This window comes from Antechinus flavipes, chromosome 2 (assembly GCF_016432865.1).
Source record: "Antechinus flavipes isolate AdamAnt ecotype Samford, QLD, Australia chromosome 2, AdamAnt_v2, whole genome shotgun sequence".
Lineage (NCBI taxonomy): Eukaryota > Metazoa > Chordata > Mammalia > Dasyuromorphia > Dasyuridae > Antechinus > Antechinus flavipes.
The window spans coordinates 16,724,053-16,868,231 of NC_067399.1; the positions used below are offsets into that span (position 1 = coordinate 16,724,053).

At 40.1% G+C, this 144,179-nt stretch overlaps 1 protein-coding gene across 1 annotated transcript; it reads right to left on the minus strand.

The window, feature by feature from the left end:
- Positions 1-10,520: 10,520 nt before the first annotated feature.
- PPP2R2A (protein phosphatase 2 regulatory subunit Balpha) lies at positions 10,521-93,738 on the minus strand. Its single transcript, XM_051974157.1, has 10 exons — positions 93,501-93,738; positions 91,147-91,221; positions 37,222-37,319; positions 27,341-27,506; positions 22,443-22,555; positions 19,630-19,807; positions 19,045-19,209; positions 17,443-17,612; positions 15,497-15,588; positions 10,521-11,535 (listed from the first exon to the last, which is right to left on the minus strand). The coding sequence occupies exons 1-10, from the start codon at positions 93,505-93,507 to the stop codon at positions 11,256-11,258; spliced, it is 1,344 nt and encodes a 447-aa protein (XP_051830117.1). The 5' UTR covers positions 93,508-93,738; the 3' UTR covers positions 10,521-11,255.
- Between the last annotated feature and the right edge of the window lie 50,441 nt (positions 93,739-144,179).

The following is a 144,179-nucleotide window of genomic DNA, read 5'->3' on the forward strand; positions in this document are numbered from 1 at the left end:
TAGTAAAATATATTTCAAGCAGGTAATGGATGTGGTGATGTTGTTGTTTTGCGGGGATGTGGGGTATGTTATATTTTTTGTATTTTATAGATTTGATTTTTTGCATATATTTTTGAGTGTATACGCACATGTATATGTGTACATACATACACACACAAATATGTACATACATATGTGTATACACACATACACATATCTCTGTGTGTGTGTGTGTGTATTCTAGGATTTATGATGGGTGTTTCCAAACATGTTGAATCCAAAATAAAAACTGAATGGAGCCTGCCTTGCACAAAATCCAAATAAAAAAGGGAATCCTTATAATGATGATAGCTGCCCTTTATATAAGGCATTAAAGTGTGCAAAACCTACTCGATGTGCGTTTTTGCCATGATTATCAACAACCTCATTAAAGAAACAAAGTTGACAGAAGTTAAGGGACCTCCGGCAACTAATAAACCTGTAATAGCTGCTATGTGCCGCGGGCTGTGCTGAGAAAAGGGAAGCAAAAACCCGAGCCTGTCCCCAGCAGCTTTCACTGGAACCTGAGAGAGCACGAGCACACAAGCGTCCCCTCCCCCCCCACCGAAGCAATCTATGCCCCCGGGATCGGCAGGAGAGCCATTGAGGAGGGGGACGCTGGACTGACAAGAGCCCAGGGAGGGAAGGCTTCCTGCACAAGGTGGGCCCAGACGACGCCGCAGCAGTCAGGGGCTGGATCCCAAACCACCTCCGTCAGCTCCTGGTCTCACGCTGTGCCCCAGGCGCCTTCCTCCGAGTCCTTGCACCGTGGGGGAGCCCCCAGACCTCTTCCCTGCTGCGACCTCATCAGTTCCCCCCACTTCTGGAGTCACCAGCCCACAGACCTTGGCCCAATCCCAACTGTCACTGCGGCCTCTTGGACTCGGCCTCTGGACGCAGGGTCTGGCCACAGCTCAAAAGCTGCTCCTGTTTCTCCTGAGGGCGGCTTCCATTCACATCGTTACCCACCTCACCCCAAAGGCCCCATCTTGACTCGCCTCCTCCCTGCCTCCCTCCCAGGTTTCCTGCCTCTTCCCTCTCCCCTCACAGGACCACCACCCGGGCCAAGTGCTCACCACGGCTTCTTGGCCTCTGGCCAAAGCTTCCCAACGGGCCTTGCAGCCAGGCTCTCCCCTCCCCAGATAGAAATGTGCTTTGGGAAGTACAGCTCTTGCCATGTCACTCAAAAAGCTTTAGGAGTTTTCATCTGCTTCGAGAATAAAACACTTTGAAAGTGGAATTACATTTTCTACCTTGTTTCAAAAGCACCCACAGTGCTTCGGGCAAGACAGCCGGGAAGTTCTTGGTCCCCTCTGTCCCCTCTGGACTCTTCTTCCCCGCAGGGCAGAGCCGTGGTCTCCGGCAAGAAGGGCTCTTCCAGAGCTACCTGGAGACAGCCTTTACAGGCTCCGGACGCCTCCTTGTTCTGTCTTCCCAGTCAAAAGAAACGGCTGGAGTTCTGGGGGACCTGTTGTTCTTACTCTCTTTGGAACATAAGTTCTTGGAGAAAAGGGACTTTCATTTTGCTTTTGTGCCTGCGGCAGCCGGTAAACAGGAGGGACTTAATAGATGCTTGCTGTTACTCACTGCTGCCCACCTGGAGTCCGAGCACACAGGGCACTCCGAAGAGCCTGACTTTGCTACAACCAACGCAGGAACAAGCAGATGGAGGACAAACATCCATCGTCCGGTCTGTGAGGCAGCTGGCCCGGGGTCTAACCCACCAGCGCCCCATTCTTCCAGCCGGGAACATGGCCTGACCTGTCTCCTGCCGTGGCCCACATCCTTCCACTCGGACAACGTAAAAGACCCCCCAAGGGCTTCCCTGCCTTAAATCTCCAACCCAGCCTTTAGTGACTTAGCTGACTGTCTAAACTCCAAAGAACCTCTACTATCTTTGGAATCAAGACCAGCCTCCTCTCCCTGACCCATGAATCCAGGCCCCCAGACCCCCGCTCCCATGGAAACCTTGCCATCCCGACAGGGCCCTCTTCAATAATGAGATGCACCAAATCAGCTCCATTTGTTCAATAATGACTAGAACCAGCTACACCCAGTGAAAGAACTCTGGGAAATGAGTATGAACCACTACCTAGCATTCCCAATCCCTCTATTTTTGTCCACCTGCATTTTTGATTTCCTTCACAGGCTAATTGTACAGTATTTCAGAGTCTGATTCTTTTTGTACAGCAAAATAACTGTATGGACATGTATACATATATTGTATTTAACTTATACTTTAACATCTTTAACATTTATCGGCTACCTGCCATCTGGGGGAGGGAGTGGGAGGAAGGAGGGGAAAAGTTGGAACAGAAGGTTTTGTGATTGTCAATGCTGAAAAATTACCCATGAAAAATTCCATATATCTTGTAAATAAAAAGCTATAATAAAAATAAATAAATAAAAATGGAATAAGCAAAAAAGAAAAAAGAAAGCTTGCCATCCCTTGACTCTCCTTCTGCCCTCTGTTAGTAAGTCTGGCCTTCTCCCTGCCCTCCATCTCTCAGCTCCCAGGCCTGGGCTCGCCTCCTTAGGACAGTTTTTAAAAGCTCGGTGACAACCTGACTGGCCATCTGGGGTTTCCTTGCCAGGGACTTTTCCAGTGAGGAAACCTGAGGCGAGGGGGGTGCACGACTGGCCCAACGTCACACAGGGAGTCTGAGAACTTCCTGACTTCAGGATGGGCCCTCCCCGCCCGCTTCCCCTCTGAGCACCTCACTCAATAAATATTTACTTCTAGAAGAAGCCTTTGGATTTCCTTCAGCTGCTGCTTTCTCATCCACACAGAGCTTTTTGCATGTTTTGTTGCTTTTTGCTCCTTGAAAGCAGGGACCATGCTTTGCCTTTCCTTGTATCTCCACTTAACATGGTGCCCGACACATAGTAGGAGCTTTACAAATTCCTATTTTCTGAGACACCCGGCTGTTAGGGGCCCCTCCAACTATCAGAAAGTTATTTGGGATATATTTCGGGAGGTTCTCTCCTGGATAGAACGTGAGGTTTCTGAGGGCGGGGACTGCCTTGTTTTTGCTTCCCCCACTTTGCCTCTGCTCACCTGCCTGGTTCAGCTCTGGAGAACGAGATGTCCACCCCAAGCACCCCTCGGATACCCTCCTTTACAGGGCTGAGACTGGCCACGGGCTCACTCTCCTTGGCATCTGCTGCCCTTCCTGGCTTCACCTCCCCTGGACAAGACGCCCTTGGAGCCAGGGACCCTGTGTGTCTCCCCCTTTTACATCAGAAGTTCCTGGAGGAGAGAGCCCTTTTTTGGCTCCAGCACATAGCAGCCATCGAATAGATGCTTCCAACCAGACTGGATTGGATTATAACCGGCCTTGCTCTCACCATTGCCTTGGATGACTTCCTAAAGAGGCGTTTAAACAAGGAGCACAATTTAAAGAAAAGCACTGACCTCCGATACCACGCTCGTCGATACAGGGATCAGCATCCTCAGAATCAGACACACATATGAGACAAGATCAACGCATTGGTCTGCTGTTGTTTGCAACGATGGAGGGTCGTGTTTGAGATGGAACGAGATTGTCAAGGGGAGGTGACCACGGATTTTTTTTTAAGCCTTCATTTAAAGAAATGGCAGGCTCTTCATAGAGTGAGAACAAAGTTTAACAGATGGACATTCATATACTGAGAACAAAGTTTAACAGATGGGCATAAACTGTTATATTAGTAATCATGAACGAATGAATGAAATGAGTTTTACAAAGTCTGCCTATGTCCCAAGCTATCCAGATACAAACACAAAAGCAAAAGGGGTGCCGACCCTCGATTTACAGGTGAGATGGAGACAGTAAGCGCCAGCCTGGAGATACTTACCTAATGACCATAAGGTGGAGTGGAGGATTTGGGTCTAAATCTTGACAGAACCACAGATTTAATCAGGTTTTTACTTTGGGTGGGAGAGAATCCAGGAGGCCGTAGAGGAGGGTGTGAAGAGAAAGGCCTTCAGGAAGTATCCTGGGGGATGTGGAAGAGAAGAACACTGGGTAAAATGCAATCTTTACTAATGGAGAATTACTTTCAAGACTGAGATCTATTAAAGTAAGCAGGATTCTGCAAGTAGCCTTTCCTTTAGCTTACTTTTTCAAAATATTTTTAGCACTTTTAATGGATTCCTTCTTTCCAGAGGTCCTCCAGTATTTCAGAAGGCAGCTTGGGTGACATCCAAACCTTGCAGCAGAACGCAGTGACGACTGCCAGGGACAAATTAGCTGATGTGCAAATCAGTATCCTTTCACCTACACCGGATTATTTTTATCTCTAAAAATGGGTCATTGGGCTATCCAATGGAAGGTAACCCACAAAACTGCCTACTGTCATGGAAACGTATTGGAAACTACGGTCAGCATAATGTACATTAAAGCCTTGAGTACTCGGCCCTGAGTCAGGTGGCTGAAGCTAAGAGAAGCCGAAGATGCTGCGTTCTTTAGGAGGGGACATTCACAGTAGAGCTTACGCCCAGGCCTCTAGATAATAGATTTTGGAAACGTGGACACTCTTATTCTAGGAGCAGGAAAAGCAGGATGGAAGAGGGAGGAGGGAAAACTGTCTGCTTGTCTGCAAGCAGTGTGGGCTGACTCGTCCCGCGTGTGTCTGATGGATCTTAGCTAGGACGAGATCTGGGCCATTCCCAGTGATCCTCATCTCTCCGCCACTGGACCCCGAGGCTTTGAGGAGAAAGTGAGGCAGATGGCCTTGCCCAGCCCACCCTCACTTGCATGTCAGGGCACCCACTCCCTGATTTCCCTGCTCCTCTTCAAGGATGAAGGGCTACTATTTGTAGTGGCTAGAAACTGGAAAATGAATGGATGCCCATCAATTGGAGAATGGCTGGGTAAATTGTGGTATATGAATGTTATGGAATATTATTGTTCTGTAAGGAATGACCAGCAGGATGAATACAGAGAGGACTGGCGAGACTTACATGAACTGATGCTAAGTGAGATGAGCAGAACCAGGAGATCATTATACACTTCGACAACGATATTGTATGAGGACATATTTTGATGGAAGTGGATTTCTTTGCCAAAGAGACCTAACTGAGTTTCAATTGATAAATGACGGACAAAAGCAGCTACACCCAAAGAAAGAACACTGGGAAACGAATGTGAACTATCTGCATTTTTGTTTTTCTTCCCGGGTTATTTCTACCTTCTGAATCCAATTCTCCCTGTGCAACAAGAGAACTGTTCGGTTCTCCTATATTGTATCTAGGATATACTGCAACATATCCAACATATAAAGGACTGCTTGCCATCTAGGGGAGGGGGAGGAGGGAGGGAGGGGAAAAAAATCGGAACAGAAACGAGTGCAAGGGATAATGTTGTAAAAAAAAAAAATTACCCTGGCATGGATTCTGTCAATATAAAGTAATTATTAAATAAAAATTTTAAAAAAAGGATGAAGGGCTAATCACAAGTGGCTTTTAGGGCGACTCCCTAAGAGTGTTCCAATGCAGAGAAGCAGCCAACTTAATCTGGATTGGAAGCTTCCCCTACCAATGAATTCACAGGCACAGTCCTTCACCCTGCAAGGATGGAAGAGAAGAATGGAAGGATGAGCAGAAAATACAACCGGTCATTAACTGGCCAACTAGTGGGGGAAAAAAAAAAAAAAAAACAACCCACCATGGAAACCAGGTCAGCCCTAAACTTCATTCTCCTTCTTTCTGCCATGGTAAAGGGGCCCTTTCTCCCATATTTGGCAGCTGGATGGCACAGGAGAGCGAGCACTGGAACTGAAATCAGAAGACTTGAGTTCAAATTCAACCTCATTCACTGGCTATTTGACTTTGAGCAAATCATTCAACCTGTTTACCTGTTTTCTCCTCTGTAAAATGGGAATAACAGCACCAACCTCGCAGGGTTGGCAAGATAAAATTAGATGGTTGTGAAGTTCTTTGCCAACATTAAAATAATTTATGAATGTTAGCTGTCATTATTACTAAACTCCCTAAATGTACAGCTTCTAAGGATTGCTTAGAGATATCCAGCACCTGGATTATGTCACTCCTATCCCTCAGATCTGGGGCAAGTAGGTGGCGCAATAGACAGAACCCCTGGAATCGGGAGGACCCAAGTTCAAATCTGGCCTCAAGACAATAGTTACGTGATCCTAGGCAAGTCACTGAACGCTATTTGTCTGAGTTTCCTCACCTGTAAAATGAGCAGATGAAGGACGTGGCAAACCACTGCAGGGTCTCTGCCAGGAAAATCCAAGTGAGGTTACAGAGCCAGGAGACTGAAAAGTGACTGGACAACCGCATGCTCTCTAGAGACTGGTGCTGCAGCATGGAGGGCCCTCACAAGCGAACGTTCCATTTCCCAGGTGTCACGTCTAGGATCCTGAGACGGCACAGCCGATCTCTCACCGCCCCTGGGGCAGGAAGAACCGGATCCCAATTCTGCCAACGAGGCTTCCCAAGTTTCTCTGAGCTCAATGAGTGAGCCTATGGTCTCATCCAAGTGGACTCTCACCATTAGGAGAGCTCTGAGGTTTGTTCCACGATCTGAGCCCCCTGGGAGCAGCAGGGCTGGACTGAACCCCTTTCTGTGAGAGGGAGAAGCGGGCAGTACTCACAGGGCCTTGTCTAGACTCTGTGGGACGTCTTAGGGCCGGTCACTCCATGGCGAGGCTCTTTGCCGCTGGGAGCTTCCCAAGCGTCCTGGAAAGCGCCTCATCACCCACCTGCGAGCAAAGAATACATTTAGATGACAAAAAAGGGGCCGACACTGAGGCAGGTGCAGCACTTTTCTCCTGCTGGGTCATTTCCAGGATCTCTCACCTAGGAGATTTTTAAGTCCCAGAAAATGTTTCACTGCCCCCTAGTGGGGGAATCCTCAAAGAAGAAATCATTCTGTCTGTGCAAGCAGACAGCTCAGGTTTAGAAAGGAACTCCTCAGGTAACTTTAGGAAACACCCAAACTGCAAAAGAAAAACAGGCTGGCAACAAACCCAACTTCGCCATCTTGCTCCCTGACCCACTTACAGTCTAAAAAAGACTATTCACCTCCCCTTGCTAGTCCAGTCATGGAGAGCTGGAAGGCCTTTGGAGACCTCCATGTTACAGAGAACTGAGAGCTGGAAGGGCCTTTGGAGACCTCACTGTTACAGAGAACTGAGAGCTGGAAGGGCCTTTGGAGACCTCCGTGTTACAGAGAACTGAGAGCTGGAAGGGCCTTTGGAGACCTCCCAGTTAAAAGAACGGAGACCTAGAGTGATGAAGCTCTCAAGGTCACATAAGAAGCAGAGTCAGATTTTAATCACATCTGACCTTAAATCCAATATTCTTGCACAGCACCTCCGGAACCTCACTGCTTTTTATCAACTGTTCAACAACTTGACAAATTTTCAAAGTAGACTTTATTTAGAAATAAAGAGCACACTCCCTATTCTGATGCTTATAGTCAAACCATACCCTTACTAACCAAAATGGGCAACAGGGAAGGCCCTTTAGCATAAACAGCTTGACGACATATTTCCCGAGGTAATAGGAAAGTATAAAAAGTTTTAATTCTGCTCCACCACTAATCCAAGGTCACAACTTCATACTAATGGACCTTCAGAAAAAGGGCATTCTGCTCAATGTAAACTGGCTCACATTTGTAAACTAAAAGTTAAAGGAAAAAAAGTAGCTTTATTTTTTCAAGCAAGGACACTCAATGGACTGCCCCGTCCCAGGACTTGTGGCCTCTTGAGTTTTTCCCTTGAATACATTTGGCCATTTCACTGTAAGCAAAAAAGTGGGCAGGGAATAAAGATATGCTAAAATAGGGTTATACAAGCCCCTCTTTAAGGTGATGGATGTGGAAATTTGGTTAAACATATTTTGATTTACAGCATATATCTAGGAATAATTATTTTTGAGAAGGCAAAGATATGTAAGATATGACTGGAGCATATAAAATTTCACTTTCAACTTTCCATAAAAAGTCAACTTAGTAGTAATGGATCATTAAGCTAAACATCACTCTTAATGAATATCTAACACCTGACCTAATATTTTTCACAAATTTTTAAAACTTACTAGCTATAATTCATGAATTGGTAAAGCTAGTAGGTTCTACCCACTTGCCTTCTCTAATATTTTGTACACGACTTGCTACTCCACATTGATGAATCTGGGTTGCTTAGCTATTTCAATTAAAAATAAATGACATTAAATTCGTACATCCCATACACGTGGATTTCTGGTGATGTGGCCTGAGTAACAAATCCTAGACTCCTTTGGCCCTATTTTTCATGTTTGGCGATGTTAAGGCAAGTAAGCCTACAATGTCGTCATTAAATTTATTTTTTTAAAAAGCAAAATTTTAAATCCCATTCTACTAAAACACACACACACACCACACACACACACACACACAAGCACAGCCTGTTCTTACATGAAGGTGAAAAACTCAAAAGACAGGATGGGTGTTCTCTGGTTTCCAAGGATTTCTTGCATTAACTGTTTGAAAAGCTTACCGGAAAATCAGTCTGAGAAGTAGCATCAACATACTAATTCTATTCAGGAGCCAGAAAATGATTTAGTTGTATGCATGTATAAATGGATATATGTGTATGCATTACATATTATTTGTGTGTATAATTTACGGAAATAAGGAAAATATCCAATCCTCCTGCCAAGCCAAGGAATTATCAGAAGGGATGTAAACGCAAGTCAAGTTTCCCCACCCCAACTCCCAAAAGTGGGGATAGAAAGTAGTAGAATTAATTAGTGGTTAGAGAATGGGAGATACAAAGCAACTTGACAAGACTGTTTATTCTATGTATCACTTTTATTAATAAAAATATTAATCATGACCATATAAAATGAGTGGCTGGGCTTATAATTTGTAACACCAATGAAATTTAAAAAAAAAAAAAAATGAGTTTGTGAGAATACTGTTACAATGATTAGTCAATAGCAGTCCCTGATGGAGAAATATAATTAGATGTGGTTCAGTGAATCTGAGAATCTCTAACCCATAGGGTCATGACAGAATATCACCTCAGCTAGTGACCAATCAAAAGAAAATTCCAAAGAGCTATTGGGTGGGCTTGTCTTAAGACATGCACCAGCGATTAAAGAAACCATCAGCCTTGCATAAAAATCTGGAAAGCTGCCCATTCAGCTGAGCTTAAAATGTCCCTGATTAACACCTATAACACGATGGGGCAGACCCCAGCTTCCAATTCAAGTCTGAGGAGTAAGTAATCTATTGGAGTTACTAATGTACCTAAGATATTCGATTACATTAGTCAAAAGTGCCCCCACCATCTTAAGATTCTAATAATTAGAAAGAAATTCAGTTTTTAAAAATACAAATGCAGAATTCTTAAGTTCAAAGATACAGGAGCATTAAATGTTACATAAAAGTACTTGTGCGTGCTCACAATCAGGCATGTAAAATTTACAAGACATTTTATTTTAATAAAAGTGTAGGGGAATTAAATTAAGGTGGAATGTTAAATAGGCAACTGTTTATAATCAAATCTTCATAATTGAAAGATTAAAAAAATAAAATGAGTTATGGATACATATAGAAGCACTTAAACAATTCTCTCTACAAGTCAAGGTCAAGAGTTATAATCCTCTGAACCAAAATAGACCAAGTTCTCTATCAATTTAAACGCCCCCTCCCACCTTCTGAAAATTATGTTGTTAAAATATAAAGTCCATTTTTCTTAAAGCTTCTGGCAGACCGAAGACATGTTCTATAAGCTAATGACAAAAAGCAAAGGGTGACATTGTTTATCTTTGGATGAATTATTTGCTCATGAAAGTCTGTCATCTGTTGATAACCACCAATATTTATTTCAAGGGATTCTATGACTTAGTGAAGCACTTCCTGATCATTTTTACCTTTTAAAGTTTGTCTCTAATTGTAATAGCTTTAGAAAACCAAAAGAAAACTTGAGAAACATTCATGGTCAACTACATCTTCATTCATTACTGACAGCCATAAAATACAAGAGAAAATACCAGGTATATTTGATGCAGTGTTGTAAATTTTCTTATCTATATAAAAATCACTTGATATTTTAGACTACATTATATTGTTGAACAAGAAAAATTTAACAATATTTTTTAAAGTGAACACTGTCAGTGACTTTCTATTTGCTAGCAAGGCATTAAATAAAATTGGATGAGATTATGCAATGTAAAAAGTCCCATAAAATGGATCGAAGTTCCATAAATCGGATTCCCAGATACAACAGGATCTTGAGAGGAGATAAAAGGTTGTACATGTGCCCTTTATCATTTATATCTATGACAATATCTACTAGCATTTTGAGGTTTGTGAAGTGAGGATGATCAATTTCTTCGAAGCATTTTTTTCTAAACTCCTTCCACATGTAAAGAACACTGGTTAAAGTAATTACCACAAAAGAGGGAAAACACTCATGAAAATGATCACTTTATCTCAGTATATCTATTATAAAACATAAAAAAAAAATTGGTATGAAGAGGTAGATTACAAAGAAAAAAAACCAGATTCTCCATTCTTTGTCACTTTTATTCAGTAGTTTTTTTTTTTTTTCTCTCTCTCTTATTTTGTTTTTTTTTGGTGCCAGACACGGCAAGGAGTGATTACAGTCCAACTGTCATTAAAACATTTGTTCGCAACATAAACCCCCTTTACCATTGACCCCAAACTGACCCATTTCATGTGCTTTATTTCTTTTTCTTTCTTTTTGAATACACCACCACCAGGGCTGGGTGGAGGGAAAGTGGGTAAGAGAGGTGATGGGGAGGAGTCCAGGAGGCCAGAGGAGGAGGAATGCTACAAGCCACAGTAAGAATGAGCTGTATTTAATAAAAAAGGGCCACAAATGATACAGTAATGAGGTTACACAATTAAATCCCATAGCATGACTGAAGGCTTTCACTGTGTTTGACGTCATCACAATGGAAGGCATAAAAAGTGGAGTAAACCAATGTTGACACAGTCCAATCTAGTCCATTAGGCAAGATGGTGCAAGTAGTCATTTAAATTAAAAGTGCCCTACCCTTACCTAAATGGCTAGCAGACATGGAGAACACCACCGTGAATCATCAACAGAGCTTTCTCCATGTAGCTATAAAAATGTGTTGTCACATGGCACATTTTTAAACACTGGAAAGGGGTGCCACAATGGACCTCTCTTTCTCTCTCTCTTTTACAGGTACAAATGCTAGATTCAACTATCTCAACTATGCAAGAAGTGGACTCCTGCTAGGAATGCCAACCCTAATTCACTTTGTCTTGAAATATATACAGGTTGTTTGTAGTAGCTACAGCAATGATATTTTCCTTGGGGTGCCAAGCTGTGTGAAGGATTTTCTTGTTGAAGTCTAGGCTGTCGACACTTATTTCATCTTTCTTTCGCTTGCCACTTGCACAGACTTTGCGTGGCTTCAAAACAGTGCGTGGCTTATTGTTCTCTCGGGATGCTTCTAGGGTGATATCTCGCTTTGTGTTTCTGTCAAACATTCTGAAGAAATTATTGTAAGATCCCGTCATGACAACACTGGAAAACCAAAGAGAGAAAAGTCCGTTACTCGATACTGAAAACGACTTTCTGGCAGGAAACCGGAGGGAAGTGAAGAAGGGGCGGGGATACAGAGGCACAAACTAATCTCCTCAGGCAGAGTCCAACCTGCAGCCTGACCTTCTCAAGGGAAAAGGCTTCCAGCCCCCCATCCCCTGACTTCTCAGAAGTGGCTGCCAAGATGGTGTGGACCCAGCTTTGGCCAAGATGGCCACCAACAAAAGCTCAAGACCCGAGGCTGCCTCTCGGTCACAAGGAGAAATTTTAGAACACTGAAGAAATAACCATTCATCATCTTCATCTTCATCATCATCATCACCATTATCATCATCATCATCAAGGATAAAAGGCCACATTGGTGATCCCAAATTAAAGAGCATTTATGCACACTGTAGCTATATTATTCAAAATGGCCACTTTTGGTGGGGGGACAATGACCCCACACATTGAATGCAGAGACAGAAGAACATAAATAGCAAGAGGCAGAAGAGGGGCTGCTTACTTCAGCAGTTCCATTTGTTAGCAGGTTTATCAAAACTGGGACAAAAACTTCTAATTAAATGGTCTGATTAAACAAAAGCCAGGAAAAGAGAAGCTAACGTGATATGCTGGAATCCTAAAAATACATCAATGGAAGAAGAACAGAGCCCGGCCACTGACCGGGCAGGTCACACCTCCCACAAGGTTTCCCTCCAAGCTTTGCCCCAAGACCCCAGCAGTATATGGAGACCCGTCTTTCCTGAGACAGCTCCAAGATGCTTCACTTGAAATGATATGAAGCAGCGCCATCTAGGGGAGGGGTGGGGGGGAAGGAGGGTAAAATCAGAAACTGCTGAGTATATGCTAGGATCAATGTCGAAAAATCATCCATTTTGAAAATAAAAAGCTTTAAAATTTAAAATAAAATAAAAAAAAGGAATGAAAGAAATTATAAAGCAGTCCTACATTTGGGTTCAAAAGCTCAGTTGGAGGAAACACAGCTAGACAGTAATTTAGGTGACAACAGAACCTGAAGGAAAGGGGTTAATAAAATGTAGGCACAAGGAAGAGTGACCAAGTAAAGAAGCAAAACCACCCATCCGTGAACTATTTCCTTTGTGCCAGCTAAGACAGTGAGTACCCATAAGGTACCTACATTCTAAAGAGGAAAAACAAAACAAAGGGGAACTACAAGGGAGGAAAGTCTATGAATGCAGGAGTCTAGTTTGGAGTTCAGCTCCAGGGCAACGTCCAAGTAAGGAGGGATTGGGGGGAAGCGGTCCGGAAAGAGTAACAAGACAGTGTGACGGCTAAAATAAGCTGATGCTCTCTCAGACTATAAAGACTTTGGCTGAAATATTGTGATCTAATGTGAATACTACATTTTTAGAAGGACAAGGCTATACCAGTGGAACCAGAAAATCAACCAAGATGGTAAGGGAATCACAATTATACTGTTTGATAACCAGTTGAAGGAATTGGATATTTAGCTTGGAGAAGGGAAAACTTGATGAGAAAAATCACCAATGTTTTCAAATACACAATAAAAGCTTATTCCTAGCAGGCAGAAATAGACCTAATGAATGAGTACAAGATGCAGTAGGGAGACAATGGATCTAGGATCAAAATATTGCTTCAAGACATTTACTGGCTGTGTGGTCCTGGGCAAGTCATTTAGCCTCTCCAAGTCTGTTTCCTCATCTGTAAAATGGAGCTAAAAAACAGCATCTATCTTAGGATTCTTGTGAGAATGTATGAAAAAACACTATGCAAACCTGAAAGTCCAAATAAACATGAGTTTCCATTAAAGCAAAATATCAACAATAAAAACTATTTTAAAATAGATTGGAATGTTCCATAAAGAAAAGACTGCTCACATAACCAGCTACACCCAAGCAAAAAGAACACTGGGAAATGAGTGTGGACCACAACACAGCATTTGCACTCTTTCTGTTATTAGCTTGCATTTTTGTTTTTCTTCCAAGGTTATTTTTACCTTTCTAAGTTCAATTTTTTTTGGTGCAACAAGAGAACTATATAAATATGTACACATATATTGTATTTAACATGTACTTTAACATGTTTAACACGTGTGGAACTGCCTGCCATCTAGGGGGGAAGAGGTGGAGGGAAGGAGGGGAAAGCCATTCTCCAATTGATAAATGGTCAAAGGCTATGAACGGATAATTCTCAGGCAAAGAAATTGAAACTATATCTAGCCATATGAAAAGATACTCCAAGTCATTATTAATCAGAGAAATGCAAATTAAGACAACTCCGAGACACCACTACACACCTGTCAGATTGGCTAGAACGACAGGGAAAAATAATGAGGAATGTTGGAGGGGATGTGGGAAAACAGGGACATCAATACATTGTTGGTGGAATTGTGAACACACCCAGCCATTCTAGAGAGCAATTTGGAACTATGCTCAAAAAGTTATCAAACTGTGCATACCCTTTGACCCAGCAGTGTTACTACTGGGCTTATATCCCAAAGAGATACTAAAGAAGGGAAAGGGACCTGTATGTGCAAGAATGTTTGAGGCAGCCCTCTTTATAATGGCTAGAAACTGAAAACTGAGTAGATGCCCATCAATTGGAGAATGGCTGAATAAATTGTGGTATATGAATAATATAGATTATTATTGTTCTGTAAGAAATGACCACCAGGATGATTTCAGAAAGACCTGAAGAGACATATATGAACTGATGCTGAGTGAAATGAGCAGGACCAGAAGATCATTATATACTTCAACAACAATACTATATGATGATCAATTCTGATGGACGTGGCTCTCTTCAACAATGAGATGAACCAAATCCATTTCAATGGAGCAGTAATGAACTGAACCAGCTACACCCAGGAAAAGAACTCTGGGAGATGACTAAGAACCATTACATTAAATTCCCAATCCCTATATTTTTGCCTACCTGCATTTTTTTATTTCCTTCACAGGCTAATTGTACAATATTTCAGAGTCCGATTCATTTTGTACAGCAAAATAATGGCTTGGTCATGTATACTTATTGTGTATCTAATTTATACTTTAATATATTTAACATCTACTGTTTATCCTGCCATCTAGGGGACCTTTCCTGATTGAGTACCTAAGCCTCCTGGGAAACATGAGGGAAGAGAGAAAAGGGACCTTTCCATGGTCACAGGTCAGTAGCGAGCACCCTGAGGACGCTGCTTCACTTCAATGTTGTCAGGTGCTCGAGCTTGGAGGACAACTGAGGAGCTTCCCCAGGCCTGCAGGACTAGCACGGGCACATAGAACTCTAATTCACATTAGGTGCTATACAACCCTCCAAATAACACATGGCAGTCATTATTACAAATTTATGATAGAAACTTGAAAGGTCTCAAAAGAAGCTCTTCAGCTAGTAAAACAACTCAAAAGTAACGAATAATTAACTGAAATAAAGGAGCAATTTTATCCTAGTTTAAAGTGGCCACATATGTGATAATCCAGTAAGTAAACGAGGATTGTTGGCTTTCTTTTTTTAGCCAACAATCTTTTCTCTCCTTTTTCTTTTTTTAAACAAAATTTTCCAAACTTCTATACCTAAAATATTTTATTTTATTGTATCAAAAGGCATAAAACCAGATACTTTGATGGGATCCTAGAATAAGTAAAAAGACATTTGAAATAATGCATTAAAATAATGTCATCTAAGGTGGCACTGATTAGTCATCTATGTTGTAACATTTTAGAATTCAATTCACAAAAGAACGATCATTAAACTAAATTAAACACTCAAGGTCAATCTTACATTCAAACAAGTATAAGTCTTTCTTAACATTAAAAATATTGTAAACTTAACTAACACATTTAGTGTACAGTGAGAAGCTTAAATGGGATGGAAATCTCTTCTTTGACCTGGAGTGACCCCTAACCCTTCCCCAAATAATGGTCACAATTTTATGGACCGTTCAAATTAAAAACCAAATTACCTGTCTGATCCATTCCAACAACACTCAAATTTGTCAAAAATGCAGTCATTCTCATACAGTGAGCAAAGTTTACTTCTGAGGTATTCATGCACCTGGAAGGGAGGGAAAAGGGAAGAACAGAATAGTTAACAATACTTTAAAAGCTTACTTGTAGAAGCTGAGAAAATCATTAAAGTTTATACGCCACAAACAAGAAGATCCAGATACTCTTCTAGAACAATATTTCAGCATTACACTTATGAACCACAGTTGGCCCTCAAAGTTTATCACCGGTGAAGAGACAATATTCAATCCAGCTTTGACACGTTCCATAATGATGGCAGTACCATCACCCCTTGAGACTCTCAATGCTCCTTGTGTCCACTGAGCTAAGGGGATTGGAGTGGGAGGGTCTGGGACTTTGGTTTTCTTAATATGCTGATAACTTTACTTATTTTATACATTTAAAAAGATGACTCATTAGGTCAAAAGGAAAAGTTAAAGAGCCTTGACCTAATTTAAAATAAACTATTTTAAAGATCCATTACAATTTGCTACAGATTAACTATAAAGACTTCAATCTCTCCAATTTGCAAAAAAAATTTCCAAGATATAATCAAAGATATTAGCTATTATATAAACAGACTGACAAGATCATGTTGCTTTCCTCCCAATTACTTAACTAGTACTCTAAAACCCCATTATACGAAGATTTGTTTTGCTTTATGGGATCTGCATGTTTATTTAAAGACAAGTCTTGAAAAAAAAATTATGTAATAAAAGAATGAGCACTTCTGAAATTCCTAGGAAATTGGAATTCTTAAACTTGGATTCCCCAGGAGCTGTGCTAGAATGAGATGATTCGGGTTGTATGTGTATGTAATTCACACATCAATAGACAATCCAATTAATCAGATAAAATAAGACTCATCTGGGGACCTGAATTGTTCCACTTGGGTTATGTTTCCAAAGTACAAAATAAGATAATCTCATTTATATATCAATATAAAGAATTAAGAGTATGGTACTCTGTAGGAATTCTGCAATGCTCAAGCAGCATTCTCTGTCCTCGGGACCTAACCAAGGTTTATGGAAGTCTTTGTTTAATAAATTCTCTTAAAATTAGGAAGGGTTTCTTATAGAGATTCTACATAAATGGTAGCAGCCAAATTAAAAGACAAGAATCAATGACAAAGTGAAATAAGGCTGAGCATCCTTTTAAAAAATTTGCTGTGGGTGCTGATCTATTCCTTTGCAGCTGTGCCTCCAGCTGCATCATTGTCCATTACATCAGCACTCCCCATGGCCCCTAGAATGTCTCACCTAGGACACTCCACTTGTCACCCTCCCTCACCTCAGATCCAGTGGTAGTTCCACTTTGCATCTCCTGCCCTGCCCATTCCCAACCACTAATATCTTCCCCAGAAGAAATCCATCACATTACATCTTCCCACCATCCTGCTATCAAAGACTGACCCACCTGTCTCAGCCTCCCCCTGTCCCTCCCCAACTGGAGGGGGCCACTCGGCTCACCCGCCCAGATCTGGGCCCTGTCCAGTTTCATTTGCCGAGTGCCGGGTGCCTGAGAATCACCTCTCTCCCTTCCTCTGCCTCCTTTGGGGTTAAAAGCTACCTGAGAGCAGGAGCCACTTTTCCAGAGCATTCCTAGAACACAGAAGGGCCCATCCAAGTTCACTGGACTGAACCAGAGCATTTACAGGCTCATCATCCCCCATGATCCCAGCCTTCCCTCTGGCCTGACACTGGCAGACTGCTTGACCTAGCAGGCTATAAGCTGTCAAACCCTAGACAGTATCTATGAAGGGTGCCCCAAGCCAAGGCAGACTGAAGGGACACAATCACCTTGCTCTCCAGAATACTTACTATCAAACCCACTCACACACAGAAAAGCCCCCACGCCCAGGGGCACACCCATAGGTTCAATAGTTTTTGAAAACTATAAATACCTGGTAGGTTTCCACAGGTCTGTTTTCCATATTTAAATCCCAGATTTTTACTGACAGGTAATCTCTAGTCATCATATATCGACCACTATGGCTGAATTTGACATCCGAAATGGAAGAAATAATTTCAGAGAAAAAGGACCTGTTACTGGGATCTTCAGGTTCCTCAAACACTTAAAAGAGAAAACAAACAGAAAAGGGCAAGGCACAAAAAATTCAGATAGAGAAAATGTAATAATTGCTCATGAATACGTCCATAAAAAAGGCTTGAACTTGGCCAGCTTCACGAGGCCTCCCCCTCCCTCCAAAGATGTGCGTTTTCTACCCCACTCCATCTGAAAACTCAGGGCAGAGTCTCTGCCAACCTTGCACTTCCAATCTCTGGAGCTGTCTCCAGGCTCCAAGGGATCCCTGAGTTTTGAGGGCACTGGCCCTGCTATCTTGGCATCAACTGAAAAAATTAGTGCCATTTCATAGTAAGTTTAATGCAGTGTCACATCCAAGTGGTAAAGGTACAAAAAGTGGTTTAGGGCCACAGTTTCTTAAGACAGATCAGCTGAACGTGGAGATGCCTCAACAATAGTTCCGATTGAGATCTCTCTTCTATTCTATTCTAAGCTTAAATGAAAACATACAATCAGATGGATTTTTATGCGCCCTTAGACATCACACTGTACAACCTTCAGATGTTTAAAAAGAAAAGGGCAGAGACTCTGAGAGCTGGATACCTTGGCTACGGCCACCCAGAGCTGCTATGAGCCCAAGGCCCTAAACTATATGATACAGCGCCTTAATGTCGGCCTGACTTGTCAAAGTATCTCCCTCTAGTGCAGTAGCTACAAGGGCCTCTTGAATCTTAATAGTCTTCTTAATAAAGGAAATGACACCATAAAAGCAAAGGAAGAAACTCTTAAAACTTCATTTGGTGTGATGGCAGAATGCTGTAATTATGAAACCAAAGTGCAATATGCAAAATACAAAAATCTTTTTCAGATGGGGAAATATGGATTATCAATAAGCACCTGAAACTGTTCAAGATGAGCAAATCACAGAGAAATGTTAAAATAACTTCACACTTACCAAGTTAAGATTTTGAAAACATACTGAAAAGACTGGCAAAATGTGGCACATAAATGTACTAGTTATGAGGCTATGCTTTGGTTCAACCATTTGGGAGAATCATTTTTTATTACATAAGAAAAGTACTAACTTCTTCACACTCTTTGACCCAGAGATTCCACTACTGAATCACATTCCAAGGAGGCTAATGACAATAAAAAAACAATTATTTTCAGGAGTATTATTAATGACAAGACAAAAATTAGAAACAAAATACGTGCCCCAACCATTAAAGAATGGCTAAAAACATGATAAATAGGAAGGCAAGTAGCCTGTAGTAAATGCATACGATGTGCCAGTGGGCACCAAGAGAAGGGCTAGAGAACTCAAAGAAACATGGGAAGGTCAGTATTACATGATGCTAAGTGAATACTCAAAAAACAATGCACTGTGCCAATGACCCACGTGCACCGAGTCAAGAGAGAAAAGACAATGTGAGGGCTCTGCTGCGGTGCCAGTCAGGGATGAACCCTTCATGTGACTTACATTTAGAATGCCGGTCACAGAGGGCCGAAGCCCTCATATCACACAGTCGAATTGTCCCTTTACTGCTGCTGTACACAAATGTATTACAGCTGTTGGGATGGAACTCGGCCGCCGTGATCACCTCAGTCAATTCTTCCATGTTGGCAGGCTTGATATCTACAATATCTGGTTAGCATTTTATTAAAGAATTTCAACTTAACAATGCTGTCGTCTTAACGTTTCATGTAAGCACTTTACTTTATTTCTAAATTATTTTTTAAAACACAGACTGTTTCTGTTTAATCATCAACACAATTTTCAATTCTTAGTGAGGTAGCACAAAAAGCCAAAAAGGGGGGGGAGGGAGGGGGAATCCCAGTATTACCCCAGTAAAGGTAAAAACATTAAAGGCAATCCCCTCCAGCACACATTTAGGTCAATCTTAAATGCATGCAGAGAAAGAGATCGAGACCATTTAAAAACCCCCTCTTCTTTGTATAAACCAGAAACTTGTATAGCCTTTGTAATAAGCAGTAGATAGTTAGAAAATGGTGATTACAACAACATTCAATGACTTCCCATTAGATCCCACATTGAAATGGATACTAAAACTTCGGTCTGTAATTTCAAGGTGCCAAAGATTAATCCGCAAATCATCTGCAGATAAATATGTTTCATAATCACTATTGATAGAGATAGAGTTAATGTGATATGTATGAGCATTGGCAAAAATTCTCCTTGGACTCGCCTCAACCATCAGATCCATGGGCCTAAATACTGGCACCTGTCAATTAGATAAATAAAAAGTATTAGTATTTATAAAATAAAAACAATTTCAAGACTTCACAATAATATTCCCATTACACTAACCTTGTAATAAGATTAAATTAAAGCAAAGTTATTACTTACTGTTTTCTAAGTGCTAGGTCAAGATAAATAAGAAATTTAGATAATTTATTTAATCCATATAAGAGGTGCTGCAGAGACTCTTTTTATAATTTACAGCCAAGTTAGTTTTAACTTGGTTGCATGACAGATTCAAGAGAATTGAGGGATCCCATAGTGTTCCAACCTTTTACTCTCAAGAGAGAGTAAGAATAGCTTCCAAGGATATGAGTGAGGAGGGGTTTGCCAAAATCATCCATGTCAATTAAAAGCTGCAGATCTGGGATCAGAACTTAAGTGTTCCTAACAAAAGAAATTTCCAAAAAGAATGACCCTATGCAAATTGACTTATAGCTTTAATACTGTGTTAATCAAATTAACAAGGAGAAACTTCAAAGAATCAACACAAAAATAATTAAATTCATACAGAAAAAAAAACTTTAAAACATCAAGGGAAACAATTTTTAAAAGGAAGAGGGCATCATCAAATTCCCAATTCTATTACACAGCAATAATTACTTAAAGGCTTTGATAACAGATAAAAAAAAAAAAATAGAAAAGTTGTTTCCTAGCAGAGATTAGACAGGGCAGCTAGGTGGAACACCAGGCCTTCAGTCAGGAAGACTCATGTTCAAGAATTAAAATCCAGTCTCACACACTTACTAGCTGTGAGACTCTGGACAAGTCACATAACCGTGTTTGCCTCAGTTTTCCTCATCTGTAAAACAGACTACACAAGGAAACAACAAACCATTGCAGTATCTTTGCCAAGAAAATCCTAAAAGTAATCATAAAGAGTTGGACTCAACTGAAATGACTAACGATAAATAAAGAAATAAAAGATCAAAGCAAACCTATATAGTAGTCTATTCATGGGTAAACCAAAAAGACAAAACACTGAATCTTTTTATTCCAAAATAAACTGCTGGAAAAAATCATTGGCTCAGAATAACATCTTATACCACATGCTGAAATATAATCTAAATGTCATAATAATTTGGACAATATTAATATGGATAAAGTAAAAATTCTTAAATCTGTACACAACAAAGATGATTTAAGGTAAACTAGACTGGGGCTTCTTAAACTTTTCCCACTTGTGATCCTTTTTAAAATGATCCAGGGTATGTATATAGGTAAATAAAATAGGTACACAAACGAAACATTTACTGATAATAAATTGTAATTTTGCAACTCCCACATTCAGTTATGCAACCCCATAGGGGGTCATGACTTACAATTTAAGAAACTGAAGATTACTGATAATGAAAAAAAAATTAGCTTTATGTTTGACAAGGTTGATGTCACCCCATATCTCCCAGATACCAATATGAATATTCGTTGTTATGCTATTTCTAGTTTAAAAAAAAAATTAGGAAAAAAATACTGTGCCTAACAATTAAGTAATGTCCAAATAGTGATATAGGAATGCAATGAAATACTAGTGGGGACAAGAATGAAGCATTCAAAGAAACATGGGAAGACTTGTATGAATAAATTTCAATCAAAGAAAGCAGAATGAAAACTAATATGTAACAACTCCAAGCAATTAAGTGAGAAGAAAAAATCCAAAAAATTACCACTCAGTTAAAACACACTGTATACAACTGGTACTAAATACTAAATAAAGTACATGCTTTAATGAGTATGCCTTTCTTTTAAGGAACAAAAGGGGAAACCAATCTTTTGTTCCTCTGATTAACCAGAGAATGTGATTTGTCTGAATTTATTTGGATTTATCTGCTGTGTTCAAACAAAATGGCAGCCATGGGGAAAAATTAAGTCTCTCTGGTTCTTAGTCTAACAGGTACAAAAACACAAAATCCTTTTTTAAGGCTTTTAATCTCATGTCCCTAATTGAAGATGGGAGGGAGAAAAGAAAAACACAATCCCTAAAATACACAATTAAACAAAATCAATTCCTATATTGACCATGGCCACATGTGCTTCATCTTCTTGATCACGAGGTGGGCAGTACCTCGTTTTATCAAGTGGTCTTCTATAATCATTACAGGTTACTATTCCCAGACTTCTCTGAATTCCTAGTCCTTCAATATTTTTAAAGATACAATGATAACCTAATGCATTCACATACAATAATTTGTCCAAATAGTTTGCCAACTGATGGGAATCTCTAGTTCTATGCCACCATGAAACAAGCTGCTACACATATGCTTATGCACGTGGATTTCTTTCCTCTTTCTTTTATATCTTTGGGGCATAGCACTTTTATCATTAGGTTAATAAACAGCATGCACTTTTAGTGACTTTCAGGATATGCTTTCCATAACAGTGGACCAATTCAAAGCTCCAACCAGCGAGACATCAATGTGCCAATTTGCATGCAGGCCCTCCAACATTTGTCATTTTGATGATTCTGATGTAGACAAGATGGAACCCAAGACTGGCTGTTATTTGGATTTCTCTAATTACTGAGATCTGGAGTATCATTCCCTTTCTTTTCCCCCTCCACTATTTTGGAGCTATCTATCTGATAACTAAAATCTCTAATATAACACCTAAAATATACTTACCCGTAGTGTAGTAACTGTTGTAGGATCCCTATATCGTCCATCTTCTTCTTTTAAATTATATCCCTCTGGTCTTTTGTCCCTTTCAGATATTTTCCATAACTTTATTGTTTTATCTAGGAAGGAAAAGAAAAAATTACTTTTCTTGTTAAGACCAATTTTATGACCAAAAAAGCACATTTTAAAATAAACATCTGTCACACAGTATTCAATGTCCTAACTATCAGTACCTCCTTAATTGCTTCAAAACTATTGGGCTATTTACTAAATTTAACTCAAATACATTAAAGTACTTTTACTTTCCCCATCCACAAGTCACCAATATCACCCAATAAGCAATAGCTAGACATCTTCTCCCTGAGCTCTTTATAGAATCTTCCTTTTCTTGGAAGTCAAGAATCAAAACTGATTGTGCAGCACCCTCAACAATTTTTGGGCAACTCAGATGCTTACCCAAAGTCAGTCATTTCACCTCTGTCCTTTCTTTGTTCTCATACAATAAAATTGGCAACAGGAGGATAAAGAAAGAGCTGAGAATTTTACAAGTTTCACAAAACTCCGGCATCCCATCGTCTTTCCATAAATGTTTGTAGGATACATCCCACATGTTAGAGAAGACTTTCTGCAGTCCTTTTAAACTTCACATATAATGAAAAATGCTATCTTCCTCCAGAAAAAGAACCAAATGCAAATTGAAGCATACTATTTTTTACTTTATTTTGGTCTATTATAGCATAACATGACTAATGTGAAAATGTTTTGTATGACTGCATATGTAAAACATAAAGCTACTTGTGTTCTCCATAGGCAAGGAAGAAAACTTTGACCTCAACATTTAAAAAAAAAATGTTAAAGTTACATTTTACATGTAACTGGAACAAAAATTTAAAAATAAACTTTCAAGATATTCCTAAAAACTTTTTTAACAAGGAAAATGGTTAAGTTGGGCTATTTTTCTTTTTTTGACAATAACAAAACAAAAACTGTGTCTTCGCCCAGTTCAAAATATACAGTTTTGATGATTGTCCAATGCTGCCTTTTACTTAATCTTACTAAAATGTAATTAATCTGATCCTGGAAAATGGGGTGTTCTTATCCACATTATGAAGGAAGATGCCTAGTCCTCAGCAGCTTGGAGCCTAGGTCCCTAATTCAAAAAGGAGAGATTTGAGATGAAAAGTCTGCAGGAGCATACATCAATCACAGTGCTCAGCAGCTCACCTGGGTGAAGTTTCACCCTGGTTCTGTGCCTAGTACACGTTATGGTCCCACCCAGAGTTGGCATTCTACCAATTACTATAAGAATGAAGGAAAAAAAAGGGAGGGGGAAGTGTATGGACAGCTAAATTTCATAGGTAGCATCTTTTTGACACTTTTTCCAATTCTTCTAAACATATAGGAGAAACACTCTGATTAGTTCTAAGGAGACATTTTCTGTTTTAAAAGTACAGAGAAACACAAAGACGTAAGATTTGGAGCATATGGACAGTGGAAAAAAGTGGGAATAAGAACTACTAGGGAAGAGAAGTCTTTAATACAACTATGTTGAACACAAACAGAAATGAAGACCACATAAAAATCCCTGAAGGCACAAAATTACTTAGAAAACCACACATAATATTATCAAGGTTTCATCTATTTTGCTAAATATTTCCCAAGTACATTTGAGTCCTCAAGTTTGACTCCTCTGCTTCTATACATTCTACTTTTGTGCACATCATCTCCTGCAAAGAGGCATCCCTAGCCAACATCCAACAACTTTTCAGTTCTTACTGAAAAATTCCTTTTATTGATTTTTTTCAGTCATTCAGTCATGTCCAACTCTTCTGTCCTGGACCATTTCTCAAAGTTCCTTGTTTCCATGCTATTCTCTATCTATCTCATCCTTCCAACCCCTTTTCCTTTTGCCTTCAATCAACCTGCCCTCACATCAGGATCTTTTCCAATTAATCCCCAGCCTCTCGTTATGGGACCATAGAATTTAAATTGCAGCATTTGGCCTTCCAATCAACAGTCTTAATTAATTTAAGTATTGAGTCATCTGCTCTCCTTCCAATCTAAGAGACCCTCAAATCTTCTCTAGTACCACAATTCAAAAGCATCAATTCTTCAGCTTACCTTATAGTTCAACTCTTACAAATATACATTGCTACTGGAAAACCCATAGCTTCGACTATAAGGACCTTGGACTCTGTTTTTTAGTCCACTGTCAGATTTGTCAGAGCTTTCCTTCTAGGAGCAACCGCCATTTAATTTCATGGCTGCAGTTGCTGCATGCTGCGTGCATTGATTTTTGAGCCCAAGAATATAAAATCTGACACTGCTTCCATCTCTTCTCCCTTTATTTGCCGGGAAGTGGTAGGACCAAATGCCAAGATAGGAAGTTTTTTTTTTTTTTTTTTTTTAACGTGAAGCTTCAAACCAGCTTTACACCTTCGTCTTCCACTCTCATCAAGAGGCCTCTTATCTCCAAAGTGGTAACATCTGCACATTTGAGATTGTTGAAATTTATCCCAACAATTTTAATTCTGGCTTGATTCCTCAAGGCCTGCATTTCACAAGGTGTAATTTGCATATAAATTAAATAAATAAGGTGACAATATGCAGTTCTGTCATTTTTCTTTTCCAAACTTAAATCAAACAGCTGTTCCATGTTCAGTCCTAACCCTTGCTTCTTGGCCTCCATACAGGCTCCTCAGGAAACAAGTAACTCCTTGAGTATAATCCACAGTTCAAAGACTTTAGTGTAACCAAGGAAGCACAAATAGAGATTTTTCTGGAATCCCCTTCTTTCTCCATAATCCAGTGACGGCTGGTAATTTGGTCTCTAATTCCTCTGCCATTTTGATGACCAGCCCGTTCTTCGAAGAATCCTCAGGTCACACACTGCTAATACTTCACTTGCAGAATCTTCAAGCACAACCTTGCTGGAAAAGCATGAAACCAGCACAATCTCTGAACCACCTTATCCTCTTCTATGTAACATACAAATAGTGGATTTAGCTACTAGATTTAACACACGCTATGTGTACGATGCCTGCATTTGTCTAAGATTTACTCTTCTACCCCTACAACTAAGAATGTTCTATATACATTCTGAAATGGACCGATTGGCCTGTTTAACAGCAGATATATTCCAAACCTATCTTATCTCTTAACCTCTCATTCAAAAGCAATTTTCTTTTTTTCTCTATTAAAAAACCTTCCAAACTGCTGAGGCTTCATCTCTGCATCTAGACAGCTATGCACAGGGCACCAGATATGAGTCTGAAGTAAATAAAGGCTGGGTTCAAGTCCAGCCCTAGAAACTCACTAGCAGCACAATTCCGCACAAGTCGGTTAAGTCCATCTCAGTCCTTTTAAGTGTAACAGCTCGAGACCATAATCACAAAGCCTTCGGCACATGTCTGACACACACTAAATGCTAAAATGCCCATTATCTGTGTATTATTAATGATGTGACTGGGGTTAGCTTCCTCCTCCCCACCAAAAGATCACTTTTGTGGATTTAGAAGTAGACCACCAAGCATAACTTACACTCTTGCTCATTACCTCTGGACCTTAAGCCCAAGGGCACGGCCACTGATTCTCAGGCACTTCTTCCCTCCTGGACTATCTGTGTAAAAAACACCACTCACAGACAAAAGCCACGAGCCCAGAGGGGGCACTTCTCTATGGACTCCTACCTGACTGCCTTACACACACACACACACACACACACACACACACACACACACACACCGCTCTGAGCAGAGAGATCTCGGACCAAGACCAGGGGGCCCGGCCCTTCAAATGTCACAAGAGTTACTGGTTCCCCTCCTCGCCCCACTAAGTGGGGACAGAATCTATGGTTGCCAGTCCCTTGACTCCCCTGACTGACCTGTCCCAAACACTCTGGCTTATCAATATACTTTTGGAAAACAGGAAACATGTGCCAATATTCTCTTCTCCTAAGTGTAAAAAAGCCAGAATGCCCGGTCCTCTGGACACTTTCTCCTAGTAATGACTAACTGCTCATCTGAACATAGAAATATCAGAAACAATCCTTTCTCAGATTTCCCTGAACGTGTTGAACAAAAAGGAACTTCTGTTCCTAAATATTAAATTGTGCCCAGAAATAGTTGGTACTGAGTTCGTTTGCAAAACTAGTATTCACAATCTTGGCAGTAATGGGAAAGTTGTATAGTGTTTGTAAGGTATTTCATTTTAATCTAACTCAATTCCTTTCCTTGAATTCCTTGAAATAAATTTCAATTTATTTTACACACACAGGATAAATGTTCACATAGGACTATTTGGGAAGATATCAGTTCTCTCATGGATCAGAGTAATAAGCTTCTTTCTCGCACTATTGGGGCAGCCCATTGATAGGTATATATCAATGTATATACACACACACACCCATATATTCATAAATAGGGTGATCAAAATAAGGGCTCTGTACATATGATTGTCTAGTTATAGCAAACAAGCTAGCAACAAGCATTTATTAAACACACACTATGTGACTGTTACTATTCCAAGTGCTAAGTATGATATACTAAAGTGAGACAGAACCTAAGAGCTTAACAACTACCAACCTGTAGGCAGACTGTGTTTAATGGGTAAACTTCGACTATGTTTAAAAATGAATTATATTACAGAAAAAATCATCTTGAGGCTTTGTCTCAATAAGAAGTGAAGGATTTAAATAAGAAAGAAAGAAAGAAAGAAAGAAAGAAAGAAAACAAGAGTGGGGTGAGAAAACCAAAGTATTCTAAAAAGTGAGTGCCAAAATCAAATGTCTGATAGCTTCCCCAGCTTCTCCGCCACACAGATTCCCAAACTTACGTACCAAGTATTTAATCAAGATCCCATCTTTTTCCCTCCCAAGCTGACAATAAAAGAAATATTTTGCTTACCATTGGTAGATAATAAAAATTGAGCAGCATTTTTCTGAGGCAACCACCTAATCTTGTTGATCTTTTCTTCAATTTCTAAACTTTTCAAGTAGTCAAACTCAGGTTCATGGCTCTGGAAGGTGCTGTAAACATTGTATTCTCCTCTGCTATGCGTTTGGGTTTTGTTCTAAAATGCAAACAAAGATTCTGGTGACTCTGCTGAGGAGCTTTTACAAAGTAAATTCAATGCATTTTTCAGTTACATTAGTTTCAACAAATAGACAGTGGTTTCAAAACATGCTCATGCACCACAATACTGGGGCAATGTTTTGGTTTGGTTTTGTTTTTTAATAAGTAGAATTTTCATTTTAATAGAAATACTTTAATTACTTGAATTTTGCCTTTACATTATGCATAAAAGACTGATACTTTGTAAAATAATAGAATATTTTAGCTGGATAAGATCTTGAGCATTATGTGCATTGCTTAAATTAGCAAAAATGAGAAGAACAAGGTAATCCAGAACAGATTGATTTATAGTAGTATTTCCAGACAATTTTACAATCAATTCCCCAATTATCTGGTATGAGATTTATTTTTATTCTGTGGTCACTTTTACATGTGTCTGCCTTTAGACTATTTATTGCACAACTGAAAAGGCTTCCTCATGACTGCTGAGAAATATATCTGATGCAATTAATATTAGTGAAGAAATGTGTAACAGCCAAACAGGATTTCAAATTATCCATCAGCTTTCTTTCTTAATCAATAACTGTGATAATTTAAAGTGCTCACTTTATATGCATAATCACATCTGTGACCTAGTCAAACAAGATGGATATTATTTTTGTTCATACTCAGTTAACTTAAAAGGATACTACACTAAGTTACTGCCATAGATTATTACAATATTGTTCAAACGAAAATGCACAAGCATCATGTTATTCAAAGTCAGCTGTTGATAAATGCTCAAAGGGAAAAATTATTTAATTATTCAACCATCTAATAACTAGTTCATTTTGGTAGCAGTAAACACAAACGAAGCAGAAATGGTTCAATGGAAATACATCTTGAGCCTCACAACAATATTATTATATGTCCATGAGTTATCTATCAGCTTAAGGAGATGAAAGGTCTTGCCCAGAATTGATCATTTACTAGATATTAGAGAGGGAGATTGAAATCTTGCACTCTTGCCACTAAACCAGCTTTTTTTTTTCTTTTAATTTCAAACAACACATATAAACAAAAAGGCATTTACACAAATACTTTGATTATATGAATACTGAAATGCAAACAATATATCATAAAAATGCATTTTTTAAAAATTGTAGTAAATGTCTACATGGAATAACAGGAAGAAAGTTGGCCAAGAAGACTTAAGCTGTGACTCTCACTAGCAAAATGACCTGTTGAAATCACTTAACCTCCCTGGGAGGACTTGTCTACTAAGTCCAACACTGCTTGTGATGCTCCCTAGTGAAGAGGATTCCTCATATTCAGGACTACTATATTTTCTTTTGATACAATGGAGACTCCCCAACACTTAAGAAAATGCTTTATAAAATGTACATTTAGAATGCCAAAAAACACCTCTCAACTGTTTAAAAAAAAAGGGGGGGGGGGGGGGAGGGGGGAAAAGACCATAATCTTTAGCTGTGAAAGTACAGTCCTAACAATGTCAGTGGTTTTAAACCAGAGCTCAGATGATTTTTTATTTTTGTAGTCAATGTATATGGATCATTTGGCTTTGCATTTTTCATTCTGAATCAATTTATAAGAATTCTTCCTACATATATTTATCTTCAATTTTCATATACTTCACTGACTCACCACAATTTATTTCTATTCACACTTCTAAGAGTCTAATGTCTGCCTGTTCAGTGTTTTCAATAATTAATACCATATTTTTGTATGTTTACTCATTTGATGGGCATGAAGTAGTTGACTTAGTATTATTTTTGATCACATTAGCCCGAGTTTAGCCTTAAAAACTGGCCAAACGAGACTTACCAGGAGATCATTATATACCTCAACAATGATACTGTTTGAGGATGTATTCTGATGGAAGTGGATCTCTTCGATAAAGAGAGCTAATTTAGTTTCAATTGATCAAAGATGGATAGAAGCAGCTACACCCAAAGAAAGAACACTGGGAAATGAATATAAACTGCTTGCATTTTTGTTATTTATACACCTTCTGAATTCAATTCTCCCTGTGCAACAAGAAAATTGTTCGGTTCTGCACACATAGATTGTATCTAGGATATACTGTAACCTATTCAACATGAAAAGGACTTCTTGCCATCTGGGGGAGGGGGTGGAGGGAGGGAGGGGAAAAATCGGAACAGAAGTGAGTACAAGGGATAATGGTGCAAAAAATTACCCTGTCATGGGTTCCATCAATAAAAAGTTATTAAAAAAAAAACTGGCCAAAGTAATAATTTTAAGCATATGAATTCAAGATCAAAGTCTTATGGCTTAATCTTGAAAAAAAAACCAAAGATTTAAAAAGGATAAACTAATGAAAGGCAATATAAACAGCAAAAATCCTACTAAATAGATGCACAAGCATCATGTTATTCAAAGTCAGCTGTTGATAAATGCTCAAAGGGAAAAAGTATTTAATTATTCAACCATCTAATAACTAGTTCATTTTAGTAGCAGTAAACACACACGAAGCAGAAATGGTTCAATGGAAATACATCTTGAGCCTCACAACAACATTATTATATGTCCATGAGTTATCTATCATTATCTATCAGCTTAAGGAGATGAAAGGTCTTGCCCAGAATTGATCATCTAACTAGATATTAGAGGGGGAGATTGAAATCCTGCACTACTAAATAAATAAAACTTAATGACAACTTTCCTTCTCTTTAATCACAAAAAAGTCTGTTTTTGGTAAGAATCTACCACCCAAAGTGCTGTAAAAAATTTAAAATAATATTTCTGCCAAGCAGCCACTAGGTGGTGCTAGTAAAAAGTCCATTACATCTTCCTTCCTTTTGGGCTTAAAACAAAAAATTCATCCACAAAATGAATTTTAGGGTGCATTTAGCGCCAAGTGAGAGTGAAGATAAAGGGGAGGGCCATTAGTAGGCCGGGGACTCTCACAGAGAGGCTCCCTGAGACAGGACCTGGCGACTTCCTCCCTGGGAAAGCCCCTTCTGACCAAGTGTCCTCTCCCTACTCCCCAAGAACACCTGGGGCATCCCCCAGGCTGACAGTAGCAGCCCTGCACACCTCTCATGGTTAACCCTCAGCAGATAGACAGAAAAGGGAATAATAAGGCTTAATAAGGCTAAGAATACGGGGTATCAACAAGCTTCATTAAGTGTGGGTCTGCTGGGTACCAGGCCTGACTATAAATACAACGGAAACACGCCTCCAAACGAGCACCCACACAATTAAGAAGCGACACAGAGGAGAACACAGGGCTGAGTGCCCAAGGCGGCCTCTGCTGCCCCCTGCAGAGCCAACAGGAAGAGCTGAGTGGAAGCATCCCCAAGAAAGAGCTGAAGAAGCTGCTCTGACAGGAGCATGGAGACATGGAGGCCATTCTGTCATTTAGGCAAAGGAGAGGAGGACCAGAACTATGTGGAGGCTAGGAAAGAGGAGGGGCAAAGGCAGAGAAGGCAGCAAACCTGGGCCAAGGGACAAAATACATACATATACAGAGAACGCACTTAGGGCAAAGACAATGGCTTTGGTTTGGGTCATTCAGAGGGTATAGTTGGGAGTCTGGGGGACCTCTGTCAGGAGACATGGTGCAGCTGATGAGCAAGGGGCTTGGCTCCTTGGCTCAAGTAGTCTGAAGGCTGAGAAGAGAATATCAACCAGCTTTGTTGCTGGACAACGAGTCAAGAATGGTTTGGTTTCAAATCTTGCCTCAACTGCTCCATCTGGCCACTCTGCCACTGGGCCAGATCACTTCAGCTCTTACCCCTATTTATTCACCCATAAAGCAGGTTGCTAAAGGATCAAATGAGTCAGCGTGTTTTTAATAAACTTCAAGTACGTGAGTTATTATTATTATTACACTGAGGTCTCTGCACATAAATGGAAACTGAACTCTTCTGCCTTTTGCCAATACAATGATAACTGCCAATGATGATAAAGATTCAGGCTCTTGAGCCTGTTCTGAAGCACCTTCTGAATCAATCATCATATTCAGAATCGTTTTACTGGTCGGTCATTTATCACATGTCTATTTTGTATTTGCTACTATTTTAATTGCTATGGCATAACAAAAAACAGTCCTTGTCCACATTTGAACAAGGTAATGAAGCTAATTGGGAGAGGCAACACCAGAAATAAAACAATACAAGAAACCATTTTTAAAAGTGATACACAGTGAAAATATAAAGTGCTAAAATATGTGGAAGAAAAAGAAAATAACTAGCATAAGAAGCTTACAATTTCTGGGAGTTTGTGTTTCCAAAACAAATGGGTCCAAAGTTCTAATATTGAAAGTAGTGTTTAGGTGCCTAGGTTAGCTCTGAAAATCCGAAATGTTTAAATACATGCACGTACACATAAAATGTTAAGTTATCTCAGTGCACCAAATAAAGAAAAGAACAGCTTTGATAGGGAGGCAGTAATTAGGGTGGTGTAAGGGAGAAAAGTCTCAAGCAACAATCAGCCAAGACAAGATGAATGCAGGAAGTCAAATTAGCAGACATACAGATATTCTCTTATCTAGATTACTTATAACAATACATTTCACTTTCTTATTGGGTTAATTTCCCAAGCAGCTGTCACAACCCTGCAAAGTTCGAACACAAAATTCTCAATTGTGGCTCATTTTTCTGACCATAATAGAATCCAAATAGAAAAGTAAAGTGGGTTTTGGAGACTCTAGAGCTGCATAAGCAGATGCTTGCACTTTACGGACTAGAGTAGAAAGCAACCAATTTCATTGTGACAGTCATTGAGAAGAGATTCAATTATACTTACGAAGTATAAAATATTTATAAAATACTATCACAAAAATGGTTTAAAACAACAGATTGGCAATTAATAGACTAAACTTCAATCTCCTGGAAAATTCATTATCCAAGGATGCCAGATAAGTGAAGACTTACAGAAATGGTAGGAACAATTAAATAACCATATCTGTGTTAATATATAAATAGGGCAGGAGGAGCTGGCACTTGAGTTTGAGAAATACCTGCACTAGGTACCAGTCACTGCTAAGTACTGGGGGTAAAAAGGAATGCAAAAGACACTTTCCTCAGGGAGCTCACCCTCTACAGGGGGGAAGGGGCAAGACAACACACAGACTAGTCAAACAAACTACAGACCAGATAGGTCAGAGGCCATCTCCCAGGGGAGGTACAAGCTTAGCAAAGGCTTCTTACCGAAGGTGGGATTTTGCACAAAGTTACAAGGTGGAGAGGAAGGAAAGTATTCTAGTCATGGGGAGAGAGCCAGGAAAAATGTTTGAGAGAAGAGTATCATGTTAAGAGCAAAGAAGGCCCGAGTCACTGAATAAAAAATCAAGGATGGGGGGAAGAGGGAGGGAGAGAGGGAGCGCGCGCCCCAGGGAACATGCAGGAGACAAGTTATGAGGGGCTTTGAATGCCAAAGAATTGTATCTTTGATCCTGATGGTGACAAGGAACTCACTGACAGACCGGTACTTTAGGAAGATCATTATAACAGTTGAATAGGGAATGGACTGAAGTAGGGAGAGCTTGGGGTAGAGAAAAACCCAAGTATTACAAGAGTCTGGCTTAAACCAAGATCGGGGCAGTGTCAGAAGAAAGAAGGTGGCCCAGGTCAGAGATGTGAGGAAGATAAAGCCAGACTGGAGCCGGTGGCAGAGAGAAAGCCATCAAGAACAACATTCTATGTCCAATCTGCCTGAGTAGGAGCATGCTGGCACCCTCCATAGTGATAAGGTGAGCTAGCACACTAGGCAAACAAAGAGGAAGCCTGAGGGAGCAAAGAGAAGTGATGGGTAACCGTTCTCCACCGACTGAGTTTAAAGTACCCAGGGAAGAATAAAGACCTGAGGATCATCAGCATAGAAAGGCTCATGGAATCCATGGGAGCTGTTGGCAAAGCAAGGGGAGGGGGAACCTTCACAGCCACTGCCCAATCCAGTGACAGTTGTTCAGTGGTCATTCTCTTCTTCTCTCCAGTCTCTGACCCTGCCAGCTGCCCTCCTCTCCTGGATCCTTTCTTTATCACACATTTCTGGTCTCTACACTGGAGGGAGGGTGACCACAACTTGAAATAGATCCAGTACAGGGTAACTAGCCTACAGAAAAATGAGGTGGTCTGAATGAGGGAAAGGGAGCCATCACTCTGTAATCGGTTTGTTGGGAATGAACCCAATGACAGCCAACATGGTTCCTGGGAAAGTATTAGTGATTTTCTATAGAAGAAATGAATTCAAGTGTGCCCTATTCTGTGCAGATCTGCAAGATGATTTGATCATGTTCTGGGAGGATTTCTTACTGTATGAACTCCAGTATTAGGGCATCAGGTCCGCCTACCCTCCCTTACCACCTCCTACATCTTCCCAAATTTCTCAAGACACTCATTAGCTATCTGACAAATGGGCCCATCACTTCATCCCTTTTGCCTCAGTTCCCTCATCTATCAAATGACCTGAAGAAGGGCAAACTAGTCCAATATTTTTTACCAAGAAAACCCCAAATAGGGTCACAAAGAGTCACAAATGACTGAACAACATATGGAGTTTTTAAGGTCAGCTCGTTCAATCTCCTCAGTTTAAAGAGGTCCAAAGTCACCAAGGGAGAATCAGAGACTAGATTTGAATGTAGAGACTTGACTCTGTGGTCAATAGGTTTTCCTCCAAATCACTTTAGGGGAAAACAGTTGAAAAAAGAACATTTGATAAATAATTAATCATCTGAACACCATCTTTTGGTTGGGTGGAAGGGAGCCCTACCTTATAAAAAGATGAATGGAAGATTCAAAGAATCAGGATCTCCTTTAGATTACACAAGGGAATTCAACAACTTCAAATATCTCATCTGGGGCAATGGAAGGCACACACAAAAAATTTGTTTTCTCTTGTGGGAGACTAAAATAATTTCATTATAGCAGAAGAGAAAGGGGCCTTAGAAATCATCTACAAATCTAGTTTGAATTCTCTTGCAGAGATTGCTTTTCCAGCTTTTATGGATGGTCTTCCAAGGCTCTCTTAGAATATGTTGAAGAATGGGGAACCTACAGTTGAAGTTCACTGTCTCAGCAACATAAGTTTAAGGAGAGCCTGGACAGAAAACAAAATACTTAGTAATGAGAAGCCCAAACCCAATTCCCAATATTAAATCAAAAGTTGGGAGGCTAGAGTAAAGGTGAAAAATGTTTTGGGGGGGGGGGGGTGGGGAGAGGGGAGGAAAGAGGAGGGAGAAGAGGGAGAAGAGGAAGAGGGGAAGGAATCAGAGAGCTGAATTTTTTTTAAGGTGACAGTAAAAAAGTCATTATAATCAGTCTATTAATCCTTAACATAATACACTAAGATATATATTTGTTTCACAAAGTAATAGAAGTGAGGAGAGCCCTCAGAGGGGAAGGAACTACTATGGACACTTATGACAAACTAAATTTAGTTGGTAATTTGGAGATATTCTGCCATTTTTATCTTAAAACAGCCAGGAAAAGCAAATTTATACTGCAAGCCAAGTAAAAAAAATTGATTTGATTATAGGATTTATTTTCAAATAAGATCATGTTTGTTAAAAGGGATTTTCATTCCTTTGTCACTTGAAATGGTATGCCACCATTCTTCACTAGAACACAATAGAGAATTCGGAGAACCATCTTGGAGTCAATGCAAAGATACACAGGTCCTTGTCTAGGGGTCACACAAGCAAAGAATTAGGAAAAAATGTCATTTCCAGGACTAGAGAAGCTCCTCTGGAAAATCATGACTTAAAATCTACCTAAAGTGACGAAAATGAACAGCAAGATCAAATTTCAGAGCAGAGAGATATATTCAGGTATAACCAATGTCTTTCGACTATCATTTTTTCAAACAGACAAATGTATATTCAAAATTAATTAAGTCTAGTGTGAGTTAATCTCCACCAATGGAACTCTCTTCCAGAAAATGGTGATTTGGATTCTTTCTTTTGATCTGAGTGCCTATCATAGTATCTCTTTACAATATTTGAACAGAAAGAGGTCTAGAAAAACACACAAAGTAAACTTCTTTTATATAATATTCTGACTTTGGGATTTTCCTAAATATTCCAAGGTCTTATAAAAATGCCAATGCTTCTTAATTTTAGTATAGCAGACTTGTGCAAATAAAATAAATTAATCATAATTTTAAAATTTAACCCATTCTTTTAAAAGAAGCAACATTTCATTAAATTCTAAGAAACCTTAGTTAAAACTTCTTCCACATGTGAAAATGACCTCATTTTGATGTGAAAATCTTCTAACCAAGCTTATAATTAGTTACTTATTTTTAAGGACAAACAACACAAGACTGTCATTTAAACTCATGAGCCTGTGTTATCCAGAGACACAGGATTCTTAAGAGAAAAATAACAAAATGAACAAGAGGAAAACATCATTAATTATATTTATTCTAAAGATTTCAACTAATTCAAAACTCACGTACAGAAAGAAAAGAGGGGTAAAAGATTAAATTTAAAAACCAGCCCCTGGATACTAGCCCAAATAAAATTCTTTTTTTTCTTCTGCCAAGGCCAGTTCAAAAGAAAATTATAAACATCCTTGGTGTTTTGTGTATCTATCAGACACTATCAATCATTTCTTTTAACATGGAGTTACCTACCTCACTGGGGTGTTGTGAGGATTAATTCATTAGTGTTTGTAAAGCACTTTGAGATCCTCAGGTCAAAGGCGCTATAGAAGTGCAAAGTAGTAGTATTATTACCACGTTCTTGATTTCCATAAGGAATTTCCCAAGCTTTTAAAACCTGTACTTTAGAATTTTAACTGAATCAGATTCTAGCAGCTTTCAATTATCCCTTGTTCAACTTAATCAAGACCACCTAATTATGAACCTCCAATATCAGAGTTGGACCAGAGAGTAGAGAATGCCCAGGGACCTTGGGGTTGTGTCTATGGCTTAATAAACTGGCCAAACTTTGCTTCTGGTCTGCAAATGGGGAGGACAGGTTCAAGGGGAAAACAAGGTGAATTCAACTAAGTATATGCAACATTTCAGTGGGAAACCTTGTCAGAAAACCCCAAATTTATTAAGCATTGCACATTCTATCCACATCTTTCAGGTATAACATATAATATGATTTTAAGATTATCTACCCTAAAATACCAAATTTGAAGAATGGTCTAATAGCAAACTCCACTTTGAGCAAAATATTTGGCAAAAATGGTTCTGAGTGGTGCCAGAATTAGTAAAAGAAAGAGAATCCAATTTAAATGCTCCATTTTTTCCAAGTACAAATACCAAGCAACAGGCACTTACAACACCGGTAGTCAATGGGAAGTTTAAAATGCTCTGACAGGACTAAAAGAGGCAGCCCTTTTGATTTAATCTGCTACTTCCTTAAAGCAGAGCATAGAAGAGGCTGGCCCATATTTCTCTAAGAAAAAAGAGGCAATTTTAGTGAGGGAAGGCCTCAAGACTAGGAGTTCAAACAACATAGTTCTTTTAGCCAATTTTCCTAAGACGCTTCTAAAAAAACAATTTAAAAAGCAACAGTGGACAAAAATGCTACATCATCTGCTTGAAATGTTTGGTCTAGGCCAAACAGAGCAAAGGATTCAATCTATATGAAGGGCTTTGCAAATCTTAAGGCACCCTATGTTATTGTTAATGTTGTTATTTGCTCTTGCAGACAAATCTCTTCCCAATAGATCTAAATGGATCTACTGGTAACAGTTCTAATCCAGGGGATTCAAGGTCAAACTTGAAGGACTCACCTCCTGCTCCTGTTGGAAGATGACGACTCTACCTCCTTTATCTCCTGTTGCTAGCAATTCTCCAGAATGGTTAAATTCTACTGTAGAAATTATATCTGCTGTATAACCAAAAAGAAATAAAATGTCAGTGCTTCTTTCCTGATTAAGCCACACATCTCTCAGTCACAGAAAATACTTTAAAAAAGAAAAACATTTACTCACAATCCAATATCAAGAAGCAATTACAAAGAGATTCTGATGCTCTAAGTTTAGGTAGAAACTGTCAACTCCAACCATCAAAAACATTCTCCCCAAGTAAATCATCTTATGATTCTGTTTGTAACTAAAAACATAAATAATGTATGTTACATAAACTTATTTCTAAGTGTCTGATCTGTATGAATAACGTTTAAAAAAAAACCGTTTCTATTTAGAAGAACTAAGAATTCAAGTTGTGTTTTATGTTCATGGAAATAAAGGATGCTATTTTACACTTAAAAAATCTTGTTGCTGTTCAATTATATCCAATTCTTCATGACCCCTAAGAGTTTTCTTGGCATAGACACTGGAGTTTGCCACTCCCTCTCCAGACTTATTGCTCTCTATCCACTGTGCCACCTAGCTATCTACTTTCTGACTCCTTTTTCCTACATTCACATGAATTCAGCAAAGTTCTACAAGGGAAACCCAAGGAAATTTCTAATTTACTGAGTCAATCAGAAATCCAAGGCAATCAATCTTTTAGGTGGACTCTCTCCTAATGTGCAAGTGCACAAATGCAGGGGCCGATGGAAGAGGTAGTCAAATTACACTCAAAAGCAATGGCCAATTTCAGAGCTAAGTTCAAATAAGGTAATTGTTGCTTTCTTCCCCCAAGTAACAGTTAATCTCATAATGAAGGGAAATTCTAAGGCAAAGAACCAAGTATCACCATGAAAAAATTATTACTGAAGATTAGGCAAACTTATTCACTAGATGTTATTTAAACAAATTCTCTAAGAAAAAGTATTCATACAAAAAAGAAATGTACTAGTGAGTCCTATAAAAATCAATACAAACTCTGTTCTCTATATTTCTAGCAGGAAATAACTTTGGGGGCAATTTTCATATTTTCTGTCAAATATATGTTTAGTGTAATGGGGGGTGGGGGAAGGATGGCAAACACTGCAAACTGGGACTTTTCCTACATTGCCAGGTAATCAGTATCATTGTGGAATGCTTAATTGAATACATTTCTAACTTGATACCACCACACAAAATCCTACTATGGAGCAGTATTTTAACCCAAACTCAGTTTTGAGATACCAGTTTATGTCTTCTAACACAAGCCTGTTAAGGACTATTCCATCTTTGTCTTTTTATGCCACAGTCATCAAACAACAAGCATTTATTTATTAAGCATCTACTGTATACCAGGCACAATTAAGCATTAAGTATATAAAGTAAGGCCAAAAAAGAAGTCTTCCCTGTGTTAAGTGGGACACAATGTGCAAGCAGGGAAGGCACAGACATCCTCGGGATCAGAAAGCCGAGATTTTAGCCAGAAGCCAGCCTAAAGCAGGGAGAGTACTCGAAGCACAGGCCAGCCAGAGACCGGCTGGCTCCTCCTCACTTCCTTGTGAAAGTTCCATTTTTGATTGAAAAAGCAATCTCTAGCAAAAGCTAGGGTTCGATTTGCCTAGACAGAAGCAGCCAGGTGTGAAGTGGATAGTGCTGGTATCAAGAAGTCCAGATCAAATGCAACTTTGGAACTTCCTATCTATGTGACCCTAAACAACATTTAACCTTTACACCTCAGTGTCCTCATCTATAGAATGGGGGAATAATAGCATTTACTTCCAAGGATGGCTGTGAGGACCAATTGAAATATGAAAGTAGCCAACAAGGCCAAGAGGCTACTGTGAGAATATGATAAACCATTATTACTGGGTGAAGGCAAGAGGTGTGGCTTTAGTGATTTCCTTCTTTAAGAAAGAAGTTTGTTGAGAAATGAGTCCTGTATAAAACCACCACATGAGTGAGATGCAGATCAGTATTTTTTAAACTAAAGGCAAACCAAGGGGCTGGAAGAAATCCTGTGGGTTGCAGCATTGTATCAGTCAGACCAAGTCCTGCCTGGACAGCCACCCCCCTCTTTCTCTGAAAGCACTCCCTGGTCCAGACAGCCCTAGCACTCATCCGCAGGGGATAGGTGAACAAGACTTTCAGTTGTGTCCGACAAGCTAAGGCGCCAGCTCCCTTCCCTTTGGCCTCTCCCAAGAAGTCGACACTTGCCCAGGCCCCTGTCACTTCGTCCCCCTCTACAAGTCGTTCCTCCCCATTCCTATCTCTTGCTATCAAAACACCCTGCAAGGCAGTGCTGCATTGCCTGGCTGCCTAGGGTTCCACTCATCATTCAGATGACTTTCTGCCACAAAAATCCCTTCTCTGACCACCAACTACCTGTTGCTACTGTCTCTCTTTATTACAAGACCCAGGGGCCTGTGAGGTGTTTTTGTCTTGTTTTGTTTTTCAGTATTTTGATAACTGTCTTCAATGTAATTGGTTTCCTTTGTAATCCCACGCATTTTATTCTATAAAAACATTGTTCTGAGGTGTCCAAAAGGTTTCACCAGACTGTTGAAGGAGTCCAAGTCCAAAAGAGTTACTATTTCCTACAAGGACATAAACTACTTGAGTTTGCAATGGTACTTCGCACCATGTCTAGAACAAAGTCGGTGCTGAATAAATGTTTTCTCATCTATCAATTCGTATAAAAGATGGTTGTATATAACAAGTGGTATAAAACACTTCATCTGGAAAATGTATGACTTGGAAGAGGTAATGAGTTAGTCTCCAGAGCAGGGAAAATGGCTAGCTAGTTCAAGATCACACTGGTATAAAGCCCTTGGATTAACAATAGATAGTGCACAATCTCAGACTGCAGAGACCTTCTTGGAAGAATTTAAGGGAGAAGGATGAGGAAGCTCAGTAAGCTGCTCTCTGAAGATGCCATGGGAAGTGTTTGGGAGGGGAGGAGAAAAGGCGGCAGGTCTCTATTAATCAGATCCATAAGCATTTATTAAGGATCTGCCAGTGCCAGGCACTGTGCTAGGATTCAAAGATGAAATGGAAACAGACCCCAACTTGGGTTTAAAAAAAAAAAAAAAAAAAAAAAAAAAAGGAAAATGGAAGAAGCTGCATAGGTGATGCTTTTCTTATTCCAAGATGATTTGAGAGTTTAATAACACAGCCTCAGTTTGAATCATAAACGTGACAAGAAATCCCAAAATATTAATGCCATCTTAGACTGCAATACAGTGGATGGAAGATGGACTGTCCTGCAGATAAAGTACAGGCAACAGACATGAGATCTGGACCTGGAAAAGCGGCAATATGAGGGACCAAAAGAAAAACGAGGGGAAGGCCCTAGACCGGATTACAGAAGTGAGAGGTAGCATCCTGACTGTAGAACACTCAACAAAAAGAGGAAAGTCCGGCAGATGGAAAGAAAGATGAGGGTGAGAGATAAGGACTTGGGGCTTTCAACATATTGCTTTACATAGAGAAATACAGGCAGAAAAGCCCAACAAACTGCTAGAGGGAGCATCTAGGAAGGGAATCAGACACGGAAGTTTTCACAGATAATCAAATCCATGGCATTAATGTCACTGAGCAAAAAAGTGTCATGCGCTCAATATCACAGATCACCGTTTCAAGCTGGAAAGGAACCCAAGGGTGAGTCGAGCCCTCTCATTTACTTTAAGGAAATGGAGGCATCAGGAGGAGGCCCGCCATCATGCAGTGCCGTGGGTTTCATTGTTGGGGTTTCATACCAGCTCCTCTTGACTTGAGTCTGAAACCCCATTCGTTTTGCCACCAGCCCATAAATAAGGGGCCCATGTTAGGCCCAAGAGAGATGGGAAGAACCCTCAATTGAGGGAAAAGCGAGGCTTCAGGAGGAAAGCAGTCCTCCTGTTCCAGGTACAGACTGAACACGGGGCATGAACCACAATGTAAGCAATGGCCAGGCAAGGCAAGGAAAGTGTCCAGGGGCGAAAATAAGACATGCAGGACACAAACTGATGTGGAGGAGTCTGGCTGCCAGGCTAAGGCAATAAAAAGTCATTAAAGGATTCTGAACAGAGAGGAGATCTGCCAAATCCGTACATAAAATACTTAAGTGGCTGACTTGGGGGGGGGGGGGGCGCAGTGTATGGGGAAGAGAAAAGAACAGATTGGAAGCCTATTTTGCAATAGTTTAAGGAAGAATTAATGAATGATGTGTGTGTGTGTGTGTAAGAGGTAGTCATATTTTAGTAATATTAGGTTATGTAACTTGTAACATATTTGAACTATTTGATCCCAGAAACACTAAAAAAATTCCAGTTAAAAGTTGTAAAAAGTTGTTTTGTTTCCACATAGTTCATACATACACTAAATACACCTCGTATTTTTGTGAATTTTCTTGAACTATTCATACTAATCATAATTCTAAACAAACTGGTATTTATGGATTGTTCCTTAACCAGCAGTTCTAATACTTTCTATTCCATCTACAAATATTGAAAAATGATTCTGAATGATGTTCCTTTGGGATAGAAAGATCCCTGTGTCTACACTTAGCTATTAGTTCAGCTGATCTCAACAACTGTGAGCTTTACCTACATGAGCTGCTCCCCTTCCCGGAAACTATCTTCTTCAAAGTGTCATGTTAAAACACAGCCTTCCCCATTCTAGGCAGTCTCATATTCCAAAACTGACTCCTGGACACACAGGACCATTTTCTTCCCTGTACTCCCGAACATCGCGGAAAGGCACAAGAAGATCAGATCCCAAGTCTTCTTTGTGGCCGGAATGCCTCCGATTCTCTTTGGCCCATTCAAATTCGAGCTCCTCTTGGCCCAACATATTGGATCTGGGCTTCTCAAAGCTCCCCAGGAATTCTGACTAGACCTGGACATCCACATTAGTGAGTTTCAGGAACTGGGGGGTAAACTGAGGAGATCAGATGAGTAATCAGCCTCAGGAAGCTGGAGAACAGTTCTGGGCCAAGCCACTCCAACCCTGGGGGGTTATTATCCCTGGGGCCCCGAGCCACTCCCAATATTCCCAGGACCAACTGGAGAGCTCATTCTAAGACATGTGAATACAACTCTTCTGTCCACTAATACAGAATCCAAATTAAGTCTCAACATAGAAGACAAAACTATACAGACACTTACATGGAGACGCGAGTACTTACTCTGAGGCCCCTTCCTTATTGATGGAACCTCCAGAATCAGGAGAAGCTCCAGTTTCAACCTTACAGACTTTAACATATTTTATCCAAACAACAATCAAGGGAGATTAGTGCTATTATTATTCCAGCTTTGTAAATATTTATAGAGTCCCTCAGTAAAGTCCTTTATCCAGAAGTTCAAAAACCCAATTACAGGGCAGCTAGGTGGAGCAGTAGATAAAAGTACCAGCCCTGAAGTCAGGAGGACCTGAGTTCAAATCTGACCACACTTCCTAGCTGTGTGACCCTGGGCAAGTCCCTTAGCCCCAACTGCCTCAGCAAAAAACAAAAACCAATTACAATGTGCTAGAGAGAAAAGAACATAAAAGCAGATTTGGGGAATTGGAAAGGTCTTAATATTCCTAGAAGTCAACCATTTTATTTTATAAATGAACCAAAATAAAGCACAGAAATTACCAAAATTAGTTACATAATTACTAGGGACAAAAGATTGGTTTAGGTTTCCTCATTCTCAGCTAGGATAAAATTAAATGAAAAACAAAAATGAAGGAATCATTGAAGGAAGTAATACATATCAGGCAGTAATCAGACAATTTCCAACATAATTGATATTATATTTTTCTTCTTTTTTAAAAAAAGAAAATAATATAGTAACCAAAAACAGGGAAAAATAAAGATACAATGATTTAAATTATAATTCAGATAAAGGGAAGAAAAAGAATATTCCTGAAGATTTCTTCTAAAATATTAAATCCAAGATGTTAGATATACAAAATTTAGTTATTATTTTTAGTTATCATCCTATCTCTATTTTATTTTTGTATATATCAGAGCTTAAGGCCAAACAATTTAATAGGGCAATGGTCAGTAGCATCATTTGTAGTAATTTCTATAGCAAACACATGCCTCTGGAAACACAAAGCCAGACCTGCCTACCATTACTTAAAAAAAAAAAAAAAAAAAAAAAAAAAAAAAGGCAAATTAACGGCTTACACGATAACTTCTCACCATTCTACACTATTGGACTGCAGCAGACTAAGGTGATTAGATACAAAAGACACACAGTTACAACAGCAGTTGCCAGAGTAAGACTCAAACTGTACACATGATATTTAATTTCGAATTCAAACTAGTTGTCTCAAAGTTTCTGCACTAACTTTTTTTCCACTAACTTATTTAGAAGATATTGCAGCAGCCACTGGGATTTAGGTTTTTGGGTACTTCTAAGTTGTCAGGTGACAATCCCGACATAAGACGCATATATAGGGCAAGAGAACCCTTTCCTCATCCCCTGTCCAATACCATGGCAGAAGACATGCAGCCAGCCCTTTGCAATAAGAGTCAGAATAGTATATTGATGAGGTAGGAGTCAAAATACTAGTTTGTTGCCTACTCGATTTTTACATATTCAGCTTTCTATCCAATAATTTAATTCATTCAACATTTGTTCGAACACTTCTTACATGTGATCCTTTGCTAAGTACTGAGAGAGCTACAGTCCCTGCTTTTCAGACAAATAGATGAGTATGTATGACATATACAATACAAGTAAAGAAGTACAGAACAAAATGTTATAAACTTAGAGGAAAGAGGAGTCCAGGAGAGAGAAGACAGTCAAAGAACTCTTCATTGAAAGGCCATTTGAGTTTGGTATTAAAGATTGCCTAAGATTAGGGGAAGAGTTAAGGAGACTATTTCAAGCAGGAATGAGCATCATGGGATGTGAAAGAGCTGTTGGGGTGATGGGTGGGAATGGGGAGGAATAATACAATTTTAAAGGAATCTGAGAACAGCTAAGAATAAGTAGCATAGCAGATGGGAACTAGTCCATGCCAAGCTAAGAAAGCTGAAGATAAGTCTGGAAACAAAATAACTAGTTTCATTCATGAAAACTCCAGCGTGAACAAGGTGAGATGTAAATTGTAGAATAGACATATCTGTTGGCATCTGATACTTTTTGGGCAAAGACAATTCTACTTTCTTCTCTAATTTTATCAGTTTATCTTCTAAGAAAGATATCAGTACAAGTGAAAGGTTTGAGTCAGAAGCTGGAAGAAGATGTTCTTAAGCAGGGAGAAGGGGAAGTATATCGCTACCTTCCTCCTTCCCATCTGTCAAGAAAATAAAAAGTTGGAAAGAAGCAATTCTCTTCAACAGATAAGATATCCAAGGATGACTTTCAACCATCTGAAATATAAAAAGACAAAGGAAAAGTAGAAAACAGATCATTGTTAGACATGGAAACAAACAAACAAACAAGAATGGAACACAATCCAAGTTCCTAAAGACGCCAGAATCAAAGCTAAGTCTTTAGCCAATGCCCCTTAATAAGAGGTCCAACTGATACTTTAAGCTTTCCATTGGCAGCATTCACCCTCAAACAACTAGGAAAGCTACAAGTTTTATGCTTCAATAATTCAGCTAATGAAATTTGCTACCATGATCATAAAGTAACATTGTATGTGTTATAGTACACATTAGAATACCATATGCAATGTAAATACATAGGAGGGACAGTTTTCATGTGTATCTATTTTAATACACATAATATCCTCACACTACTAAATCTTTATCAAGCAACCAAAAACAGCTTTCAACAAGTGGATGAGAGAAAAACTAAGCAAAGTGTATTGTTCATTGCAGCCCTTAAAATTTTTAGTTAATCTCCTACATTATTAAAATTATTATACATACAAAACCAAAACTTACAAATACGTAAAGTCAACAAAAAAGATTCAATACGGCTGACTAAAAATAGAAGCTCATTGGCCATTTTATCTGTCCTAAAAGAGCTGGGCACTAGTGGTCACTTTCTATATGGGGCAGTTCTCTAGTTTTAGAGTTTAACCCCAGGGAATTCAAGTCAAGATTAAGATGAAGTTGCTGGCCCAAAGGCCTTCGCACTTGAAATCCTAAGACTTGTATTTCTTTTGCTGCACTGCAGGGCAGTATGTGGGGGCTATGCTCCATATTAGCAGTTGTCGCAGCTTTTAACCTTTGTTATACATCAACTACATGAAGGAACTACTTAGTAAGCTTCTCCATACCCCTAAAATGGAATAACCATGTTTCTCCCATATGGTCTTCAAACTAAAATACCAACTCAAATTTTATTTTTTCATCTACATGTGTATGGTATGTGCATACACATATATACACACCTACATATGTATACTAATGTACCAATTAATTTCATAGCTACAAAAAAAAAAAAAACCATGTCAATGAGATATAAATCAAAATATGCTGCTCAAAAATTGGCACCTAGACATTTTTAGTAACATCATTTCAAATAACCTTTCCAATCAAAAGGGTCAAAATCCAAGTAGGTTAATTTTATTAGCTCAGAAATAAAATATATTATCAAACATTTTTTTTGGAAGGAGGGAGGGTCAGAACTGTATGTTACGGAAAATAACCCAAGCAGCTTACTATTCCTTTGAAAAAAAATCAAAGAACTCACCATTAAGAATACTGTTATTCCCATACCTTGGTCAAAGAAACAAGCAGACATCAAAGCACTGCTGTTGGACTGAGTAGATTTAACATTATGTGAGAATTGACAGGGGAAGCATTTCATCTTCTGGGAACACTGATTCACTTGTGTATTTTCATCTGTGTTAACACCCCAGTTGCCAAACAAAACGAATGCTGGTCTTTTCTTTGTATTTGTAAATAGAATCCCAATGCTAATTACAGGCAGGGTTATGCGGCACTGGGTGGCAGGCAGAGCTTTAGCTTGGCTGCTGCTGTCTGCTGCCTGCTGCCTCCTCCCTCCCCGCTTCAGTGCAGGCTATTTTTTGCTAGTCTTTAGGAGGTGGACTTGCAAACAGAGAAGGTGATATGCACTGGTCAGAAGTCTGCAAATCCTGCCTAGTTAAACACTGAAGGCTTAGGGCTTGGGGAAAAAATACATTTTTAAAAGCTGAGACAATCACACTATAATCTAAAAATGGAATAGCTCTGAACACTCTCAAAATAGAAAAAAAAAAAAAAAGGAGAAAACGGTTCAAGTGCATTGAGTGTTTAAGCGTTTGCCTTTATTCAATGTCACAGAATATAAGATGCACATAAATCTGTAGACATTCAATTTCAAGATAATCTGATAAAACCAACAATTTTGGGTGCATTCCAGAACAAATCTTTACATGACATAACATTTAATGTACTTTTAAAAATGCATACATACATTGAGCTCTCCAATATCAATGGACAGTTGTGTGGGGTATTCAGGGGGACTTAAATCTCTCCACTGTGAGGCTTTGCGAATCCTTTACCTGTGACTACAAGAAGTAGGTACAGCCACACCCAGGTAAAACCAACTTAACAGATAAGCCACACTGGTTTCAGGTAGCTGACCAGCCTCAAACCCACTGAAGTTCTATAGCACAGGTGCTGGAGGAGAACAAGCTGTCCCAAGGACCTTGAAGGGGATTGTGGCTTCTGCTCTGGAGTCCTTACACCTGGGGAGGGGTCCGAGATACCAAGGTCATCCACTAGCATCGCCAGTTACTTTGGCCTTAGTATTGACACTGGACAATGACCCAGGAAGAGAGTGAGGCAGGTGACTTTGCACAACATCAAGACATCTTTAAAAATGAAGAATAAAAAACAAATACACAGCCAGTCACTAAAATAATTTTAAAAACTGTTTTCAATTTGACTTCAAAATCCACTGTTGCTGGATTCTGTAAAATCTCCCCCCACCTCCCCAGGGGATGGGGTAAGGCAGCCTATGAAAGCCACATAAGCTTAACCTAATAATCCAGAGTATGAAGGACAGCTCTAATATTAACTACCTATATAATATTGGGGGGAAAATCTCCACTGGGGGAAGGGGAGCTTCCTCCTCAATTTTCTCTTCTGTAATATGAAGGCTTGGTACACTGTAGTAGCTCTGGCTGGAGTCAGCAGCCTCTGATTTAGTCAGTCACTTTCTAAATGACCTTGACCTGTCACTTACTATTATGGACTTCTAACTCTTCAGATGCTCAATGAGTTGGTATAAAAGGGTCTTCTGAAGTCACCTCCAACTCAAAAGCGATTATCATATGACCTTGTGAAGGAACTTGCTACAGAGTTATTAACAAGGTTTTCATCCAGCTTCAAATCCAAGGAACCTAAAAGCAATTCTATTAAGCACATACTTGAATGTGTTACTGTACCAAAGAATCCAAAGCTTCTCCTTGTTGGTATTCTTCCCATGCGTGCAGACTGACTTCCCAACCTGGACAAGAAATTCATGCCCACATAAATCCTCAGACTAAAAGTACTCCCAAGAGAAGAGGCTGTGGGGCAGGGCCTGTGGGTACCACTGCCATCCATCTCTCACTCTTCCTTCATTCCCCATGAAAAGTCAGCTGTATCTAGTGCCCTAAACTGATAGCTTTAAAACTCGCAGGGATCTTAGAAATTCTAAGGTCTAATTCTTCATTTTTGTAGATGAGGAAATGAAGCCACAATATATGAAGGGATTTGCTCAGGACCCCCAGGATGCAAGTGGAAAAAGCTAAGTTCTAAATCAAGATCCTTTTTGCACTGCAGCCTTTCTGTTCATTTTGATCATTTAACCAAAAGTAGCAATAGAGGTAGTCCCTACTTCAACTCTCAAACTGGCTACCAGAAATCCCCAGCACATTATTGTATAAGAAGTCTCAAACTAGCCCACCCTAAATGTGGCAGATATGGAATGGAATAAGTAAAGAGGGATTTCTGCAATATTTATAATTAAGGAAATACAAATATTGAAAATGCTTATTTGTTGAATATTTATGCTTTAAAAAAATAGGTATAATGGAGGATGAAGGGCCCATGGAGACTTTTCTAGAATTATTTAAAGAACTTCAATCATATCCAAGTGCCTTTAAAGGATTATGGCATTACTTCTTTATGATGTCCAATATATTATTTCTTTTTCACTGCAACAAGTTTTAGTATCATCCAAATTAATCAGTTACAATTAGAGCAACTCTTAGAGGAAGGGGCTAAAATGAAATATAGGGAAGAAAATGGGAAATGTTCAGTTTTCACAGCATCTCACCTAATATATATCCTTTTGGATATGCTCTTCTTTACAAAATTCACAATTAACTCCTGACCTAGCCTGCTTCTATTTGTCCAGTAACAGTAAAGCCCCAGTGAATAAGGTTGTCCATTCTATCATTGAATATTCCATATTCCCAAGAATGGAGAGACAGCTGTAACACAGTGGAAGGACTGAAGAATTTTGTTGACAAAAGACCGTTAGTCGGAATTCTACCTTTTTCCCTTGTTACCTGTGTCGTATTAAGTTAAGTAACACAACCTCTCAGCCTCAATTATTTCTATACATTGAGGAGTTTGACTAGATAGCCTCCAAATTCCTTTCCATCTCTATATCATTCTAGGATAACTGGGTTGAGCATAAATGCAGAAAATCCTCTATTCCTATCCCTACCTATCCCCACACTCCAAGGAAAGAGCACAGAATCAGATAATTCCCAGTGCTGACCGCCAGATGGTGCTATCGGTCCAAAACAGTTTGGTCACTTTCTTAGGCACAGGAGCTCTAAGTGAATGTCTAGCCATCACCCACAAAATTGTTCTTAATATGAAGCAGAACTCAGAAATTCTCTGACCACAACCTATTCTTCCGTATTTTCCCATGCCTCACCTCTCCTAAACCTATTCTTCCTCATCCAACTTTCCATCTTTGATCCTATGTCAATCCCACCTGACAAATGACTTTTATAATCCACAAAGCTGGTTCAGTACTATTTCTTCTTCTAAGAAGCCTTTCTTGATCCCTACAATTATCTTATACTTAACTGTTTACTTGTTTAAATCACCACAGACGCTTAAAACTCCCTTAGGCTATAAGAGAGCTTTAAAGAATCTTGTCTTTATATTCTGGGGGCCAAGGACAAAAATGTTCAATTTCTGAAGTAAATCTCAACTAGGATCTGAGGCTATGAACTGAAGGAAAACAGGCCCCGGCTCAAAGTTTACCAAGGTGAACTACAGTATCTCTTTAGTTACTTAGTTATATTAGCACAATCCTTTGGATCCTATGAGCATTTTTAGAAATGTTTGTTGAATTTTTTTTGTCAAATCTCAAGAAGGACAAATTATAGCTGACAAGACGACCAAACACAATTTTTTGTTACCTTCCTAATGACTCCAAATATAATAGATACCAAGCTATCTATTGAGAAAACATCTCTTCACCTGTCTTAGTTTCCTCATTTGTAAAATGAGAACAGTAGCATCCTACCTACCAGGGCTATTATGAGGATCAAATGAGAAATATCTACAAAGTGCTTAGAATTACCTTAAATAATTACATAAATTAGCTATTATTATTAGGAAGTCATGGTGGATTGTAATTTGAAAATTCAAAAACTACATACCCTGTCATTATAGAACATAGGGTCTATATAATGTATTTCTATGTAAGGTTCAAAATGCTACTTTATTACTTAACCTGCTCTTTTTCAGTTTAGGAGGAGGGGGGAGAGACACGTGCTCATGCATACCATGGAGAAGTGAGAAGGCATGACATTGCATATGAAAAAATGCTCTCAATCACTATTACTAAGAGAAATGCAAATTAAGACAACACTAAAGTGTTAACTACACCTCTCAGATTGCCTAAAATGACAGGAAAAGATAATGATAAATGTTGGAAAGGATGTGGGAAAACTGAAAAACTAATACATTGCTGGTAGAGTTGTGAACTGATCCACCCATTCCAGAAAGCAATTTGGAACTTTACCCAAGGTCTATCACACTCTGCATACTCTTTGATTGAGCAGTGTCTCTACTGGTCCTGTATCCCAAAAGATCTTAAAAGAGGGAAAAGGACCCATATGTGCAAAAATGTTTGTAGTAGCCCTCTTTGTAGTGGCAATAAACTGGAAGCTAAGTGGATGCTCATGAGTTGAGGAATGGCTGAGTAAGTTATGGGATATTAATGTTATAGAATATTATTGTTCTATAAGAAAGGATCAGCAGGATGATTTCAGAAAGGCTGGGAGAAACTTATGTGAAATGATGCTAAGTGAAGTGAGTAGAACCAAGATACATGTACATTAAAAGATTATGTGATGATCAACGATGATGGACGTGGCTCTTTTCAAAAATGAGGGGATTCAAGATAATTCCAATAGACTTGTGATGGAGAGAGCTATCTGCCTCCATAAAGAGGACTATGGGGCCTGAATATGGATCACAACATAGTATTTTCACCTTTTTTTTTGTTTTTGTTTTTATTTGGGTTTTTCCCCCCATTTTTTTCCCTTCTTGATCTGATTTTTCTTATGCAGCACGATCAATGTGGAAATATGTTCAGAAAAATTACATATGTTTAATCTATATTGGATTAGCTGTTTCTAGGGAAGGGGATGGGGGAAAAGGAGAAAGAAAAATTTGGTACACAAGATTTTACAAGGTGAATGTTGAAATTTTCCTTTGCATGTATTTTGAAAATAAAAAGCTATTATTAAAAAGAAGACAGAAGGAATGACATGGTCAGACTTGTGCTTTAGAAATACGGAATGGAGGATGGACTGGATCTTCCACACTCCAGACCTGCCCTCACACTCAGTGCACAATGATATTACCTAGCTACCAAAGGCCAAATGAAAATGATTTGGAGGACAAGAAAAAAAAAGATGGAATTCTTCTCCAAAGGCCTCAATGTTTCAAATGAAATACTAGATAAAGTTCTACTCTGACAATGGGGGAAGAAGAGAGATTGAGAGCCTTGAGGAAGGATAAAAAAGATTTGGAAGTCTTTTGCTGTGGTGAATGAAAGAATGAATTGATAACAGGCTTCAAAAGATCGCCCTGCCCCAGTTGAAGGTCCAATTCAACTTCTGGTTCAGTCCTTGTCTGACTCTTCATGATCCCATCTTGGGTTTTCTTGACAAAAATACTGGAGTGGTTGGCTCTTTCCTTCTACACTCTTTTTTACAGATGAGGGAAACTGAGGCAAACAAGGTGAAGCAACTTGCCTAGGGTCACACAGCTATTAAGTGTCAGAGACTAGATTCGAACTCAGAAAGAAGAGGTCAGTCTTCCTGACTCCAAAGTCAGCGCTCTAACCACCCAGCTCAACCTACGTAACATAAACTCATAGTGGGCCCAGTAAGTGGTTCCAGGACTTTGTGCAACAGCAGATATTGTGAATGATCCATGGCTAAGGCTTGGAAGAGTAAAACTAGGGGTAAAAGTGAGAAAAAAGCAACTGGAGAGAAACATGCATAACTGAACTGCTTGAGAGTCTTGCCAATGCAGGAGGGATGACTTGGAAAGCATTAAGTGGAGGTGTGGGAGAGACAGTACAAAAGAAGAACAGGAGGGAAGGGAGAGAAGAAGATGGAGCTTTGACAGACCCCAGTCCAATTGCCGGGCACCAAGTGGCCTAGCTTGTGGGAATCCAAAAAAGGCTCAGAAAGGGCAGTCCAACCCTCCCTGACTACGAATGAGGCTAATGAGATAATGAGGACCATTACTGGGGCCTCAAACATTTAGTCAGAGCAAATGAAGAAAATGCCTGGCAGATCCATATGATTATTTTGGGCAAGATGATTATTTAAGAGAGCTTACTGTATATGGTCATTACACAACATATTCACAAATTGAGAAGCCAAAAAAAAAACAAAAACAAAAACAAACAGGCAAAGTGATATCACCAAGATCCCTTCAGAGCCTTGCAATGAGTTGTGTAATAAATGTAACATATGGAGCTATCTGATTTTATAGGTCACAGCCCAAAATATACAGTAAACTGTATAGGAAGGCAAAAACATGAAACAAATAAGTGAGGCACTAAGGAACAGAACTCTCAAAAAAAAAAAAAAAAACCCACCAAGGCACAAATCTATTTCCAATCAATAAACAAGTGTTTATATAAAGCTCCTGCCATGTAAGTGTGGAGGGAAGGGAACTAGTATTCTATCAGGGTTGATAAACCACACCTAGTTTAAGTATCTATAAAATAAATACTAAGGAATTTCTTCCCCCTACCCCCAAGCTAGGAAGCCAGAAAAAGAGTATGTATGATGAGCATGTTTTAGAAAGGCTTTCTAAAAATTAAGGAGAATATGTTTCTGGTTAGGAGGTAGCCTGTGCAAATAAAGAGATGAACATGTGAATCAGAAGGGGAGTAATGGCTGACAGCTAGAAAAGTGGGTTGGAACTAGCTAGGCTTGGAATGACAAATGGAAGAGCTTCTATTAGAATTCTAACAATAACAGGGGGACAACAGAAGGGTAAATTCCCTTTCCACAGAGTTCATCAACAGAGTCAGACCAACCACTTTAGCAGCTGTGTAGAGGGGTGGACTGGAATGGAGAAATCACCAATTAGAAAACCATATTTAATTGAGGAGGATTGGTGAGAAACATTAAGGGGAACTGAGGTGAAAGATATAGTGGAGGTGGAATCGGTAAGAGCTGGCACCTGACTAGATTATGTGGGATGAACAAAACTGAAGAACATACCTCAGTAGCTCAGAAGATATTAGTTATCACAGCACAGTATAACTGAAGTTCACAATGACAGCAATGAGTCATGAAGAAAATCTTAAATTCAATAGATGAAAAAGGAATATAACAGATCTCAGAAAAAAAATTATAGGAAATATTTTAAAAGAACACTTAAAGGGACAGACTTTGCATATATGTAAAATTTATATGAAAGTCCCCATTCCTCAAAAAAGTAAGTACTTTATAAATAACCTCTCAAAATACTGGGTACACCATTTCAAACATTGTGAGTAACCCTACCAGGAGCTCAGGACCTCAAATCAAATTAATAATTGCTGAAATTCAGCAATTCAACTAAGCATTTTAAAAGCATTTACTATATACATATATTAAGTATATACAAGTTATACTTTTCCAATACCAAAACTGGATATCTCCACATTCCTAGAGCTGAGTCTAATCTAGAACTATTCAAGAACACATTCAAAGAGATGGGGCACTTAACAGGAAGTGTTTCTGAATTCTTGATCTTCCCTTCCCAAAATTATCCAGGATTTATGTATTGTACAGATACTTTTGTATGCATATGTCACCTCCTGTGATAAATGTAAGCTTCTAGAAAGGAAAGGCCATTTCTTTTCCCCATTTCTATCTCTAGTGCACTACATGGTATCAGGCAGGTGATGGGCACTTAAATACTTTCTTACCCCATTTGTTAATAAAAGGGGTGACAGATGAAGTGAAGGAGGCATTACAGAGAATTGTTTTTTTTTATTATTTTCTATTTCTAATCAATTTCTAGAGCCAAGACACAGACTAAAAAGTGTAGGACTACAACTTGTCATCTGCAAATAACATCAAAATTTCAAATGTCAGGGGCATGGAGAAGCTCCAGGAAGACATGAACAAGAGTTACTCACAGTGTGCTGCTCTCTACACTGCTGGACGGAACACTTGAGTCATGCCAAGCCCAGAAACCTCAGCAGTATTTGGGCAGTGGTTTAGCAAGGCCTTCCATGATAAGCACAAACATCCAGCCATTGGTCATTTTTACTATCCTCTTTCTCACAACTCTTTAACCTGGAAGCATGTAAAGTACAGGACCAGAGAAAGGATACTGTCTGGCCTTGGAATCCAAACATCTGGATTCAAATCCTGTCTGCTGCCTGTGAGACAGCAAGTCACTTCTGCTGTCAATTAGCTCATCTATAAAACAAGAGGTTTGCATTGGGTGACCCCTTTAATATGTGGCTTGAAATGTGATGGCTATCAAGATCTGTGGTTTACTGTTTTTAAGGGTAACTGAATTTTATCAATACACTGATAAAAAGCAGAGTGACTTGCAATTTTATCTAAGGAATTACCTCTCAAACTCATAATCCTTTTTCCACACTTCATCCTATGTGATTCCTATCCATGTTTTATATCACCATAATTCTCAAAAGTTCTACCAAATAATGGGACATTCAGGTGATCAAGTGGATCAAGAACTGACCCTTACTACCACCCCACCCCACCCCCAGTCAAGAGGACCTGAGTTCAAATGAAGCCTCAAACATTTACTAGGTGTGTGACCTCAGGCACATCACTTATCCCAACTGCTTACTCACCTCCCCCGCCCCCCAAAGCTGTTATAATTTAAATTACATGGGTGTAAAAATAAAAGTTCTACCAAATAAGCTACATATCTTCCTCTTGTTCCTTCAGAACCTCCAGATTATTAGTTCAGATTGCCTTTTTTCTTTCAGTGATATTTGTGTATATATACTCTTAAATATTCTCCTTCCCCTTATATTCATCTGGACAGTTCACATCCATGTAAATATTTGTTCATTTTAGATTATCAGTTTTACAGGCATGTAACTGGGCAAAATAACTCCTAGTCATTGCTTTTGTTTTATCTTCATTGGCGGTGCATTCACCTTTATTAAAAAAAAAAATTTACATTTACCCAATTTTTCATACTGGTAATTTTTTTTTAAATCAAATTAACCAGTAATTTTTTTTTAATAAAAGCAGATCCTAGATCTATTTATTAGTTCAATGAGTTATTCACTTTCAATTTTATTAATCTCTTCTTTGATTTTCAAGATTTTCATTTTGGTGGTTAGAACTACAGATTTTTCATTTAATTCTAGTTTAGTTTCATGTTCAATTCACTAATCTGCTATCTCTCTTTTACACATGTACAAAATTAGAAATAGAAATTTTCCCCAATTGTGCTCTGGCACAATTTCCCCACTAACTTTGGAATGTTGTCTATTATCTGTTTATTTTGTTGCCTATTATTTGTTGATTATTTCTATTATTTGTTCTTTGATCCATTAATTCTTTAGTTATTTTATATTTCCAAGGCCCTTTATTAAGTGTAATTTTTACTACAATGTGGTCTGAAAGGGCAAAAAGGCATTTAATTTTTCTGTTGTTCTGCATTTGTGAGGTTTCTGTGCCCTAATATCTGGGCAATTCTTGTGAAGTGTATGTATAGATTCTTGAAGCCTTTTACATATGTTATGTCAAATCCCTACTACAGCCTACTTTCACCATAAATCTTTCTGCTACTTTATTTTCTCATTTTAATTATTGAGATATTTTACATCATAGTCATTAAAAAAGAAAAACAACTGTTTAGGTCTCCTAAAATTTTCTGTTTAGGGACTTTTGAAGACAGTCTTGTTCTACCGCTGATGCCAAAATTCAGTGTCTGCTGGTAATCTTACTTAACTGGCAGAACTCTAGATTGCTCTGCTGACAGACTGAAATCTCCCTCAAAATCAATCATATGGTCATCAAAAGTTGTCAGAATCCTTGGAACACTAAGAGTAAGATGGGGCTCCCAAAAATGGGAGGGACTACGCATTCCTATATACAGGTAAGTCTTAAATGAGAAAGAATGCTAGGTGACACCTATAACAACTGCAGTTTTGTAATGGAGACACAACAAGTAAGCAGAGGGCTAAGGCTTGCAGTCAGGATGACTTCACTCTTCCAGCTCAAATCAGAGTTCAGACACTAATTGGCTGTGTGACCTTCCTCATCTGTCAACTGAGCCAGATAAGAAAAAGGTAAATTATTCCAGTACTTTTTGACAAGAAAACCTCAAACAGGGTCACAAATAATCAGACACGACTGAAACAATTTAAAAACGAAACAAAATTAATCTCATTTCTTTTCCAGGAAATGCCATATGTTTTACCCTAAAATAATGAGGAACATAAAAATTGAAAAGCCTAGATTATTCCAGAGAATTATTTTGTTAATATCTCCTTAGGAGTTACTTTCTAGGAAGAAATAAAAGCAAGGGGATCACAACTAAAATCCCTAAATCTAAACCTTATGAATAAGGTTTATAAGGATAACAGCTGTTTTGCAAAGGATCAAATGGAGGCCCATTTATATTCACCACTTAATAATTTGACTCTACCCCAAGCACCCTCTTGAGGTGTCAATTTCTATAAATGAGGCAGGATCTATAATTACTCTCTCTCTCACTGGATAAATTAGATAAATAGATATATAAATCACTGATTAAGACCTACTATGTTCTAGGAACTGTACTAAGTACTAGCGATACAACAATCCTTTCCCCAAGGAGCTTACCTTCTAAGGAAAGGTGAGCAAGGAGAGATACTGCCCAAAACTATTCTACAGAACCTGCAGGAAGTGGCAACATCATGCACCCAGAAGGCCTGAGGGGTAGGGGTGAAGGTCAGATTTCTAATGGGGAGTGGGAGTGGAGGTGAAGGTGGAGGGAAGGTGTCCAAGAGCCAGGCTGTGGGGAAGAAACTTTCAGCAAGCAACATCCAAGAATAACTTACCCAGCAAAGCTGAGTATAATTCTGGCCAGTCCTGAGGCTGAGCTCTGCCGTCCTGAGGCTGTTCCTATTTGTGGTGTTCAGAACAAGAACTTTTTTCTTGTTGCTGCTTCCAAGTCAAGACCACTGTGCACTCCAATGCCAGTGCTAGCCCCGTCCAACATTGGGAGCTCTTCAGCAGCACTTCCAATCAACTGTCAAGTCCTTCTCCAGGACCCCTTCCTTTCTCATCGGAGGCAGCTGGCACCACAGTGGGCAGAGCGCTGGGCCTGGAGTCAGAAGTTCCGAATTCATATCCAGCCTCAGAAAATCCCTTAACCCCTATCTACCTCCATTCCCTCATCTGTAAGATAGAGGCAATAGCACCTCTACCCCAAGGTTGTCATGAGGATGAAACGAAATCATATTTATAAAAGCAACTTAGAACAATGCCTGGCACATAGTAGATCCCACAGAAATGCATATTCCCTTCCCTTCCCACTCCCTGACTTAGGTGATAATACAGCTTCTGTATTTATTTACCTGTGTTCAGGCAAGCAATGATATAAGGAATGCTGGAAAGAACATTCTAGACAGGTAATTCACTAGCCCACTCTAGGAGAGCAAGCGCCTATCTGGGAGCTCTGTCCAATCCCCGTGTCCTGCATCTCACTCCTAATCCTAGTCCAAGGCCCTCCTTTTATCCTTTAGGAGGGGTGGAGAGGATATAAATAATCATTAAAAATAAATGATAACAATGGTACCATCATTTCCCGCTAGCCCCTCAGACACTTTGAATTTCTATCTCTTGCTGGGCACAATGGGTCTCCTGAAAAAAATGCTAAACTGGCTGAGTCAATTATCTTCCAATCTCCCAACTGGAATGCAGAGAACTCTGGGGCAAAGAACCACCTTCTCTTCCCCTCCAGGCATCCCCTCCTCCTCTCTCCACTCTACTCAATGACAAACATCCCCCTTCTTTCCCCCATACCCTTCACATCCCAGATGAATCTCTGTAGATCCCGTGCAAACCCCCTTCTAGCCCTCTACAGCCTGATTCCACATTCCTGTCCCCCTTAACCTGAATACAAACTCAACCTAACAACTTCAGACCTTCTTGCCCTGCATCTTAAATCTTTGCCTCTCCCTCTCCTTCCATCTCCTTGTTCTTAGGAAATCTGGCTTTCCCAGCTGACAAGCCTTCTTGGCCACCCTTTACACTATTGTCATAGTCCTTTCCCTCCTCCTCCTCAGCTCACTGGCCAAAGCAGGCAAATTAAGACTACTCCTTGTCCCGACACTTCCCCATTTCCCCACTTTTCTCCTTCACTCAGAAAGCTCTCTTCTAGAGATTCATTCATATGTACTAACCTCAGCAAAATCCTAGTAGCAGCAGGTCTCAGACCAATCCCTCATCCCCCCTCCCCCAACCCAGTCCACCCCTTCGTACATCAATGAGTTCAATACCTGGCTTTTCTCTCTTCCCTACTTTCTGTCCTCATATTAGGACTTCATCACACATATTGATTTTTTTCTAAAAATATCTCACCTCAGTCAAACACACAGAACATGATCATAGCACTGATATTGCGATCAGTCACAAATGAACCACTTCTTTGTTCAAGAATTTTGAATTCCCCCATCCAATCATTATCTACTGGTTTTTCAGTTCTCTCCCTCTCCATCTGTATTCATTCATTCATACTCTCTTCCCCTTCCCCACGCCAGCCCACCTGCAGTCTTCCTTACAAAACTCTACTCTTCATCCTTACCATGACTCTGAGGAAAGTTCTCTTTAAGAAATGTAACTTTATCAGTAGGGATGCAGAATCTATCAGTAAAGAGGTCAACTGAATTCCTTGACTTCTGCCAAAGACCCCAAGAGAAAGAGATTTAACTCAATTTTATAAGATTAGAACAAAGAACATAACAGGGAAGGTAACAAAAGAGGAGAGAATGTGAGGGACTCGCTGGCTGAGGCTGGTTGGGAATGGGGCACCAAGGGGCCAGTCACAAACCTCCCTCCCTTGCCTCCTGTGACTGAGCTGCATTTGTTGTCTGAAGAACCCTGCAAGATCAGAAAGTGGCCCAGACTTCTTGGGACAGCTAAGCAGACATTCTGGAAGTATAGCTTAGCGGAGGACAGAGACACTGGCCATGTCCACCCACAGGCCCAAGGACAGCAGAATTCCTTGAGGCAAGAATAGAATAGTGATTAACAAGAGAACTGGATTTCTAAACTTAACCCCCTATAGGCCAGCTTCATTTCTGCACTAAGTTTAGAGACAAAGAATAGAAACTTCGGCAGGTACAGAGTAAAATCAAATCCAAAATTAATGTTTTTCTCAAATCTCTCGTCTCCTCAATTCTCTCCCAGATCATGTCTCCAGCCCTCTGCCCCCTCCCCATTTCCATCCAGCCTGACGCTCCTTGATGAAACAGCCCAATTCGGCACTGTCCAGTCCATTTCATCTCTAGCCCTTTTATCACTTTACTGAGACTTCCCAGCCTTCATAGCCCTCATTCCTACACACGTGCAGCTAAATGACGAGGAAGAGAAATCACAGAAATGCTCTGATGGATCCACTTACAAACTGGTGTTCCATAATCTCAAGGGTGCCTTCAATGCTCCAAGGCAGCCCTAAGAAAGGCCTCCCTTACAAACTCTCTCTATTCCCATTCTTCTTCCATCCATTCACTGAGCAATTCCTTCCTATCTGGGGTGTGCTCTGCCCTGCAGTTAAGTGCTCAGAATGAAACAAATAAGAAAGGACAGACTCTTCCATTACCCTGATCCTCTCACTTCCCTAGCTTAAAAAGGCTTCGTAGGCCTCCAGCTGCCTACTCTGTAAGATAAAACCTACAAACTCTTACTGACTGGGACCAAAGGTACGAGAGTACAAAAGTCGAGGCCTTCCTTTTTCTCATCAATAACATAATACTAATATTTAGCAATATAGGGAATGTTACTTGACCCAAGTCCCTGGGCATCTCTATACAGATGACTACAGAGCTCGATTAGAACTCCAGTCTCAGATCACCAGCTCTTTTTTGGGCATTTCAAACAATGACCCGTGGACATCTCAAATTCAGCACGTTTTCCTTCAAAGCCCATCCCTCTCGCCAAGTCCCCCTTTGTCAAGGAGGCAATAACACTAACACCTTCCCAGTCACCCAGTTCTAGAACATGGTGTCAAGCTCAACTCCTCCCTCTTACCACCACAGCCAGATGCCAAGACCTGTAGTTACAGCTTATTCTGTCACCATCTATCCAGTCATCAAAGCTCTTTGCCTAAAGTGATGGTCTCACCAAAGCACGATAAATCTCTTACACAATAAATTCCAATAGTTACTTATCAAACACAAAATCTGACTGACTGATGGCATTTATCTAAAAATCCTGCTATGTACCAGGTACTTTGCTAAGTGCAATGTAGAAAAAGGCAAAAGTCAGCTCTTTCCTTCAAGCTCAGTCTAATGGGGGAAATAATAAAGAACTACATATTTAAAATGTAAAGGAAAAATTGGGAGTAATAAATGTCATTTAAAATCCTCTGCAATCTGACTCCCACTTATTTCTCAGCCTTATACATGACTCCTCCTTGCATACTTTACAATTCAGATGAAGTGATCTTGCTGTCCCATCTGAATCCACTTTCCAACTCTCTGCAAAGGCCTTGGATGCTCTTACCTTGTCACTCACTTTGACCTCTTGGAAGTCTTAGTCTCTCCCAACAATCAGTTCAAGTGCCATATTCTGCACAAGACCTTTGTGACCATCTCTCCCTGCCCCTAGTGCCTTCCCCTCCAAGGTTAACTTGGATCTATTCTGTGCAGTTGTTTTGTCTTGACTTTTCTGTGTGCATACAGTCTTCCTAGAAGAATTCAGTCTTTGGTTTTTATTTCCTTTTTCAGAATTTCAATTTCCTAATCTGTCAAACAAAGGGGTAAGACTAGATGGAGACCTAAGCTAAGGTTGTTACTTGTTTTGATACATGTGGTCCACAAGGTAAGAATAGTTTTACAGTTTTAAACAAAGAAAATAAGTGTAGGGGCTACTAAGAGTAGTTCTTACAGGAAGAGCTGTAACCCTAGCTCTTAGTCACTATCTATCCTTACATGGGGAGTTTAATAAATTTTTACTAAGTGACAGATCAAAGAGAGAGTTGGTAATAAAAATCCTAGCATTTAGCCCCAGGAGTTGTTGACCTCTTTTACATCATGGACCCCTTGGGCAGATGACAATCTTACAGATGAATCCCTTTTGACAAAATTTAGAAAGGCAAAAAATAAAACATACCTTATACCAAAAGAAATCAAACATTACTTAAAATAAGGATGTAAATTTTTCTTTTTCAAATTCCTGGACCTTCTATAATCTATCCCCAGTTTGCTGACCTCAGATTAGGTATGCACTCATTTAAGTACTGATACATTTAACTTGATCATTGTGCATCTTTCCCTCCTAACTCCCCCCTCCTCCCACTAATTCATTCTTTATTTCAGGAGCTAAACCACACTCTTACAGAATCCTCAGTTGGTAATTAATATCTTTACAGGCATGATAAAAGCAAGAAGCATCATCGAATAGGACAGCCATCTCACTTTGTCACGGTGACATTAAAATGAAGCAGATGATCATGATGTTAACTGCTGCTTGTACAAGTACTAACATTTGTGGCAGAGAAGATGGTCTAAGTCACCTGATCACACATACACCTCCATCCTCCATAGCAACAACATAAATGTGCTTGGCCAGCAAGCACCATCCCCTTCCCAAAGGGAGCAAAATAGATGCTGCTGGACATATAGTAAGGAAGAGAGGCGTTCACATCCAGTCTCAGAAACTAAATTGTGCTACTTAAATCTGCCAAGGTGGTTCAGAATGAGCTAATATTTCGAAAGCAGTTTACAAAGTGCTGTATAAATACTATTATTGTCAAATGCTTATTACTTTAGAGCAACATTAGTCACGAAATAGTTAAAAAACGACAATACTATAAACTGTACAATACTATAAACTGTACAACCTCAAAAACAGTAATGTACATGAACTAATGCTGAGTGATGTGAGCAGAACCAAGAGAACACTGTACACAGCAACAAGATTATGTGATGATCAACTCTGATGGATATGGCTCTTTTTAACAGACAATTCCAATAAATTTGGGGTGGAAAATAGCATCTATATTTGGAAAAAGAACTATGGAGACTGGATATGGATCTAAGCATAATATTTACACCTTTTTTGTTGTTTGCTTATGCTGTTTTTCTCATGTTTTCCCCCTTTTGTTCCAATTTTTCTTGTACAATATGACAAATATGGAAATGTTTTAAGGAATCGCACATATTTGGTCTTAAAGAAAAGAAAATGAGCCTTCATCAAGCTCTGTAAGATATTTCTGCAGAGAACATTTATAGGAGAAAGAAGTGGCATCTAAAAGGTTGGGTCTGACTAAAGGCATGGAGAACTCCAAAGCAGAGAAAAGTGTCACCTATTCAGCTATAGACAAAAAATATGAGTGATGAAAAAATTTCCAATATTACAAAGAGGAATAGATTCCAAAAAGAACTGAAAATGAGGGGAGGGTTGTTAGCAAAAAGATACCCTCTCAAGCCTCTGTTCTCACATCTATAAAATGGAACTGGCTTCATGAGAATGGCCAAGTTCACACCACCAACGGTATCCCAAGAGAACTGGAAGGTTTTGGCATTTGATTACATATAAAAGACTACTTTTCACTCTCACTAAACTGAATGAAAAATATAATGTTCAAAAGAGCCTGTTAGGAATTCTGATTTTTAAATAGCATTTGACTAGATCATTTCAAAGTTAGTTTGAAACCTTAGTTAAGGTATTCATTCCCTGCATACATTTAACAAATGTTATTAAGATGCTGCTATAGAAGCAGCTTTGTTCAACAATCTGTGAAATACTGATGTAAAACAACTAGTAAAAAAGAGTCCCATGCTTGCTTTCAGGCTTTCATTCAAGCTAAGAATGCCTTTTTTTTTTTTTTATGTTTTTCAATGCAATAAAATTTTATTTAAAACCATAATAACCATTCTTACCTTGAGGGCTGCGCATCCCTGAATAACATATGTCTCCATTTAGGTCAACTTCCTTGTTGTATAAGTAACAAATAAAGAGGCTCTAAATGAGAGCAGAAATGTCCTAAGTGTCAATACAGGTTTCACCCTCATATATGAGATTCCACTCATATAATTCAAACAAGAAAAATTGACACTTTATCCACATCAAGCTCTCAAACTTCTGTTCCCATACTATATAAACTTGTCCTAATAGCATCAAGCTTTCTAGGTAGAAAGCTTCCTATGAAATCTACAGGAATGAGCAAGGTAATGAGCTGAGTCCAGAATTAAGAAGAAGACTGGGCTGGAGCAAACTGGGGTTCTTGCAGAACTTATACTCAACGACTTTAAACACACACTATAACATAAGTCCCTCTCTGTACCATTAATATTTTCCTGGTGTTACTTTCAATACTGGGAAATGAACCAGAACTTTAAAAAGCCAGAAACAACCAGTCTATCTTCATATTCCCAGTACTTAACATAGTGCTCTGTACAAAGTAATTAGACAATTGCCGATTATTAGATATGTGCATCAAAAATGGCAAAAGACACCTAATAAAGACATGTGTCTGATAACAAAGGAGATGAGGCTGTTACATAGCAAAAATGAGACAAACAACCTCACAATTACCCAAGTTATTAGAAGCTCTTCAAAGACATCTAAAAAGAGCCTCTAAAGAGGATTTACATAACCACATGGACAAGAATCACACAGTATCATGAAGGTATGGAGGCTAGAGTATGTATTTTTCTAATTGTGATTTTACCATTTACACTGTGCTTTGAATGTAACAACTTGCTAAATAAATGCTTCATTCCTATGGCAACTCTGATGGGCTAGCCTGAATTACCTAAAAGATATTTTATAGAGAACTTGCCCAAGACAAACTCCAACGTGGTCAAAAGAAGCTGTGTAAGGACATTCTCAAGGTCTCTCTGAAGAACTTTAGTATCAATTGTTAGACATGGGAGATGCTGGCACAGGACCACCCACATCAAAGCAGGCACTGTGCTCTGTTGAGAAACAGAATCTGGGATGGCGCAAAGGAAACATGAGATGTGCAAAAGTAGAAACATCTCCAATCCCGATGTTCAAAGGGACTATTTGTGCCCGAGCTGTGTTAGGGCCTTCTGAGGTCCCATTGGACTGGCCAAGGAATACAATGGACCCTAACCATAATACCATGATGAATATGAAAGGAAAAAAAAAACCAACAGGTGATATATGTATAAGGAAGTTTTAAAAAGGAGAGCGCAGGAGGCATGAGTACTCATTGGGCGACATCTTCAAGGACTACCTTATTTCTAGTCACTGTCCAAGGGATATTTCAGTTTACTGACATCGTTTGTACAACAGGCCCCCCAGACTGAACACAGATCCTTAGATGAGGAAGGCGGGCAGAAGTTCTGGCCAGAGCAGTAGATGGGAGGGGAGGGGCCAGTGTCAGAGCAGCTTCAGGAGGCAAGGCAGCACTGGTAGCCAACCCATTTCCTCTACTACTTTCTTCAACTCTGCTGAAGTCATTCCTAGTTTCCTTATTGAAACTTGACAACTGCATTCCCTTTACAATGTGTTCTCTGGTATCCTTTTCTATTGTTAAACTACCCGAAATCTTTTCCCATCTTCCAGGGTTCAATGAAGGAATCAAGGAATATCAAAACGAAGAGAGGAAAAGTCATCAAATTCAGCAGCTAAGATGATGGCTTACCTTTCCGAAGGGTAGTTAAGTGAGGAAAGTCAGATTGCCAAGGATTAAGAAGTGAGCAGGTAGTGAAATAGAGGAAAGATTCTAAGAGATTAGCAGTAAATAGGAAGAAAGCTAAAAGTGTTTCAAGGGTGTGGCAGATAGAACAAATACACAGAGATTTTACACTATTCTTTCAAAGTGGTTTGGTCTGACTGACAAATATCTGAAGATCTCACAAGCTAACAACAATTAACTACTCTCCCACCTTTGATTTTTTTTAAATTTACTATAAAATATATATGTTAGGCTTTATATTTATCCCTAATAGATATAATCTTAAGAGATGTGACCCAAAACTTTAATCTGTCAACTTCCTTCATATTCTTCACCAATGAATTAATAAGTTCTCCTTTTCTCTCAAGTCTCACCATCTACAAATGTGGTCATTACACCATTTAAGCAGTTGTCCAGATTAATGACAAAATATTCAACAGCAAAGTCGATTGCAAATACTTGAAAATACTTCAAGTTACAATCCACCACTCAATTCTTTCTAAATACACTGAAATGTATCCTAACCTATACAAAACATGCATCTAAATGTATCTAATCTCACCTTTACTCAACACAAAGAAAGATGCAAAGAGGCTGTTAAATGCTCTGCAGAAATCCAGGCTATCAAGAGTGTCCAAAATCTTTCCCCTTTCACTCTAGCTAAATTAGACTGTTTTGTTTTGCAAGGCAACTGGGGGTTAAGTGATTTGACCAGGGTCACACAGCTAGTGTCAAGTGTCTGAATGGAGATTATAACTCAGGTCTTCCTGATTCCAGGCCCAGTGCTCTTTCCATTTCATCATCTAGCTGCCCCAGATCATTTGTCTTTACTAAATAGAAACACAATTTACGATCCCCCTTCCAAGGTCTTGGCTTAGACCTAACAAGGCCTTAATTCCAGTTCGACCAATCAAATGGTGTGTGTGTGTGTGTGTGTGTGTGTGCGCACGCAGGAGTGTGTACACTCTGATCTGAGCCTGAAACTGTAACAAGTAGGTTTAACTATTCTCAGAGCCTTCTACGACTCCATCAGGAAATTATCACCACAGCACTCTGCCTCTCTCAGATCCACAGACTAAAACAATCCAAACTGAACTGGATTCTGTTTAGTTCTCAATTTACAGAAATGTACCATTTAACTACCTGTTTTAATAGTTACTTTTTAAACTCAATGTTTTAGACATATTTTGATAAACTGATGTCAAGAAACATGTGTTTGCTTTAGGAAAAGCATAATTCATAATACTTCAGTCCTATTGTTGTGTAATACAACAAAAAGTCTTTCAATGCAGATCTAGTCCTAGGACATGACACTAGTTTATTAGAATCACAAATATAAGAAAACTAGTGTCACCCTCCAGTGAAAATAATATTAATATTAAATAACTTTACAAACATATAAAATTCAACAGAAATGATTTCATAATTTAAAATGTTTTCACAAATTTAATATGCCTTCAATCAACCAGTTCACAAATATATTAAAATAAGCTTTTATTAATCATTGACCAAAGCTTGTTCCGAATTCTAAGGAACTAAAACAATGTTAGTAAATCCTTTACTTATAGTTTGATTTGGGAGGTTCTTTCTTTCTTCTACCAAAACCTGACCTATAAAATCAGTAAGTAATGACTAGGGAGCCTATACTCACCACTATGTAACTATGCAGTTGGCACTTAGAAATGTCTTCTACTTAAGACTAAGTACAAAGTATTTTATTCCTATCCCACTGTAAATTAAAAATTGTAAAGAACCACGCCAAATTTACTTAATTCACCAATTTAACTCTTCCTAGACTCTCAAAGTTGGAGACTCCAGAGACCACCTGGCCCAATACACAAATACACACACACACACACACACACACTCAATAGAACTTTCACTGCAACATACCTGATCAGCTGCCATCCAGGCTTTGTTTCGATTTTAATGAACAGAAACAAAGATCCCAACCCCAATGAAAACTGTGAGCAAGATTAAACCTGTTTTCTGAAACACCACTGAGTACAAATGATGTAGGATCTCCAAAAAACAAACCTCATCTACGTGATCTCTTTACAGCCTGCCACATAACAGTTTAGAATTCATTATATACCATTTTAAGAAAAAAATTTAATAAACAATTCACAGGAACTGAAAAGCTGGCATCCAGTAAGAGGCCTTGCTGCTGCTATCTGGTTCTAGTTTGTTTTCTGCTCAATTGCTACAATGTAGGGTTAGGACTGAGGCTGTATCTCAGTGTGACTTCACCAAGCAGACATCAATTTTAAAATACAGTGCTCAATAGACCTCTCATTTTTAAAGAGCTCACATCAAATACTTCCCTTCCCCCTACCTCTGAGCTATCACAAGTAATGAGCCACGTTTGTACAGACCTTTTTGGAGAGCTAAATCGAAGGGCATCCTCTCTGCTGAACATGGCAGTAAGTAATATAATACCTTATGAACCAACAGCAAGATCTACCTGACAGGATGTAGAGGAAAGGTAGCACCTCAGAAAACGGATTTCTTTTAAAATCCAAGTAAAATGAAATATTTTATACAGTCTAAATTTACAATATAAGAGCTATGCTTAATCACCCTCATCCCCCACCTCCCCACACACCTAGGACACTCCAGCTTCCTGTCACTTCTTTTAGAGTGACCCTTATTTACCTGACCCACCCTCCCAATACAGTAAACAACGGTGGCCTTGGCACACGAAATTCATAGTTGGGTAGTCCTAGTACTATTTACTATTTAGGGGCAAGCCACTCAACTTTTCTAAATCTTAGTTTTCTCATCTGAAAAATGAGGCTGACAACATTTCACCTAATTTCCAAAAGGAGGAAGGCTCTTTGAAGGCAACAAGGCACCATACAAATAAGAATGCTATGATCATGAGGTACATGAGATAAATGGTACCTGAGGGAAAAGGGATAAATTGGGCTTACTAGGATAGAATGCATACAAGGTCTTTATTGCCAGGAGGACTGCAAGTCATAGTTTTCCCCTAAAAGGAAAACTTATTTAGTTGAAGAAGAATATATTCAAAAATGAAACTGATAACAAAATATGGCAATCATAATGACTTTTTAGAAAATACTATTATGATGTTATCTTATGGGGGTATTCTAACCCCATAAGGTCATCTTATGGTCATCTATACAACCCCATAGCCCAGCAAAAATCCCCTCTACATCATAACCCTCCAATGATCACCTAGCCTTCTACTGAAGACTTTCAGGTGAGCCAGATCCCATTCTGCATCTAAACAGCTCTACTTATGCAATCATCTAATTGATGATTGATGATCATTTTCCCATATGGTCAAATAACCATCCTTATGAATAATTCTAATGCATTCTAGAACCTTATTAGGAATCAAAGCAACCTTTATGGGCCACTCTCTTTTTTATGAAAAACTGGGACCTTGCAGAATTGGATAAGGACAATATCACCACAATGTATAATCATCTTTCAAAGATAGATGATAATCAATGGCTCAGCAATTAATGCCAATTCCCAAGACTAAAGTTCACTTACTACACCTTCAGATCAATAAGCATTTGAGTGTTTACTATGATGTGCTTTCAATGAGGTGGTACTGGGGCCAGGACTGACCCCGTTTACCTCAGTTTCCTCACCTGTAAAACAAGCTAGGGAGGAATGACAAACTACTCTACTCTCTGCCAAGAAAGCCCCACAAACAAGGTCACAAGTACCCAAAACAAGTGAATGACAAAATAGGAGCTATCTTGGCGCCCCAACACCCTAAAAAAGGCTCTGGATTTCAAGGAAATCACAGGTCAAGAACCATCTCTACAGCTAATTACAGTATCCATCACATACAGTGTCCTAGATATGCCATCACACAGAGGAGGGGGCCAAGACCAAGAAAAGCCTCTTGCAAAAAGTAGGATTTCAGCTGAATCTTGACAAAGGTCAGGGAAGCCAAGCAGGGAAAATATTCCAGGTCTGGGGAATGAAAAGGCATGCAATCAGGAAATGTGATGCTGCATTCCAGAAACAATAATAAGCAGGCTGGTTTTTGCTGGATCACAGTGCATGGAAAGGAATTGAACCAAAGAAGATGGGAAAGGGAGGAAGGAGAAGAGTTGTAGAGGGCTTTAAATGCCAAGCAGAGGATTTTATATGGAATCCTGACAAGAACAAGAAGCCTTTGGGGCAGATGGGGGAAGGGAAGAAGCACTCTACAATTTTAGAAATTTCTGCATGACTATGTCCCACTTTTATAACCATGCCTGATAATCTACCCTCCATGTTCTGAATGTCACTTGAAAATTAATATTAGTTGGTGTGTCCATATTGATGTCTTCAGAAAAACTCTCTCTTTTCTACTTGAAAGATGGTTTCGCTTTGTGATTTATTTTTAAAATATTTTTCTTCCTTAATGTACAGACTATTTTTTGCAGTTCTACTCACACTTAAGTTATCTGTGTCCTGGCAAGTGGATTTCCCATTTGATATATTCTTTATTACTTTGAATAAATTTTATTTTTCTATCTCTTTCTGATGGGTAATATACATTAAAGTCTAATGAATTCTACAGATTTTATATCCTATTGTTTCTATGAGAAACTAAGAATCATCATATTATCTTCAAAAACTGATCATTTTGTTTCTTCTTTGCACTCACTGGACCAACTGTCATGACTTTCAATCTTGGCAACTTGTTACAACTGTGACTTGGAACAACTTATTTGTCACCAATGCAGCATTGTATAAAAGTTCTAGAAGGTCCTCTATGCATCACCAAAGAGCCTATACTAATTAAATCTAGTTTCTTCTTTATACCAGCACTGGGAAGACTTCCCCTAAATCTGCCCTATCCCCAGCTGGCCCACTAGATGCCAAGATGTTCAATTTCTTCCCTACCTCACATCAGGTTGCCACTTTTTAAAGTTTTACAGCAACATGTTCAGCTTTTCACCTCACAATGATGAAATTCTATAAATATAGCTTTGCAATTTTTAGCTTCAAAGTCTTAAAACTATCAGCCAGACAATGGTTTCACTAATTTTGTCAAAGGCCTCTGACTTTAATTTTTAGCTTCAAGAAAGAACTCCCCAATAATCAACGTTTCTTTTCTGCTATACTGTTACCTCAGTTTATATTTATTTTTATAGTTATCAAAACACATTTTCCTAAAACTTAACTGTTATGGTAGAGAAATAACGCAATAACAATGGGAAATCAAAGGCCCTGCTTTTAAATCCTCCTACAGCTCCTGGGCTTCAGTTAGCATTCATATGTTAAATAAAAAGGTTGGATTCCAAGGTTCCTTTAAAGTCTTTATTTAGCCTGTCATTTTCCATTTTTAAGCAGGATTTCTGTCCAATTATTTTTGGAGACTAGTCTCCATTTCAAAAAAGTTTCTTCTTTTAGAAAAAAAGTAATTTTCTCTATGCCAACAGAAGCACCCCTGGCAAAAGATAATGATACATGTTGGAGGGGATGTGGGAAAACTGGGCCACTAATGCATTGTTGTTTTGAAATCCAATCAATCTGGAGAGCAATTTGGAACTATGCCCAAAGGGTTATAAAACTGTGCACATAAATGAAATGAGTAGAACCAGGAGATTATTGTAGACAGCAACAGCAAGATTATACGATGATCAGTTCTGATGATTGTGACTCTTCAACAGTGAGGTGATTGAGGTCAGTTCCAATCGTCTTGGAATGGAGAAAGCCATCTGCACCCTGAGAGAACACCGTGGGGACTGAGTGTGGATCACAAGATAACATTCTCACTTTTTGTTGTTGTTTGCCTGCATTTTGTTTTCTTTCTCTCTCTCTTTTTTTTTTTTTTCCTGATCTGATTTTTCTCATGCCTCATATTTGTGGAAATATATAAAAAATTGTACATATTGGATTATTTGCCATCTAGGGGAGGGGGCAGGAGGAAAGGGAAAAAAATTGGAATACAAGGTTTTTTACAAAGGTGAGTACTGACAATTACCAATGCTTGTTTTGAAAATAAAAAGCTTTAATCAAAAAGACAAAAACAAAAAACTGTCACCGAGTTTATATTCCAACGAGAATATACTAAATATTGTGTGGGATATTGGGGAATAGCTAAATGAGTTATCAGTATATGAATTTAAGAAATGAGTGGGACGATTTCAGAAAAGCATGGAAAGACACCAACTGATACTGAGTGAAGTAAGCAGAACCAGAAGAACATTGTACACAGTAACAGCAAGACTGTAATGATCGATTATGATAGACTTAGTTCCTCTCAGCAGTGTAGTGATCAAAGACAATCCCAAGAGATCTGTTATCCAGAGAGAAAATTATGGAGGTTGAATGTGAATCGAAGCATAGTATTTTCAATCTTTTTGTTTATTTGCTTACCACCCCCCCTCCCCTTTGGTCTTTGTTTCTTGCACAATATGCCAATTATGGAAACATTTAAAATACTGTACATGTATAACCTGTATCAGATTGCTTTCTGTCTTGGGGACAGGGGAAATAAGGGAAGGACAGGAGAAGTCTACTCTAGCACAGTAAAAGTACCAAATATAAATTAAATATAATTTTAATTCCTCTTTAACCAAACCCAGAAGAAATTACAAAATGTCTTCCTATTAAGATTTTATTATAACATGCCACAATGCAAAACTGAATTACTCTAGTAATACAAAACTAATTTTAAAAATCTGCATGCAAATATTGAACAATTTAGTATTACACAATTTTATTCAGCCTATTTCTACTGTTCCTTAAAGTTATGAAATTCATGTCTTGATGCAGATACCGTAAATATTTAAAAAAAAAAGTTATAGTTTAGTCTTTTAAAGGTCTGACTTTTTACTCTTTAAAGTTCTGGCTACCAGGATAAAGGAACACTGAGCTATTTATGGAAAAACTGCCGCAGACAAGATAGTTAGAATCTCCAAAGATGGAATCACGTTGGAAAGCAAGTAGTTATAAATGCTGAACTGTGTGAAGCTACAGTAATAAAAATATTCGATTTCTAAATTACAGAATTTGAGTAATGGCCTATTCACACATTTTAAAACTATAAACAAAAATAGAAAATAACTTCTTTATCAAGATAACATTTTAATGAACATGTGCACTTACCAACTAAGAAGTGACTGAGCCAAGGTTATCCTAAAGAAATACTATTCTTACCTGCCATGATGGGGAAAGAGAAAAGCTGTGAGAGGTGAAATGGGAACCAAAAATGGAGTGAGAGAGAGACATCACAGAAGGGGACACAAGAAAAACACCAGCTAGCTGGAAAGACACTTGAAGGTCACAAATACAACGTGAACTAGACTTGTTTCCTAAAAATCAGAAAATTGTGAATGATTTCTAATTTGTTTATCAACTTATTTGAAAACAAAATCTAGAAAATAAGCCATGGGACCAAGGGCAAGCCTCCCCCATCCAGCCCTGGGAGCTCTCCAAGGCTTTCCGCCTCAAGTCCAGGTGCTGCTCTACATAGTGGAAGGAGAAACTAGAGCCAAGGTCCCTGTATGGATCTAGACCAAGAGGGCTCCTGGTCAAAGTCCACCTACCAAATCCAACCTCAACAACCATGGGCCAGCACAAGCTCTCTGGACCTCAGTTTCTTTGGCTGCCAATAGAGAATGTATTAGATAATCTCTCAAGATCCTTCCAGCTGTAATCATGTGATTTGAGAGAGAAAGAGATCTTCATACAGGGTCAGGCCTTACGTCTCACCTTAGTCAATGACTTTAGCAACACTTTGGAGAGGGTATGTTAATTCTATCTCACCCTAGTCAACACCTTAGATTCTCACCTTGTCAACAATTTTAGCAACACTTTACAGAGGGTATATTTATTATATATGTCAATGACAAAGCAGAAAAAGATCATTAATAAAACGGATGACTGAATCATTCAAAATAATATCCATCAATTACTGAAATGCTTTGGTGATTTGCTCATAGTCATAGAGCTGGTAACTATCAAAGGCAGAATTTATACTGAGATTTTTCATGACTTCAAATCAAGTGCTCTTTCTGCTATACCATATAGTCTCTCAAAATGATCTTAGTAGATTAGAGAAAGTCCCAAGCCATTAAGATTCATTTATTCCTGTTAATTTTAAGTAACATATTTACTTATTTTTTTAATCACTGATCAAACCGAAGATAGGAGAAACCTAACTTAAGTTTGTATAGTAAAGACTAGAGTGTTTTAAGTGTTCACAGGTTCAATATACCAAAAGTATGTTATTACTAAAAAAACTAATGAAATTTCCGAAAAAGTGTTCCCATCAATGGAATTGACAACCCCAGGATATTCTGTTAGTCTTAGGACACACACTTAGGACACTGCCACACTTAGTATAGCACAATCAGTTCTGGACACCACCTGTAAAAGAGGTTTGAGCAACTCAGAATGTGTCCTAGAAGGATAATCAGCACAGGAAGGGGACTCTCAATCATACCTCCAGAGAATCAGTTGAAAGAACCGATGTCTTCAAATACCTGAAGATTTATCATTGGGAGGAGGGGAGTATGGCAGATGGGGGAAAGAGAAACAAGACTAGCTCATGATAAGAACTTTATTTTTATCTAAGATATATAAGGCAAAGGGGGTGAAGGTAGGAAGTAGCTAACTTTCCCAGTGTCAAGGGCATTAGACTACATTTAAACTAAGGTCCTCCTGACTAGCTGGTGCTCTCTCTTCTATACCACCCAGCAGCTACTTGGGGGTGGAGGGAGTCCTACACAATCATGATTAGAGTTTCTAACAATATCATGCCTCCTTGTCAATGGAAGTGGGCCTAAAACAGGCAAAATGACATCACTGTCTTGCTCAAAAAACCTCCCCACTGTAATGAATACAATGCAAACCCTCCTTCCTATAGCCTAACATTTTTACACTGTCCAAGAACCAGTTCCAGCCTGCCTTGGTCACCTTATTCTTTTCATACTCTCCTCCAAACCCAGCCTAACTCTACAGGCCTTAGAAAGTCTTCTCTAGGCATCTCTCTTGCTGCGCTCCCAATGCAATTTTGTGGCACTGATGATCAAGTCACTGAAAGAAGAGTTAAAACAAAGAAACAGAAAGTAACATAATTTGATAAATCACAAAAATAATGTTTACCAGATCTTTATAAATTATATTTATGACTTAAATACACTTGCGAAAAGACGAGCTTCATGGAACAGTTCAATTACGAAGCTTAAAAATTTTACTCTTGTACCACTCATCTGGCAGAGCCACTGTTGCTTAGTAGAAAGGATGAAGAAAATCAAATCTCCAAGCCAGATCTTAAGATTAGGCTTTCTCAGGCCCAGGCCAACCCCTTCATTTTTCACACATGAGGAACCAAAAAACCTAACATGACAAAGTGGGCTCCAAAAGCAGCCTCCAAAACCAGGCCCGTGATTAGTCCATGCTCTTTCCCACTTCTCTGTCATCTAGCCCCATTTTACTTTGCCCCCCCCCCCCGTCCCTCCTCTTCCCCATATGGTCCTTTTCACCTGCCAGAGCATCCCCAATTCCCTTTCTGTCATTCTATCCAGGAGGCAGCAGAATACAGTAAATGGTCACAGCCACCGAAGACAGACCTGGGACATCACCAGGCTTCATGACAGCCACCAGAAAGGCTTTTCAGCTCTCGGCAGAGCTCCCAGACAATCCTCTGAAACTATTTAAGTCGCAGAGAAAGTAAGCAGACATTTGCTCATCAGAAAGGTTTCCCTATGTCAATTAAAGCACATATCTGGTTCCCCAGGGCAACGAATCTCTGTTCCTCCCTAAAGAACGAGAGCTCCTTGAAGCCAGGGTCTGGTTCCCCTCTATTTCTTCCTCTCTGGGACAATGAGAACTGAGTGATTCACATTCATTCAACTGCTTGTACTCACAAAACTTTAGCTCCCCCAGATAACCAGCAATTCTCTAGTACTAATGCTCATCCATACCTTTTCCTCTGAGGTTCCAGCAGTCTCTGCATCACCCCACGGAGATCCTGCTTCCCAGGGTCTAGCTTTTGACATTCATCCTTGACCACAACTTCCTATCTTTGCACAGAATCCCAAATTCAGAGCCAAAAAGACCTGAGAACTTCCAGCACAAGCATTCATTTTCCTGAACAGAGTCCTAGGAAAGCAACTGGACTTAACAGAGAGCAGGAAGGTATGAGCAGGAGCCAGGAAGAGGCAAGAATCCAGGGCCTTGGAGGAGCTTTGACCTTTTCTGCCCTTCTTTGGACACCTCCCTCTAAAACGAGGCTTTGTCCTTCTCCCGACCTACTCTCCTTCCCTCCCTACTCTCCTTCCCTCCCTGTTCTTCCAAGGCATCTATCACCCTGTTTTGCCCCCCCCCCTTCCTCCCTGTGAGTTCACAAGCTGTCCTCTCTGCCCAGTCCCTTTCCATCTTCTCCTATTACCATTCAAGCTTTGCAAAGGACATAAGTAGAAAGACTAGCTGGCCTTAAGTGCTTCAGTATGCCTGATTCGCAATCTAGGTTCCTTTGGTGTCAGCTGGGCCTTCGATGCTTCCCTGAGTAATTTATATACTGTCTTTGGAACTTGATTTCTTCTGACAGTCCAGCACTCTTCCGTTCATCCTTAGCTCAGGTCGATAATTTGGAGACAGACCTTCTGCTGGTCCTGCTTGGCTTTGATTCGATCTCAGCAAGTCTCCAAAGCTTGCCTCTCTCTCTCCAAAAAACAAAGCTTGTTCAGTGCTTCACCTCGACTAGAGATTCTACTCATTCTCTATGCCTCCAATCTACCCTTTACACAAATGCTAAAATAGTCTTTCTAAAACAAACCAAAAAAAGTCACTTTCCTTCTTGAGAAAGTTCAGTGATAATTCAATCTTTCTGAAAAACAATTTGGAATCATACTCCAAAAGTCACTAATTATATCCCTTGACCCAGTCACGCTGCTACTAGGCATAAACCCAAGAAAGTCAGGCAGAAAAGGATGCACACATAATGTATTTTTTTGTTACAGCATAGCAAAGAATTCAGAGAAACTAGGGTCGATTTATATGAATTGACAGAATGAATGAGTAAAGCCAAAGAACAATTTAAAGGATTACTCAAATGTCTTAAAACAACTTGGAAAGAATTTGTAACTGATAGATGTCCAGACCAAGGAGGATTCCAAGCAAGCCCACCTCCCATCTCTCAGCAATGCAGTAACGGGTTAGAGGGACATAATGAGACACCCAGTTGTCAAGCACACTTGATGTTTTGGTTTATTTTGCTCAACTTTATATATTTGCTGGTGGGAAGGAGGGAGAAGAAATAATGTTCTCTTATTATCAAAGTATACACACTCTGAAAACCTGTACATAAGACTTCAGTTTTGCACATAGTTCTCTCAGGTTTTTTATACTGACATATTGGTCCTAATTGATGACTAAATGTATAATAAAAAAGAATCTCTTTTACACACATACACACACACAGCCACTGGATTCTGCTAGGAGGTTAAAATGCCAGTTCTTCCATTGGGCACATCAAGTCCTTCCCTTTTCCCAATAAATCAAACTGATCCTCCCAGACCCAACTCACAGCCTCTCCCACTCCTCCACTCCCAGTGGACTAACTCCACACGATTGCCTTCCTCTGGGTTCCTGCGACAGCTCATCCTCAAAATCCTTAACCACCTTTAAGTCACCATTGCAACACTCCCTCCTCTTCCATGAAAGCTTTGTAAAAACTGCTTATTTATCTTTCTCAAATGACTGGGAGTCCATTTACTTGACCTCACCTACATCCCCAACAGATCCCCACCATGCACTAAAGTACTATTAAAAACAGACCAGCATGTCCGGTAATACTTTATTCTGCCAATACAAGGTGTTCCAAAGTTTCAATAGCTTGAAATGCACTAGGACTTGTGGGAAACCTTGTATATTAGACACTGCTGAAAGAGGTAAGGAATCTGCTTCTTACTCAGGCTGCCTAAGTAGTGATAAAAATCATCAGTTGTCTTCTGATTCCTTAGCTACTAATGGTCCCTCGAGTCCTAATTTCCTTCAAATTTGCCCTGCACTATACATATTATTCTCTCCCAATAGAAAGGGAAAGAGGAGCATTGTCTTGTCCCAGTATGTTCAATAAATGCTTTTAATTCAGTTATTCCAGGGTGAATGTTTTAGAACTCAAAGTATGGCAACTCCTTAATTTAACCAGTAAAAGGATTTAAACCAGGAGACAGGCAGATCCAATGGTAGTCTACCTGGCTAAAGACTAAATGGTTTCTAAAGGCTATGATTCTTTCACTTAACAAATATTTAATAAGATCATCCTGTGTACAAAACACTTGATGTCCATTTATCCACTTTCTTCTGCAGCTTCTTCAGAGTCTTTATACAGCACTTAAGACTTGGAAAGCATTTTACAAATCTCAATTGATCCTTAGAAAAATTCTGAAAAGGTGATTATTATCATCCTTAGTCTGCAGATGAGAAAATATAGGTAAAGTGACTTGTCCAGGATCACACTAGTAAATAATCTCAGGCAGGAAATGAACTCAGCTCTTCCCAACTCCAGACCCAGCACTCTCAATCGGCAGCATTGTTATGGGTAGGAACCCATCTCCAGCAGCATCATCACCTCCCCACCCAAAAAAAGTACCATAAGTGAGAATCAGTATTTTGCACTAAAAATCCTTCTCTTCAAATGAATGGTCGACTCAGGCTATTTAGGCTACCTCCAATTCCTATTGGCCTTTTGACAGTCACCAGCTGAGATGGAATGTGATTTCAGTCCCTCTTATAATCCAAGGAAGTTACCCTTTGGGCGACAAAGCTGCTAAAGGTTCTAATATAAGCATACTAATCATATCAACAGCTGCAGTAGGAAAAAAAATAAAATAAAAGTGCAATGAAGAAACAGTAGGAAAAAAATCTATATTCCCTTCTCAATATTCAATTATTAGTTTCTAAGAGTCCAAAGCAAATTATGAAGTACAGAGGAAAAAAAAAAACAATTTGTTTTTTAGGGTTTTTTTTTTTTTTGTCTTTGTATGTATTAAGCATCTTCAATGTGCAAAATAGTGAGGGAAGAAGGGAAGTTGGGGGGGGGGGGGAGGAGTGTGGAGAAGAGAAGAGGATGCTCGGGCTCAAAAAGGTACCAAGGGGATTAAGAAACTACTATTGAAAGGCAGTTTCTAGTATGCACACCACACCTAAACTCCTGGTACAGTAGAATAACCCTAGGGAGCAATGCTACAAAATAGAATAGATGAGAATGTCTGAAGTGGAAATTCTTAGATCAGCTTTGGGGAAAGAGAAAGGGCAGTAAGAGGATTTAGAGATAAAAAGATCAAAGAACAAAAGCCTAGACTCAAACCCTCCAATGCCAAAGCCTACATAGGTTTTCATTTAGGAAAGGACAAACAGCCCCAGATGGGGAGGAGATCTCAGTCTAATCCTGGCTTTGACTTCATGATTAAGAATCTCTGGCTTCCCATTCCAGCTTCCCTCCTTAGCTTTCCCAATTCCCTGGGCCCAGATTCCTAAAGTGTCCATGACTGACAGCAGTGGATTCACAAGTCTCAACCACTCAACAAGAACTCACAAATATTTGCTGAAAAGACATGAATGGAAGGTAAATTTCAGGAGGAACAGCAAGAAACTAATGGATCGATTATGGGGAAAAATGGTTATTAACAAGATAATTTTTCCTTTTCTGTCCTATAATCCCATCTTTAAATTAAGCTGAGGTTTCTAAAGAAATCCCTAAATACTTAAGTCCCAAGACTATCCATTCATGATTATATTTTTATATATAATTTATATATTTCTATTTTGTATATTATATCAGTAAATTTGTATTGGGGGACAGAGGGAAGGCAGCATGCCTACCCCATCCTTATCTCCTCTGACCAAAGCATCCCACTGGATTGTTGATTCATTTTTCAATCTTGTCTGATCTTGGCAAAGACAATGGGGTGGTTCACTCTTCCTTCTCCAGCTCATTTTACAAAAGCGGAAACTGGGACAAAGAGGGCTGAATGACTTGCCCAGGGTCACAACATATTCACTAAGATGAATCTTCCTGACTTCAGGCCTGACACTGCCTACTTCACCAGCTAACTGTCTAGAGGGGTGGTGATATCAGAGAAAACTGGCCACTGAACCTGGAAAAAGCATTTATATGGGGGAGGAGTTGGAGAGAGCACAAGCTCCAGAACACTGGGGTACCCTCCATACCGAATATACTCTGCAGCTGGAGTGAGATGTCCACCCAAGTGAAACCACATCAGCTCTCTCAGCGCGCCCATGCTTTTGAGGGGGAGGGGATTTCCTGTTAGTCTGGGGAAGTGATTTTGTGGATTGGAGAAGCCAGCAGCTTATCTCACTGCAGGAGAGAGTCTGTAGCCCTCTGAGGAGGACCTCGCTTTGCCCAGCTTGCCACCTGGACCTTTAAAATAATGAAAACAGGAGGTGAAGCTGAAATGCCTTTTTAATAGGCCCACATAATGTCCCGTGTTTTAATCATCAATTTCCAAGGTAAGTTTTACAGAAGGCAGGTGTAAATAACTTCGGTCTGCATGGACAAACACCCATATTTCTTTTCTGTGGAGACAGTAACTATGCTATACCTTCCCAGCTTCTTAAAACTGTGGTTCGTATGGGGTTTCCTAATTGAACAGTGACATAATTTTATGTCACAAAATTATGATTTATTTTTCAGTATATGTTTAATTTGTATACCTATATATTCTGGGTCACATAAAAATTTCTTGAGCGAAAAGGGTTGGCAAGTGGAAAAAGTTTTAAGAAGTCCTATTACACCTAACACCATTAATTGAGAATTTTTCTACTGTGTTTTGAAGACTTTAGACACGGGCCACAGACCACTAACTAGAAGAACAGGCTCCCTCAGAACTGAACCCAGGTCCAATATGCATGAGTCAGAAGCTAAGGGTCTCTCCATGAGAAAGGGAAAGGGTTCCATACTGGCTAGGGCCGACTATTGCTTGCACATTTATAATGACTAGATTTGTCATTAATTTGATTGTTCTAAAACATGATTACATCTTTTATCACTTCACTTGGTAGTTTCCCAAAGGAAAAGAGTCTTTATAAAACATTTTTGACCAGGTTAACAGTATTACATATTTCACTATTGTGAATAAGTCAGAAAAATAAAAGATCTTGAAGCAGTTCTGTTTACAACTGAATTAACTTCTGGACACACTGGAGGATTTGCTAATATAGCAAATATTTTATTAAAAATCCCAAAGGAAAACTGCAGAAAGTGGTATTTCTGTTCTCTCTCAATACTAATTTAAACAGAGGGTGTGGGTGTAGGATGATTATACACTTGTTAAAGGCTTATTTATTGTTCCATTTGTTTGCACACAAAGTTAAGACTTTTTCCTTCCAGGCTTTACACAAACTATGAGCACAAGAGAGAGAATGCACCCTGTGTGGCTGTGCATTTTCACAATATACTGTCATTAATTTCATAAGTAAACTTCCATATAATGTCCAAGTTTTAACAGGATCTGTTTAAGAACACTTTGCCTTTAATTGTTGGGATTTACACCTCACCCCAAATGGTCTTTCTTGAATAATGAACTAAAAAATTTTTGCAAGATAGATGCCTAAATCAAGAAGTCAATATAAGAATAAGCAAAATGGGACAGAATGGGTTTCAGGTAGTGTTTGGTAAAATTCTGAAGAATGTACTTAAAGACATAAAATCAAATATATAGGATTCTAAAAGAAACCAATTATATTGAAATGGTTATCAAAAATATTTTTAAAATAATAAATTCACAAACTTCAGGGTAATAATACCTGCTTTATAAAGAGTCCTATACATTTCACAACTAAATCTTCCAGGATCAAGAATCAGCAGCACACAGAGGACTGGTCCAAAAGTCACACAAGATTAAGTATATATATAGTACACTTTCATCCTATGGCCTCTCAAGAGAAAACGTAAGAATGATAACTTCAGTAAGTCTTCCTATCCCCTTTTCTTGATAATTTTTTTCTTTATAAACCATCTGGGGGAATGTCTCATATTCTTTAGGACAATCTTTCATTATGAATAGTAGTGACTATTTTAATACAATTACAAAGGCAAACAAGTCAGAGATTCATGTACTAGAAGATCAAAGGAGATCTGACCCTCAAAGGGACCAGTGCCTCATAGGTAAAAATGGCTCCCTGTCATGGGCCCTGTATTTTTCTTCAGACTCAGGACCCAGCCAGCAGGCTCTTTAAAGAGGTATAGGACTGACAAATCAAGGCAGAGAATGGTCTAAAGAAATTAGACCATTCCCTTAGCTCAGGACTCTCTTGACCTCCTATCATCTGCTCTCTCCAGCCTATGTTCCCTACAGTTGCCAGACACTTTCCTCCAACACGCTTGGACCCCCTCCCACTCCTTCACCCCGTGCTCCAGGAGCTTCTCCTACCACTGCCTCAAAGAAAAAAATACAAAACTCCTTTCTCCGACCCTTTCTCCATTGGCTTAAACCTCCCCATCCAGTCCAATTACATCCCCCATCCCTTCCGCAGCCAAGCAGTTCCTGCTCCTCCTCCAAGCAATTCTACTTCTTGGACAGGTGATAGTCCTAGAAGATACAAGCTCCACAGCTTCTCCTCCCACAACTCTCAGGTTCGTTCACCTCCTACAGAAAGCCCTACAAACATCTCCCAAATGTTGATTCCTAAATGATAGTGACAGGTTGGGTATCGGTATTAACAGGTCAGTATTAGCCTGGAGTCAGAACTCCAGAGCTCTGTTCTGGGCCCTGGGGTCTCAATATTTTAGTTACCGATTTTGCCAATCACATGGTAAGTTTGTCAAATTAATGACGAAGCTGGAAGAGATAAATGAATATCAGGTGTCATATCCAAAAAGATCTCAATAAATAAACTGAAACAAAATGGAATAAAAACGTGAACACCTGTACTTTAGTTAAATAAATAATAACACACAAATCATCCAACTATAAGATTGTAAGGCAATGCCAAAATTAAGAGTAATTTGATAGAGGAAAAAATAAAAGAGAAGTTTGGTATTAGGAAAGTACTTACTAGTCTGCAAGTCGTTTAGCAGTGGTCAGGACTCAGTTTCTTTTCCCTTAAAAATGAAAGAGGGGTCGAGGGGAGAGGAGGGCTTGAACTAGGTCTCAGAGGTCCTCTGCAGCGGCTCTATCAATGATCTGTTTCCATCATTGACCACAAGCATATACAGGACCACATGGCTAGGAGACATCTTAAGAGATGGTTTCATTTGTCCTGAGAATTTCAAGTGAGGAAATTCCCTCTCCCAAAGCAGGAAGTCCTCTCCTCTGCATCTGTGCTCAGAGCATGGACAACTGGGAATGATCTAGTCAGCACATGTGACAGAGCCCAATCATCCTGGCCTTGAGATCAGCTCTTTTAGCCCCTAGACAGTGCTGCTTTAAAATTTTAGGCGGCATTAATATATTAAAATTAAATTGTTTAAATTAATGTTTATTAAATTAAATACTTACTATGTATAAGGCACATATATCCTCTCCTAGCTACTAAAAGATATAAAAAATAGGAGGCAGTATTTGTCCTCAGTCTCCTAACATGAAGGATAACGACAACACTTTTTTGACTAACTTTAATTTTTGCTTATGCTGTTTCTTCACAGCACGACTATTATTTCCCCCTTTCCCTTAATTAACCCTAAATCCTCATAAGATGAGATTGTATTCATTTCCATAAAACCTTCTCCAAATATCCTAAAGGCAGCTTCATTTTTCCCATGGTGCACTACCATTAAGGATACAGTTATTCCTTCCACATCGTGGGAGTTAGAGGCACAATGAGGACAATCTGTGTAAAAAAATTTGGCCCTCCCTTCATACAAGAAGTCTGAATTCTTATGGTATTAAAAGATAAAATATATTGATTTTATACAATACTATACAGATAATTTATGTAACTGATTTTCTAAACTTTTTTGGGTGTCATCTGCTGACCTTCATGTGGGCATCTTCAAAAAACGCCTCCAAAATTCCCATTTAATTTCTTATACCAACTTGGACTATATCAAAACCAAGATGGGGAAAATCATGATGTGAAAGGGATAACTTTAAACAGGACCTTTCAGGTCACTCTCCTTTCCCCAGGTAAAGTGTAAAAAGGCCCTATCTTTCAATTCTCTATGTGGATATGGTTAAGTACAATACTAACTACACAGCAAAATTCCACCAGTCAGGTCAACACAATCTCTCTTCCAAAAGAGTCTCGAACTTTGGCTCATATTATGTCATAATATCGCAGCACTATCTAGGGGTCTGTGATTAGGAAACCATCCCTGAAGCCCAAGCTCAAACACTAGATACTCCACAAAGCTTTTTGATCCCACCAGCAAGGGAGTTCTCCCTCATTTGATCTCCTATAAAGAAGAGTACTTTATATTCACGGAAGCATAGAATTTGAGATTTGGAGGGGGACTAGATCTAATCCAGCCCATACAAGACAGAATCCCCAGGGTATAGACCTGAGTTGGAGCTGTTCTCTAAGAAGGGGGAGCTCATCCAGCCCCAAGTAGCTTTTTACAACTTTCACTGCTCTAGTTCAGCTCCACAAGGCAACTCTTCTTACACTTGAAAACAGCCACCATCACTGTTCCCCAGTTTTCTCTTCCCTGAGCCACACATGATCAGTGCCTTCAACTCATGCCAAAAACTGGACTCAGTCCGCTCAATACCCTGCAGCTGACCAGGCCTCCTCAAACCCTGGAGCCAGGGAAGCAGAAACAATGTATGGGAGAAGGAACAGCAGGGCAGAGTACAGAGGGATGAGCGATCCCTGTTCCCAAAAATCTCACATCCCTGGACGAAGCCCAAGTCTGCATTGGCTTTTTTGGCTGCCTCATTAAAGGCTGACTCATCCTGAACTTGTAGTCCACTAACATTCTCAGATCCTTTTCAGGATAACTGCTGCCTATTCATGTTCTTCCATCTACTTCTCCTGGAGTTGAATTATTTCTACATTAGTGAGTGCCAGGCTCCTCTCTTCAAGCTGATATTCTCAGAGCGGAAATGACAGATAAATAACCAGGTATATGCAAGACCTATGTAATACTCCACGGAGGGAGGGAGAAAGACCTACTGCAAATAGTGGGGTTTGAATGGAGACTTGAAGAAGGCCAAGGAAGGGGTCACGAATCCCAGAACTCCTTCTATGTAATGTAGCCTCCCCCTTTTAAAGATGAAGAAACTGAAATCCACAGGTAGTACAGCTTTACCTTCAAGATCATCTAGGTAAAGGTTTAAAAAAAAAAAAAAAAGTCAGAAAAGGTAGGATTCACACCCAGGTCCCTCTGAATCAATAAACCATAAAGGTAGATTACAAAAGACCTTCAGGATCTTTTTTTAACGGGGCAGAATCCAGGGCCTAGGCCAAGGACTGGAGCTCTTCTGGAAGCATGGGCCAACAGCTCTTCTTTGCAAAGGAACATGAAGAAATCGGTAACACAGACATAACACAAAACCAAGGTGATCTCTTCCCTTTCAACTGCAGATTCTTCACTTTAATAAGGTTCTTACTTTACTTTACTTTCCTGCTTCTTCCCAGCTTGTGTATAACATCTGATACATAATAAATGCTTGCTGACTATGATAACTAATTCTGGAAGCCAAAGTAAATTTTTAATAGTCCTAACAATAGGAGAAAATCCTCAGCACCAATGGTTTTTGATAATGAACTAGGAGCAAAGTTCAGAATCAAGTTTATCACAGAACTTCTTCTGATGTCATGCTCTTCATCTGTAAAATCAGAAAATTACATTAGGTTGATATCTTAAAGTGCCTTTCACGTTATTATATTTCTAATTTCTTTGAACTGAATATTTTTAAATTGAATTCAGAATTCTAACGTTCTCTCCCTGTTCAACCTCACCAGATCTAAGAGTGGAAAGCAGATCTAATTTCAGTACCAAAAATGTAGTGCTGAGAGTAAACTCTACCACTCATATTAGCAGTTTTAATAGTTAGAGAAATCAAACTTCCAGAATGCCCACACTTTTCCTGTCTGGCTCTTTTTCCAACATGTAGATATAATGGTACATTTTAAAAGTGATAGAATATAACGGAAAGTGGGAATGGCCAAGTAGATCTAGTTATGGAAGTACCAAAAAAAACCCTACAATCCAATCCAAACCAACTCATTGAGCCTTCATGAGAGTGTTTAAAGACATCAGAATCCAGCAAATCACAAAAGAAAGATTAGCCCCCAAAAGAAAGATTGTGAAAATCTGTGTAGACAGCCTACCCTGGGCAAGAAAATTTTCAGTGATTGTTAAGTGAATCATTCAGATCGCAGCCTCTATCTGTATTTCTATGTGTCCAACTTTTTGCCACTAAAGTGACACTAGCACAATTTCTACCATAGTTAAGCAGGAGAACAAGGAAGAAATGAAACTGAAATAAAGCCAGCCAATTCTGCTCATTAGCAATCTGGTTTTTAAAAATCAAGAGTAGATAAAATGAACCTAATGGACAAAGCAATATATGAAACTTTTCTAGCAAATCCTGTGGCAAAATAATGCAGATGATAGGGTCATAGATTTGGAATTAGAAGAGGCCCTTCATTTTACAGAGAAGGAAACTGAAGAGTCCAGAGGTTAAGGGACTTGTCCAGAATCACCAAATGAAATAGACACATGTAAACTCAGGTCCTTTGTTGATAAGAAGCCCACTCCCCTTTCCATAATCATTCTGCTTTCTAAATAATGATTGGCATCAACATAGCTCGTCTCAGCCATGACATCATTTTACAGATCAGAAAAATGAAGGTGTGGCAAGTTAAGTGACAGGAAAGATGTCTGATGTAAAATTTGAACCCAGATCTTTCAGACATCATGTCCAGGTACCTTTAAAAAAAAAATACATAATCATAAAAAATTATCTTGCCTTTCCTTCTTGCTGTTCATTTTAAAGATAAAACAGGAAAACAGTCTCAGTTAATTAAATAAGTTAAGAACCCTTTTTATAGGACTGCTCAATGGCTCAGTGAAGAGAGCACAGGACCTGGAATCAGGAGGACTTTAGACAGTATTTCCTAGCTGCGTGACCTTAGGCAAGTCACTTAACCACAAAGAGGGAGGGGAGAATACTTTTACCACCTGAAGCCATTCAACAACCAATCAGATGAGTTTCCTATAATACTTTCAAAAGCCAACTATTTTGAGCTAATTCAATATACTGCTTGACAAGAGAAATCTGTGATTTTGTGGGACATCTTGAGGTAAAACAGCACACAAGAGATCAGCTCTATCTTCTGTACTTTTCACAAAGACCAATGAAATTGATGAGAAAATAAAATTGGTCCCATATTCCAGCTTTAAAAACGAAAATGAGTACATTATCTGTCATTTTCACATTATGTTAAAACAAATAAACAGACCCTCCCTTGCTCCAGTATTTATATGTAACCAATTGTAATTAAATAATCTCAGGTTTGTACTTCATAAAAGCTAACAAAAATGTGAGATGTCAAGAAATAGACCAAAGACCTTCAGCACATTATGCCTTTATCCTAGGTAAGTACTGAGAGGAGATCCAAGGAGAACTTAGATCTCCCAAGATCACGGAGTTCTATTATGTTTTCTTTTAAATTCATTTTTCATTAAACAGACTTCCTATTTATTACAACAACAAAAAATCCATGTTTTATATCAACATTTAAAAAAATAAAAAAATTAAAAAAACCTAGCTTACTCTCATCCAATGCCTTTAAATCTTACCTAAAACAAGCAGGAAAAGCAAGCGTTGAAGAGATGCAATGCAACTGATTATATTATAAAATTATAACTATCACTAAAAATATGACAAAATTTATCTAATAATTTATGTACCCTGAATAGATTAAAAATTTCTAGTGGGAAGGAAGAGAAAATATTAAGACTATTAAAATCATGACAGCAAGGGAAAACTGGCAAGATTTTTTTAAAAGGGGAATTCATTTTTAATATTTCCTCCAAAATTTATTAAAATTATAATGTTTATAAGCAAAATTCCAAGAAGAGTTTCAAATTAACAAATGAGAACTTTGTATTTACAAGAGGAAAGTAGATGGGTGGAAAAATCAAATTATTGGGTACTGGAACAAATTACCACTCATTTTTAAACAACAAATCAGAACACTACTATTCTTATACCCTGTCCAGACCCTTATTATCCAGTCTCTATTTTCCCGTTTCTGGCTTCAGCTCTCCTTTCTTTGTTTTAAACTTTTCCTATAAAGGATCTGTGTAATTCTTGGAATTAATCACCAAACATTTATTAAACAATTAAAAATATGTCAAGCACTGTGCTAGGTACCCAAGGGAAGGTGAGTGAGAAGAAATTCTCCAGGTCAGAAATATACCTTCAGAAGCTATTTCACATAGTTCATACTTGGGGGAGGGGAGAGGGGAAACACCTCAATTACAAAGATAACCTGACAAGTGGTTCTACAGGTGAGAAGGAACCTCCTCCCTGGGGTGGCCGCGTCCATTCTGGGGCAGCTTTAATGTAAGAGCTCTCTGAGCCTCCGGTTGCCTCTTGCCAACTTCACTGTTGCTGATTCTTTCCTCAAAAGCCTGTCTAGTACCCCCTCTCCCCATCAGGCCATCAGCTACTTCACATTTTCAGGGGCTCCTAGGCCTTCTCTTCCCCAGACTCAAACGATGCGCAAGACTCCAAGTCCTCAACTTTCTCAGATGTGCCAACTACTACATGCTCTCCAGTTTAGCCAATTTTACTGTACAATTGTTAAATTCTCCCCACAACTAAGTGCTGGATATTCAAAAGCCAAAAAAGAAACGACTCCTGCTTGGAGAGACTTCCATGGGAGGTAAGGATGGGAATCACATACAAGGAATGTTCACACATTTCCTGGAGCACTTCCTAAAGTCTTTTCTCCTCCTTGCCCTTCCTTGACCTCCTGAAAGATTTGCACACCCCTACTCTCTCCTGTTTCTCCTTCATCCCTGGCACCTCCCCAAGTCCACTGTCCCCCATCTCATCGTCTCCCCTGGGTTGTTATCTTTTATTCTATGATTTCCAGATCTACAAATTCAGGCCAACACTTCTTTTCTCCGGCTGCCTCTGGAACACTTCCAAGGAGATGACTTAGTCACCTCAAACTCATCAGGTTCAAAACAGAACCCCACCCACCCCTTCCCTTTTCCCGATTCCCCCATGGCTCTCCAGGGCATCCTTCTCTCCCCAGGCTTCTCCTGCTCTCTTGTAGTCTGTATTCCTTCCTCTTCCCTCCTAACCCACCAGCACTTTGGGGGCAAGCTCTCCATCACCTTCTAATTATGCCAAGGTTTTCCTAAAGCAGAGCTCTGAGCCTGTCAATAACACTCAGGGGCTCCCTATTACCTCCAGGATCAGATGCGAAATCCTTTTGGGCATTCAAAGCCCTTCTGGATACAGCGGGTTTCCAGGCTTTAACCCTCTGCAAGCTCGTCCTCCCACCTCTGCAGAGATGTTCCCTCTGTGCCTGGAGGACTGCTCCTCTCCTAACTCTAAACTTCTTACGGATGAAGCTCTCTCCTTCATCCCCCTGAATTTACCCTGGTCCAGTTTCGGCATATTGCACATCCCAGTATAATGGGGATTCCGAGTGTGAATGCTTCTCTTTGTGTCCTAAAGCACAGGGATTCTCTGACAGTGCCCGGCCGTGGTGGGTAGACACGCTTGCTGCCCGACCCCCGACTGGAGACAGAAATACAAGGATGGCACCCGCTGCCCTGTGGCCTCAGTGCTTGGCACTTACTAGCAGAGATCCTGGACAGGTCACTTATCGCTCACTGCCTCCCACCAAAAAGAAGAGGCTCTCTGCCTCCAAAGAGTTTATGTTACAATTTGGGAATCTACCACATCAAAGGGAGTTGGAGAAGGGAATGGGAAGAGAGGGCACATCACCACAATGTACCATGATTAGAAAATGGAGAGACTATATGAAATCTATTCAGGGAAATGGGGCTGAAGGAAGAGAAATCGGAAAAGCCCTAAGGTCACATGTGAACTGAGGTTTGAAGGAAGCCACCACGAAGAGGAGTCAGGAGAAAGCATTCCAGTCCCAAGAGATAGCTTGCCAGTGCAATCTTATTTGAATACAGTGGGAACAGGGAGCTACTGGACTTTACTAAGCAGGGAATGAAATTTTAACTTGTTATTTCAGATGAACAGTAATTTGGTGACATGGACCAACAAAAGATTCTTCCTCCTGCATGCAAATACACAATTATTGTGTATCACTTTAAGACTGTCAAAAAAATTATCTTTTCAAAAGAAACCAATATTCTGAAGAAAAAATTCTGAGACTAAAGAAGCTCAATAAGAGGGTATCTCCTCAGATTCAAAAAAAAAAGCACATATTGTACAGGGCTTTAGTTTGAAAATATGTGAGAAATGAGATTACTGTGAAAATCTTAATTCATTAAGTTTATCAGAAAAATAAAGGCATGTTTTATTGCTTAATATTGTTTTAGAAATCTAATTTCTTGCAAAAGTTTGCAATATTACATGAATGTGAGCTATTACTTAGTATTAAGACAGTAGAAAAGATTTTCTATTCCAACCTCCTCATTGAATTCATGAGGAAGCTCCCCCAAGGTTACACAGCAAGTGGCAGAACCAAAAATAGACAGCCTTCTAACTTCTTCACATAAGCAGTATCAATCCAGTTTTAAACCTATCTAGTGGCTGGCAATCCCACATATTACTAACAAATCCATGACTCCCAGAAAGTAGAGTAAGAAAAAATTAGAATCCAACTTCAATATAAGGAGAAAGGTATATTAAATATGACCTTGATTAATGTTGTTGGTTTTGCTGGCAAATTGTTTTGACATGGGAGAAACCACCCAATCAAGACCTAAATGACCCCTTCAGAAAACACAGTCCCTTAAAACAGTGAAATCAAAAAGCTTGATATTCTACTTTATTTTCAAAAGAAAATGTTGATTGATAGAAATAGCTCGACAGACACATAAAGGACATCAGATTTAATGGGGGGGGGGGGGGACATCAACCATTTGGGGGAAAAAATGGAAAATCTATTTTTACCTTAATATAAGTATTAAAACAAGATAACATGAGGCTTTCTAAATATTCATTCTCAGTTCTCACAACCTATAGGTTAAGAAGTGTTATATACACGTACACATATAATATTTAACTCAAATTCAAATAAAATAGATCATTCATTTATTTTAGACAGGTGTTTGCTATCTATAATAGCCCCATTCATTCTATTATCACTCCATTATCACTCCACCTTCCAACAATCCACAGACAGACATACAGTGTCTTCCTTACAGGAAGATCAAACCTCTGCTCTGGTAACTCCCTACTACTTGCCAAATATAGTCCAAATTCCTTACCTTGGCTCCTAAAAAACTACACAAATGAACATTGCATCACCCTTTTCCAGCCCCAACTCAGAGGCATTTTCTGGACAAGTCTTCCTTTCCCTACCTTTCACTAGAGCTGCTAAAACCCATTCAAATGCCTCCTCTCCCATGAAAGCTTCCCTGAAGGCAAAGCCCACTTCAAAGCCTCAGCATTCTTAAATTTACCTGGGTGCCAATAATATAGATGCCAGTTGGCTTCCCGGAAATAAAAATCCATTTCATGATCAGGGCTCCACCTAACTCTGGCCAATCACATCATTAATGCATGCCTCGCTGATACAACTTGATAGGAAAAGATCCATGGCGGGCTCACTACCCATCTCTGACAATTCCTGGGAGTATCACTCAAGTAAATATCCTCTGTAAAAAGGCCTATTAATGCCCTTTTTCTACATAGACAGAACCTCGGAGTAGAAAATGATTCAGGATAGACACAAAAGGTTTGCTGATTTCTTGCACGTCATTTAAAAAAATTAGATTTCAAATGAGAAAAATTTTATAAATGTATAACAAATGAATAACAAAACTTACTAATACAAGCCACTTTCTAGATACCCTTAAATGTCAGGCATCGATTTATAACTTCTGATAGCACACAAATATTACTTTTTTACTTTCCAGAGACAAATGAAAACTCTGAGCTTTGAAACATTTACTTTTTGAGGATTCAGGATTGATGTGCAAAGTTAGTTTCCAAAACAAATAAAAAGTCAGCAATATTTAAATCTTCCTGTAATGACAAGGAAAAAAACTTAAAAGGGAAGAGGGGGGAGGGAACCCTTTCATGGAACATGTATGATATATAGTCCCTCTAAGCTAAAACCTTTAAGATGAGTACAATGTATCATGAAGAAAACCAGCCAGCAAAACACCAAACTGCTGAGCTCCCAAATCTGAAAGGGCAAAAAAGTAAAGAACCAAGTCAAGACCTCCCTTCTGCAACCCTGGAGTTCGGTAGGAACCAATCACCTTAACATGAAGGTCCATAAGATCTATCTCAAACGAACCAGGGAGGTGGGTGGGAGGATGACAAGGAAGCAACCCAAAGCACAGCTGTCCTCAGAGTGGAAGTCAAGAGTTTCCTTCACACTTGTGCTGCTGCCCTCAAAACAAGCCCCAACCAGAGAGTCTCTCTGGTTCTCACACAGCCAAATCTTTACTAGCCATCTTCTACAAAGAAATATTTCCAGGATCAAAATGTAACAGATTCCAGCTTATTTACATGCAACTTCTTTTCATTATTAAAAAATATTCTTACCTTCTGCTACATCATCATCGACTGCCCCTTTCACCTGAGAAAAACACCACTGAATATCATTTCCTCCTCCAGCTCCTAAAAGGAAAAAAACAATCCCCATTAACATCATGTCTGAGTTTTATTCATTCCCCCCCACCTTGTAAACAGCCGGTTTTCTAAGGTTAGCACAGCAGCATTAGGTAGATTGCCCACTCAGAGAATCTCTGCCCCCAAATCTCCAACTTGGAGAAAAGTTCTGATAGATTATCATTAGGAAATTTTTCTACTACTGTGATCAGGTCTAGATTGAATATCAAGAAAAAAAAAGTTATAACTACTCAATGCCAGTTACTTACAAAGAAAAAGTTGTTGAGAATAAGTTAGTTACCCCAGTTCTTGAACTATTCTGTGACTTTGGGCCCTTGAGAAAATACTCAAAAATTACTTAAAAAAAAAAAATAAGCTTTGACTTCCAAGGTGTTTTTTTGGCTTGTTTTCTAATGTTGAAGTTTAGTTTGCTGTTTTTTTTTTTTTTTTTTTTTTTTTAAAGCACTGGCTGATCACTAACATAGCACTTCTGTTCAAAACTTTTCTTTCATCTTCACCCCCTCTCCAAAAACAACGCTGACTATACATTGTTGAAAAATCAGAAACCAGCACCAGAAGTTAAACCATTTTTAAAAGTAGTTTTTCCTTTAAATCTGAGCAAAAACTGTGTCTTGTGTTACAGTTAATGAACTAAAACTACCATGTAACACTGCACGAATGGACAGCTTCAGGAACATCACTGGCTTGAAGAAGGATGGTGATTCATTTGAACCTTGCTACCAACACTCCCCTCCCCCCAAAACACCACCCATTTTTCTACATTTCACTGCCAGCCAATCACTCATTCATTACATACAGGAAAAGTAATTGAAGTGAATGCTGCTAACGAGGCTGTCAAAAGGAAGTTTCTTTCTTCCTTCACCCCACCCCTCAGAATCCAAAGGGCCAAGCAACAGATGTAATTTACCATCTTGTGCAACAGTTTTAATTCTACTAGATTAACAAGGCCAAAAAGCAACGTGCTTTTAGCAAAATCTCAAATTCAATCCAAAACATTAAAAAAATAGAAAATACAAGCTGAAGTGCAAAAATCCATCTGGATTTCAAGATGAAGAATTAGTTCAGTCTGTGATATTTCCATCTTTCACATTGCTATAGATGGAAGAACAGTGAATAAAATTTGTGAAGACAGAGCAACAAAATTAAATGCTCTATTCCGGATTCTCTTAAGTGATAGAAATCTTTCAGACCCAGGAAATTTACTGGGGGGAAAAAATGTAGTTTCCTTTTTTCTCTCTGAACTTTTGTTAAATAATTTGCCCCGTATCTAGGTCCTCTCATTTCCCCAAGCAGGTAGGAACGGACTGGACCCAACACCCGGTGCTTTCCGACTCTCCGGTAAGGAACACCGGGCCCCCGGCTCCTCCGCTGAGACCCTCCCTCCGACCTTGCAAAGATAAAAGTTTCCCATGGCTTTCACCCCCCGCTCCCGGTCCTGGGAGTTTGGCCTCGGCTTCTCCCCTCTCCCACCAGGGCACGGGAGCCTCCTCGACATTGGGCAACCGGGGGCCCCGGGGCCTGCACGCGCGGCCCCCCACCAAGCAGAGCCTCCTCCCTGCTCCCGGCAGGAGGCCGGGTTCCCTCCCCGCTTCGGGGTCCGCGGCGGCTCCACACGCACGCCGCCGTCGGGCACTTAGTAAGCGCCGGCTGTGTGCCGGCGGTGGGCCGAGTCCATGGGCTCGCGGGCGGCGTGGAGGCGGCTGCGGGACCCTCGGCTCGGGAGAGGCATGCATGACCTCGACGTGCAGACAGGCCACCAGGCACGCGCCCCGGGGCGCTCTCTGCGCCTCAGTTTCTTCCTCTGCAAAACGAAAGATCCCGGGGGACGCTACCCGGCCTCAGTTTCCTCCTCTGTAAAATGGCCCACGACCTCTCCGGGGCGCTCTGGGGCGGTAAAGGGGAGGGGAAGAGAGCGGAAGGCCCGGAAGCCGCGGCCAACAGCCCCCCACGCCCATTCGTGCCTCCAGGCCGGGCCCCCGCATGTCCCGCTCCCACTCCCCCTCCTCTTCCTCTTCCTCCCGGACTAGCTATGGGCGAGGACGGGGCGGGGGGGAGGGGAGCACACCCCGGGGGGGGGGTCTCCCTCCCTCCTCCCCTCCCCCTCCTCTCAGGCCGGGCGGGGTGGGGGAGGGGCGGGGGCCGGCGCAGCCCGGGGGTCCCCCGCGGCCGGGCCCGAGCCTGAGAGGCGGCGGCACCGGTCGGTCCCGTCGGGTCCCCGCCCCTGAGAGGTCTCGGGGGGCCCCGGGGCACCCCGCTCCCGCTCTCACCTGCCATGGCGCGCGGGCGATGGAGGCCCCGCCGGGCTACTCAGGCTCTCCGGGCCGAGGCCGCCGCCCTCCCCGGGCGCGGGGGGCCCCTGCGGGCACGGGCGCAAAGCGGGGGGCGGCGAGGCCGGGGGGGCGGCGGGGCAGGAAGGCGGGGCGGCGCTCCGGGGCTTCCCGGCTCTCCTTCTTCCCCCCGGCGACGGCACCGGCGGCTGCGGCGGCGGCGGCGGGCGGCGAGCGGCTCCACTTTCAAAATGGCGCCGGCTGGCCTGGGTGCTTACGTCACTCGGGGGCGGGGCCGGGAGGGCGGGAAGAGGCGGAGCTAGCGGCGTGCGGAGCTTCCCCTATCCGCCCCTCACGGCTGACGCACGCATGCACGCACACGTTCAGTAGCTTCTCCTCCTCCCCGGGCGCTTAGCTCCGCCCCGCCCCCCCCGTGCCCGGCCGGTGAGGCGAGCTGGGGGTGGGCGAACTGGCGCCACGCCTGGCCCGGAATGAGGGTGCAGCTCCGGGACTGGGGTTCCTCCCTCCCTTCGGGCCCGGCTGTCTCCTCTACGCTGGCAGGGCGCCAAGCTCCTGCTGTTCCGCGGAGGATTGGAAACCGTGCCTGCCCTCCAGGTGCTTCCAGTCTGATGGGGCCTGCTGAGCTCTGGCTGGGTGCAAACAGCTCCCCCACGGGCACGAAGCTGTACCTTGCTTAACCTAGGATAGCCCGCGGGGGGAAAAGGTGGTGGGGCGGGGACGGGGGGAGGAGAGGGAGGGGATAGAGACCATGTAGCCGGGATTCCAGGAAACCGGGAGAGGAAAAAGAGGGAGGAGGGGGACGGCTAAGAATCTGGCGGCTGGTCCGCCGCGTGCTGGCTTCGCGGGAGGCTCCAGTTTGGGGCCCCCTCTTCACACGGGCCGCCGCCGCCTCCTTCCCTGGGCAGGCTCCTTGGACCTGAGACCGGGCGGACGCGCCGTGGTTACACCGCTGGTCGCCCGCTTATCCCGGTTCCGAGAGTCAAGTCCCCTGCCCGGGCTCACGAAGGCTGGGTCCAGCCGAACTGGAACCCTGGCCTTCCCGCTTTGGGGGCCACCGCCCCCTCCTGGGCTGAAATTTACCCCTGACGCGCCCCTCCGGACTTCCATCCGTCTAGTGCAGAAAGAGGGGCGCGGGATGCACCGCCTGCTGGGGCCTCCAAGCCCCAGCCCGAACCGACGAGTCCGGCTTCGGCTCTGTGCGGGGCCCGATATCCGTCTGCCTCCTTCATACAATCGGGCCGACTTTCTGGTCTCTGAGGGCAAGTCCGGGCGCCGGGGAAGCCCCCATCGGCAGGGCCTCGGGCCCGAGTCACGAGAGAAAGCCCTTCCCCCTGAGCCCCCCAAGTGCCCGCTGGTGACCCTGGGCGGGTCACTTCGCCTTTGCTTTAGTTACCGCCAATGTAAAGTGCAGTATTTGTAAAGCTCTTGAATAATGCCTGCTTTATAACAGGTGCTGAAGGAGCGGTGACAGTGATGGAGTCACGGTGGCAGTAGTGGTGGTAGCAGTGGCAGTAATGGGGTGGGGGGAGCCATCATGGTGGCAGCGGTAGCTAGTAATAATGGTGGTTGTCGGACTTCCTTCTCAAAGACCAAAATGACCTCCGTACATTAGAGCCCAGTGACAGCGAGTCAGAACCGGGCTGACCAGACCCACTGGAGCTCAGGTCCAACATGAACCTTTCGGGGGCCTAACTTTTTTCTGAGCTAATTCACAGCGCTTCCTCTGATGGGGGCAGGCCATGCTGGGCGGTCCCAGCCAGTGTCTCCCATGTGGGAAATTCTAAAGTTCTAAAGAGAGACCTTGAGAGTGTCCTTGTATCTCTTGTAGCAGCAGGGGCAGGAGGAGGAATAATAAGTGTTGAGGTCACAAAGACAAAACCAAAACAATTCCCATTCGTTCAATTAAAATTATTCCTTACTTTTGACTCATCAGGGCAACTGGTATCTTAAAAGAATCTAAGTTCTGTGAGGGCAGAGTCTGCTGTTGTAGGAGAGACTGGATTGAGAGCCAGAGAAGCTGCTTTAGCATCCCAGGGGAAACCTTGCCTCACGCTCCCCAAGAACCTCTTCAACTGGACAAGTACAGAACTTCCCGTCTGTGCCTCGTTCAGCTTCAGCAGAATTTGGCTGTCCCCAGTAATGTGCTAGCAGGACTGTATTCCCCTTTTCTTTTTTGTTTCTGAGGCAGTCTGCATTAAGTGACTTGCCCAGATTTCCACATCTCCTAAGTCTCTAAGGTCTCATTTAGAGTCCTCCCGACTCCAGGCCACGTTGTTGCCCAAAATGTCACTTTTTTAAAACAAAACCAAAACAGGACATGTGTGGCAGCCACCCAGGAAGTGGGGACTGGGCTGCTGATCAGAGGTGAAAGGTCAGGAGCTGAGAAAAGAGCTGTCTCCATGGTTGGTTCCTCGTGAACATGGATTGTAGAACAAGAGCCCACGGTGGCTGGAAACCCCAAGCACAGCTGCCCAGGAAGACAAGAAATAGAACAGAGAAGAGGAGAGGGAGAAAAGGAGAGGGGGAAAAGAGAACAGAGTGATAGAGGGAGAATTGGAATAAACAAACAGGGAAGCAGGCAAGGAAATGGGCCAAGAACCAGGCCCACTGGGCATTTGGGTGAATTTCACGTGGAACAGCCTCCGTGTCCATTACAGCATTGTGAAGAAGCAGACCTTCAGAAGGCATTCCTGGCCCAGCGGATAAGGCGCTGGGCATCTGGGCCGGAAATCAGGAAGCTCGAGCCGCCTGCCCATGGGTGTGGCGAGGGGCGTTTGCAGAGCTGGCATTCGGCTTGGCACTTCTGCTCCGGACCATCCCACTACAAAACAAGTCTAGGAGAAGTTACACAATCCCCTCCCTCACCTGAGCTCCCTTCCACACCTCCCTCCCAGCTCTGTTGCTGGCCCTCTCTCATCACCTTGTTCCACAGCTCACTCAGACTAATTTTATACAGTTTTGGTTTTTTAAAGCCTCGAATCAGAACAGCTACAGGATCACACCTTAAGCCGGGTTATTTTTTCTCCTACTTCTACATTAACATTCCTCACCTTAAAAACAACCAAGGGAAAAAAAAAGCCTAAGTCTGCAAATTCAGCACAGAAAAGAAAAAAAGATCAAAAGCCCCTATCTCCCCCTCTTCCCCCCCCCCCCAATTATTGTGCTTCTGTGCTTCCTAGGATGTTTCCCAAGATGTCTTCCTATCCTTTCTTTTCAGTTACTCTCCGTCACCGGTCTTTATTTCAAATCCAGCCTCCACTCATGATAGATCATAACCTAATTTCAGAGACAGGATAATCCTGTCCTTAATTTTTTTTTTTTTTGAAAGATTAACGTTTTCCAATGACAATGATCATCCTCTCATTCAGTTCTAACAATTGAAAGAGGTAGACAGAGCAGCTAGTCTGGCCATTGCATAGATGAATTGCATTCTGCAGCTACATACTGTCACTACTGCCCCTTCAACTATATTCAGTGGTTCCCTGTCGTCACTGTTCCTAGACTAAACAAAATATAGGTCTTTCTGGATTACACCCACCCCATCACCACCAATTGCTAGTATCCCTTTCCTACAAGAAATGTTTAATTCCAATCCCAGATTGTGTATCTTTTCTAAAACTTTTCCTGTCTCATCCTCAGCTAATACCCCTCTTCCCTTCCTCTCCCCTCTCCCCCCCCCAAAAAAAAACCCTCCATTTTACTTCATATTTACTTCTAATAATCTCTTTACTGGTTTATATACATTGATCCTGGAGAGAACACAAGCTTCTTGAGGGTAGGTACTTTTTTTTTTCCCCTTGTGTAAGAATAGATTTCTACCCCACAACAATGAACAACTGCAGAAAGCCCAGACATCTCCCCTGAATGTCCAAAATGTAAACTAGTCGTGAACAGCACTTAATACATTTGAGAAGTTTGTGATGTTTCGGCCATTAGAGGAGAAGCCTATGAGACCGCCAGGGAAACATCTTGTGACCTCTTGAGCAGATTGAGTGCAATTAAGTCATGAACCAGTGTGGAAGAATTCCAGTTTGGGAGATTCTAGCCAGGTCCCTGAGAGGGAATAGCTTGTTTCATCAGAGATACAGCCATCTCAATGAGATGGGAGAAGTTGGAGCAGTAGGAGACAAGGAAGCTAGCCAGAAGCAATCTTCATCCAAAGAAAAGAGAATTCAAGAAATATTCCCCTTCCCCTTGAGAAGAATGCTCTATGTCTAAGATATAAAGCACCAAGTTCAGTCTTGCCTGATCTTGTGAGGATTTGTAGAAGGGTCAGCCAAGCTTTTAGAAGTGGGATATTTTTGAACTGAGTAAATCTTTTGCTAAAAGCAAATCAGGTGGGGCAGTGGATAGAGCACTGAACTTGGAATCAGGAAGACATCTTCACAAGTTCAAATCCGGTTTCAGATACCAGCTGTGTGGCCCTAAACAGGTCACTTAACTGCCTCAGTTTCTTCATCTGTAAAATGAAGTAGAGAAGGAAATGGCAAATCACTCCATTATCTTTTCCAGGAAAAGCCTATATTGACATCATAAAGAGTCATACATGGCTGAAATGAATGAACAACATAAGATAATTATTAGAAGAAACCCAACTCCTTAGGGTTAACTCCTAGAATCCTAGCCCTAAGAGTAATAGCCAACCATCATCCAAAGACCCAGCTTATCAATACAAGTGGGAATTGGGGAAGTATAACCAAAGTGATGCTACATTTGTTTTCCCAGTCTTAACATGGTGCCTGGACCAAAATAAATGCTGGAAATACTCAAGTTCATATTTAAAGGCTTCCATAAAAGTCTGGTTCCAATCAGTCTTTCCAGTTTTATTTCATATAACTCCTCAAATACACTCTTCATTCTAGTTACATTAACCATAAAGCATTGGCTATATGTTACTTTCTATCTCTGACCTTTATATTAAGTGGTCCCTATATCCAGCATTCCCTCTCCTCTTACCTCAACTAGCTTCTCTCAAAAGCCCAAATTAGCAGCCATCCCATACTTCTTACCTAAAGCTTTTCCCAATCCTAGGATCCCCAGCAACTAGGAAGTTAGCACTCTTTCCTTCAAATTAATTGTGTATTACTTTGTATTTATTTGCATACATAAATTATCTGAGAGTTAATCTACCAAGATATATTCAAAAACTATAAAGATATAATTATAAAACTCTGCTCAAAAATTTTTTTGGAATAATTGGAGGAATATTCTTGATCATAACAGTATAATAAAAATATTATTACCTAAACACCATACCAAACGACTAAGAAGATACTTTATAGAGATAGGCAAAATAATTATAAAATTTGTCCTGAGAAACAAAAGGCTTAGATGAATTTATAAGTGAATTCTGCCAAAAATTTAAAGAACAATTAATTCCAATGTTATATGAACTATTTGGGTAAATAGGTAAAACTGAATCTCTATCAAATTCCTTTTATGACACAGAAGCTGACACCTAAGCCAGGAAGAGCTAAAACAGAGAAAGAAAATTATAGACCAATTTCCCTAATAAGTATTGAGAAACAAAAGGCCTAGAATTGGAAGGGAAACAATAGCTATTGGGGGGGGGGGGGGTAGTAGAAATAGAAAAGGAATAGTATTTCCAAATTCTAGATTATAATATAGTTATCACCAAAATTCGTTGGCACTGATTTTTTTAAAAAATAGAAAACTAGGTCATTAGAGAAAGAAGAGAGAGAGAGAGTGTGAGTGTGTCAGTGATTCACAGCTTTAGCTAAAGAATAGTTTTAACCAAACAAGGGATCAGGTGATCACAAAAGATTAAGTAAATAATAATGATTACATCAATATTTAAAGCTTTTGCAAAATCAAAATCAATGCAACTTGAATAAGATGGGGAAGTTTTGTTTATAATTTACCTGCTTGTGTGCAGATTATGTCCACCTGCAAATTCTGTGAGTTCAGGGACTGCATCATATGCTGTGTGTCTAGGACTATATTATATACCCAGAAGTCACTTAATAAATTATGTTCTTTCCACACTATTCCTTTCTTTCTTTTTACACTAGCCTTGGCTAAGGAACAAAAATATACATATATACATATACGCATGTTATTACGCATGTTATACCTGTGTGATGCTAAATGAGTCAATCTTCTGGACCAGTTTCTTTGTTTCCAAAATTAAAAGAGTCTAGCATTTAAATCTATGATCCTACAGAGCTAGGAATTGTAGGAACTGATACTTGAGGTCTTCTGGCAATTGTCCAAGGCTATGCCCAGACTAGGGCTTCCTGAGATGAGCGTTATATATTATTAACTTGGCCAGCTAGGTGGTTTAGTGGATTAAGAGCCAGGCCAAAGGTCAGGAAGAGTTATCTTCCTAAGTTTAAATCTAGCTTCAGATAGGTACTAGCTGTGTGACCTTGGGTAGTCACTTTGCCTTATTTGCCTCAGTTTCCTCATCTGTAAAATAAGCAGGAGAAAGAAATGGAAAACCACTCTATTATCTTTGCTGGAAAAAACAAACCCAAATGAAGTCATGAAGAATGAACACACCTGAAAGACAACTGAATAATACTAATTATTACCTTAGAGTTAGGTAGCATTTTATAATTTGCAAAAGACTTTTTTTCCTATGATACAAATAGCTCCATTTTACAAAGGATGGAATTGAATCTGAAAAGTGATCTGATTTCTCTCTGCAGAAGTAATGGACCCAGTCTTTCCTATCTGAAATCCAGCCTTCTTTCCCCCACTTTTAATTGCCTAGCCTTGGCTAAGGAACAAAAAGGAATGCTCCTTACATAGATAAACTCCAGAATCCCTGCTGCCACACCCAGAGGAAAGTTCCCTTTAGTGAAATCCTTCCCCGCAATCTGCAAGTCTCCAAGGTCTCTGGATTCCAAAGAGGCAAATCCAAGATTGCACAGAATGGTTCACCCCTTCCCCCCAAAACACACACACACACACACACACACAACACACACACACACACACACACACACACCTCTTGCTAAGGGCTTAGCCCAGATCTACTTGAATCTAGGAGAAGAAAGACCAGAAAGGTGAGCCTGAACTAGAGCTACCAGAGATCGAAATGATTAAGATAATGGCAAGATTGAGACATACTGGACTTCGATTCCACTCAATAGGCATTTATTTAAGCACTAAGGCTGCAAAGACACTAGAAACAAGGGCTTTGGAAGAACCCAGGAGAGGGAAGGAGTTCTTTGGAGATCCAGTTGTGCAAAGATAGAGGTTTGGTGACCTCCCTCTCCCACATCCATAACAACAATCACTGACTTTTATCCAATACCTTAGCATTTTCTCTGGATCTCCTTTGGAGATGTAGAGAAGCTTCTCAGAATGGGGCTTTTATGCACAAAATAAAACACAAAGGAAACTAAACAATATTAAAAAAAATAAATGTCACTTTTTCTCTCTCTGAAATGAGTCTTCCATTGAGTCAAACAGCTTCTCACCTTGTCTTTCATATCTGCCTTCTCCGCAATGACAATCATCGACTACCATCACTTCTATTCCATATAAGTGTAGAACTGGGGCAAAATTTTTTTCAAAAAGATTCCTGGCTTTGCCTTCTCCAGCTTATTTTACAGATGAGGAAACTGAGGCGAATAAGGCAAAGTGACTTGCCCAAAGTCACACAGCTAGTACCTATCTGAAGCCAGATTTAAACTTAGGAAGATAACTCTTCCTGACCTTTGGCCTGGCCCTTAATCCACTAAACCACCTAGCTGGCCAAGTTTCCGGGGTCCAGAAATCTTAACTGTTTTTTTTTGCATTTGTGCAATGGAAAAGAATGAGTTGATTTCCAAACCAAGGGGCCCATGTCTTTAAATTAAGAACTCCTGATCTTTACAATATTGTTGTTGTTCAGTTGAGTCAAACACTCTGTGACCCTATTTGGGTTTCTGGGTTTTTTTGATTTGCCCTTTTCTTCTCCAGCTCATTTTACAAAGGAGAAGACTGAGACAAACAGGGTGAAGTGACTTGCCCAGGGTCACACAGCTAGTAAGTGTCTAAAGCCATATTTGAACTCAGAAAGAAGAGTCTTCCTGACTTATGAACTGGTACACTATCCGCTGTACCTTTTAGCTATCTTTATAATAACATAATAATTTGGGGACATTTTGTTTTCTTTCTCATTTTTTTCTTCTTTGATATGATTTTTCTTGTGCAACAAGGTAATTGTATACATATATATACATATATTGGATTAGACATATATTTTATGAAAAAAAGCATAAATCACACACACACACACACACACACACACACAAAAGGGATATAGGATCCATTTTTATAAAGGACATATAGTAAGATGAAGCGATTTCCTTAAGGTCACACACCTTAAGTGTCTGAATGCAGTACTAGCACTGACTTCAAGCCACATCTATGGTTAAAATCCCCCTGAGACCCACAACCAGAAAGGAAAGTAGAATTGGAGATGAAGCTGGGAACTATAGACTAAAGAGATGTAGTGATAAGGCAAACTCATAATCAAAGTTGGAGCCATAATTATTCTGGCATACATGGTGGGACTCGCCAAGGCAGGGCAACGGGATGGGCAGTTTTCCATCCAGATTCTCTATGGAGAGCTTCACATTCACTCTTGGGCACCCACTTTTGTTCCCTAAAAATTACTGCAGGATTGAGAGAACAGTGAAAATGCAGCCAAAAGTACTACAACAGTGATACAGGACACAGACAACATTTGTGTTCTGGACTTCTCACATGATGCAGTGAGTTGTTCTCTTTGTTTTGATCCAAAGATCTGGAATTTGACCCACGGACCTTTCCTCGATGGTACTCCTCCGTCTTTTCCCAAGTCCCTCTGCCCAATCATACCACGCTCTTCTATGTATTATATCTATGTATGTGTCTCAAGTATGACATCTCTCCTATGAATTCAATTCCAGAAAGAAATTTAGCATATAGAGGGCCTGGGCCTGAGGTCAGGAAGATATGATTTCAAATCTGGTATCAGACACCTACTCGCTGTGTAGTCCCAGGCAAGTCACTTAAGCTTAGTCTGCCTCGATTTCCTCATCTGTAAAATGGGGATAATAACTTTTACTTGCCAGGGTTGTCATGAGGATTAAATAAGTTATTTACAATAATTTTTGTGCACCTTAAAGTGCTATGTAAATGATAGTATGCTAGAGATAGTAGACTCACAGACCACCCTCTCATGCCCACAACTCCTGCCAGTTTTACTTTTGCCATTTCTCTCCAATATGACTCCCTTGACTGCTACCACCCAGGAACAGGCCCTCATTTCCCCATGTCTGTACTACTGCAATAGCCCAACAATTGGTTGGCCCTGTCTCAAGTCTCCCCATCCTCACGCCACTCCTTCCTCCCCAACTCTAAAACTGATCATCCTAAAGCACAGAGCAGACCATGTCACCTCCATTCAATAAACTGCACTGGCTCCCTGGCAAATATAAAAGCCCTCTCTCCTACCTTTCCATGCTTCTTCCCCGGGGACACTAACTTCTTTGCCTTTTTTTTTTTTTTTTTTTTTTTTGCACAAGACACTTCATCTCCTGATTCTGGGTATTATCTCTGGTTGTCCTCAATGTCTGGAATATTTCCCCCTCCCCATCTCTTTGCCTCCTGACTAGTCTGGCTTCCTTCAGTTTCCAACTAAAATCCCACCTTCAATAGGACTCTTTCCCAATTCCTTTCAATGTTAGTACTACTGTTGCTTGGTGAATTATCTCCAAGTGGACCCATACACATCTTGCCTGTAACTTAGTTTTTCACGTTGTTTCCCCTGTCAGGCTGTGAGCTCCCTCAAAGCATAGACTGTTTTGTGTTCGTTTTATCAGCTATTCTTTGTATTTCTAGCATATAACACGGTGTCTGGCACATAGTAGGCTTCTCACCTACTATGAAAGTTTTCTAGATAACATATTTCTAGATAACACTCTTTATGTCATCTTCTATTCATAAATATTGGAAATATATATAATATACTGAAATGAATCGGGCTTCTCACTGATAAAAATGCAATACATCCTCCAATGTTGCTTATTGCATTGATACCTGTCCATCCTGGGTCACTTCTGTCCCTCCTTGGGTCCCCAAATGTGCCATGAGGTTCACCTAAAATACTGGGGAAACCACTTTGGATACTAATGCTTTTGTATCCTGAAGGTATTGATGTTCAAGGTTAAATGATGAACCAAGATGCCATGGGAGAGTAGTTCCATTTACTGCTTATTGAATAATAATAATAATATATCTGTAAAGTTAGTGTGTGTGTGTGTGTGTGTGTAGCTTTGTCAACCATAAAGAGCTATGGAAATGTTAGCCATTATTATTACTGTCCTAAACTCTTAGACAACTCCCATTTTTGGAGACCGCCTTCTTTGGTAGATTACGCACTGCTCTTAATAGGATGTATTAATCTTCCTTCTCCCCACAGGTTAAGTTAAATGTTTTCCTTCAAGTATATAAATTATCTAGTGTAACCTTTAATTCGTTTGTTAAAAGTTCAACAGGGTTTCCCCGACTTGGTAATTTTTGTGAGAAGCCTTGCCATATAAGTTGTTGTTTCCTGCTTTTCTCAAGGTCATATCCCTCGTGGATGTTCTACTGGCACCTCAAATTCAAACTTCTAACCTCTCCTCCTAAACTCATACTTCTCTCTAACTTTCCTATTGATTTTAAGGATATTATTTCAGTAATCAAGGTGCAAGCGATATTCAGTTTGACACCATTCCATATCCAAACATTTGCATTTATATTGTACACTTAATTACCTGTGAATATATTATACCCTCCAAGAGAGAGTAAGCTCATTGAGGGCAGGTACTATGGTACTTTACCAAATGCTTGTTGGTACATTCTGGATAATCGTAGATCTAAACTTGGGAGGAATCTCAGAAGCTAATTCAATCCTCTCATTTTATAAATCAGGAAATTGAGGGTCTAGGGGTTAAATGACTTTCCCAAAGTCAGGTAATAAATTCCAGGAATAGGATTTGAACTGAAGTCTTCTGAATTGGGAATCAGTGTATTTTCCACTGTATAAGGATTGACCCCTGGCAAGCTGTCCTCCTTGAGATAATAGTTGCCTCCCAAGGTTGTTGACTGTCTGCCAAGACCAAGCTACTCAACAGACTGATCAAGAGTGAAGACAAGCCCATACTCTGGCCAATCGATGCTCACAACTTTCAAGGCTAGTCAACCACCTGTGCCCTGGCCAATCTGTGCCCCGCTAACTTTCAAGGTCAGACCTTACTGCTAAGCAGTAAACTTCCCCGGTATAAAGAGAAGCAAAAGCTTTGAAGCTAATTCCCAAGAAACATGAATCTTAAGTGACTGGGGCCAGGACAAGGAGGCTTCAAGGATTGTTAAAGGCAGTTGTGGGTCAGTCTTCTTCCCGATCATTTTTATAACTTGAAGGTTTGTTGGAACTTCCTATCATCTTAGGATGATGGCACCTGGGTAGATCATATTCTTTAAGAAGCCCCACTCAGATATAGAAATTATGGATTGGACTCTTTTCACCATTTGCTTGCAGGGTGGTGATTATTACCACATATTAGGAATTGAACAGAAAAGACTAATCACTTCCCCAGTCTCTGATTATCTCCCTGACCCCAGGACTGGATCTCTAGTTCTTTTGACATTGAATGACTAGGAACTGACCATGGTGGTCTAGATTGTACAAATGTACCTTCAAAAGAGCTAGAGGATATTACTTCCATTTTCTCAGAAGACAGAAATAGGCTCAGAAAAGGAAAGCGATTTGCTTAAACTCATATGACTAACAAAAGGACAGAGTGTGATTCCACACAAGTTGTCTCAGAACAAGTCCAATAATCCATCCCCCACACAGCGCTGACTTTTCTACACACAAGGGATGCTGATCCAACCAACAAGAATTTATTATGTGCTTGCTATGTGCAAGACACCATACTGGGAATACAAAGATTGAAGGAAGATGGAGGAAGGAAGAGAGGGAAAGAGAGAAGGAAGGGAAGGAAGGGGAGAGGGAGGGAGGGAGGAAAGGAGTGAAGGAGGGAGAGAGAGGGGAAGGAAGGGAGAGAGGGTAACTGACAGAGAGGGAAAGAAGAGGACAGGAAGAAAGGGAGGGAAGGAAGGAAAAGAGGGAAGAAGGGAGGGAAGGAAGGGAGGAAGGAAAGAAAGGAAAAAGGGAAAGAAGGAGAGGAAAAGGGAAAGAGGAAGAAGGAGGAAGGGAGGGAGGAGAAGAAAAAAGAAGGGAGGGAAGGAAGGAGGGAAGAAGAGTAAAGAAAGAAAGTCATGTTTCTTCCTTCAGGGAGCTTCCATTCTATTTGAAGAAAACAAGTACAGAGAACATATATGTTATTATATTATATATTATAAAAATTATTATTATATTATAAAAATAATACATACACACACACACACACACAAAGTAAATACAAAGTAATTTGGGGGAAATAGAAAATGGGTAAAAGAGGAGATATTAGTGTAGTTTTCTTTAGGATTTAAGTACCTGAATTGAACCTTGAAATTAGACAAGGATTCCATTACATAGAGGTTAAGGAGTATATTTTCCAAGCATGAGGTCAGACTATGCAAAGACTTTGGAATATGAGATGGTATGTCATTTATGGGGTATGACAAGTAGGCCAGGATGATTGAATTGTTGAATGAGTAAGTGGAAGTAATGAAGAATAAGCCTAGAATGTAACTAGAGCCAGATTGTAAAAGGCTCTAACAACTAAAGGTCAGGGAGGAATTTTGCATCAAATATTTTGGATAATGGTTAGATATCCAAGCTATAAAGGGAACTAATAAATATATAAGGTGAAAAACCACTCTCTGATAGATAAGTAGCCAAAAGATGTGAGTAAACAAAGGAAGAAATGCAAGTTATTAACAGTTGTGAAGGATGGCTCCATCATTAAAAATAAAGTTAGAATATAAAAAACAAAACCCTGAGGTTTTAGCTCATATCCAACAAATTGGCAAAGATGACAAAAGAGGTGAATGATGTGTTTTGGAGAGGTTGTAAAAAGAAAGGTACACTAACATATCATTAGTAGAACTGTGACTTGGTCCAACTATCCTGGAAAAGCAACTTGAAATTCTGCCAATAAAGTGATTAAACATGTTCACGCCCTTTGACCCAAAGATCCCGCTGATAAATACACACCTCAATGAGGTCAATGATAAAAATATCTATGTCATCATGTTTATAGGAACAATTTTTTAGTAGTAAAAGAACTGGAAATAAAGTAGATGCCTGTTCATTAGGGAATGTTTTGTGTAGTCGTGTCTGATTGTGACCCCTTGGGGGCTTTCTTGGCAAAAATACTAGATGATTTGCCATTTCCTTCTCCAGCTCACTTTACAAACGAGAAAGCTAAACTAAATAGGATTAAGTGACTTGTCCAGGATCACATAGGTAGTCAAGTTGAGACTGGATTTGAACTCAGATCCTGCTAACCTCAGAGCTGGTGCTCTATCCACCCGCACCTAGATCCCCCTTGTGGGGAATAGCTAATCTAATCGTTGTATTGGGATATAAAGAAATATATTTTTTTAAATAATGAATATGAAGAATACAGAGAAAGATATGAAGCCATTCAAACTGATACAAAACCAAATAAGCATACAAAGAACAATGTAAACACAATGGAGCCAGAATGCCATAAAAGCATTATGGGAAAAGCTTAGTTTCAAAGAAAAGACATGGGAAATCAGTTTTCTCTTTCCTTTCTGGAGAAAGGGAACTCTAAGTGTAGAATTAAACACATCAGACTTGGTAGATCGTTGCTCAGTTTTGCTGAATTATTTCTCCCTCACATTTTTGTTAAAAGAGATGATTCCTTTTGAAAAGAGAAGAGGGAAATATTGGGAAATCGAGGTGATGTAAAAAAGAAAGGTGATGTATCAAAATATGAAAACAAACAAACAAACAAAAACCAATTCCTTCACTCCTTTCTAGGAACCAAACAGGAATTCATAGGTAATCAAAGAGCCAAGAAGGATTCTGGGAGTTTCTTGGGTAGGGGAGTGAGAGTGTCAGATCTTTAGGAAGATCAGTCGGATAATGGAAGGGATGCACCTGTAACACCATTGGAGATGGGGCGATCTTTGCCCTCACTCACACACGATCACAGCATGGCCACATGGAATGAACATCCTTTGATTCGCAGTGGTGGCTGTCATCTCGTGCTATTAGAAACTCTGCAGCTCACTCTCAGGGTCAGCTCAAAGGCTTTCATCGGACTTGTCCGACTCGCTCTTTCCTAGCGGCACACCCAGGTGGTCTATGGGCTGCCACTTACTAGCAGTCTGACCCGTGAATGCCGTGCCAGCAGGTCACTTGCAGCACTTCCTGAAGTGGTTTTTGGGTTCTCTTTATTTAATCGCCCTCTCCTCAGCCTGATATTCAAACACTAAAGCTAGAGTTCTTTAAGAGTTTGCCATACCAGCACCAAACCCTGGCAAAGCTCTGTGCTAAGTACTGGGAAGAGACAGAGCTTAGCCTAAGACACAATGGTCTACCCTCAGTCACCTTACTGTCTAATAGCCGGATAAGAGTTAGGATTTAGAACTGTCAGGGGGGAATTTAACCCTTTCATTTGACAGAGGAAAAAACTAAAACTCAGAGAAGTCATTCAAGAAGTAAATGGTAGATCTAGGATTTAAACCCAGATTCACTCACTCCAATCCAGGGTCCTCTGAATAAGGTCAGAACTGGGCTTTGCCCCAAGGTACCAAATTGGAAACAATGGGTTGGTGGGGCAGGAAGGCTGGTCTCAAAGCTCCAGTGAACAAAACTGAGAGCAATGGATTTAAGAGTCAGAATCAGTAAATATTAATAAAGTGCTTACTCTGTGCCAGCCCTACCCTCATGGACTTCATAATCTAATTAAAAAATAAAGCCACCTAAAGTGAGGTGAGGGAAACTGGAGGAGTGGATTCTGGGTGCAAGGAGGCGAAGTCCTACACCTGGATGAGAAATGATGAGGTGAATTCCCTGGGCGGTCTCCTCAAATGGTGGCCGATCTGAGAGGAGCTCTCCAAGGTCCATCCCCTCCCTTCTTCAATCAGAGAGTGGGGGTGGGTGGCCCAAGGACAAAAAGTGTGATTTAATCTTGCCAGATGATGAGTTTCTGGAGGTCATAAAGTCCAGGAGCGCAGCCAAGTGGGAAATGAACACGCAGAGAGAACTGATCTCATTAGAAAGAGTTTCCTAACAAGGTTGGGCACAAGGAAAAGAAGGGGAGACACGAGCCCTGCCCCCAGCCCTAATCCCAGTCTACAAACTGAAGCTAGAGGAGTTTGTGTTTGGCATATTAGTGGGGGATGATGATTCACACATGGGTTGGTCTAAATAACCTTGTGATTCAGAGAATATTGGATTGTACAGCTCAATAATAATAATAGTTAACATTTAAATAGGCTCTTGCTTGATTCTCATAACAATCCTGTGAAGGAAGTGCTGTTATTATCCTCATTTTACAGATAAGGAAACTGAGGCTGAGAGAGCAACAAATGATTGAGAAGGCAAATGACTAGAAAAGTATCTGAGACAAGATTTAAACTCAGATCTTCTATGTTTCAGAGCCAGCATTTTATCTACTACCCTATCTAGTTTGAGGGCAGTAATGATGCTTTGTCATTTAATTATCAGCTAGTGACTCAGGCAGATCACTCAATCCTGTTTGCCTCAGTCTCCTCATCTGTAAAATGAGCTGGGGCAAAGAAATGACAAACCAGTGCAGTGTCTCTGCCAAGAAACCCCCCCCAAAGGGGTCACAAATAGTCTGATGACTGAAATGACTGAACGGGAAATGATGTGGAGGTGGCAACGTACCTTTAAAAAGTTAAAGCCTTGATGTAGCCACTCTGGCACATGCTTCCTCTCTCCTTGATGGGAGTCAGTGTGGTGTTAAATTGCAAGTCAAAGGATCTGGATTCAAATAATGGCTCCTCCACTCACTACTTGTGAGCGTACAACTTGATTTCCACCATGATGCTTCCAAGGGCCTTAGTTTTTTCAATGAGGGGTTAGAGTAGAAGCATTTGAGCAGAAGGGTGGAGAGAGCTCTCTGGACCTGGAGTCATAAAGAACTTCCTTGCTTTGTGACTTTGGACAGACTTTACCTCTTCTGCCTCAGTTTCCTCAAATGTCAAATAGGAATAATAATAGTACTGCCAAGGGTTGTTGTCCTTACAACAACCAAATGGCATGGAAATGCCAGCGATTATTATTAGATGCAAATCCTTTTGGTGTCAAAAGCTGGGATTCCAACCCAAGCTCTCCGATTCCAAACCCAGGGTCCTCGGCACCCCTGCCATGCTGTTCTGCTCAGCCCCAGATGGTGAAACAGGGGCCGACGGCCTGAAGTTGCTGGAGGGGCGGTCTCAATCCATGGAACCTCTGCCAAGCCTCCTCTTCACCATCAGTCAGCTAGTTATCTAGGCTCACTGCCCAGTTTTACTGCCTCCAAATCCAGCCCCAACCAGTTGGCCACCTGTAGTTTTAGAACAAAACAAGGAATGCCTCTCTGCTGCCTCAGCACTTGGAAGACAACCAGATCAGAGTCCCAAGTTCAAGACCAGGAGGTCTGGGTTCAAATCCTGGATATGCCATGTAAGTAGTATGTGTGACCTTGGGTTAGCCAGCCACCCTGCTCAGGAAAATGAGGCATTTGATCTAAGAAGCCTACTCTAAGTCCATTCTAACTCCAAAGTCCATGGCAGCGAGGAGCAGGGGACCAATGCTGGGCCTGAGTCCAGAGTTCAAATCAAGCTTCAGGTACTTATTAATACTTACCTACTTACTAGTACTAGTAAATACTAATAGTATTTACTAGTACTAGTACAAGTAAATACTACTAGTATTTACTAGTACTAGTACATACTAGTAGTACTTACTAGTATTAGTATTAATTTACTAGTAGTTAGTTACAAGTACTTAGTAGCTAAGTGATCCTGGGCACTTAATCTCTATTTGTCCGAGTTTCCCAAATATGGGGACAACAGCAGCACCCATTTCCTAGGGTTGGTATGGAGATCAAATGAGATAATAATTGCAAAAAAGTCTCTAGTACAATGTCTGGCATCCAGTAGGTGCTGTATAAATGTTTATTCTCTCTTCTCCTATGAGGAGTGTGTATGTGTGAATTCTTTGTGATAGATTATGAAAGTAAACTGACAAATATTTTCATCCCTTATGGTTATTTTATAATAATAATAATTATTATTATTATTTTTGCTATTGTTGTTCAGAGGCAGGCCAGAAAGAGCACAGCAGAGCTGATCTAGAAAGGCTGTATATCAGAGGTTATTTTAATCTTTAATTTTTGATAGTGTGGCAAAACCCAGAAATCCCATTTCAGAATAATGATTTTAAATGTATAAAATAAACTATGTGATTACAAAGAAAACATTATATTGAAATAAATAACATTCAATAATAAAGGACCTTCCTTGCTATGTTACTTTGGACTTACTTTATCTCTTTTGCCTCAGTTTCCTCAAATGTAAAATGGGAATAATAATAATACTTCCAAGGATTGTTGTGAGGATCAAATGGCATAATTTGAATGCCATGGAAATGCCAGCAATTATTATTAGATACAAGTCCCTTTTTTATCCAAGCCTGCAGATTCCCCTTGATATCTAAGCCTCCACAACTATCGCATGTAGTCACAGTCTCCCCAGCAATTAACGACGGACTCAGGACAAAGGGACCTTCAAGATGCAGAAGAGCCATGTAGCTATGCCCACTTGACCACAGAAGGGATTCTGGGATACTCCTCGTTAGGAGATGGGCATTTCCCAGGCAGGGAGGAGCATGGCCTTCTGGACAGAGAAGGGAGAATTCCCGGGCAGCGCCAACCACAGCAATTGCATCGAAAGGCAGCCTAGTGATGATTTTCATTAAAAAATAAATTAAGAGTAACCCCAAATTTGAGAATTTTGCGATCTAACCTTCTCGAGAGGAGAGTTCCTGGCAATGTGCCTACTGGAGAAAGGAGGCTCGGCCCAATTCTCCTCCTCTTCCTCTTCTGACTCAAACCAAGGCACTAGATTTGTGCCAGGGCAGTAATAAAACAAGCCAATATTTTCCCTCCTCCCATTACAATTAGAAGGTTAAGGAATTGTTGATAAAGTTGATTAGTGGGTGGAAAGAACTGGCGAAACAGATAGGAGATTGGCGATATTCCGAGGGGAGGGCTGTGTGGCCGGGAGTTAATGAGACAAAAGAAAGGAATTGCAGCCATGTAGTCAAGGAGGTGATCATTTTTAAGAGGAAATAATTGTCCATAAAAGTTTAACAGCTTATTAGGGGTAAGGTACAAACACTCATAAGTAGTTCAAGGAAACCAGTATTTGTTTGAGAAAAAAATCCAGGGTTTTTAGTGGACTGCGAGCTTGATATGAATCAGCAATAGGATATAGATTTTTTTTTTTTAAAGCCAAGGCAACCTTGAATTGCATAGCTTCCCAGAAAAGGGAATATATTATACTGCATACTGCTCTCTCTGCTCTTTCCTCCCTTTCCTTTTCTTTTTTTCCCTTCTTTTCTTCTCTCTCTTTTCCTCCCTTTCTTCTTCCTTTCATTACTTTCTCTCCCTCCCCCTCCCACTTTCCTCCCTCTCTTATTTCTGGTCTTTCCTTCCTCCCATCTTCTTTTCCTTTTTTCCTTCCTCCCTCCCTCTTTTCTTCCTCTTTCCTTCTTTCTTTTCTTCCACCCTTTTCCCCTTCCTCCTTCCTTCTTCCCTTTCACTCTCCCTCTCTCTTTTCTTCCTTTTACCTTTCTTCTTTTCCCCCTTCCCTCTTTTCTTCCTTCCTCTTCCCTCCCTCTTTTCTTCTTTCCTTTCTCCTACCTTTTTTCCCTCCCTCCTTCCTTCCTCCCTTTCACTATCCCTCTCTCTTTTCTTCCTTCCTTTCACCCTTCTTCCTTTTTTCCTACCTCCCTCCCTCTTTTTCTTTCCTTTCTTCTACCCTTTTCCCCTCCTTCCTTCCTCCCTTCCACTCTTCCTCCCTCCTTTTTTCTTCCTTCCTTTCACCCTTCTTCCCCTTTTCCTTCCTTCCTCCTCTTCCTCAAAGGAATCCTATAAGGTAGATTTGTTTGGAATCAGACATGTGATTTCAATGAAATTAAGAGCTCCTTGGTGAGGAAATTACCTCAGCCCATGCAAGTCAGCTCCTGCTTTACAGCTTACCGACCTAGAGGTGCCTGGAAACACCGCAGAGAAAATAAAGCAACTTAACTTGAGTCACAGTTAATATGTGACAGTTAATGTGTGTTTAGACTTGAACCCAGACCTTCCTGATTCCTGGGTTGGCGCTCTCTCTACTGTAGCATCATAATCGTGCACTTATACGTTGCTTCATAATTTGCAAAACCCTCTCTCAATGTCTTCTCATTTGCTCTTCACAACCCTATGAGGCAGGTATCATTTATCCCTGTTATACAGAGAGGAAACTAGACAGAGGTTAAGTGACTTATTCAGGGTCACACCGCTAACATGTGTGAGATTGTGCTTGAATTCAGTTTTTGTGATTCCAGGACCATCTTGTTACCTCTACTGAATATTCGTAGTCAGGTTCTTATAGATAAGGCAACGAATGAGGAAAGGTCAAGCTTAATTTGCTTGAGGGGCTTTCCTGAAAAGCTGGTCCAGGTTTCTGTGGCCAGTTGGCCCTCACATCTTCTACCTCCACTGAATCATTGTTCCTTGGAGTAAACTACTGAAGTCTAGCAAGGTTCTTTCTCTAAGCACTGAACGTTAAAAACCGAATTAAAGCCTAATAAATAGAATCCCTTTCATCCTTAACTGAGCTGTTGAAGCTCTCTGACATAACAATGCCTCAGCATCACTTCAAATCAAGTTTTAAAACTAATAATCTTTCTGTGGAAAGCTAAATTTCATAATAGCTTTAAGCAAGGGAAATTAGATAAGGCGCTCATCTCCTATTCAATGCTCCTGCCTTCACCAGCTGAACTTCCTCCACTCAGCAGTCCCAAGCAAGTTGAACAAAAGAAATACTGGGCTCATAGGAGGATCATGTTGAATGGCCCTTGTCTTTGGTGTGGTCTGTGTGCTAATTCATCCATCCCGCAACCCATCTCCTATCTCTGAGCCTTTGCTTTGCTGGAATATGTTCCTTCCTCTCTCTCCTTCCTCTTCCCTCCCCCCTTCTCTCTCTTCCTCTCTCTCCCCCCTTCTCTCTCTTCCTCTCCCTCCCCCCTTCTCTCTCTTCCTCTCCCCCCTTCTCTCTCTTCCTCTCCCTCCCCCCTTCTCTCTCTTCCTCTCCCTCCCCCTTCTCTCTCTCTTCCTCTCCCTCCCCCCTTCTCTCTCTTCCTCTCCCTCCCCCCTTCTCTCTCTTCCTCTCCTCCCCCCTTCTCTCTCTTCCTCTCCCTCCCCCCTTCTCTCTTTCTCTCCCTCCCCCCTTCTCTCTCTTCCTCTCCCTCCCCCCTTCTCTCTCTTCCTCTCCCTCCCCCCTTCTCTCTCTTCTCTCCCTCCCCCCTTCTCTCTCTTCCTCTCCTCCCCCCTTCTCTCTCTTCCTCTCCCTCCCCCCTTCTCTCTCTCTCTCTCTCTCTCTCTCTCTCACACACACACACACACACACACACACACACACACACACACACACACTTCAATAATTTACTCAGGTATTAACTCCTGTGTGAGACCTTCTTTGACTCCTTTCTCTTATCTCCTTAGTGGCCTGGCCCTAAAATTCCTTTTGCTTGTCCTCTTTCCTCCTCAATAGAATGTAAGTTCCTTGAAGACTTTACATTTTTTTTTTTTTTGGTCTTATTTTCTGGCACGTAGTAGGCATTTAAATGCTTGATCCATCCCCAAATGTGAAGGAACTACCCCTTTCTATGGAGGATTTAACAAGTTTATAGAGCACTTCAAGGATGGCAACACCCTATAAAGTATCTCACTTGATCCTCACAACCATTCTCTAAGACTGGCCCTATTATCAAAAGGAAATTGAATTGAGACAAGCAGCAGGGCCAGTAGGTATCTGGGCAGAATTTGAACTCTGATCTCTGACTCCCGATTCTGAGTTCTGGCATGGAATACTGTATGTACTTTCAGACTCAGTTAAGATGTTAGTTTATGCTGAATGCTTTTTTTTTTTTGTTTTTATTATTATTATTATTATTATTATTATTGTTATAGGAGATTCCTTGTTGGCTAGGAGACTGGGGAGAGATATATTTGGAAACGAAGGCAATATAAAAACAAAAGATAGCAATGTTTGAATTCTAAGTGGCTGCTGAAATGACTTATTGAATTTCTTTTTCCTAATATAAATGGATTCCCAACCTCTATTTCTAGACACTCCAGTGTATTTCACATAACTACTAGGAAGACTGAGAAAATTTTCCAAACAAATCTGAATTTAATTCCCATTCATTGATCTGTGCCAGGCAGCTTTTTCTCTGGTGAGGAGGGCTCATGAAATACAAATACATCGTATGGTACCAGGATGCTGGGAAAAATCGGGCAGCAATGGGCGATCTCAATGACCAACAAACAAGCGGAATTAACTAAACCCATCATCTTTCTTTCTGCCAAAACTTAGAGTGATGGGAGACCTTAGATAATACCAGCAGCTTCTGGGAGGCTACAAAGAACTTAATCAGCTATAATTAGGTTGAGGGAGAATGGAGTACCAAAAAGGAGGAAAGATCTTGTCAGCGTGGTACAAGTCTTGCCTTTTTTGCCCTGAATTTGTAAAAGTGAAACTAAAACAAATGTTTGTTTTCCCAAGAGATTTTCCCAGACTGCTTCTCTCTGTCCACTCCGGCTCCATTGCATTTCTAACCCTTATCTTTCACCTGATCTGCTCCATAACCTCCTAAGTGATCTCCCTGCCTCCAGAACTTTCCCTCTTCAATCCACCCTTGACTCAGAAGCCACATTAATCAAGCTATTATGGAAAAGGTGACCATACCATTCTCTCCACTTAAAAAGCTTAAGTGGTTTCAGTTGCCTGTGCCATAAAAAGCAGGCTCCTTGTCCCAGTCTTCTGCCTGTAGCCTTGGGTTTTTTAGACTTATTGCATATTATTTTCATTCACACATTATACATTCGGGCCACAGTGGATGATTAACTGTCCTCCAAACTCAGTATCTCACTTTCCTTCCTGGGAAAGTGTTCCCTTTCTAGACTGTTTCTCTTATGTGGAAGAGCTTCCGTTTTCTCTTTTACAACACAGTAAAATGGATCTAGTCGGAGGACCTGGATTCAAATCCTGCCAGTGTGAGATGCTAGGTAAGTCACAACCTTTCCAGGCCTCAGTTACCTTATATATAAAATGAGGATTTACACTTAAAGGTCTCTGGGGTCTTTTCTTGATTCATAGCCATGATTTTATTATACGTTTGTCAAAATCCTTATTTTCTTTCAAGGCTTATCTATTACTTGCTCCAGAAAGGCCACCTGATCATCTCCCTGGAACTGAACTTTCCTCTCCCCATTCTTGATCCCAATTGAAGGGTTTCTGCTCAGATTTTCCTAGAGAATTTTGTCCAGATGTTTGTTCCAGAGATAGAACTCTCATCTCCATAAAAATAAATTTTCTTCTACCAAAATGAAACGAGTTCAGGGAAGGAGGATGTCATTTTTTTACTTTTGTATCCCCAAGACTCAAACAGAACTAAATTGGGCCAAATTTGGGGTTTTGTTAATACAGGAAACTTCCATCACCGCAGAATATTGCCTACTCAAGTCTTAGAGAGTCACCTAGTGCATTTACCAGTCAATAAATAGATAATAAGCCCCTACTATGTGCTAGGCACTGGAGAGCTAGTACTTGTCAGAGGGAGGACTGGGACCCAAATCTAGGTTCAGATACTCACTAGTTAAGTAACCTATGAGATGTTACTTAGCTTTTAAAAACTCTTTCTTCTCCAAATCTGTAAACTTCTTGACTCCAAGGTCAACTTTCTATCCAATAGATGCTTATTAAGCACCTACTATGTGTGATACCTGCCCACTGTCTAACATATAATAGGTGCTTAATAGCATCTATTAAATGAAATAACCACTGAGATCCAGCTTCTGGCTTGTCTCAAGATCTCAGTATTTCAAGTAACAGGACTTCCCCACCCCCCCACAAGCAGTTACCATTAAGCTATAACATGAAATGGGAAAGCAGTAAATAAGAAAGTGACAGCAGACTCCCTCTGCCTTGAGGAAGCTGCTGCTGGGTCTGTGATTGTCTCTAGAGAACATACTTAGAGCCCAGGAATACCACGAGCACCAGAACAGAGAAGTCGGAGCCTTCTTAGTTCCCCAATTTTGAATCTTGCTTTCTGTGAGGAGGCGAATGCTAAGGACTCACCTGAAGAGCAACACTACGTCTTGGGGCAAAAGGGAGCGACATGGATGGGTGGGCACCCTTCATCTTAGGAAGGGAAACTGGGTGCCCAGCAAGAAGGATCCTTTTCAGAGGCCCAAGGGCTTATGAATGAAGCTGTTTTTGGAAGGACTCACCAGAGGCTGGACTGCAAACAAAGGCAAAGGAGAGAAGCCACAGGTGGGGCTCGAAGCCAGCTAATTATTGATTGGCAGGGCTTAATTGGCATTTAAATCCGGTGAGCTGAAGGGTGCTGGGATATTTCTAGAGAACAATGAAAATTTCTCCCTCCTCCCCCACAGGAGTATTATTATAAGGGTTAGGTTGGAATGTGGAGAGCCAGCAGTAAAGAGAGTAATGACTTCAGAGTCAGGGAGACCTGAGTTCTAAACCTGCCTTTGACATTGGTTGGAGGAATGGGTTTTGACAAATCATTTAACCTTTTAGGGTCTCAAGCAGTTTTATAGAAGTTGATTTGCTTTGGAAGCTATTGTGTCAGGGCTTGGAAATCAGGAAGTCCTACATTTGAGTCCTGCCTCAGATTACCTCTCTGATCCTGGGCAAATCCTTTAATCATCTGGATCTCAGTTTCCTCATCTGTAAAATGAGGGACTTGGTTTTGGCCTGTAACAAAGTCTCTTGCAGCTCTTAATTGTTATGAAGTCCCAGTTTCCCTCAGTAGGAGTTGAGATGCCCTCAATGGGAGTTCCCTGCACTGATGAAATCCTGGCTCAGTTCTGAAACAATGGAATAGACAATAGAATGTCAAGTCCTTAAGGATAATTTTATTTTTATCTTTGTGTCTCCAGTGTCAAGACTCACCTGGACGGGGTGGCGGGAGGGAGGGGAAAAATCAGAACAGAAGTGAGTGCAAGGGATAATGCTGTAAAAAATTACCCTGGCATGGGTTCTGTCAATAAAAAAGTTATTTAAAAAAAAGAGAGAGACTTACCTGGCACACAGTAGGAGCTTAATAAATGCTTGTTGAATGAATGAATGTAAGTGAAGTGAGAGAAAATTTAAAAAGAACACATCCTCCCCACCCCCTTCCACCCACAAACTTGAAACACTGTGTGGGCTCACACAGGTTGCAGAAAGAGCCAATTAGGTAAGTAGGGCAAAGTGGTTAATGACTTAGTTTGATTTCTTCAGGCTTATTGGGTCTTTGCTTATCTACTAGGAGGGTTCTCCTCAGTGGAGTGGGGGTGTCCTAGCAGTAGCCTGGGAGCTAGAAGACCCCAAGATCTATTTCTGGTTCAGCCATCAACCTGCTATTGGTTCCTTCTCTTCGCTGGGTCTCATTAGCTTTATCTGTAAAATGAGGGTTTTGAATGAAATGGTATAAGTTTAGAGAATTATATTTTTCAAAGCAGGAAAGAACTTTAGGGTCCCTCCAGCCCACCTCTTTCATTTTATGGATGAGGAAACTGAATCACAGAGAGATAACATGACGTCCAAAATCACAGTGATGACAGTGAGTGACAGAATTGGGATTGAAGGACCTTTCTAAACTGTATTTGGATTCTCCTGGAAGATGGAGGAGGGAAAGAAAAAAAAGATTTTTTTTTCTTCCTTGCCTACTCAATGCCACCTGCTCCATCTTAATCTTTATTAGTTTGCCTCCCACAATCAAGCAAGAATTACTCCGTCAGTGCAGCTCTGCCTGCTTTCCTTATTTGTTCAGAGCTGACTCATCTGCTTCTGAAAACCAATCTTCCTTGCTTCCTGCTTCTCTTCCTTTCTTCCTTCTTTCCTCTCTTTCTCCTTCCTGCCTTTTTCCTCTTTGTCCATTGCTCTACTGAGAAAGTATGGATAGAGTATAGATATAGAGGTTTGGTGGGCAGTTTAATTAATTTAGGTATCCATAGTCCCTTCCTCCTTCTCTCCTTCCTTTCTTCCCTTCTCTTTCCTTTCCTCCTCCCTTCCTTGTTCTCTTCCTTTCCTCTTCATTCCTTCTTTTTCTCTTTTTTCCTTCCTTCCCTCATTTTTTCTCTTTCTTTTTTCCTCCCTTCCTCCCTTTTCTTCCATTCCTTCCCTTCCTCTCTCCCTACTTCACTTTCTTCCTCCCTCCTTCTTTCTTTCCTTCCCTCTTTCCCTTTCCTTCCTTTGTAAATGAGGCTTATTGTGATGACAGGATAACAAAAGAAGGAGATATTAAGTGATATTAAAAGAAATAAGAGTCAGTTGATGAAGGGAGTGAATAAGCATTTCACTCAGAGATGAGACCTTGGAGGCAAAGAGTAGAGAGATGACTAATGTGATGAAAGGTCCAGGCGAATAAGATTACTTTCTGAATCACGGAAAGACAATATTGGGAGCTAGAGAAGAGCTTCAAAAAGGCCAGCCTTGTTCGATGGCTGCTCATGAAGTTCAAGTCCTTGGGTCTCTGAGTGAAAGAGTTCCCAAAGGAATAGGAGAGTTCCAGAAAGAGGGGGCAGAGGTCAGGGAGGAATACTCAGTTTCCAGTGAGAATGTGTGTAATTCCAAATTCTAGATTAGAAGTTAACTTCTCAATTCTTCCACACCTCAATTTCTCTTTTTGCTCAACCAATAAAATAACTGAAGAGGTTTGCCTGAATTAATGGATGTAAGTAGAATGTAAGCTTCTTCAGGGCAAGGTCTAAGGTTGTTTGTTTGTCTCGTCTTTGTCACCTAATAGACTGGGATGGTCCGGAGGCTGGCTACTTGGGAGTGTCCATCCTGTGTGGTATATGGCCACCAGCAGAAAGTGTAAATGCCATTTCACCCTACTCCCCTGACACCTCTGGTTAAAAAAAGGATATAATTGTGTCATTCAATTAGTGTCCAGGACATGGAGGAAGAACCTCGGTGACAATGCATTGCCCAGGAGAGGGAACAAACATTTATTATGTACCTACTATGTCTCAAATACCATGTCAAGCACTTTACAAACATTATCTCATTTGATCATCCTATAAATCCTGGCAGATAAGTCCTATTATTATTCCCATTTTACATTTAAGGAAACTGAGGCAACACTTAAGTGACTTGTTCAGGGAGTAAATGCTTGGACCCTGACTCTGAGGTTCAGGACTCTATTTTGCCATTCATCTGTCTCAAAATTAATTTCTGTTTTAGGACCTTAATTATAGATAATGGGTCAGTGAAAAACCATAAAATGCTTGTTTAAATATCAGAGCATATGAGGATGGTAGAATGTAAGTTCCTTGAGAGCAAGGACTTATTTTTGCGTCTCTCTCTCAGTGCCCAACACATTGCCTGCCAATAAGAAATTAAGAATACAAGTGGGATTGAATCAAAAGTCAGAGAATTAAGGTACTTGGAGCTGGAAAGACCTCAAAAGTCATTTAATGAAACTCTCACTTTACAGAGGAGAAACTGAGTCCCTGCAAGGGATTAATCTGGCTAAGGTCTCCATGTGTATAACGGGTGAGCCAGGCAACCCCCTGAGCTGGGTGCTCCAATTGAGCAAATGGGGGTTTTGATTCCTTGGTTCCTCATATTTGGGGGCACAGTTCAGACTTGAATGTCTGAGCCAAGAGCAATTCCACTCATCTTCACATGTGTCCTCTTAGTGGGAAAGAGATAGGAGATGAAGAGAAGTTTGGGGGTGACATGGAGATGGGGGAACACACAATTGTGCCTAAAGGGCAATCCTGTGGAAGAGAGACAAGGTCTGAAGTGAGACTTGCAAAGAGACAAATTTCATCTTATTATGAGGAAAGACTTCCCAACGATTAGAGCTGTCCCAGAGAGAAATGAATTAACTGGGGGTTATGGGAGACTGGCTTGACTTTCCACTCACTGAAGGACATTGAAGGTGTCCACTTCTCAGGGATGTCACTAGCAATTATAGAGCTCCTTAAAGTTTACCAAAAGCTTTACGTGTTGTTTCATTTGAGCCTCACATCCACCTTATGGGGATTTTTATCTCCATGTTTGAGGCCAGGAAAAGTCAAATGTCTTCAGAGTCCTATCTGAGGCAGAATTATAATCCAGATTCTAATTGTGCCATTGTGCCACAAGCTACAGGAGGTTCCCTTTTCAGATATGGACTGGATCCCTGGCGAGATGAAAGCCAGCATCTTTTTTAAAAAATTATCTTTATTTTGACTTTTTAAGAAAACGACAAGCGCCAGAGTATAAAAGCCAGACAGAATAGTAGCTGGAGTGAGTCCCATCCAGAGCTTGATTTACTTGTGGTTGGTGAATGCTTCTGGGCTCTCCCTCCCACAAACCCATTCTGTCTGGTAGCTCTCTGGTCACATGAAGAGTTCAGTTTTGGTTTGGTAGACGCTGAGTCAGTCCTTTCCCTCATAAATATTACGATCCTGTTTCTTCTTCAGAATCTGGGATGAATGATTGGGCCGGTATACCAAATGAATCACTAAGGTAATTCTTTTTTCACACCGAGCAGGTAGACTAGGTATCACAGCGAATAAAAGCTGACATTTACGTCATCTTATTTCATCCTTACAATAACCCTGGGAGGAAGGTGCTATTATTATCCTCATTTTACAGGGGAGGAAGTTGAGATAGAGAGGCAGGAAGATGACTCGTCCAAAGTCATATAGTTAATAAAGGATTCAAACCTTGCAAAATCAAACTCTTGGAAAGTTTCCATGCTCCTCATCTCCCACTCACTGCTCCAGCTCTTTGTAATCTGGTTTTAAACCCATTGCCCCCACTTTCTCACATCCCACTCATTTCTCCACCCTTTTGTAATCTGGCTTCAACTCGGCTGAAACTTGTGTCTTCAAGGTCCCTAGTGGACTCTTAATTGTTCAACTCATTACCATTTTCGAAGGCTTCCTTTTCCTTGGCCACTAAATGTTGATTCCTACTCACTCCCCTCCCCACCTCCCACTTCCCCCAGTAGACTCTTAGGCTCTCTCCTCAGCTGGGATTTCATATCACTGCTCTTTTCTGCTTTTCTTTCCACCTGTCAGACCAATTCTTTTCATGCTCCTTCACAGGATTATCATAGATATACAGCAGCATATGTTTGTGTGTGTATTCCACAGTTTGATTAGAGCCCCTTCCCCTCTTTTTCCCTCCTCCTTTCCCTCTCTTTCCTTCCTCCTTTTTTCTTCTCTGCCAGTTCCCAGGGATTCAGCCCTTATCTTCATACAAGGAATCCCGAAATCTATATACCCACTTTTCTTATCTCCTTCTAAAGGAGTCCCATATTCAAACTGGATATCCCCAAGACATCTCAAACTTAAAAGATCCAAAACAGAACATAAACCCTTCTTCTTTAAACCTACCTCTCATCCAGCTTCCTTATTTCTATCTAGATTATCTCCAATTTTCTGTAAAGCAAGTTTAAAATCCAGGAGCCATTCTCAACTTTTCACTCTCATTCAGCTCTACTCCCACCTCCTTCCCCTCAAACAAGATTGATTTTTTTTTTTAACCACTCCCCAACTATTTTGCATATCATTCCTCTCTGTGGCTATTATCACAATTCACACCCTCATCAAGTCAACTTTATTTGGACTATTCTTGTAGTCCACTAATTGCTCTATTTGCAAACCATCAAATGAGTACATCTGTTGAACATATCTGACTAGAGCCATGTGGTCACTGCTTAAGCTTCTCTCTCTTATTTTTAGGATAAAATACAAATTGGAGACACAGGACTTAGTGTAGGAGTTTGAAGTACTATAGCTAAGTCTCCTACAAAACTTCAAAAAGATTAGGGGAAAAAAAAAAACACTACACTGTAGCCCAATGGGAAAAGCCAAAACAAAACAAATCACAGTGAGTCATTTTTCCAACACCATGTTGACAGAGGAAGACAGACTCAATGGACTTCAGATACTGGGGTCTGACCAGGACCAATTACTTGGAACATTCTACCACACAAAGACAGACTGAATTCAAGGATGAGGAGAGGCTGTACTCTAGATTAGCAGCCTTCAAACTCATACTAAGGAATAGGTACCTCCTGATAGCTTTGCCACTACTTCATTATACAGATTCAGGGTAGACTTAGGAGAAGAGCTTCTTCCCTATTCAGGCCCTGGGCTGTATGGACTAAGGGAGAAGCAAATTCAGAAGCAGCAACAACGTTGAGTCAGGCTCCCAGACTAGAACAAAGTCTCAGTTCTAGTTTTGAACCCAGCCCCTGGCCTGAAGAGGAATATCCAGGGAACGAATCCCTGACTAAAGATGAAGCTTACAACTCTACCCTGAACTAGCAGAGCTTCCCAGCTGACTAGTAGCAGATGAAGCCACCAGCAGAATATTTTTGTGCTGCTCCAAACTGTAATCATGAACTTCAGTGCTCAGACCAAGGAATCAGACTTTACCCTGATCTGATTTGCCCTGAAAGTTTGCAGGTCCCCAGCCTGAGCTGTCCTTAAGATCACAAACTAATCAACACCTTTCTTCCCAAGGAAACGGCAAGGGGACCAGCCCAGAAGTGCCCAGAACCTAGCTCTAACATGAATCTGAAGTCAGAAAGTAGGTTGGAAGAATGAGCAGTTAAAAATAAGAATCCTACCATAATAAAAGCTATTATGATGACAGCAATGCTCAAGATATGAACTCATAAAAAGATAATGATTCAAAAATACAAGCAAAGCTTCAAAGGAAAACACATTGTGGGCATAAATTCAAGTAGAATTTCTGGAAGAAATGAAGCAAGAATAAAAAAAAATGAAATGAGAGCAATAGATGAAAAAAATTGGAAAAGAAGAAATGAAAGAAAGAATTAAAAAGAAAATTTACAACTTGGCACTTAAAATACAAAATCTTACTCAAGCAACAGACTCCTGAAAATTATAATGGACCAAATAGAAGCTGATGCTTCTGGGAAACAATATTAAAATAATGTCAAAAGATTGCAAACTTAGAAGAAAATTGATCTGAATCCAGGGCAAGAGTGACTGGTTATATGACTCTGGATAAGCCATTTACCCTTCTCAGTGCCCTGGATAAATGAAGGTGCCAACTTGTATTGGCAGAGAGAGTTTCCTGACCAAAGAGGTCACAGATCCAGTCCCTGCACCTATCTATGTAAGCTAGTATTTTTCTCCTCATGTGGGAGGAGTTTTTGTATCTATCTAGTTTTTGTGATTGTATTCCTTAGAATTTAGCAATTGCATAATAGTGTTAAATAAATCTTTGTTAAATTAACCTGAAACTTAGATCTTTGTTGACTAGAGTCTAGTCCTCTATCTCCTGTACCATAAAATGCTTGATAAGAAAATTACAAAGTATAATGAACACGGTGTATGACAGTAAGGCTCTCAGAAGATCTTAACTGGAAAGAGCATCAGACTGAATGTAAGCTGATAAAAGTCAGTAGGAATAAATGTAAAATCTTATACTGTGGTCTAAAAAATCAATTTTACAAGTGAAAAATGGGAGTAGATTTTTTTAATCTTTTTTTTCCTTTTTTTTTTTTTTTTTGAAGTAGATGTTTTGAAAACACAGAAGATGTTCTGAAAAAGAGCTGGGGCTTTTAGCAGCCTGCAAGGGCATTGTGTGAGTCAGCACTGGCATGTGTTAACCTCAAAAACTGATTTAACCTTGGATTACACTAGGAGGTGTGGCTTTGGGGAATAAGACAGAGATGGCACCTTTGTCATTTGCCCTGCTCAGACTACATCTAGAAGATTATGTGGTTCTAAGTGCCATAGTTGAGGAGGGACATCAATAAACCCAAAAGAGATAAAGAACAGCAGCTAGCATGGTACAGGGCCTCAAATCTATGTCCCCTGGGAATCAGCTAAGGCACCTATAATGTTCAGCAGTAGAAAAAAAAAATTAGGGATGAGGAAAACATGAGAGCCACGTTCAAATATTTAAAAGGGTATCAGGTGGCAGACAGTAATTAGATTTGTTCTCCTCAGCCCCAGAGCTAGAGGTGATGGTTGGAAGTTGTAATTTTAGGCTTTAAAAATAATTTGATTGACATACTTTATTTTTCTGTCACCTACAATTTTGAAAATATTTAACCCTGATGTTAGGAAAGGTTACTAATAGAGCTATCCCAAAATGCAACAGCATAAAGCTGCCATGTTCAAGGGGTCCCTTCCAATTCTGAGATTCTTTGATTGTATAAGGTTAGGCAAATGCCTATCAATGAGATGGTAGCTTGGATCTACTAGGGCCTGTGGGTGCTTTTACAAATTGAAAAATGCTGTCCACATAAAAAACAATTAACGGTCATGTGTATTATAGATAAAATTGTGGGTGGCGATTTAGAAAGATCAATACTCCATGTCTTAGAAATGGGGGTGACAATACGAATAGTCAACCTTCCTCATTTTAGCTTTTCCTGAAAGCTAACTATTGGGAGACTCACTTCTCTGGAAGGACAGGCCAGTGAGCCTCCCAGCAGGGGGATGTGGCCATATGCATGACTGCTAGTGGCAAACCACTCCCCTATCTTTGCCAAGGAAACTCCAAATGGGATCATAAAGGGTCAGAGAGCACTAAAAGTGACCAAACAGCACAGCAAAGAGCTAAGGACTTGGTGACCAGGCAGCATGCTGGTCTAGGCCAAAGGGAGCCAGAAGACTGGCAGGGAGTTCCAATCTCAGCTTGATCATCTCACAAGGGTTTTTGTTGTTATCTGTGACCTACTCTCCACGACCATATGGGGATTTCTTGGCAAAGGGACTACAGTGGTTTTCCATTTCCTTCTCTAGCTCACTTTACACTTGAGAAAACAGAGGCAAATAAAGCGAAGTGATTTTTCCAGGCACCCAGAGAGTGAGTGTCTGAGGCAAGTTGTTGTAATATTAATCAATCAGGAATTGATTAAATACCCATTATGTCCTAGGCACTGAGCCTGAAAGAAAAATGAAACAATTCCGACTGTAGAACTTATGCAAAGGCTACAGAAGAAAAGTCACACGGGAGGAGCCCCAAGAAGTCCAGGGTATTAATGTCTAAAAAGCCTAGAGAGTTAGGTTGGAGCCAGGTCATGAATGCCTTTAAATGCCAAACAGAGGAGGGTATATTTGATCCTAAAGGTACTAGAGAGCCACTGCATTTTATTGAGCTTATAAGTATCACAATCTATTGTATTATCTGTGTTCCCGTCGGACCCATCCCAGTAGAATGTAAGGTCTTTGAGGGCAGCAATTATTTTTATCTTTGTGGGTGTCTAGGACTAACTCAGGGCCAGGCACAGGAAATGATGGTCTCGATGAACTGATCTTGAGAATTTTATGAATGAAAAAGCTGGTGTGAGTGTGTAAGTGATTTTGCCAATACGCCACAAGTAGGAGGCATCTGGGATAGAGTTGGAAAGGAAATGGGTCTCCTGCTCCTTCTCCACTCTGACGTCCCTTTCTGATCAAAGTCTTGGATCCCTCTCTGGGTCTCAGTTTTCTCTTGTAGAAAACGAGGGATTGGTCTCAGTGGCCTCCAAGTTCCTTTCTGCTGTCCAGCTGTGATCCTCAAATTCCTAGTGGACATCACTCTGATCAGACTCGGGCTGAGAGCCAGCGGCCTGGGATGGACAGAACCAGATAAGCTTGGGGACCAATGTGGAGGCTGCGCCACTTCAGGTTTTTGCATTCAAGAGGGAAAACGTGTCACTTCCTTCTGAGTTCCCGGCTGTCTCACTCCAGCAATGGGGGAGGAGGCAGAGTCTGAGCCTGATTCAAAGCTGGGGCCTTTTGAATAGGCCTGGGAGGAAGCCTCCCAGGCTGAGCATCTGGGCAGAGGGTGGGGGTAGTGAGAGGGAAGAGGCGGGGGTTGGAGGAAGGGGGAGTGCCCTGTGTTTGTACCTGTTCTGGCCAGCACTCCTGCCCCCCCTTCTCCCCCTCCCCCCCAACCTAGTCTCTGCTCATCCTGGGAGAGGTCTGAGCATCCTTACTTTTCATTCCTTGCTGGGGACTCCTCCTCTCCTCCCCCTTCTCACATGCACAAGCCTGCTTTCCTCCTCTTCCCCCCTTGTACCTCCCCTCTGTCTCTCCCTTCCTCCTTCCCTGTCTCTGTCTCTCTTTCTCCATGTGTCTCTTTCCCTCCACTCCTCTCTCTCGTTCTCTCTTTTTCTGTCTTTTTTTCTCTCTGTCTGTTTCTCTCTGTGTCTCTTTCTCTCTCTCCTTTCCCCTTCAATTCCTCTCTTTCTCTTTTTCTGTCTCTGTCTTTCTGTTTCTCTTTCTCTGTCTATTCCTGTCTCTCTATGTCTCTCTTTCCTCCCTGCTCTTTCCCCCTCTCTCTTTCCCTCCCTCTCCCTCTATTTTTCTCATTCTCTTCTCTGTCTGTCTCTTTCCCCGTCCTCTCTTTTTCTCTCTGTCTGTCTCTCTTCTCTGTCTTTGTCTCTTCTGCCTCCACTCCTCTCTCTTTCTCTCTTTTTCTGTCTCTTTTCTCTTTCTCTCTGTCTCTCTCTGTGTGTCACTGTCTCTCTTCCTTTCCCTCCAACTCCTCTTTCTATCTTTTTCTGAATCTGTCTCTCTGTCTCTATTCCTGTCTCTGTTTCTCTCTCTCTCCTTCTCCCCCCTCTTTTCCCCTCTCTCCTTCCCTTCCTCTTCCTTTTCTTCTCCCTCCCTCCTTTCTGTTTCTCTCTTCCTTCCCCCCTTTCATCCCCCTCCCAACTAATCTCAAGGTATGCTGGCAGCCCTAAGTTACTCCTGCATACGAAGCTATCTTTCTCCCCTTCCTTTCCTCCATCTCTCTTAAAGAATTGGAGGAAATGTGCCTGAGTTAATGGGAAAAAAAACCCCAAACAAAGAATTGTTAAACAGAATGAGAATTCTGAAGCTATCCAGGTTATTCTAGACTAGGCATTTCTGTCTAACCTTGAGGAACTGCTGCTGGGCCCACAGACTAAGACACTTGGCCGCTCCCTGTTCTGATCCAGTGGTTTGGACCAGGCTCAGTGTTGGGAGCTTGCCTCAAATGTTTTGTGTGTGTGCATGGATTCCTTTTTCAATTTGGTAAAACCTATGGACCTTATAATGTTTTTAAATGAAGAAAATAAAATATACATGATTACAGAGGAAACCAAGGATTAGTGGAAATAAAGATGTAATTCTCTTCTCTGGCATACATAGACTCCCAGAGATCCTTTCACAGAGTCTGACCCAATAGGGACAACAGGCAAAAAACCTCCTCCAGACTAATGAGTGAGGCTGCCTTTTCTAACACTCTACAACTCATTAAAACTCCCACCCAGTCCCCTGGAGGATTTTTACCTGGATCTTAACTCATCTTCCAAAAAAGGGAAAGCAAAAAAATACTTAGTATATAATGAGACAGGTTAAGTTGTTCTATCAAGTCCAACTCTTCATTACTCAGTAAGGGTTTTTTTGTTTTTTATTTATTTATGATTTATTTGTTTATTTATTTGTCTATTTATCTGCTTACTAGCTTGCTTGCTTATTTATTTGTTTGTTTGTTTACTCATTTATTTATTTACTTACTGATTGATTGATTGGCAAGGATACTACAGGGGTTTGCCATTTCCTTCTTCAGTGTAAAGTTAAGTGACATGCCCAGGATCATACAGCTGGTACGTGTCTGAAGCTGGTTTTGAATTCAAGTTTTCTTGACTCCAGACTTGGCTCTCTATTCCTAGCATCACATACCTTCCCCTTCGGTAAGTTACAGGTAGTTACAAAAGAAAGACAAAGCTCACAAGGCTCACAATCATACATTTGATAACATCAACAAACAACAGCAACTTTAAAACAAGAGATTCAGTAACCACTTAGAAGGAGATTCAGTAACAGTTTTTTACTGAGAGGCTGTCAGCTTTTTTTTTTTTTTTTTTTAAGCAATTTTGATCATGCTGACTTAGGTGTTTGACATTTCACCAACTCTGCACTGTCCAAAAAACTACATGTCTACAGCCTGACTTGGGTCAACCCTTTTGGTGCTGCCTTATCCACGAGCACTGGAGGGGCTGCCAGGGATTTCTCCCTCCCCCTAGCCGCTACATAGTGAAGTCCAGGGTTTCTGGACCTCTGTCATCATTAAGGTCTTCACCAAGTCTGGACATGTCCGTCTCAGGGCACACTCATCTACCTAAGATCAGAACACAAAGTATGCTGACCAAAAAAACAAAAAAAAACAAAAACAGAAGAGAGGGACTCAAATCCATTGTAATCTCCCCTAATCAAAGTTCCCAGCACTAGCTTCCAGCTTGTGTTTGCCATGATGCTGGGGTGGAGAAAAGCCAGTCCACCTCTACCCCTCAGTAAAAAACTCTCAAAGTTATATTTTGCCACTTGGAGAGTCCAAGGAAGACAGCAGGCAATGGAATCTCTCCTCTCTTCCTCCCCCCTCCCCCCTCTTTTATTCTCTCCCTTCTCCTCCCTTTCCTTCCCTCTTTTCCCTTCCCCTCCCCTTTTCTCCCCCTCCCACACCCACAGACATCTGTCCCACCCTGTCACTTCCAGCAGAGAAAGCCAAGGGACCACTGAACGTTTATCACAAAGCCCTTTCAGCATTGGGCCAAAAGCAGCCCCCCCCCCAAATCCCACATTCTCTCCTTCCTACAAGGAGGAGCAACTCTGAATTAGCTCATGAGGTGGTCCCTACAGGCCATTTCTGGATCGATCCCAGAATTTTGAGCCAGATGGGATTTTAGATGTCATCTATTTCAACATTTTCACTTCAAAGAGTAGGAAACTAATGAATAACTGAATGAATGGATGAAAGGCAAGTATGAAGTGCTTGCTATTTGACAAATTAAATGCGGGGCTATACAAAGACAAGCAAGACAGTTCACTGCCTTCAAGGAGTTTACATGCTAATGAGAGAAAACTATATGTAAAGGAAGGTAGAAAGGCAGTTATTTGGCTCAACAGATAGAATTCTGCTTCTGGAATCAGGCACTTATCTTCCTGAGATCAGATCTGGCCTCAGACACTTAGATGTGTGATCCTGGGCAACCCTTGTTGCCTCAGTTTCTTCTCCAGGGACCTGCCTTCTCCTTTCCAGAACCTCGAACTCTTTCCCTGAGATGTTTTTATTTAATTGTTTTTCTTTATCTCAAAGAAGGATTTCATCTGGAGGGGCTATATAATGATAAGAATTCAAAACCCATCAATATCATGGTTTAAATAATGAAAGGAACAGTCGGACTGTGCTGTATTCTGCCCTGGTTTATCTATGCGCTGGGCTTGGTTCTGAGCTCCATAATGGAAAGAAGTTCATGGTTAAATTGAAGAACATCAGGACAAACAGGATGGGGAAGAGAAGCAAGTTCATGTCATAATCAAAGGGACTGGGGATGTTTGGCCTGGAGGAAAAAAAAGACTCCCAGGGAACACATGGAGGTCAGAGGGAAGAACTAGGAACTATGGGTGGAAGTTGTGAAGAAGCCAATTTGGGTTTGCTATCAAGAGAAATTAATTGAGTCAAGGTTGTCTTCAAAGTAGGGTGCCTTGATTTAGGAAGCCCTGGAGTCTTCCTCACTGTAGGTGCTTAGGCAGGGGTAGGTGGTCACTTGTAGGGTGTATGGTAGAGAGGTGTTTGTTTTGGTTGCAGTTTGAATTAAAAGGTCACAGAAGTGTCTTCCAACTCCAATGTATCATTAAGGATCATTTTGGGTCTAAACCAAGGAATTATGGAGGTTAGGGGGAGACTCCTTTTTAGTCTCCTTTTCTTGTTGTTTTGGGTACAGTTTGAATTAAAAGGCCACACACAGAGGTGTTTTCCAACTCCAATGTATCGTTAAGGATCCTTTTGAGTCTAAACCAAGGAATTATGGAGGCTAGGGGGAGACTCCTTTTTAGTCTCTTTTTCTTGTTGTTTTGGGTACAGTTTGAATTAAAAGGCCACAGAGGTGTCTTCCAACTCCAATGTATCATTAAGGATCATTTTGGGTGTAAACCAAGGAATTGTGGAGGCTAGGGGGAGACTCCTTTTTAGTCTCCTTTTCTTGTTGTTTTGGGTACAGTTTGAATTAAAAGGCCACAGAGGTGTCTTCCAACTCCAATGTATCGTTAAGGATCCTTTTGAGTCTAAACCAAAGAATGGTGGAGGTTAGGGGGAGACTCCTTTTTAGTCTCCTTTTCTTGTTGTTTTGGGTACAGTTTGAATTAAAAGGCCACAGAGGTGTCTTCCAACTCCAATGTATCATTAAGGATCTTTTTGAGTCTAAACCAAGGAATTGTGGAGACTAGGGGGAGACTCCTTTTTGGCTCCTTTTCTTGTAGCCCCCATTTTTCTTCTTTTATTAAAGCTTTTTTTTTTCAAAATCTATACATGGATAATTTTCAACATTCCCCTTTGCAAAACCTTGTGTTCCAAGTTTTTTCCTTCCCTTCTCTCCTCCCCCTCCTTAGATGTTTATATGTTAAACATATGCAATTCTTCTATCTATATTTCCACAATTATCATGCCGCACAAGAAAACTCAGATCAAAAAGGAAAAAAAATTGAGAACAAAAACAAGATGCAAGCAAACAACAGCAGAAAGAGTGAGGACGCTATGTTGTGATCCACACTCAGTTCCCAGGGTCCTCTCTCTGGGTGCAGCTGGCTCTCTCCATCACAAGACCATTGGAACTTGTAGCCCCATTTTTCAAGGAGCTGCTGGGTACCCAGAGTCCTCTGCTGTCCCCTTCCACGCTCAGTCATCTAGACATTGACAACAGCCACCAAGTTCCTTGTCTGCCCTGTTCCTTATTTGGAAGTGGCTGAGTTTTCCACAAAACATGTTGGAACAATTCAGTTTGGTAAGTTGCATGTCAACATTTCTCAACTCACAGGTCAATTGCATTGTTCGGTTCTTGGAGTGGCTTGGAGCTAGGAGCTTAAGACCTGCTCCCTCTCCTGCCCCTGATACCACACACCCACAGAATAGAAGCAAGGAGAATTTCCTGCTTTGCTGACTCATCTTCCAGAAATGCAGCCTTACAGCTGCTCAGGGCTGCTCTGGAAATGAGGAGGGTGCTCCTGAAATCGGGGTCCCTTTGAGATAAGATGGGAGGCTAACCTCTGCAAAGACTGATCTAATTTAGCCAAGGGGCCACTTGGAGTGGCAGATTTGGGAGATCTGGGGGATGGAGAATCGTGGCAAAGGATGATGTGTCAGCCAGAAATTCAAAGGCAGTTTTTGTGTGACTAAGGGGCAGCCTGTCCAAACTACAAGTGGGTGAACATTCAGAACGGTAGCCAGGGAAATATACATAATGATAATTGGAAATTCAAGTTGTAAGGGACCTCGGAGGTAATTCAGTTTAGGGAAACGTAACCTTTCCTGTGTCATGGACCCCTTCGGCAGGCAATAGTCAAGAAACACTTATTAAGCACCTTCTATGTGCTGACACTGGGAATACAGTCTGCTGAAACCTCTGGACTTCTTAGAATGCTGTTTTTAAAAGCTGAAAACAAAATGCATAGGATTACAAAGGAAATCCATTGAATTACAAATTATGTTGAAATATAGTTAATAAAATCTATTTAAAAGTGCACGGGCCTCAGGTTCCTAACCCTGATCCAGTCCAACTTTACCATTTTACAGATGAAGAAACTGAGTTCTGGAGAAGTTGTGATTTGCTAATAATCACCAGTGCTGAAATCTAAAGCTGATTATAGATCCTAAGGATCTGGTGCTAAAAGAAACTTTAAAGATTAAGTAATCCTTTTTCCTTCCCCCATTACTTTACAGATGAGAAAACTATCTGTACAACTTCTTTAAGGACATCAGGCAGAACCAGATTCTTTGTCTCCCAGTTCAATGCTTTTCCACCATTCCACAGTAATTGGTTACCTGCCAGGGTCAAGGTCAGGCCAGGGTTGGTCCCTCAAGACCCAGACAGGATACCCCTTATAGACTTAGAACAAAGGCTTTCCTTTCCCCTAAACTTAATCCTAAATCAAAGGAAGGATGATTCAATCCACAGTTGAGAACAATAGAAAATCATTCTATAGCATTCCCTTTGGAGAAGCAAAGTCGGGATGGGTACAGGAGGGGACTTGGGGGAACCGTATGCTATTCCTCATTCTTACTTGTCATGTAATAGTGCTCTGTGACATTTCTTTCTGCACCTCAGTACCTGAGTTCAGAGCCAGTCTTAGAAACAGACTAGGTATGATCCTGGGCAAGACAGTTAATTTCTGCCCCCTTCCCTTTTCTCAGATGCGAAATGGGGATAATAACATCACCTACCCTGAAGCACCATGGTGAGTTTCAAATGAGATAATAACTATAAAAAGCTTAGCACATAGTAGGTGCTACACAAATGCTTACACCCTCCCTCTTCCATCTGCAAAATGGGGAGATAGAGCAGAAAGCTATGCTTGGAGTGAAGATTTGAGACCAATACTCACTAAGGGTGCTGACTGGGGCAAGTCATGGGACCACGCGTCTAGGGCTAGATGGTCCCCAAGGCCTCCTTGTCCATTCTCTTCATTTACAGTTGAAGAACCTTACCTGGAGATAGTTTACACTGGAGGCAGAACTAGGAATTAATCCAAATCCTCTCACTTCAGCTCCATGAGTCTTTTCCCTGAAACACATAGCTGCTTAGTGAAGCCTGGGGAGCCCCAGTTCCTCATCTATGAAAGAAGGGATATAATAATATCTGCAGTTTTATAACACCTTAGGGTTTGCAAAGCATTGTATAGATACATGTAAAATATATAGATTTACATACATATATATATAAAACACAATGTACATATACAGTCTCATTTGATCCTTTATCTTACATATATATAACACGTTTTCATGTATCTAAACGCACATATCTCATTTGATCCTATACTTTCACATATATTTAAAATACACATCTATATAGTCTCATTCGATCCTATTTCTTACATGTGTATACAAAACATACGTATTTGTGTATACATGTACATATAATCTCATTTGTTCCTAAATTTTCATATTCATATATAAAATGCAACATATATTCTCATTTAATCCTATATTACACATATGTATATAAAACATTCACTTATGTGTATATATGTAATGTGTATGTATACACATATAATCTCATTGAAACCTACATTTTCATATATATGTAAAATATACATATATAATCCAGTTTGGTCCTTTATTTTCATATATACGTAAAATATACATATAATTTCATTTTGTCTTCTATTTACAAATGTATAAAAATATACATATATGTGCATATAATCTCATTTCAATCTACATTTTCATATATATGTAAAATACATAATTATTATTCCATTTGATTGTCACAACTGCGAGGTAGGGGATGTCAGTATCCCATCTTATAGATGGTGCAGGAAGGCTGAGCTGTATAGAGTCACCTAACTAAGTTCTTGGAGTAGGATCTCCTTTCATGGCCTTGAATTGTAGTGAGACCCAAATGTGTATAAAGCTCTTTGCAAAGTGTATTCTATGAAGTACTTTCTAGGGACTAGAACTGGTATTTTATCAATATAGAGAACTCCCTTTAAAGCAGAGAGGCCGGCTTGCTTTGAGACCTAGAATGTTGGAAAATCAGCTCGGATCATGAGGGGTGGAGGTCTTTGTGCACAATCCCTCCACTCCTCTTAAGATTAGTGCATTCCCTCCGGATATATGCCAATTTACCCAGTAAATTTGCGGGTTATCTTCCTCATTGAGATCCAAGACTGCCTTTTGCCTTTTTTTGAGTCTTTCCTGCCTAGCACACAACAGTAGCTTAATAGATATTTGTTGACAAAACGCCTGACACAGTTACTATTTAATAACTATTTGTTGATGGCTCAATTTCTTGGCTCTGAGGCTCAATCTCCATTATTATTGTTTCCCTCTCTAGGTTCTGGGGCTCTTCAAATACTTTAGGATGTTTGGAAAGTAATTTGAATTTGGATAGTATTTTGCATCTTCTGTGGGAGGAGTGCCAGGAATGAATGGATGAACGGCAGGTAAGCTTTAGCCCATTTTCCTAGAGTCAACTTGGTTATATTTATCCCTCAGGATTTTAGGGATTCCCCCAAAGTTTTGGGGTGTTGTTATTTAGTCTTCAACTGTGTCAGCCTCTTTGTTACCCCATTAGGGGTTTTTTGGTAAAGATACTGGTGTGGTTTGCTATTTCTTTCTCTAACTTAGTTTACAAATGGGGAAACTGAGGCAATCAGGATTAAGTGGACACCCCCAGGATCCCACAGCTAGGAAGTGTCTGAGTCAAATTTGAACTCCAGGCCTGGAACTCTCTCCACCACACCACTTAGCTGCCCTGGGGGATTTTGATTGTCTTTTTTCTAAAGCCTTTGACTCAGGAGGCCTCTGAGTTCTCACTGCTGTTAGGAGAAAGTGAGTAGGCTCTCTAGCTCCATTTAACTACTTAACATCAATTAGCTTTTTACACAGGGATTTTTACTTCAAAGATATATGAACCCAATTGCAAATGTTCCCCACAGAGAGGACATGCTCTCCCCAATTCTAATTTAGTCTTCGGGGGAAAATGCTCTTTTAAAAAATTCCTTTTATATATTTATTACATGTTTAAAACATACCGATGCAGAAATTATAACACAATCTTAATTTCATTTGAATAGAATAAAATATGTACTTTGTTTGAAGATATAGTTTTATGAAAAGGGAGGGATATACTTTTCAAATTTTCATTTTTTACTCAATTTTTATTTTTTTTCTGGTGGTGGAGTCACTCTTACCATTGTCTAGATAGTATTTCTCTCACCAAAGTCACATGTAAAGATGGCACACAGCCTACTGAATCCTAGTCTCATATTTAGCAGGGCTAGATTCTCAAAACTCATTCCTTGCTTCTTGGAGATTGATGCTGAACTGGCCACAACATGGCATGGACTCAGTATCCCAGAGATTCATCGGCCGAGATTTCAAAACTCATGAGGTTGAAGCCTCTAGATTAATCTTCCTCTAAAATGGAAAAGAACTAACAGTGAGGCAAGTAAAAAATTGAGACCCCCTATTCACGAGGGGAAAAATCCCCAAACACTCAGGGCCTTTCATTTTACAGTTTCTTTGTTTATTTGTTTTTGGTACTAGACTCCACCATTAAAGGAATGAAATCAAAAGAGAGGAATCAAAAAGAAAAACACTAAAAACTCAGATTGTTGGTGTCAAACACAAAGAGAAATGATTCCCCTACAACTATTTAGAAAAATATAAATTAACATTATCTATGTTGTATTGCATTTTAATTTATTTTTGTTAAACCTTTCCCAATTACATTTTAATCTGATTAGGCCATATTAGGTTTGACCTTAGGTTTGACACATCTACTGGGATTGATAGTTCATTTTAAATGTCTCCAACATCCAATCAAAGATCCTCTTATTTACCACATGGTTAGCCAATCATAACTAGACACAGAATGTCTACACATGCTCCAGAGTCTCTACAAAGCACTTCCATTGCATGTCATTATGACTGTCCCTGAAGCAGGCTCCCTAGCCTCCTCTACCTTGGAAGATGCCATCAGAGATAGTGCTGTCCCCTTATCTTTGTAGGAAAAAAATGAATGGGAAAACATACAGTAAATACTTATGTGCCAGACACAGGGTTAAGCCTTCAGGATATATTCCTTTTTTTTTTTTTCTTTCCCCTGAGGCAATTGGGGGTAAGTGACTTGCCCAGGGTCACACAGCTAGGAAAGATTAAGTGTCTGAGACCAGTTTTGAACTCAGGTCATCCTGACTTTAGGGCTGCCACCTAGCTGCCCCTGGGAATTTACATTCTAAGGACAAAGGGAGCACACTATATCTAAATCCTAAAGTAATCCATGGAGGTAGTTTTATTCTGGGGAGAGGAAGCTGGTGATCTTTTGGATCACCAGTTAGGAGATTTGGTGTTCTCAGTGGGCTATTTAGACATAGTCAGTCATTAATCAATTGGTTTGGCCCCAAAGGCGGGAGCTCTAAGGATGGACCAATTAAGTTCCAACGATTAGGAACGTGGATTTAGGAAACTCTAGATGTGAAGGTAGGGAGGAGCAGTTAGCTATAGCCTAATAAAGAGAAAAGACCCAAGTGGAGAGCCCTAAGGCTATCTGGGAGGATGTAAATCTGAAACAGGCAATAGAATGATGCTTCAAAATGGAGGCATAAATCCATTAATCCTGTTTTTATATTCACTTGGGCCAAATCTTGGTCAAGAAAACAACATTTGGAAAGCAATATTGAAAATGCTTCCCGACAGCCAAACATAATCCTCTAGATGCGACTCAGGGGTCTTGGGAAATGAGGTCCAGCTTCTTCTACTTATACCCCCCCACACCTCCCCCACTCCCACCCCCAAACCTCACTCCCTTCATTCTCTTAGGGAAAAGATAACAATCTTTAAAATGGCCAGCTGGTGTCTTCCAGATGTGAAACCAGCCTTTTGCTTCTCTTCCTACTGACTGAATTGCCCTAGTTTCCTTGGCCCATCTGCACCAGCTGCTAATCACTGGAGACCTTTTGGCCCTCCCACTTTAGCCTTTTGTGAGCTAAAATTGTACTCCCCACATTGATTTTTCTGGCTTTTAGGGGAGAAGAGGACTCTGTTTGACTATGTATTGATCAATGTCCAGGGAAATAGTAAAACAGACACTTTCCTTTTCTGCTTGGGAAAGCCTCTGTTGCAATAATTAATCATGGAGAAAAAAGATCGGATATTGCAGAAAAAGTGACCTGTAAAATATTGATTCGAGAGCTTTACCTCTTTGCTTTTCATTTTGGTTTTATAGCCAAAACATACACATTTTTATGTATAACCTTCAAATTCTTTTTCAAGGAAATTGAAAAATCCAAATTTAAACAAAGAAGTCCAGGATAAATTGGGTTTTGTTGAGAAAAGTTTCCTGGAGACAAACTTTGTTTTAGATTAGTGGGCAGAAAAAATATTACAACAATTTACATGAGGATCATTTTTTAATTTTTTATTTATTCTTAAAAATTATACATCATTATTACTTTGTCATTAATAAAAAAATCTATTTTTCCTTTCTTTTTATCTTTCTTCATTGGGAAAGAAAACCTAATTTTTTTTTACAAAGATGAATTTGTCAAACAAAATAATTTCTGCTTACAAAAACATTTGTGTATTGTTTACCATGAGTTCATTACCTCTCTGATAGGATTCATCATCAGCCAGTTGGAAGTGTGGTTAGATATTGTGGTGGTTAGAGTTTTTAAGTTTTTCAAAAGTATTTGTTTTAACAGTATTGTCATTATTGTATAAATTGTTCTCCTGGTTTGGTTCATTTTAGTCTGTGTAAGTTCATATGAGTCTTTCCAGGTTTTTTTGGAAACATCTTCATCATTTCTTCCAGCACAATAATATTTCATCATATTTATATTCCATAACTTGGTCAGCCATTCTTAAAATGTTGAAAGGCACTTTTTCAGATTCTCATTCTTTGTCACCTTTAAAAGAGTTTTAAAAATCTTTGTACATCCTTAGGATCAGGATTTCTTCTGTAGGATTAGGACAAATCCCTTCAATCTACCTTTCCTCAAACCTGTTCTTGAGTTAGGGGGTTGTCGACTTCAAGGCTTTCCTTGGCAGAATGAGTAAATGAAAATAGTTTGTTCCAATAGCCACGAAGGCTGCTGCAGCAAATGCAGTGGAGTGCTTATAGCTTGGTATAAGACATTGAAAATGCCAGATCACCCACTGTCTCCTGGGTCCATCCCTAGATGGTTTGACTTTTGTCCTGCTACTAGATTTCAATGACTCAGGAAGAGATGCTCTCTCTCACTTAAACCCAATTCACATCGAAGTCAAGAAATCACCCTGATGTTATCATAGGCTATCTCTGAAAACAAAGAATGAACAACCTTCCCCTAATTCTGCTATTTCTCCTCTCTTTTCTTTCTATTTCCTTTTTGAGTATCTAGCCATGTCCTGTGTACATTTCTTCCTTCCTCTGATGAGTCCACAGAGAAATGAAGTTAAATCAGCTGCTTCCCTATCCCCACCTCCTGGTTTTATAGGTCTACTTGTATTTTCTAATAATGTGAGATAATTTCCCCTAACCTTCCTTTCAAAGTTATTTGTATTTATCAATGTTATTATATATATATATGTATATATATATATATATAACTTTCATTCACATATATATAATATTAATATAAATATATATTATATTTACAATTTACAATGTTATTATATTCATTTTTCTCCTGGATCTGCTCACTTCATTCTTCATCAGTTCTTACAAGTCTTCCCAGGCTTTTTCAAAAATCATTTCTTTTGTCATTTCTTATAGCAAAATAGAATTCCATCACATCTATATACCATCATTTATGTTAACTTTTTATTATATTCATTTCTCATAATGTTTGTAACAACTTTCGATTACATTCATCAGTTTTTTCTGCCATTTCCTAAATCGTGAAGAACTCCAATTCTTTTGCATTCTTTGCTATCAAAAAAGAGCTACAGGGGACATTTTGGCATATGCTGAACTTTTCTTTCTGTGTTTGACTTTTCTGATGATATATTTTCTTTTTCTTTCTTTCTTTCTTTCTTTCTTTCTTTCTTTCTTTCTTTCTTTCTTTCTTTCTTTCTTTCTTTCTTTCTTTCTTTCTTTCTTTCTTTCTTTCTTTCTTTCTTCCTTTTTTTTATTAAAGCTTTTTATTTTCAAAATATATGTCTGGATAATTTTTCAACATTGATCCTTGCAAAACCTTGTGCTCCAAATTTTCCCTTTCTTCCCCCCACCCCCTCCCCAGATGGCAAGTAATCCAATATATATTGTACATGTTAAAAATATATGTTAAGTTCAATATATGTAAACATATTTGTACAATTATCATGCTGCACAAGAAAAATCTGATCAAAAAGGAAAAAATAATGAGAAAGAAACAAAATGCAAACAAACAACAAAAAGAGTGAAAACGCTATGTTGTGATCCACATTCAGTTCCCACAGTCCTCTCTCTGGGTACAGATGGCTCTCTGCATCACAAGATCAATGGAACCAGCCTCAATCATCTCATTGTTGGAAAGAGCCACGTCCATCAGAATTGATCTTTATATAATATTGCTGTGTACAACAAATTCCTGGCTCTGCTCCTGATAATATATTTTCAGTGAAGGATCTCTGTTTTAAAATGTCCATGCTTTTAGTCCTTTCTTACATAACTATAAAAATAATTTTCAAAACGATTGTTCCAGTTCATATTGGATTTATTATACTTCAATTCAAGCGAGCCAACATTTACTAAATGACTATTCTAAATGAAGCAATGTATTGCATGCTGTGAAGGAAAGAAAAATGATTAGACATTCATGGAGGTTATTGACTGGGAGCCATAATTAGCCACCTACACAAATAGCTACAAAACAATGAAAAACAAAAGGTAAATGTCAACAGAGAAGCTCAGATGAAGCCCACTAGGAGGGAGAGCTTACTTCTGCCTGGTCTGTTGGAGAAGGAAGGCTTAACGAGAAAAAGATATTTAAGATGGAACTTGGAGGACCAGCCAATCATCAACATTTATTAAGAGCCTACTATATGTCTGACACTCTGCTAAATTCTAAGGATACAAAAAGAGGCAGAAGACAGTCCACAGCCTCCCATTATAAGCTAATGGGATGATCAGTGTTTCCAAAGGTAGAAATGCAGGCAGAGGTGAAAGGAAAGAAAGGAGAGCTGATAATTTAGGCCATAGGTTCCCAAGTGGTAATCTTGGGGCTGAGGGGAAGGTATTCCCTGAGACCTTTTCAGGGAATCCATGAAGTCAAGACTATTTTCACAATATTCATAAGATTTTAAAATTTCTAATATGGTAAATATCACTAGCTATATCACACACATAAACAAAAGCCTTTGAGGGTTCACAATAATTTTTAAGATTTGTAAAATGGTCCCGAGACTCAAAAATTTGAGAATCAATGGTTTGTGGGGATTAAAATTGTCCAACCTACAATAAAAGAGATCGAGACAGAGCTCTGAAGCAATGACATTTTATTAAAGGATCCACAGGCCCCCCTTAATGAAGCAGACCTCAGATCTTCATGTTCTAAGATGCTTCCCATTATATTTCTCGAGTTTGATACCCAAATATGCAAAATAGACATGGTAAAAATATAGAATGTCATTGGTTGATAGACCTCGCTCTTGAGGGCCGAAAATAAATATTAGCAGGGCTGTCACAGATTGGTTGAAGCATGGGGCATCTCCCCTACTGGGTATAACATGATGATTCCTCCTTAGATTAGGCAGGAGGAGGTGGTATAAGCTTTACCTCCAAGAACCTATTGGGGGTGACTTTCCCTATCACGCCACCACCCATGCTTGGTTTGGTCATGGAATTTGAACAAAACAGGATGGAGATATCTATGTCAGCATTTTTATGGTTACGCAAGTGAGCTCTATAGCTGGTAAACAAGTAATGAACATTACCTTAAGGTTTGAAGGCTATTATAGGGCCTTTCTATTAGGCTCTTATACAAAGTATGGATTTAATATACTGCTTATTCTTATGCCTATTATTAGGTGTTTGATACTATATATGCATATATATGAAACTGTGAATATATTAAAATAATTACTAACAACCATTACCCTTTATAAAATCATAATGAACTCATACTGATTAAAATTTGAATAGGGATCCTCAAGAATTATTTTTCTCAGGTTTAAGTTTAGGGAAGGGTTTCAACCAAGGTACAGTTAGGAAAATGACGTGAATTGGAGGAACAGAAAGTAATCAACTTTGATTTGAGTATAGGATTCCTTTAGGAATCCTAGAAAGAATTCCTTTAACGGAGGAATAGATTAGATAAAATAGGTTAGGGCTATATTTTAACAGTCTTGAATGACAGGTCAAGAAATTAATTATTATTCAATGGAAAATAGGAGATCCATTGAAGATTTTGGAGTAGAGGAGGTAAAGAAGCAAAAGAGTCCTGAAATTAGACTAAAAGTTCCTTCAGGGTAGGGCTGTTTTTTGCCTGATTTTATACTCCTAGTGCTTAATACAAAGTAAGGAAACATGTAGTAAACATTAATAAATATTTATGGACTGGCTAACTTAGGTAGAATGTACCAGATGGATAGAGGGGGAAATAACCAAAGAAATGAGTAATGCATTGTTGGTGGAGTTGTAAACTGATCCAACCATTCTGGAGAGCAATTTGGAACTGTGCCAAAGGGCTATCAAATTATTCATTCCCTTTGATTCAAGAGTATTTCTACTGAGTCTGTATCTCAAAGAAATCATAAAAAAGGAAAAAGGATCCTGTGTGCAAAAATGTTCATGTCAACCCTTTTTGTAGTGACAAGAAACTGGAAACAGTGGCTGCCCATCAGCTGGAGAATGGTTGAATAAGTTATGATATATGAGTGTTATGGAATATTATTGTTCTATAAGAAGGTATCAGCAGGATGATTTCAGGAAAGCCTGGAGAGTCTTACATGAACTGATGCTGAGTGAAGTGAGTAGAACCAAGAGAACATTGTACACAGCAACGAGATTATATGATGATCAATTCTGATAAACTTGGCTCTTTTCAGCAATGAGATGATTCAGGCCAATTCCAATAGACTTATGATGGAGAAAGCCATCTGCATCCAGAGAGATTGTGGGGACTGAACATAGATATCACAAATTGATATTTTCATCTTTTTTTGTGATGTTTGCTTGCTTTTTTTTCTTTCTCAGTTTTTCCCTTTTTTGATCTGATTTTTCTTGTTTAGCATGATAAATGAATTTTGAAAATAAAAAAGACTATTAATAAAAAAATTAAAAAATAACAACAACAAATGAGTTAGGGGAAAACTATTAAGAGTCAGGGAAGGAGTTTTGAGTTCTAGAATTAGAATGGGGGCAGTGGTATTAGAAAGGCACCAATAGATTGGTTTTAAAGGAAGTGAGGAGGGACTTTAAGGTTTTGGGCTGACCAAAATATGTTCTCCCTTTTTTGTGGTGGTTGATATAAATATATACCAGTAATAGCAACCCACCGTTTTTGGTGCTATATTCTGGTCAGTCTAAAATTTCAAAGGCTTCCCCATATTTCCTTTACAATATTGTGCCAATCTGTTCTTGCTTTTCTTGTACCACTCCCTTAATTCTAACTCTGGGACACAAAACCCCTTCCCTGGACTTACACTTTCCCCTTAATTCATTTCTTTGGTGTTTTCCTCCTCCATTTATATGGTATATGTGTGTACACGTATGTATGTATATGTTATTGTTCCGTCTTGCTCAACTCTTTGTGATCCCTTTTAGGGGTTTTCTTGGACAAAGATACTGGAATGATTTTCCATGAGTCCAGCAGGATTAAGTGACTTGCTCAGGGTCACACAGGGTAAGAGGGATTGGCCAGATTTAAATTTATGAAGCTGAGTCTTCCTGATTTTGAGCCCAGTGCTCTATTCACTGCAAGGCCACCTAACTGCCTCCAAAAATAACAACAACAACAACAAAACAAACATGAAGTCCTCAATTCAAATCCTGCTTTTGACTCTTACTCTGTGTAAAAGTGCAGCAGCCAATTAGTTAACTAACTTCATTGAGCTTCATGTTCTTCATCTATAAAATTAGGAGCTTTCACTAGAAGGCACTGACATCCCTTCCAGATATGGAATTATGATCAGATATGGATATATGATCATATGATCATATGATGCATGCAAATCAAAGAGGACCTTGGTAAATGATCACAGAATTCAAACCGACAGTCTTGAGACAAAGAAATCAAAGCTTTATAAAAATGTTCTAGGTCACGATTGATTAAAGATATGCAAATTAAAACAACTTAAGTTCTATCAGATTGGATAATGTGACAAAAAAGGAAAATGATGGATATTGGAGGGGATGTGGTCCACTAATGAATTGTTGATAGAGTTGTGAACTGATCCAACCATTCTGGAGAACAATCTGAAACAATCCTCCAAAGGGTATAAAACCCTTTGATCCAGTAAAGCCATTGTTATCCCAAAGACATAAAAAAGGGGGAAAGTACCTATTTGTACCAATTTTGTAGCAGGTTTTTCTGTAGTGGCTAAGAATTAGAAATCAAAGGGATGGCCATCAGTTGGGGAATGGCTAAACAAGCTGTAGAAAGATGCACATGAACTGATGCATAGTGAAGTGAACAGGAGAACATTGTGCACAGTAATAGCAATATCATATGATGAAAAATTCTCCACAATATAGATCTAAGAAAATTCCAAAAGATTATTCACTTCCAACAGACTGTCCACTTCCAAAAAAAAAACTGCTATCAACTGAACATAGATTGAAACATGCTATTTTTCATTTTCTTCCATTTTGTCCTTTATTTGAGTTTTTTTAAAATACAAAATGACTAATATGGAAATGTTTGACATAATTGCACATATATAACCTATATCTGATTGTTTGTCCTCTCAGGGAGAGAAGAGGGATATAGAATTTGGAACTTGAAACTTCAAATAAAAATGTTTAAAAACAAGTTGAGGATCTTGGGAGGACAAATCTTTGAAATG

Coding starts and splice junctions, on each gene's coding strand:
- PPP2R2A (XM_051974157.1), bottom strand. Junction 37,320..91,146: donor CGATGATGATGTAGCAGAAG/GTAAGAATATTT, acceptor TTGGTTATACAG/CAGATATAATTTCTACAGTA. Junction 19,808..22,442: donor CAACAGTTACTACACTACGG/GTAAGTATATTT, acceptor TCTAATTGACAG/GTGCCAGTATTTAGGCCCAT.